This window comes from Salvelinus sp. IW2-2015, linkage group LG35 (genome assembly GCF_002910315.2).
Source record: "Salvelinus sp. IW2-2015 linkage group LG35, ASM291031v2, whole genome shotgun sequence".
Lineage (NCBI taxonomy): Eukaryota > Metazoa > Chordata > Actinopteri > Salmoniformes > Salmonidae > Salvelinus > Salvelinus sp. IW2-2015.
The window spans coordinates 13,781,095-13,925,273 of record NC_036874.1 but is presented as its reverse complement, the minus strand read 5'-3'; the positions used below and the strand labels follow the sequence as shown (position 1 = coordinate 13,925,273).

The following is a 144,179-nucleotide window of genomic DNA, read 5'->3' as shown; positions in this document are numbered from 1 at the left end:
AGATGGAAATATGCAATACAGCATCTAGTCTGCCAGATTGCCACACGAAGAAGAAAACGCTGTTTGCGAGATGCTGGCCGAAAGGCAATTTTGTCAACTTGACCATCCCGCTACTCCTCCCATGTCAAACAAAAACTGACTCTTGGAGAATAAGTGCGCAACGGGTAAATACGCGCTTCCAGATAAACTATACAGTTCATTTGGAAAGTATTCAGACCCCTTGACTTTAACCATATTTTGTTACGTTAGACTTTTTCTAAAATGGATAAAAAAAATAAAAAAAATACTTAATCAATCTACACACAATACCCCATAATGACAAAGGAAAAACAGGTTAAGACGTTTTTGCAAATGTATAATAAATAAAAAACTGGAAATACCATATTTACATAAGTATTCAGACCCTTTACTCAGTACTTTGTTGAAGCACCTTTGGCAGCGATTACAGCCTCAAGTCTTCTTGGGTATGAAGCTACTAGCTTGGCACATCTGTATTTGTGGAGTTTCTCCCATTCTTCTCTGCAGATCCTCTCAAGCTCTGTCAGGTTGGATGGGGAGCGTCGCTGCACAGCTATTTTCAGGTCTCCATAGATGTTCGATCAGGTTCAAGTCCGGGCTCTGCTGGGCCACTCAAAGACTTGTCCCGAAGCCAGTCCTGCGTTGTCTTGGCTGTGTGATTTGGGTCATTGTACTTGTGGGAAGGTGAACCTTCACCCCAGTCTGAGGTCCTGAGCGCTCTGGAGCAGATTTTCATCAAGGATCTCTCTGTACATTGCTCCGTTCATCTTTCCCTCAATCCTGACTAATCTCCCATTCCCTGCCGCTGAAAAACATCCCCACAGCATGATGCTGTCACCATGCTTCACCGTAGGAATGTGGGCCAGGTTTCCTCCGTACATGACGCTTGGCATTCAGGCCAAAGAGTTCAATCTTGGTTTCATTAGACCAGAGAATCTTGTTTCTTATGGTCTGAGAGTCTTTAGGTGCCTTTTGGCAAACTCCAAGCGGGCTGTCACGTGTCTTTTACTGAGGAGTGGCTTCCGTCTGGCCACTCTATCATAAAGGCCAGATTGGTGGAGCGCTGCAGAGATAGTTGTCTTTCTGAAAGATTCTCCCATCTCCACAAAGGTACTCTGGAACTCTGTCAAAGTGACCATCAGGTTCTTGGTCACCTCCCTGACTTTGGGGATAGTGTATAGGTGCTTTTGCTCAGTTTGGCTGGGAGGACTGCTCTAGGAAGAGTCTTGGTGGTTCCAAACTGATGGAGGCCACTGTGTTTTTGTACCCTTCCACTGTGTTTTTGTACCCTTGTACTCCTTGTATATGTTAAATATATGTTTTATATTTTCCCTTATTCATTTTTCCCCCCTAACCCTTCCCTACTTGGAGTAAACTAATGGACAACAATACTTATGCTTCCACTTCCAGTTTATACATACTACATACATTTCAGACAGTATATTTTACATTAATTATCTTTCGTTTTTTTCGTCCCAGCTTTCAGCTACCCTCTAACCCTCCCATCTATCTTTGAAGACCATCCAGTTGATTTCTAGCTGTCATATATTTTTACACTGTGCTGTGATGTTTCACAAAAGTTATGAACCATTCTCATAGTTTCTACAGATTGTACATTAAAAATGATCACCTTTGCTAAGAACATTATTATGTTATTGATCGATTGACTATGACTCATTAAATCACCCAGCAGTGCTATTTGCAGAGTTAGCTCTCAGTAAATGTTGGATTTGTGTTTTTGTATATCGTATATCGAGGTGACTGAACCTACAGCAGGTGATAATGGTTGGGTTAATTTTTGTTCGTTTTTTTTCTGTTCTCCAAATAGCCTTTTAAAGTTTTTAAATTGTATAGAAATGCAGTCAATGAGCTTCAACTTTCAAAAAGAACCTCACTAAAACTCGAACTCTAGTTACGGCCCTGCTGTGTCTATAGAAATAGGACATTCATAACCAGACAAATAGGTCACTTTTTTACGGCATTGCACCAGTGCCCCACTTTTTGCTTACATTTTGTTTTCATTTTATGAGGTTCTGAATGATCATCATTATTATTTTTTCCATCACAAATGTCTGCTTTATGAAAAGTACATTTCGGAATATGGGGGCTGGAGAAATAGGAAGTAAATTACTTTTTACAGAGACCCTTATTGACTTTAGTGACAATATTTCTAAATCTGCTTGAGGGAGATGACGGCCGAGTATATGCAATCTGCTTATTACACCACCTTAGGCTTCCTCTCTCTGTGTGGACCTGAAATATTTTTTGATTGACAGTTCACAGTAGACTACTTTTCTGTTCCTCGAAGGTACTTGGACCACTCATACATATCTTAAGTAATGCAAAGTACACAATACCTATTACTGAGTAAGGACTCATGGGTAATATCTTAGATTTACAGTATGACCACAGAGACATTTCAAAAATATGTTGAAACCTAGTGTGTCAACTGAGTTGTGACACTGCCACAAGGCAAGAAGACTTTCACAGACTGATGTTTTAAACAGTCACTTTAAAACATGCAATGAGGTACCAATTCATAAATGCTATTAAAAACAGAACACATGGGTCACAGACTGTTCTGGGTCACAGACTGAACATCAGACAGCATCATCTAACATCTATATACATGCAAAATCCTAAGGAGAGCATGCTTTGTGCTTCAGAACCTAACAATCATGCTCTCACGTTCAGCATTTTCCTCATAACAGGTTTCAAACATATTGTGCAAATAATGATTTGCTCTATGATGCTCAGAAACCACAAGGTAGTGTTTTTGCCCTGTGTGGGGTGGACTGTATCGTAGTATAAAATAATACAAGAATAAAGGCAGGTGCTTACCTTGGGTGGATGCTTTTCTGTCAGTTCTGTTGTGGTGTAGGAGGAAGACAGACCAAACTGGTGATCTCGGCTACAGCGCCACTGAGTTCCATCTAACTCCTCTCCCCAGAACCAGTCGGTGACTTGAGTGAGAGTGAGTGAGGGAGAGAGAGCGAGAGAGAGAGACTGATGTCTGACCGTTTGCAGTCCCTGAAGTACTAACATGTTCATGCCTTCTGCCTTTTGGGCTCATTGTAATGGCTGGAATGGAATCAATGGAACGGTATCAAATACATCAAACATATGGAAACCACATGTTTGACTCCGTTCTGTTTATTCCTTACCAGCCGTCCTCCTGTAGCTCCTCCCACCAGCCTCCACTGGTCCACAGAGACATTGGCGTAAATGTCAGCACAAATGTTGAAACATACTGTGCCAACTGAGTTGTGACACTGCAACAAGGCAACAAAACTTACACAGACATATACATTCTAAACAGTCACTTTAAAACATGCAACGAGGTACCAAATCCGACAGCATTATCCCTTGACTTTTTCCACATTTTGTTATGTTACAGCCTTATTCTAAAATTGATTCGTTTGTTCCCCTATCAATCTACACACAATGTTCCATAATGACAAAGCAAAAACAGGTTCTTAGACATTTTTTGCAAATGTTTTAAAAATAAAAAACATGAAATATCACATTTACAAAAGTATTCAGACACTTTACTTAGTACTTTGTTGAAGCACCTTTGGCAGCGATAAGARCCTAAAATCTTCTTGGGTATGACCCTAAAAGCTTGGCACACCTGTATTTGGGGAGTTTCTCCCATTCTTCTCTGCAGATAATCTCAAACTCATTGTGTCARGACCCGGTGAGAGAAACAGTCACTAATAGTCGGCAGAACCCAGAAGATGAGGCAGACTCAGCAGTACTAGAAATGGTGGTTTAATAAAAGGACAAGATCTTCAGGCAAAGAATATAAATCCACCACGTCCAAAAATAAAGCCAAGAGGCACAAAATGGATATCCTCCAAAATACAAAGAAACTCCACAAAGTGGTAAAAACAGCAGGGAAAAACAAACCTCAAAAGACTACTTAAAAATACACAAGCACTAAACCAGAGAACCTCTGGAAAATCCAATAAGAGAAATATGTTCACAACAAGGCTGGGGCTGGGTGCTAACATACAAACACTGAGCAAAGAACTGAGGAACACACAGGGTTTAAATACTAACAAGGGAACGACACACAGGTGCAAACAATAATTAGAGCAAGGAAAAAACAAAMGGTACAAAAAAGGTGCAATGGGGACATCTAGTGACCAAAACCTGAACAGTCCTGGCCAAAACCTGACACATTGGATTTGGAGCGTCACTGCACAGCAATTTTCAGGTCTCTCCAGAGATGTTTGATCGGGATGTTTGATCAAGTCCAGGTTCTGACTGGGTCACTCAAGGACATTCAGAGACTTGTCCCGAAGCCACTCCTGTGTTWTCTTGTCTGTGTGCTTGGAGAATGTGAATCTTCACCCCAGTCTGAGGTCCTAAGCACTCTGGAGCAGGTTTTCATCAAGGATCCCTCTGTACTTTTCTCCGTTCATCTTTTCCTCAATCCTGACTAGTCTCCCAGTCCCTGACGCTGAAAAACATTCCCACGGCATGATGCTACCACCACCATGCTTCACTGCAGGGATGGTGCCAAGTTTCCTCCAGATATGAMGCTTGGCATTCAGGCCAAATAGTTAAATCTTGGTTTCATCAGACCAGAGAATTCTGTTTCTCATGGTCTGAGAGTCTTTAGGTGCTTTTTGGCAAACTCCATGCGGGCTTTACTGAGGAGTGTCTTCTGTCTGGCCGCTCTACCATAAAGGCCTGGTTGGCAGAGTGCTGAGAGATGGTTGTCCTTCTGGAAGGTTCTCCCATCTCCACAGAGGAACTCTGGAGCTGTGTCTGAGTGACCATCGGGTTCTTAGAAACCTACCTAACCAAGGCCCTTTTCCCCCGATTGATCAGTTTGGCCGGGTGGCCAGCTCTAGGAAGAGTCTTGGTTGTTCCAAACTTTTTCCATTTAAGAATGATGGAGGCCACTGTGTTCTTGGGGACCTTCAATGCTGCAGAAATGTTTTGGTACCCTTCCCCAGATCTGTGCCTCGACACAATCCTGTCTCGGCGCTCTATGGACAATTTCTTCAACCTCATAGCTTGGTTTATGCTCTGACATGCACTGTCAACTGTTGGACCTTATACAGACAGGTGTGTGCCTTCCCAAATCATGTCCAAAYAATTACATYTATCRCAGGTGGACACCAGTCAAGTTGGAGGAAAATCTCAAGGATGATCAATGGAAACAGGTTTCACTTGAGCTTAATTTCGAGTCTCATAGCAAAGGGTCTGAATACTTGTGTAAATAAGGTATTTTTTAAAACCTGTTTTCACTTTGTCAGTGTAGGGTATTGTGTGTAGATTGAGGAAATTGTATTTTCTTTCTTCATTTTAGAATAAGACTAACGTAATAAAATGTGGAAAAAGTGAAGAGGGCTGAATATTTTCAGAGTACGGTCGCTGTCACAATCGTCTTCTTGAGAGAGATTGGACCAAGGCGCAGCGTGTGCAAAATACATATTTTATTAAAGAAGAGAGAAAAACCAAGAAACGAACAACTATACACAAACTAACAAAATAACAAACTGACGACCGTGAAGCTATACATATAAATAGTGCTGACACAAACACTACACATAGACAATTACCCACAACCAGCTAAAGCCCATGGCTGCCTTAAATATGGCTCCCAATCAGAGACAACAATAACCAGCTGTCTCTAATTGAGAACCAATTCAGGCAACCATAGACTTTCCTAGACACCTACACTGAACACTAAACCATCTACTCTACTTAACCCCCTAAACCATACAACACCCTAGACAATACAAAAACACATACTACACCATGTCACACCCTGACCTAACTAAAATAATAATGAAAACAAAGATAACTAAGGCCAGGGTGTGACAGTCGCACACCTCATTTACCCCAACTACCTCATACTCCTACGCATTGACTCGTTAGTGGTATTCCTTGTATATAGCCTCATTATGATTATTTTGTGTTAATATTTCCTTTTTTTATTTAGCAAATTTTTCATGCTTTTTAAACTCTACATGATCGGTGTCCCCCCCCCCGCGGGATGGTTGCGCTAAAGTGCCCTAATGTGATTAGCATGAGGTTGGAAGTAACAAGAACATTTCCCAGGACATGGACATATCTGATATGAGCAGAAAGCTTACATTCTTGTTAATCTAACTGCACTGTCCAATTTACAGTAGCTATTACAGTGAACAAATACCCTGCTATTGGTTGAGGAGAGTGTACAGTTATGAACTTGAAAATACATTCATAAACCAATTAGTCACATTTGGGCAGACTTGATACTTGAACATTTTGAACAGAAATGCAATGGTTCATTGGATCCGTCTAAAACTTTGCACATACACTGCTGCCATCTATAGGCCAAAACATAAATTGTGCCTAAACTGCAATAATACATTGTGGCCTTTCTCTTGCATTTCAAAGATGATGGAAAAAAATTCATGTTTTTTTCCTTTGTATTATCTTTTACCAGATCTAATGTGTTATATTCTCCTACATTAATTTCACATTTCCACAAACTTCAAAGTGTTTCCTTTCAAATGGTATCAAGAATATGTATATCCTTGCTTCAGGTCCTGAGCTACAGGCAGTTMGATTTGGGTATGTCATTTTAGGCGGAAATTTGAAAAAAAGGGTCGGTAACTCTGTATTGTTGGGAATGGACTCATCATAGTCTAAAAGAATAAAGGCAGGTGTGGATTCTTTTCTGTTAGTTCTGCTGTGGTGTAGGAGGAARATAGACCAAACTGATGACCTCAGCCAGTGAGTTCCACCTATCTCCACTCACCAGAAACAGTCAGTGAATGAGTGAGAGAGAGTGAGACACTGGTCTACGATGAGAATATACTGAAACTGCTTGGGGAAGGATGAAGTCAAAAAGAAAGGGAAGCCATACATTTATGTCACCTGAGATAGATTACACATTTAGGAGCTGAGCATTACATTTTACTATCCATGTTTACATTTACAAATTCTACAGGTTCTAAAGTCGTACAGGCCATGATTAATGGTCATAAGAGATTTATTTCAGGGCGGGCCATCGCTCTGTAATGTCTTAAATAATGTCCTCCTAACACATACAATACTCATGAATGGAGAGGTTGGCTACCCCCCCCATCTCTCCAACCTCACCTTTCCATTTCTCCAATATATTTATACATTTATTCATTTCCCCAATATGCAGTAAACGCTACCGTTTGCAGTCCCTGAAGTACTAACATGTTCATGTTTTCTGCCTTTTGTCAATCCCATTTGCGCATTAAAAGTTCAAATGGTGCCTAGGGAGGAGACAGAGCACTCACTGTGAGAGTGAGCTGTGTTTCAGGATGTGTGAAGAAACAAGGTTAAAGAACAGAAAAGACAGAGACTGTGACCTCTGGCTAGCCACAAACCAGCCAATAGTGATGCAGAAATTGCCTGTTAAGTGCTATGAAATATTGTGTTTACTCCACAGGGGTTGATAATAATAGACTTTTCACTGATTCTAAAGTACTGCAGCCTTTATTCAGTATGGTACCATTTTTTTTTTATACAACTGAGAGCTCGAAACCCCAATTGAATATGATCTGTTCTTTATGCTCATCCCTTGTGGCATGATTGTGTCAAGATTCCCTCGTTGTGCAAAAGTTGTATTTCCTGCATATTACTCAATACAGAAATAATTTTCACAGTGACACTGAGTTTTTACTGTGACAACATCATCTAAATTATGGTCATGCATGATGAGACAACCAGGATGTAATGTTTTTTTAAAGCAATAGGGGGCGACACTAACTAACAACCAGTTAGTGAAGAAAAACTATATGTAGAATGGTAAAAGTTTGTAGGGGAAGTGGCATGATTGAGGCGAGCAGAAGTTTGTTGCGTACTGTTGCCTAGAAATAATACATTTTTTAAATCCCACAGGGAAGGAAATTACAATACTTTATTAGCCTATCAAAGTTAAGAAACTGTCAATTAGGACATATTAAATTAATAACATGTTAATATATTCTATTCAGGTTCTAAGAGCTAATTTGCCCATAGGCAATCTGAAATAATTCATGTTTTACTATTTTAGCTTTACAACACACGTTATACAATACATTGAACACATTTAGACTGAAAAAGATGGTCTGGTCCGGCATTGACCCACTCACTAGAGCCGACCATGTCTGATGTAAAGGCAGTATACTATCCTCCTCTTCACTGCCCTGTCAGTGACCTGACCAATTTGGCTGGGAAGAGGGAGGAAATCTGATTACAAGCAGGCAGCTAAGCCACTCCACTTTTTCTTTTCTGGCATTGTCTCAACAGGTGCACAAGCTCAGCATTTGGCACCTACTATACCTTTTATGGTTATTAATTGAATGATTTTAAATGTTATACAATAAGCTAAATAACATTAGTCTCCGAACCCAGAACCAAATACAAAAAGTATCTTCTCCTTATACATTCAATGAGAAATAGCTTCAGGCCAGGTTTCATACTTTTATGGCCATATTGCTGAGTGATGTCTCAAGATCAAATTTCCTCCCACTCTCCCACCGCCTCTCTGAAAGAGAGAAAAAAATGCACGGATATGACCCCTGACTTAAAGTGTAGTCTGACCGTGTCCTATTCCCTCCTTTCAGATGAATGGAACAAAGTCAAAGTCATTGTGTTACAGTTGGTTATTTGCTTACAACAGATTACCTAATGTAAAACGCAATTGCAACAGCCTGTTGGTTTTCCTTTCAGCTCTTTGTATGTATCACAAAACAATATATTTGTAGTCATTATTAATTCTACACAAACACACCCAACCTCTTGCCCAAAATAGGGTGAGAGGGATTGCTTGTGTTCCCATGTCAGGAGAGTTTGACAACTTGGATTATGTGACATCCTGCGTGTACCTCCGCTATACTCCTGTGTGACCTAGATGAGCCTTCCAATGACCTAAATTCCATACTTAGCTTCTGGCCTGGGGAGGCCCAACCTTTGCAAGGACTTGTCACAGGGGTGTGTAGTACACACTGGGTACTCACTCAAGGTATACGGGTTGATAGACTGGCAAAATGTTGCAACAACACTCTTTTACAGTGAGAGACACAGATGAGTGTTAGACGTTGGTCGAGCACAGTTGGAATTCATCCCTTGTAACCATTATACAATTGTTTTATCCCGTAGACTTGGACCTGCTATAAATATTTAACACGTAAACCCAGCCTTCGAAATCTAGAACAGTATGTTCTATAATAAGTCAGACTCAGTGTATACTGTTATCACTGTACTATTACCACAGATTATAAACATGCTCTGATGTAAAACATGGAAGCTGAAATCAGACACAGGCGAGACATATTTATTGTCCTCATAAAGGTTTGTTGTTTGAGGTCTGGTCTGAGGTGCTGCTCTCGTCACTGGAAACAGAAGATATCCTCCTATAATTGTGTAAAATGAGGGCAGATCTCCTTACGTGTCCTGAAATAAACCGCCACTGTCAGGCAGCTTGGAGAGAGCTCCATGACAATGGCAAATGCAATTACCCCAAACGAACCAGACACTGTGTACAAATGGATAGTATATTATCAGAGAGGATGCAGCACATTGACACCTAGTGGTATGATGGCAGGAAACGGTTTATAAATCCGAGCTTTGTGGTTTCTAGTGTAACATGTTAGGACTTGCACTATTGTCGTTCTATGTTCCCAGCCAAGTTAACGTTAGGTAACATTTGCAATGGTAAAATTAGGTCAGGTTTAGGGGCATGTCATTTGAGTATCTTATCAAACAACAGAGACAACATGAAACACACAGATACTGAGTGAGAAAATACTGTTAATAACAGACCTACATCTTGACAGTGGCTGACTATAGAGCCCCAAAACAAAAAAAATGATATGTACATATGGGCCACCATAGTGACGCAGTTAGGGGTGGGGTTTATTGAGAGTGCAACTTTGTGTAACACAATCAAATAAAAGGTATTTCACTTTATGATCTATGGTCAATAATCCTGAACCCAAAATACAGAACAACATATAAAGGGAATAAGCTATGGGGACTTTTTTACTATCTTGAGCAAATATCTGAGAAATTACTGAGACGTGGGCCCATTGTTAGCAGGTAACTGATGACAGTCATTTGCCCAGTCTTGCAAAAGCCTGTTGCTGCTGCTCTCTTCCTTTCCCATGAATCACCACCCACCCACTACTACAGGAAATCCGGTTAAATGTTGTTTCTTTTTTTCAAATAAGAGAGAAACCATATTATATCGTAATAAAATACAAATACAAGCCACTATAAATATATTAAAGAAATGCTGTTATATTCAGGAATAGACATTGCCATGGCTGCTATTGAGTTGGATTACATAATACTGAACCATTGAGAAGCCAATCATATCATAATCTTAGAAGGAATTGATCTCTGACAGATTCTCTCACAAACTAGGTTTCCGTCCAATTGGCAACAGAATTTCATGCGAATATTCTAAAAAACCCATATAAACAATATGCGCATTTCCCCACGAGTCCTGTTTCCATCAGATTGACTTGTTGTTGATAAAAGACTGCGTGATGACGTAGTGCACACAAATTACTTTTGCTGTTCAATTCCCATGTACCGAATAAAACATATACGGGGTTTAAACGGGGTTCCATCGCATTTCCAACTCTACTGATGGTTTTGTCACAACACATTTTACATTACATAGCGAATGTGCCCACTCTGGTCGTGACACGTGCACTCTAGCCAACAGTTTAGCATAAAAAGGTTGTATGGAAACCTGGTTATTGTAGRCTACTCAAATGATTTAGTAATGTAGGTCTACATATCATGACATATTTTGTCAATTGTTCATTTGGAACCCCAGTATTAGCTTTTGCCGAAGCAGCGGCTATTGAATGTCAGGCTTGAAAGACACATACATGTCGATCTGTTTTATTTTATTTTAATCTAAATGGTGGTTTTCTTGATGCTTTACCACTTCTTCATGGAAATACCCTCAACAAAGGAAACCTAGGGTGGGAGGTTTGTCTTTTCGCGTCAACTGTCTGGCAACAGACGTGAATGCGTCTGTGAATCGCCTCTCCGATTGGTCCTTCGGTGACAGAGTTGTTGTGATTGGTCAGAGCTCAGCTTGCGCAGCTACATATACCTGCCCCAGCTTCCATTTTGTTGCAAATCAGACAGTCGAGAGGGAATAGAGATATACACAAATTTCTAGATATAGCAATTTCTACATTCAGAGCGTTCAGACGTCAATTCAACAATCTCTGACAAAGGGCTTTTACCAACTAAGCCTGAGGAAGTCGGTAAGAGCCGGTGTTAATTTAGCTAGAATTTGTGACGCCATATGACTTATGAGTGGCGTTCTTTGTTTTGTTGCCAGAGAAGTGACCTAGATAGACGGCTATTTACTTACAATGATAATAAGAACCCTGAATACATTTCACTTCAGTAATGTTAACAAGCACAAATTACGGTTAATCTAGGTGTATTTAAAAAAAATATTCAGCTAAAGTGAACATCCATCGATCGATTGAACATCAATCACTCTATTTCTACACCAAGCTAACGTAACGTTAGTTGACGACGTTCGCAGTCTTCCATGCAAGTGAAAGCATTATTCGCTGTTTACGTGGTGGCTTTACATAGATAAACATGGACGCTAGTTAGCCACCTGCTTTATTTTCCAGTAAACCAATATGCATTATGTTGCTACCAGTTTATGAATTTTACCAGACAGTTTGTGGAATGTAGTTAGCTTTGTGAAGATGCATGTTTGTTACATGAAAACTGTCACCATTCTCAATTTGTAACAACAGTTTACATACTTGGAGCAGTGTCGTTCTATTTTACCCGAAGTATTTCTAAAAAAAAATTATTGTTGTTTAGATCGGCTTCTTTGAGCATTTTCGTGCGCTGAAGTGAATTGATGTTCTACTCGGCTTCACGGGAAAACGACGCTCATTGGCACATGACAACTCCAGATCTTGCTGGACCTAAAAGTGCAGCGAGAAGTAGACCGAAGACTACTTCGAGGACCTGGAGCCCAATTGGAAAGGAAAAATTAAGAAGGAAACATCTCTGCACATTCAACTTTCTAACAACAAAGAGGTAGGCATTGGCTGCTACACTGTTTTTGCTGTCGGGTGGGGGAAGGGCTGATCTTTTGCACGTAGCCAAATTGAGCTCATTGAAGTAACTTCAGTAATGCACATTTGTTCCAGCAGTCTGTTAATTATATTTTGCCCGTCTCATTATATTTTTCCCGTCTCAAATATGAACTACACATATATATATATATATATATTATATATATTTTTTAAATCATATTGTTAAAGCAATGTTGTCAACAGGGGACAATTGTCATGTTTAATTGTTGGGCTGCAGGTAACGTTAGCTTAGCATTAAGAGCGTTGGACTGCCGCTGGTTCGAATCCCTGTGTTGAATAGGTGAAACATCTGTATGCCCTTGAGCAAGCCACTTGTAAGTTTTGGATAACTAATAACTAAATTGTAAATGTTAGAAATGAATTGCTTCAATGTTTTTGTTTTGTTTCTTAATTTAAATGTATTCCTCCTTCAGGTGACACATAGTCTGGAAAGTACAGTATGGGAGGTGGAGAGAGGTACAACATTCCAGTGTCCCACCCAGAGCGCCCATTGCCCAAGAAGAACCATCAGCTGGGCCGGGCCAAGCAGAGAGTTGTCCGYGATCAGAATGGAGTGACAACAGTAGCATCCTCGGGGGCAGCGGGAGGTCCTTACCAACATGGCCACCGCAAGGGCGCAGCCTACCCCTGGTTTCCAGAGGCGCGGCTGGCCGCGTCTGCTGAGAAGAAAAACACTTCTGTCCGTTTTGCCAACGCCTACGATCAGAATTGGGAAGGCGCTGTGTCTCACCTGAACACACTTCTGGCCACCCAGTGTGGCGGCCCGAGCTATGCAGGGGCCAAGTTCAGCGAGCCACCCTCCCCCAGCGTGCTGCCCAAGCCCCCCAGCCACTGGGTCCCCATGGGTACTCGTGACAGCAGGGAGATGATGGCCTTCCAGCTGAAGAGCCTCCTCAAGGTGCATGCCTAGAGATGGACTCCCATAACCTGACCTTTCAAAGCCAACGTGTGAACGAAGGCTCCTACCTGCCTTGAACGCCCCAGCGTTGTAATATACTTTTGGCTCTTTTAGATTGAGGTGTTCGAAGGGTGGTAGGCATGTTGTAGGGAAATCTCTGCAGATGTTTGTCACCCTTTCTTTTTCTTTCTTCTTTTTGAGAACCACAGGTATTACAGCGCTGCAGCCTTGTTGGTGGGGGAGAATGCTCTCATTGGAGTCTGTTTCTGTCACTAACGATGAACTGGATATCCTTTGTATTCGTGCTCTGTTTTTTTGTTTTGTTGTTTTTTTGTTGGCCGTTATAGCAAGTCGGTGGGCTTTTCTTCCCAAACGGTAGGGTTGGATACTGTTAGTCATAACATGTTAATGCAGTCTCATTCACAGTCCATTTCTGTGGACCGGTAATTCTTTGGCACGTTAAGTTCTGTTAATCATTAAGGATTTCACCTCTGACAACCTAGTGCTGCCTGAAGCACAATCTACAATAGTAGCATTTTTTTTTGTTTGACTTACTGTTTTCCCTCTGGGTTTGGGGGGATGTAAAATCCGCTGTTCTGCAGGGAAACCAGAGCTATCTTTCAGGAGGGAATCCGCTGTAGTAGTGAGTACAGGTCACAAGTATAACCTCAAACTGAAGTGTAGAGGCCATGGCACACAGGCCTTGGACGTTCAACTCCTGTACTTTTTTATTGCGCTGTGCGCTCTGCACTATGGCAGTTGTTCTGGTCCAAGGCCTGCAGCTCTATCATACAATTATTTTGTCTATTTGTGATGTGGTTATTAATCAATGAGTCAGTTTTGTCTTAACCAAACCAATGTCTCTTGCTGTAATTCTTTTTCACCATCTCTCCCTTGTATGTCTGACGTGGTTACCAGTGCCATATCAACCACGTTGGCTTGCGTGGCACAGAGAATTTGGTCCTCTGGGTGACTTTTTTTCCAACGCAATCAGTACTGCTATTAGCCACTTTCAAACTATCTCCTTCCCTACTGAAACCCCACACAGTAAACAATGCAGAGGAGGGCCAGATTCAACAGGAACGTGGAACTGTACGTTTCACAACCTCGATCTCCTATGCCATGGCCCTGTTTGCTGTGTGGCAGTTTCTTACGAGGAAGTGCAACGTTGAGAGAAGTGCATAACGTGGCACAGAGGACGTTAGGCGCAAGGCCAGTGTGGATCTGTTTACATTTAAAGTCTCCAGAAGCAATCTCCAGATACTCACTGCTTCCTACACCCTACTCTTCTTGCACTGCAATCAAAATAGTTTTTATAAGTTACAGGCTGAGAGGCCCTTTTATCAGTGGGTGGTTAATTGACTATCTCCCTCTAGGTTCTAATTTGAGGGGAGGCCGTCTTTTATTTTCTTTGCAGAATGGGAACTGTAATGGCCATCTTAGAGACGACAAAACGGAGCTCACGAGCTTGAAATAAGTTAAAGAAAAAGAGCCATGTAAATAATGAAATGTGTAAAAATACTTGTAGCATATGTACATTTAGCAGTGTGTTTTTAAACCTGCTTTATAAAGTATTTTTAGTAATAACACTGAATGTATAAGTCATGCTAAGGACATGTCTTGACTTCAAATACTGAATATTTTTGTAAAAAAGAATCTGCCTATAGCATTTGTCAATACCCCTTCACTGTGTAATGTCAGTAATCTTGCACATGTTTTTTATTTTGTATTGTGCACAGTGTAGGGCAAAAAAATGCGCTGTGCAAAAAAAACTTAGCTTACATTTGACCTTTTGAGGAGACTTCGATATGTGTGAATTGTTACATTTTAAGTTTCCAGGTGTGCTACAGCCTGAATACAGCCACTGGGGGCTGGTTTCCCAGACAGATTGACCCCAAACCTGGCTTAAAACCACTATTTCAATGGATAGTCTCCATTGGAATTTCTTTTTTYCCCAGGACTACTTATGATCTGTCTGGAAAACGTGCCCTGCATTGAGTTGTTCGACTTGATTGTGCCTACATTTTAACCCAACGTTGCGAAATTATGTTGTTGATCAACATTGATTTATATTTTGTGATTAGGTAATGTTATTCATTGACCAAAAATGTGTATCTTAAAACCACCTTCAATTATCTGCTGTTCTTCTGCCAGAAGATAATTGAATTTGGCCCTATGTTATTGTCAACCTGGTTTCATCTGCCTTTTGTTTTGATCTGTGTGTTTAAATGCACTGACATTTTTTTTAAAAGAACAAAGATGTGTTCTGTTGGTTTCTGTTAATGATTCATACATGTATAAGTCTCTTTGTCCTAAATTTGAAACTCAAGGGTTTCTCAACAAATTGGCTTTTAATTTATCCCATTTGTTTACTGTCACCAATGAATATGAAATTATGCCACATGTCCAGACTTGATTCAATTTGACTTAAAAAAAAAAAGGAACTAAAGCACTGCTTTAATTGGTCTAATCAAAAAGTAAACCCCAAAAAATAAAATCCCTTCCCTTTCCCCCCTACTTTGTGTCTGTCTTTTTCTGAATTTATTTCAGGATAGTTAAGGATCTCTTCACACTAGATCCACTGCAATTTGCATACCATCTGGATAAGAGGAATACCTATGTAAGAAAGACTATTTTTTCCTACAGCTCAGCCTTACAGGCCTTGGTACCCTCCAAGCTTATTACGCCCTGGGTCTGCACCCCGCCCTGTGCAACTGGGTCCTGGACTTCCTGATGGGCTGCCCCCAGGTGGTGAAGGTAGGTAATAACACCCCCACTACGCTGATCCTCAACACGGGCCCCACAGGGGTGCCTGCTCAGCCCCCTCCCGTACTTCCTGTGTGGCCATGCACGCCTCCAACTCAATCAAGTTGGCAGATGACAAGTAGTAGGCCTGATTACCAGCAATGAAACATCCAACGGGGGGTGAGGGCTTTGGCGGAGTGGTGTCAGGAAAGTAACTTCAACGTAAACAAAGGAGCTGATCATGGACAGCGGATGTAATACACTCACATCGAGGCCGCAGTGGAGAAGGGGGCAATCTTCCAAGTTCCTCAGCATACACATCACTGACAATCTGCAATGATCCACCCACACAGACAGAGGTGGAGGTGTGACAGCGTCCTGTCGGGCTGTATCACTGCCAGGTACAGCAACTGCACCATCTGCAACCGCAGGGCTAACTAGAGGGTGGTGCAGTCTGCCCAACAGCGCCCGGTGTCACAGGAAGGCCAAGAAGTTCAAGGACCTCAGCTGCCTCAGGCTGTTCACCCCGCTATCATCCAGAAGGTGAGATCAATACAGGTACATCAAAGCTGGGACCAAGAGACTGAAAAACACCTCTCTCTCAAARGCAGCCCCCACCCAGTACCCTGGCCTGAWCTCGGTCGCTGTCACAGGCCGGCTTCCACCCGGTGACTCAACCCTCCACCTTAGAGGCTGCTGCCCTATGTACATAGACACTGGTCACTTTGTTTACATAAGGTTGTACCCAATTCATGTTAACTCAGTAAAAAAAGAAACGTCCTCACTGTCAACTGCGTTTATTTTTAGCAAACTTAACGTAAATATTTGTATGAACATAAGATTCAACAACTGAGACATAAACTGAACAAGTTCCACAGACATGTGACTTACAGAAATAGAATGTGTCCCTGAACAAAGGGGGTCAAAAGTAACAGTCGGTATTTGGTGTGGCCACCAGCTGCATTAAGCCCTGCAGTGCATCTCCTCATGGACCACCAGATTTGCCAGTTCTYGCTGTGAGATGTTACCCCACTACCAACAAGGCACCTTCAAGTTCCTGGACATTTCTGGGGGGAAGGGCCCTAGCCCTCACCCTCCGATCCAACAGGTCCCAGACGGGATTGAGATCCGGGTTGGCAGAACCCTAACATTCCTTTCTTGCATCAAATCACGCACAGAACGAGCAGTATGGCTGGTGGCATTGTCATGCTGTAGGGTCATGTCAGGATGAGCCTGGAGGAAGGGTACAACATCAGGGAGGAGGATGTCTTCCCTGTAACGCACAGCATTGAGATTGCCTGCAATGACAGCAAGTTCCGGGGATGCTGTGACACGCTGCCCCAGACCATGACGGACCCTCCACCTCCAAATCGATCCCGCTCCAGAGTACAGGCATTGGTGTAATGCTCATTCCTTCGATGATAAACACGAATCCGACCATCACCACTGGTGAGACAAAACCACGACTTGTCAGTGAAGTTATTTGGACTTTTATGAATTATCTTTGAAAGACATGGTCCTGAAAAAGGGATTTTTTTTGCTGAGTTTATATACTGTATTCTAGTCAAATAAAATTTTATTAGTGACATGCTCTGAATACAATTACAGTGAAATGCTTACTTACAAGCCCTAACCAACAATAGTTTTAAAAAATATATATATATATGAATAAGAAATAAAAGTAACAAGTAATTAAAGAGCAGCAGTAAAATAACWATAGCGAGACTACACAAGGTACCGGTACAGAGTCGATGTGCGGGGGCACCGGTTAGTTGAGGTAATGTGTACATGTGGAGTTATTAAAGTGACTATGCATAGATGATAACAACAGAGTAGCAGTGTAAAAGAGGGAACGCTGAGCTGCAGTAATTGAATATCATTCTCACATAGGTGTTTATTTTGTCCAGGTGGGCAAGGGCAGTGTGGAGTACAATAAAGATTGCATCATCTGTTGGGGCGGTATGCAAATTGCAGTGGGTCTAGGGTTTCTGGGATAATGGTGTTGATGTGAGCCATGACCAGCCTTTCAAAGCCCTTCATGGCTACGGACATGAGTGCTACAGGTCGGTAGTCATTTAGGCAGGTTACCTTAGTGTTCTTGGGCACGGACTATGGTGGTCTGCTTAAAACATGTTGGTATTACAGACTTGGACAGGGAGAGGTTGAAAATGTTGACCTATTTAGAGGTTTTACATCGGCTGCGGAGAGCGTGATCACACAGTTTTCCGGAACAGCTGGTGCTCTCATGCATGTTTGTTATTTGCCTCGATGCAAGCATAAAAGTAGTTTAGCTCATCTGGTAGGCTTGTGTCACTGGGCAGCTCTCGGCTATGCTTCCCTTTTGTAGTCTGTAATGGTTTACAAGCCCTGCCACATTCATCTAACGTCAGAGCTGGTGTAGTACGATACGATCTTAGTCCTGTATTGATGCTTTGCCTGTTTGATGGTTCGGAGGGCACAGCGGGATTTCTTATAAGCTTCGGGGTTAGAGTCCCGTTCCTTGAAAGCGGCAGCTCTATCCTTTAGCTCAGTGCGGATGTTGCCTGTAATCCATGGCTTCTGGTTGGGGTATGTACGTACGGTCACTGTGAGGACAACGTAATCAATGCACTTATTGATGAAGCCAATGACTGATGTGGTGTACTCCTCAGTGCCATCGGAGGAATCCCGAAACACATTCCAGTCTGTGCTAGCAAAACAGTCCTGTAGCTTAGCATCTGCTTCGTCTGACCAATGTTTTATTGATCGAGTCACTGGTGCTTCCTGCTTTAATTTTTTGTTTGTAAGCAGGAATCAGGAGGATAGAATTATTGTCAGATTTGCCAAATGGAGGGAGAGCTTTGTATGCGTCTCTGTGTGTGGAGTAAAGGTGGTCCAGAGATTTTTTGCCTCTGGTTGCACATTTAACATGCTGATAGAAATGTAAGTTTCCCTGCATTAAATTCCCCGGCTACTAGGAGTGCCGCCTCTGGGTGAGCTGTTTGCTTATGGCGGAATACAAAAAATACAGATAACTCTAGGTAGACAGTGTGGTCTACAGCTTATCATGAGATACTCTACAACAGGCGAGCAAAACCTCGAGACTTCCTTAGATAGTGTACCAGCTGTTAATTACTAAAATACATAGTCCGCCGCCCCTTGTCTTACCAGACGCCGCTGTTCTGTCCTGCCGATACAGCGTATAACCAGCCAGCTGTATGTTGATAATGTCGTCGTTCAGCCTCGACTCCGTGAAGTATAAGATATTACAGTTTTGAATGTCCCGTTGGTAGTTTAATCTTCCGCGTAGGYAATCGATTTCATTTTCCAAAGATTGCACATTTGCTAGCAGAATGGAAGGAAGTGGGGGTTTATTCGATCGTCTATGAATTCTCAGAAGGCAGCCCGCCCTCTGGACCCTTTTTCTCTCCCTTCTCTTCACGCAAATGACGAGGATTTGGGCCTGTTCCCGGTAAAGCAGTACATCATACACGTCGGGCTTGTCGGACTCGTTAAAGAAAAAAAGGATTCTGTCAGTCCGTGGTGAGTAATCGCAGTTCTGATGCCCAGAAGTTATTTTCGGTCATAAGAGACGGTAGCAGCTACATTATGTACAAAATAGGTTTAAAAAATAATTTAAACAATGCAAATAAAATAACAAATGCACACAATTGGTTAGGAATAGGTAAAACGTCAGCCTTGTTCTCCGGCGCCGTCCTATTCAACTATTGCTGCACATAATATTCTATCCTATGTTTTCTTCAGAATTATTACATATTCTATCCACATACTGTCCATAATATGCATACAGTGCATTTGGAATGTATTCAGACCCCTTGACTTTGTCCATATTTTGTTACGTTACAACCTTATTCTAAAATATATTAAATTGTTTTTCCCTCAATCTACACACAATGCCCCATAATGACAAAACAAAAAYAGTTTTTTAGACATTTTTGCTAATTGTCAGTACTTTGTTAAAGCACCTTTGGCAGAGATTACAGCCTCGAATCTTTTTGAGTATGATGCTACAAGCTTGGCACACTTGTATTTGGGGAGTTTCTCACATTCTCTGCAGATCCTCTCAAGCTCTGTCAGGTTGGATGGGGAGCGTCGCTGCACAGCTATTTTCAGATCTCCAGAGATGTTAGATTGGGTTCAACTCYGGGCTCTGGCTGGGCCACTCAAGAACTTTCAGAGACTTGTCCCCAAGCCACTACTGCGTTGTCTTGGCTGCGTGCTTAGGGTCGTTGTCCTGTTAGGAGGTGAACCTTCGCCCCTGTCCGAGGTCTTGAGCACTCTGGAGCAGGTTTTCATCAAGGATCTCCCTGTACTTTGCTCCATTGATCTTTCCCTCGATCCTGACAAGTCTCCCAGTCCCTGCCGCTGAAAAACATCCCCACARCATGATGCTGCCACCACCATGCTTCACCGTAGGGATGGTGCCAGGTTTCCTCCAGATGTGGTGCTAAAGTCAGAGTTTCATTAAAAAAATTATGCACCGAATACAAATCTAAAGTTCAATGGGTTTCCAGCGCATTTTCAACTCGACTGATAGTTTTGTCAACTGTTTTGTTCAATAGCAAATGTGCCAACACTGGGCTTGGCACAGTTTGTGCGTCGTCTAGTCTACATAATGAGTTTATGGTTGAGAGTGAGAATATTTTTACTTGTCAAACGGCAGTCAAGTACCGATCATCTTGTCACCAGAATAAGATCCTCCATATTTATTGGAAAGCAGCATCAAGGTCATCACCGTGCACTTTCACCACCCTGTGAAGTTTGTCATTTATTTCATCTGTTGCCTAATGATATGGACCACTCATGGATCATCACGTGACTCCAAATTTACTTCGATATGAGTTATATACTCTCTTCTCTGTATACATCAATAATGTCGCTCTTGCTGCTGGTGATTCTTTGATCCACCTCTACACAGACGACACCATTCTTTATACTTCTGGCCCTTCTTTGGACACTGTTAACTAACCTCCAAATGAGCTTCAACTCTCCTTCCGTGACCTCCACCTGCTCTTAAATGCTAGTAAAAACTAAATGCATGCTCTTCAACCGATCGCTGCCCGCCCGTCCAGCATCACTACTCTGGACGGTTCTGACTTAGAATATGTGGACAACTACAAATACCTAGGTGTCTGGTTAGACTGTAAACTCTCCTTCCAGACTCACATTAAACACCTCCAATCCAAAATTACATCTAGAATCGGCTTCCTATTTCGCAACAAAGCATCCTTCAATCATGCTGCCAAACACCCTCGTAAAACTGACCATCCTACCGATCCTCGACTTTGGCGATGTCATTTACAAAATAGCCTCCAACACTCTACTCAACAAATTGGATGCAGTCTATCACAGTGCCATCCGTTTTGTCACCAAAGCCCCATAGACTACCCACCACTGCGACCTGTACGCTCTCGTTGGCTGGCCCTCGCTTCATACTCGTCGCCAAACTCACTGGCTCCAGGTCATCTACAAGTCTCTGCTAGGTAAAGCCCCGCCTTATCTCAGCTCACTGGTCACCATAGCAGCACCCACCCGTAGCACACGCTCCAGCAGGTATATCTCTCTGGTCACCCACCCCCAAAGCCAATTCTTCCTTTGGCCGCTTTTCCTTCCAGTTCTCTGCTGCCAATGACTGGAAGAACTGCAAAAATCACTAAAGCTGGAGACTCTTACCTCCCTCACTAGCGTTAAGCACCAGCTGTCAGAGCAGCTCACAGATCTCTGCACCTGTACATAGCTCATCTGTAAATTAAACCATCCAATCTACCTCATCCCCGATACTGTATTTATTTATCTTGCTCCTTTGCACCCCAGTATCTCTACTTGCACATACATCTTCTGCACATTCTACCATTCCAATGTTTAATTGCTATATTATAATAATTACTTCGCCACCATGGCCTATTTATTGCCTTACCTCTCTTATCCTACCTCATTTGCGCATGCTGTATATACATTTTTCTACTGTTTTATTGTATGTTTGTTTATTCCAWGTGTAACTCTGTGTTGTTGTATGTCGAACTGCTTTGCTTTATATTGGCCAGGTCGCAGTTGCAAATGAGAACTTGTTCTCAACTAGCCTACCTGGTTAAATAAAAAAATATTTTACACCGCTGTTTCCCGCATCATTTATTTTACCGACACAAAACGATCCCATCATGTTGAACAAACAAATGAGCTGTCGGCATTTATAAAATTACACTGAAACTTTCTGTTTCTACTTTACTTGCATAAAAGCTGGATGGAAACATAACTTTCCATCAATATACAAATAGCCTTTGCACTTGCCTGTCTGTACAGCAGTGGAAGTCAGGGCCTTAATACTGACCAGGGGCCCCACGACCCATATTATTTCCGATGGGAAAGGCCCCAAAAGCGTAAGTCAAGGCAAAATATGTAGAATAGCAGGTGATTTGCTTTAAAAATACAAAATGTGTAGAAATGCAGTATGACCACTGGTAGTCATTGCATAGGCAAAAAGTAAAAATCAGTTGTAGAAAATAGGGTATTTTATACATCACTCTCCGGGGGTGTTTCGAGGGAGTTAGGATATGCAAAAAAACGAATTTCCAATTCACACATGCGTATTAATATACACTTGTACATATGTGAAATAGGACTAATTTAAGCACCCACCCGCGCGCATTGACCAACAGTTATCCATTCTAATTTGGTGTTCGTTCTCCACGGATCAGTCTGGCCTCGACCTAAATGATCAGTAACAATTTAACAGGGATAGTGTTTTAGACGTTTCAAACGAACAATTCGTGGTTGGCCGGGACCATAATTAATCATTTGGAATGATATGTTTGATATTGATGCCAGCAAGGCTTTTTAAATCGGGTTATTCTTCCTGTTAATCTATATCGTTATGTAAAAAAAGCACACGACTGTTCCTGCAGGCACAAAACCCTCACAGACCTTCTCTTAGCTGATGGGCTATCAACTGGATGTGAGTTCCCATTTTATTCAAGCTGGTTGGGCAGGTTTATGCTAGAACATTCACACATGGCCCAAAAGGCAATCCACAAGCAGTTGTCTGGACTTCAGAGCCGTGGAAGTGAACAGAAAAGTTAACTTTCACTCAGTTGCAAATTGCAATGTATTTTATACAAACCGATAACGATATCAAATAGAAAAATGCWACTTAGATTTTCCATAATGGTGCCCATCACTAGTAACATTCTTAGTAAATACACTATATATAGAAAAGTATGTGGATAACCTTTCAAATTAGTGGATTTGTTTATTTCAGCCACACCCGTTGCTGACAGGTGTATAAAATTGAGCACACATCCATGCAATCTCCATAGACAAACACTAGCAGTAGAATATCCTTACTGCAGAGCTCTGTGACTTTCAACGTTGCACCGTCAAAGGATTCCACCTTTCCAACATGTCAGTTCATCAAATTTCTGCCCTGCTAGAGCTGACCCGGTCACCTGTAAGTGATGTTATTGTGAAGTGGAAACGTCTAGAGGTGCTGAAGCACATCTGTCCTATGTTCCAAAATCTCTGGAAGCAACGTCAGCACAACTGTTTGTTGGGAGCTTCATGAAATGGGTTTCCATGGCCGAGCAGCCACACACAAGCCTAAGATCACCATGCGCAATGCCAAGTGTCTGCTGAAATGGTGTAACGTTCTCTGGAGTGATGAATCACGTTTCACCATTTGGCAGTCCGACGGACAAATCTGGATTTGTCAGATGCCAGGAGATGCTAACTGCCAACTGTAAGGTTTGGTGGTTCTGGCTAGGGGTGGCTGACCCGGTAATAGATAAGTGTACCTAACAAACTGTCCGGTGTCTCGCCCGTACTTTCAAGGGAGCGATATCTTTGTACAAGCCAAGTGATTAAGAAAAGTTAAAACATAACATGTTTAATCCACAGAGAAAACACTGCTGCAAGATTTGAACAAACAAAATAAAAACGGATTTAAAAAAAATGCAGACTTTAGTTACATCAAATGTACAAAAATAATAGCAGTAAACTTGATGGCTAGATATCACTGCAAACTCCAGATGCATAACTTATTTTCTTATAAATGGGTTTTTGCACTCAACTTCTTCTGTAGCCAGAGGTTAATACCCGTTAGCTCAAAACAAGCAGTACCTTGACATTTCATAGTTGACCAATTCTTATGCGCTGAACTTAATTCCATTGGGTTCTCAAATAATAGAATTAAACCGATATGAAGGTAAATTAAAAACAACCAATTTTCTTCAGAGGTGAATGAAACTGAACTAACAAAAAATTACTATCCATCTGTAGGGACAACCAGCTCTGTTGACTGGTATCAGCCCAGAGATATCATGATAACTCAACTAATGAACTGAGGTGGGGTGTGTAATAACCACTCACTAGATACCATATTCAAAAACATCTTTAGCTACAGACTAACAGGGTTTGAGGGTGGTGGGGTCCTAGGATCTGGAGCGAGATCGGGACACAGATCTCGAGTAGGAGCGTCGACAGGCCTGTTTCTGGGAGCCAGAAGAGGTGTGGAAGTCCTTGACGGGGCTGGGGGATTTGGACTGGGACTTTGTGTCTTTGGGCCTGGATCTGGGATGAGAGGGGGAGCGGGAGGCGGAGCGGTTACGAGGCGGGGGTGCGTGGTGCATCCTGTGGTGTTCACGTGGAGGGCCCCTGTACCTGGTAGAAAAAAAGGAAGATGGGATATGAACAGAACAATCAGTCAACACACTATTGAATACACCGACTTGACAAATGGTGTTTTGAAAACACATAGGCCTATGCAGTATAAATGCAATCTTATTGCACTGTGCCGTGTTAGGTAAGTCCGAATAAGGAGTCGTATATATTGGTCTACCTGTCATTTTCATGGCTTCTGCTTCGCCTGTGCCTGCCATTTGATCGAGAGCTGTAMAGAGAAAAGTGAAAGTAAGAACCAGTCTGTATACAAAGGCATTTCGGACTGCAATGAAAGCCCCTTGGGAGGATTACTTGACAAGTGAAACGGTGGTTTAGTTTCAGTGTCACAGAGGAACTCACTCTCTAGGGCTCTCTGACCTCCGAGGACGGCGGTCGCAGGAAGGGCTGCGCGACCGGCGCCTTTCGTAGCTGCGACTGCGAGAGCGTCTGCGTCGGCCATCGCCGCGTTCGTAGTCGTCGTAGCGGGAGAAGGAGCTGCTGCGGGACCCTCTGCGAGGAGAGCTCTCCTTAGTCTTCATCTGGTTGGGGGCTGGAGGGACAAGTCATTCAAATTAAATACGGGGACACAAGGAGTTGAGCAAGAAGGGTTTTAAAAATAATTTTGCATGCAGGTCGGCAATGATTTCTCTAGTCTGAGAGACTCGAGTCAAGATATTACCGCTAAAAGTGATGTAGGCCTAGTTAGACTTTCCTACTTAGATTCTTGGGTAAACTGTTCCGACAGTGAAACTTAAAATCTTCAAGTTGAATTGATTGGTAGGTAGTAAATAGTGCACTCATACAGGGTACCTAAATAAAAACCCATTCTTACTTTTTCGGTCACCCTGTGCAAACTGGATCTCGATCTGTCGACCACACACCCACTTGTGGTCCAGGTTGTGGAGGGCATCCTCTGCATCTCGCACGTCCTCGAATGTGCTACAGACTGTTAAGGCTTTTTACTTTTACTTGTGGAGGGGGTGTGGGAATGGGGAGACATGTATTTTAATTAAGTAAAGAGGCTGGAAGCTTCAATTGTGTGCCAACATGGGACAATAGTAACCTAAAAKATTAAAAACATATAGCTGAAACTTCTGTTCCAATTTCAGGGAGGTAATGAGAACAAAGGCTATACAAATGAAACATTGAAATCTTATTTCCTTAAACTTCTATACAATTAAAGTTATACAGATGATATGATTTTCTTGCCCTTTTGTACAGAGAGAACACAGAGCAAAATATTTGAAGGTGAAGAGCAAGGGTTCTATTTGGTAGGATACAAAACATTAAGCTCGTTACCTTTAACATGCTTGACCTTTGAGCGTCAGCTTGACCTTAACGCTCTAACTGCTTGGCAGAAGAACTTGAGATTTCCGGCTTGTCTTCGCCCAATACATCCTTTTATTTTCCTCTCTTTGGCAGACAAATGGAAGCCTTCATGCCCTCTTTTCTCCTCCTTGTATCTTCATGCTTTAACTTTGCTCGGTGTTCTTTTCCCACTATTTCGTGTCGCCTGAAATCATTATGGTCCCTTTGGCTTGAAACTACTCTACACCAGTCTTTACATTCTTTGTTGGGGTTTCTCCAGAACTGTACGTCTTTAACATTTCTAGGGTAACAGAAGCAATTTTAGTTAGGAGAGATGTTGATTAATGTCTGTAGACATTTTACTATGTTTGAATGTTAATGTTCCCCTCCCATAAACCAGTATAGCCTTATTTTTATGACAAATATACAATAATTACTTCAAAACAGTAGGCAAACTCAAGACGTGTGACATTGTCAATATGACCCCATGTGTGAATAATAATAATGCACCGAATGAAAGACATGTTCATTAATACATTACATGAGTATAAAGGATATTGAATGTAAGCAAATCCTCTTGGTCGCCGTGTAGAGAAGTCAAGTGGAATGTAGACATCTACAATAGGCCCATAACGACCAAATTCACGGCGTAGTTCCTCTGGCCTAAAGTGTTATGAAATGACAGGACATTTAATGTAATGGCCAGTAAAGTACAACCCTTTTAGGCAAATATTAAACCAGTGTGCCAAAGTGCAAACCTGCAACTGTGGCCAATAAGAGAACCTTCAGATGCAACTCAATTGGCTTAATACTTACCATAGAAATGGGGATATAAAATGTGACATTGGACAAGAGGTATTTAATGCACTACAAGCCAGGTAGATGGTAGCCTGACTGCCAGTCTGTTTGTGCCATCATGCCAACTCCTGTCACTCATTGTCATGTTTGGCATGCAAGTTAAGCCCAGGTACTGGTTCAGCCAGTTCCATGATATGGAGTTGGCAAAAGAGCAGAAACAGACAGTACACCAGTGATGTAAAGTACTTAAGTAGTACTTTATTTTTACYTAAGTAGTTTTTTGGGGTATCTGTACTTTGATATTTCTACTTCACTACATTCTTGAAAATGTATTTTTTACTCCATACATTTTCCCTGACACCCAAAAGTACTCGTTACATTTTGAATGCTTAGCAGGACAGGAAAATGGTCTAATTCGCGGACCTAAAGAGAAAATCCCTGGTCATCCCTACTGCATCTGATCTGACAGACTCACGAAACACAAATGCTTTGTAAATTATGCCTGAGTTTGTGTGCCCCCCTATCCGTAAATTTAAAAAAAATTGATTAAATCGTGCCGTCTGGTTTTCTTAATATAAAGAATTTTAAATGATTTATACTTTTACTGCTTACTATTTATGGAATGACATTTACTTTTGATACTTAAGTATATTTAAAACCAAATATTYTTTTTACTCTTACTCAAGTAACGTTAGGATTTTACTGGGTGACTTGAGTCGTTTTCTATTAAGGTATATTTACTTTTACTATGACAACTGGGTAATTTTTCCACCACTGCTGGCAACCTGGCAGGTAGATGGATGGCCAGCTAAATTAGGTAATTCACAGTTGGTTCAAACAACTCTCCTGTTTTTGTGCAAACCACTATATTTGGTGCAAACTCATGTGCAGCCTAGCAGACATGCTAACGTTAGCTTGCTAAGCTTTGTATCAAAGCTATAAGTAGACCAGCTAACTTCTTCAGATAACGTTAGTTGGATAGCTAAACTAGTTAATGTTTCTCACCATAGACAAACTTAAAGGCAACTAGCAACTGACAACACTTAGCTACAAGTTTTCATTGTAAATGCTAGCTAGCTAAAATCAGTAAACAACAGTTTAGCCACCTAGCTAACGTAGCTGTACCTCGCACGCACGAATGATTCGATCATAGCTACCTGGATTCGTCGGAGATGTTTCTAATGAAGAGTGATGGGTTAGGGGGTCTCATGTACCTAGCCATTGTAAAATATTGTTATTACGGTTGAAATGTATAATCTAACTTAATATCAGTAAATTATAGGACTTGTTCTAGCTGTAGCAAAAAGCAGCGAGGTGGTCTCATCTATCGGCAAACGTAGGCCAGCGCGCAGGCTCAAATACCATTCTTTTAGCCCTGCCCACCAGGGGTGGCCATCTGGCATTTTGGGCAAGGAGTGTTTAGATGTTAAATGATGAGTAACCACGGCCGGCCCGCTAATTAGGCAAGATTAGGGCGAGTGGGCACTGCATCTCAGTGCAAGAGGCGTCACTGCAGTCTCTGGTTCGAATCCAGGCTGCATCACATCCCGCCGTGATGGGGAGTCCCATAGGAAAGCGACACTTGGCTCATAGCCTGGTAGCCTGGTTCCTCTCTAGGTTTCTTCCTAGGTTTTGGCCTTTCTAGGGAGTTTTTCCTAGCCACCGTGCTTCTACACCTGCATTGCTTGCTGTTTGGGGTTTTAGGCTGGGTTTCTGTACAGCACTTCGAGATATTAGCTGATGTACGAAGGGCTATATAAAATAAACTTGATTGATTGATTGGCCCAGCGTCGCCCGGGTTTGGTCGTCATTGTAAATAAGAGTTTGTTGTTAAACTGACTTGCCTAATTAAAAAGGTTCAATAAAATAAACACAAAACATCACACTGCAACACCAGTGTTTTACCAGTGTGCTTGATATATACACCCTGATGTTCGTAAATTCAACCTGGAGTGCCAGAGGTGCTCAGAGTGCGCTCTGGGCATTTGTAAATTCAGACTATTGTCAGATTCTCCGAATTTATGAATGGACAATTTCGCTAAGAGCGCACACTGGACTCTGTGGCCGAGGAGTATGGTTGATCCCAGCCGTTCTGACCACTCAACCTGTTTTTGCTTTGTCATTATGGGGTATTGTGTGTAGATTGATGAGGGAATGATTTAAATACATTTTAGAATAAGGCTGTAACGTAACAAAATGTAGAAAAAGTCAAGGGGTCTGAATACTTTCAAATACACTGTATATGAAAGTTAAGTTCCAGAGGTTTCCAAAACCGTATCAGTAGGGATAATTAGTCATGCTTATAAATGTTAAAACAGTGTCGATAGTTCACATGTATCCAGCTGTCCTCCATACCATCAACTGAGAACCCAAGACAGGCACTGGCTGTAAGTCAACTTGGGCACCCTTGGGTTCGAGAGCTAAGGTCACTGCTGAAATGATTTAGACTATCTAAAAAACATCCAGGGAAAAAATGGACAAAATTAGAGTTTTGCATGTTTGGGTTAGGCCTGGTTTGGGAGAGTTGTGTGGAAGGGTTTCGAGCACTGAGGTATATATGAACTGGAGACAGCGTCCAACGTGACCGACCGTTGTTTTCAACGTAACCTACTCACATTCGCATGCTCCGTTTCGGGGTAGCTGCAATCTGCTTTACAGAGTCAATAACACCTTAGTGCACACTGGAACAAGCGTGAGCATCAACAACGTCATCCAGAAGCATGGCAGACATTGGATGAATATTAAGTGTTCATATCTTCGGCTGTGAGTGATGGAACGAATCAGCTTTGAAGACAATTACTGGAAAAATATGGATATTTTTGGCACAAAGGTGACAGGTTTCCACTAGATAGCACAGCCCAAACAAGTTGAAATTGGCTATATCGTAAACATGTATTAAAACAAAAAGATGATTTTGAGGGTTAGGTTTAAAATCAGATTTTAAGAGAAAATGTAGAAATAGGTGGGGTGTTGTCTTTGTGCCTGTGCTAACTAGAGTTGGCCCCTGGTCTCCAGTAATCTGGAGAGGTATGCAGCAGTGGCAGACTGGGACTGGAAATCAACCTTAGAATTGTTTTCGAAGCCACCAGCCCATTTTATTTAGCCTCGTACGAACCATTCTGTTTCGTTATGCTGATATCCGTGTAGTGAAACAGAATGTAAGCTTGCAAGATTAGGATGACCCGTATGACACTACCTATTTTTAGCCAAATAATGCAATGTCGACAGGCTGAAGACCGACATTTGATAGGCAGGCCCACTGGGCTAAAAATGGACCAGCCTTTGTTATGGGTGTACAATGGCACGTTGATGCCATCTGTTGGTAAATGTTCATTACTGCAACACCAGTGTTTTACCAGTGTGCTTGATATATACACCCTGATGTATTGCAATGTGTTGAACATAACTGGTTACTCGCAGGGCCAGTCCTTGCCGTTCTGCCGCCCTAGGTGAGACCAAAAAAAATGAACTTTTTTYTTTCTTTCTCCAGGACGTTGAAAATGATTATTTTCCAAGTGTTGAAAAATAGGTACTGTATGTGGTAAGCCTACCATTTGCTAAACACGAAGGCTGTAACGTAACAAAATGGAAAAGTCAAGGGGTCTGAATAGTTCTGAATGCATTGTATGAAAAATATGTTCCAAGTGTTTCCAAAACTGTATTGCATGCGAGACATATTTGCGTTTAGACAGAGCATTTGGGAAGCGTTGGGTCATTTGCCTCACAAGGTTAAAGGGGAGGTCCAATGGCTCATTGTAATGCAATGGAATTGGAGTCATGAATAAGGGTTACAGTAGAGATATGGATATAATAAGGAGATACTTATGTCTCCTCCCTAATGATGGGATTTGTTGTCCACAGTTTCGGAAGGCGAGCAGTCGTGCCAGGACAACAACCTCTCCCTCAAYGTGATCAAGACAAATTAGATGATTGTGGACTACAGGAAGAGGAGGACCGAGCACGCACCCATTCTCATCGACGGGGCTGCAGTGGAGCAGGTTGAGAGCTTCAAGTTCCTTGGTGTCCACGTCACCAACAAACTAACATGGTTCAAGCACACCAGGACATTCGTGAAGAGGGCACGACAAAGCCTATTCCCCCTCATGAGACTGAAAAGTTTTGGCATGGGTCCTCAGATCCTCAAAAAGGTTTACAGCTGCACCATCGAGAGCATCCTGACTGGTTGCATCACTGCCTAGTATGGAAACTGCTCGGCCTCCAACCGCAAGGCACTACAGAGGGTAGTGCGTACGGCCCAGTACATCACTGGGGCCAAGCTTCCTGCCATCCAGGACCTACATTTGAAGTCGGAAGTTTACATATATATCTTAGCCAAATACATTTAAACTCAGTTTCACAATTCCTCACATTTAATCCTAGTAAAAATTCCCTGTCTTAGGTCGGTTAGGATCACCACTTTATTTTAAGAATGTGAAATGTCAGAATAATAGTAGAGAGAATGGTTTATTTCAGCTTTTATTTCTTTCATCACATTCCCAGTGGGTCAGACGTTTACATACACTCAATTAGTATTTGGTAGCATTGCCTTTAAATTATTTAACTTGGGTCAAAGGTTTTGGGTAGCCTTACACAAGCTTCCCACAATAAGTTGACAGAGCTGGTGTAACTGAGTCAGGTTTGTAGGCCTTCTTGCTCGCACACGCTTTTTCAGTTCTGCCCTCAAATTTGCTATGGGATTGAGGTCAGGACTTTGGGATGGCCACTCCAATACCTTGACTTTTTTGTCCTTAAGCCATTTTGCCACAACTTTGGAAGTATGCTTGGGGTCATTGTCCATTTGGAAGACCCATTTGCGAAGCTTTAACTTCCTGACTGATGTCTTGAGATGTTGCTTCAATATATCCACATAATTTTCCTACCTCATGATGCCATCTGTTTTGTGAAGTGCACCAGTCCCTCCTGCAGCAAAGCACCCCCACAACATGATGCTGTCACCCCTGTGCCTCACGGTTGGGATGGTGTTCTTCAGCWTGCAAGCCTCCCCCTTTTCCCTCCAAACACAATGATGGTCATTATGGCCAAACAGTTCTATTTTTGTTTCATCAGACCAGAGGACATTTCTCCAAAAAGTAAGATCTTTGTCCCCATGTGTAGTTGCAAACCGTAGTCTGGCTTTTTTATGGCGGTTTTGGAGCAGTGGCTTCTTCATTGCTGAGCGGCCTTTCAGGTTATGTCGATATAGGACTCGTTTTACTGTGGATATAGATGCTTTTGTACCCGTTTCCTCCAGCATCTTCACAAGGTCATTTGCTGTTGTTCTGAGATTGATTTGCACTTTTCGCACCAAAGTACATTCTTCTCTAGGAGACAGAATGCGTCTCCTTCCTGAGCGGTATGACGGCTGCGTGGTCCCATGGTGGTTATACTTGCGTACTATTGTTTGTACAGATGAACGTGGTACCTCCAGGCATTTGGAAATTGCTCCCAAGGATGAACCAGACTTGTGGAGGTCTACAATTTCTTTTTCTGAGGTCTTGGCTGATTTCTTTAGATTTTCACATGATGTCAAGCAAAGAGGCACTGAGTTTGAAGGTAGTGCTCAGCATATGTGGGAACTCCTTCAAGACTGTTGGAAAAGCATTTCAGGTGACTACCTCATGAAGCTGGTTGAGAGAATGCCAAGTGTGTGCAAAGCTGTCAAAGGCAAAGTGTGGCTACTTTGAAGAATCCCAAATATATTTTTGGTTACTACCCGATTCCATAAGTGTTTTTTCATAGTTTCGATGTCTTCACTATCCTTCTACAATGTAGAAAATAGTCAAAATAAAGAAAAACCCTTGAATGAGTAGGTGTCCAAACTTTTGACTGGTACATATTATTATTATAATAATTTTGATTCATCAGGGGGTGCTGCAGCACCCTCACCACAGCTATGAACACATCACTTAGGGTAGACAAATTACAGAAGGCTGATAAAGAACATTTATATACACACCTTTCAAAATAGCCGCTTTGTGCTAGTCTAATCAATTAAGAGTTAGAAACATTACTCTAGATATATATATAACACGTTTTAGCATGGACATTGCCTTTGAGGGCTTCAGGTATTTGAAAGTAGTCAACTGGGTGGGGATTCGTATGGGTTGGGAGCGATCAGCCAGTGATCAAAGCATTGTCTTCTTCAAATTGGGATGCACATGGTTAGTAAATGGCTTTAAACTATATCGTCGCCATCTATTGGCTGCAATAAATAAATCACAAGATTTGGTTCAGTTCTCCGGCATTGCAGGTGGCGGTAAACCAATATTAGGTTTACACTTTTTTTCAAAACAAAAGAAGAAGAAAATTGAAGCCTTTGAAATGGAGATAGCCTCAATGGGACTGCTCATGCTGTCACATATGCCATAATCACACAGATACAGTCCTCTGTCGAACTGTATGAACCAAATACAAAAATGATGTGAGTTGTCAATGGTCACGTTCTACTGCTCAGACGTTTCATGCGTCAACCAATGGTTGCGTACCACGTCACCGACTGTGTCATCGACTGACAGATTGCTATAACATATGTGGTTAGCTGATACTTAAAATACCTATCCAGGCGTTGTAAGATCTGGCATGTGTCTGGGCAGAGGAACACGGCCAATCAATTACAAAAACTTGACCAATATGTMGATTAAATGTTCAATTGACCAATCACGTTGTTTGATTACCATAGGTGGAGAGAGTAGAAAAASCCTTCTTTGGCAATGCATGAACGAGGCAGAGAAGTATTTGGGTATACGAGAGTTGACTTTCATTAGAGTTACAGGGTGTGTTGAGTGGTGGTGTCCTGTCCTCCCAGGCTGTTGGCATGGTGCAGGCATAGATAGGGTCAAAGTAGTGGAATGGGGTAGTTTTTAAAAAATGAGTGTAGGGTTAGTTGGAAGGGTGATTAGTTTGTATAATAGCTAAAAAAAATGATATATGTTAATATTATAGTCCAGTTGGGGGTGGTAATGCAACATATTGAATACCAACCACCCTTATACTCAAATAATAATAATAATAATAAGAACACATGAACTGGTTGTTTATTAGGCTTCCAATCTGACTCCATCTTTGCACATGGTTGTTGCCCGAATATGCACCTTTTTAGAATGAACCTGTATGCCAGGGGTCTCAAACTCATCACATGGAGGGTCTGATCGTTTTTGGTTCCCTTTCAATTAAGACCTACACAACCAGGAGAGGGGAGTTTGTTAATAATTAGTGACCTTAATTCATCGTTCAAGTACAAGGGAGGAGCGAAAACCTGAGGACACTCGCCGCCCCCCCCGGGGAATGACTTTGACATGTGCTGTAGGCCTATCGTGATTTTGATGGTGAAGAAGAAAGAACATTTGGGCATTTTGATTGACAGTCTGCTGGGTGAATACCTGTCTTAATCACTTTGTTTCTCCCACCTGGGTGAGCTGTCAAGCGTGCCAAGAGGGTGCAAAGCTATCGTCAAGGCAAAGGGTGGCTACTTTGAAGAATCTCAAATATATTTTGATTTGTTTAACACCTTTTTTGGTTACTACATGACTCCATATGTGTTATTTCATATTTTGATGTCTTCACTATTATTTTACAAAGTAGAAAATAGTAAAAATAAAGAAAAACCCTTGAATGAGTAGGTGTGTTCAACCTTTTGACTGGTACTGTATGTGTAGGGTTGGTTGGTGGTGCATTTCTGTTCAATATGCATTTTTCGTATCAATCTGTAACATGATCCACTACCGCACGGTAGGTGGCGGCATGCACAAACAAATGTGTGAATGGCATGATACTGAAGAAGTGTTTTGTGTATGCCTAGCGAGCCTATGTGTGCTGGGCCAGTGCATGTGAGGTATTGATGTGTGTGTCAAACTATCCCATTAAAACTGTCTGATGGGTTTTGAAAATGTGTTAGATATTTCACTCCCTTGTTGGTTGTTAGTGAAAGTTGGACTTTAGGAGCCTCATCTAAGTAGTCATTTCAGATGTGTAAGCATTGTCTGTCATCTTGACTTGAATTAGTGCACACATTCATTTGAATCAGAATACAGCTTTTCTTTTAGTTATGTACATGTTCTGTCAAGTATTTAATTGTGGATACTCCATCCCCTTTTTTGCAAAGTTTTTATTGTTATGATACTGTTAGTGGGTGTGCACCCTWAATGTTTGTACATTTATTTTAAACATTCTTTAGCAGGTCTGTTTTACTGGAATAACTTGTAAAAAGTGCATGGTTTCTAAAGTGGGGAACAAAATAATACTTTTCATGCATTTGTGATTTTGGGTAGGAAAAAAAAAAAACTCTGCTCATTCCATAATATACTGTATAATATGGGATTTTGCATAAGATGAAAATCATGTCTGTTCCAGCACGGTTGAACTAGTTGCCCTTCATGGTTTCAGTGTTGTGCAAATGGATTATTCCTGAATGGTTACACTTTTTATTCTACATATAATTTATCAGTCCAAAACCCGGCTGAGAATGTTTAGCTAATAACTCAGTTTACTTGCATTACTTACCGGCCTCTTGCATTCTCCTCTTAGTGGTTGTTGTCCTTCAGCACACCTTAAGCTACATTTAGACAGGCAGCCCAATTCTGATCTTTCTTTTCTTTCACTAATTGGTCTCTTGACCAATCAGATCAGCTTTGAAAAAGATCTGATGTGATTGGTCAAAAGACCAATTAGTGCACGTCACTCATTCCACGGAGGGCCTTTTCGCTCCCCCTGTACCTGATTGATGAATTAAGGTAAGTTATTAGTAAGGAACTCCCTCACCTGGTTATCTAGGCCTTAATTGAAAGGGGGGGAAACCAGCAGACACTAGGCCTTCCATGGAATGAGTTGGACACCCCTGAATTAGTGGGAAAAATGTCAGCATTGGGCTGCCTGTCTAAACACAGCCTTAGTGGGGGGAAGCTCGGTTGTTCAAGCAGTGGTTCCCTAGCAGTCTCTCTACCTTGGCTTGTGCCCATTCATTCTCCTTCACAATCACATACAGTAAATGATAAGCCGTTGTAGATTAGTCAAACTAATGTGCAAAAGGGGGAAGATTGGAAGCACAAAATGGAAGACGTCAAACGTCATTGACAGCTGGGGTTTATTCCTTACGTTGATTCTGTTGCAAATAATTTTGCTGTTGCAAAACTGTTTACTCCAAACGGAAGACGTTTTGCAACGAAAACAAGAGTTTGTATTGGACAAATTCAGGGAGGTCCATCCCAATTTTGTTCTGTTTGCTCTGTTTGCATCCTTTTGGTTCTTAAAACGGTAACCGGTTTCCATTGAAAGASGTAATGAATACACCCCATTATTAATTATTTCAATCACCAACTCTATTTTGCAGTCATTTTATAAAATTGGTCAATGGCCACGTGTAATTATGCCTGATACTAGGTACAGTGCATTCATGAAGTATTCAGACCCCTTCAACATTGTTTCCACATCGTTTCAATGAAATGACGTTGAACCGATGTGGAATAGACGTTGAATTGACATCTGTGCCCAGTGGGGCCATCCGGCGTACTTCCCTGAGCAAGCCCACTGGAGCAGCTCAATGGAAAGATCAGCTTGTCCTGAAGTCATACTCAGTTGAGAATCCCCTGCTTTGATTTTATTGGCCAATATTGCCCATCAGTCTGAACACCTGTGGCCACCTGTGTATTTAGTAATGACCATGTACGCTGAGGAAGGTTTCAGCAACAAACAAAAAAATCCGTATAGTGGACAAAAATATAAATGCAACATGTAAATTGTTGGTCCCATGTTTCATGAGCTGAAATAAAAGATCCCAGAAATGTTCCATACACACAAAAAGCTTATTTCTCTCAGGTTTTGAAGGAGCGTGAAATTGGTGGCATTGAGGTTATGGTATTGGCAGGCATAAGTTACAGACAACGAACACAATGGAATTTTATTGATGACAATTTGAATGCACAGAGATACCGTGACAAGATCCTGAGGCCCATTGTCGTGCCATTCATCCGCTGCCATCACCTCATGTTTCAGCATGATAATCCACGGCCTCATGTCGCAAGGATCTGTACACAATTCCTGGAAGCTGAGCATGCCCTGCATACTCACCAGACATGTCACCTTTTGAGCATTTTCTGGATTGACATGTATTACAGTGTGTTCCAGTTTCCGGCAATATCCACCAACTTCGCACAGCCATTGAAAAGGAGTGTGACAACATTTATGGAAAATGGTGGTCACACCAGATACTGACTAGTTTTCTGATCCATGCCCCTACCTTTTTTTTAAAGGTCTGTGACCAACAGATGCATATTAGTATTCCCAGTAATGTGAAATCCGTAGTTTAGCGCCTGTACATACATTCATTTGAATCAGGATACAGGTTTTTGTACATCTTCAATGTAAATTATGTATTAGCGATTTAGTGGTTTGTTTCACAATGTGAAATKAGTTTATGTACCCGACTTGAAAGGGCACTGTGAAATTATAGACTGTGTATTTTGAATCATATGTGAAATCTACACTACCGGTCAAAAGTTTTAGAACAACTACTCATTCAAGGCTTTTTCTTTATTTTTACTATTTTCTACATTGTAGAATATTAGTGAAGACATGAAAACTATGAAAAAACACCTTTGGAATCTTGTAGTAACCAAAAAAGTGTTAATCAAATCAAAATATATTTGATATTCTTCAAATAGCCACCGTTTGCCTTGATGACAGCTTTGCACACTCTTGGCATTCTCTCAACCAGCTTCATGAGGTCGTCACCTGGAATGCATATCTATTAACAGGTGTGCCTTCTTAAAAGTTAATTTGTGGAATTTTTTTCCTTAAAGCGTTTGAGCCAATCATTTGTGTTGTGACAAGGTAGGGGGGTATACAGAAGATAGCCCTAATTTGGTAAAAGACCAAATCCATATTATGGCAAGAACAGCTCAAATAAGCAAAGAGAAACGACAGTCCATCATTACTTTAAGACATGAAGGTCAGTTAATACGGAAAATTTTCTTGAAGTTTCTTTAAGTGCAGTATCAAAATCCATCAAGTGCGATGATGAAACTTGCTCTCATGTGGACCGCCACAGGAACGGAAGACCCAGAGTTACCTCTGCTGCAGAGGATAAGTTCATTAGAGTTATCAGCCTCAGAAATTGCAGCCCAAATAAATTCTTCACAGAGTTCAAGTAACAGACACATCTCAACATCAACTGTTCAGAGGAGACTGCGTGAACCAGGCCTTCATGGTCGAATTGCTGCAAAGAAACCACTACTAAAGGACACCAATAAGAAGAAGAGACTTGCTTGGGCCAAGAAACACCAGCAATGGACATTAGACCGCTCGAAATGTGTCCTTTGGTCTGGAGTCCAAATTAGAGATTTTTGGTTCCAACCAGTGTGTCTTTGTGGGATGCGGTGTGGGTGTACGGATGATCTCAGCATGGGTATTTCCCACCGGAAAGCATGGAGGAAGAGGTGTTATGGTTTGGGGGTGTTTGCTAGTGACACTGTCTGGGATTTATTTACAATTCAAAGGCACACTAAACCAGCATGGCTACCACAGCATTCTGCAGCRATAAACCATCCCATCTGGTTTGTGCTTAGTGGAACAATCATTTGGTTTTCAACAGGACAATGTTGAAAACTGTGTACGGGCTATTTTACCAAGAAAGAGAGAGATGAAGTGCTGAATCAGATGACCTGGCCTSCACAATCCCCAGACCTCAACCAAATGGGGATGATTTGGGATGAGTTGGACTGCAGAGTGAAGGAAAAGCAGCCAACAAGTGCTCAGCATATGCRGGAACTCCTTCAAGACTGTTGGAAAAGCAATCCAGTTGAAGCTGGTTGAGAGAATGCCAAGAGTGTGCAAAGCTGTCATCAAGGCAAATAAAATAAAATACAATTTTATTGGTCACATACACATGGTTAGCAGATGTTAATGCGAATGTAGCGAAATGCTTGTGCTTCTAGTTCCAACCGTGCAGTAATATCGCAAAGGGTGGCTATTTAAAGAATCTCAAAATAAAATATATTTGTATTTGTTTAACACTTTTTTGGTTACTACATGATTCTATATGTGTTATTTCATAGTTTTGATGTCTTCACTATTATTCTACAATGTAGAAAATAGTGAAAATAAAGAAAAACCCTTGAATGTGAGTAGGTGTTCTAAGACTTTTGACCGGTAGTTTCTATTATTCAATCAGTGTTCACTGTTTATTAGATGATTCACAGCACACGTAATAAACCACACGTTTTAYGTCAAGCAAGTTTATTTAAATAGCCAAGGACTGCCCCCTGCCTGCTACCATTCCAGGTTCACAACTTTTTGCTCCTCCTGATGAGTGACGTAGAGCCCACTGTCAGCGTCTGAAATGTGGGAGGTAGTGAATGTGGGAAGTGTTTAGTTACTGTGGTCAGGTCACTATTATACAAATAAAACCACACAAGGTAGAAATAGCCAGCTTGTTTGACCTGTGCCCCATATGTCACAACTGTATATGCTTATATTTGACACACTGTACTGACAGATGTGTAGTGTGTTATTTTTCAGTGTTACCAACATTAGGTCAAATTACCTCAACCATCTCTCCTCCTTTGAGCTCCTGGATGTGTGTGAATTTCTCTGTGTTGCACATCAGCTTCCCTCCCTCCAGTCTGACAATGCACTGTAGGGGCCAGAGAAGAGAGAGGTGATCAGTMATGTGTAGCAATAACGAGTGAGGACAGATGAGCTAAGAAACTTGGAAGACTGAACAAGACGTACACCAACTGCAGATACAAGACGATCGTCTTGACCCCCCTCCCTCATAAGACAGAACATCCATAAGACAGAACTTTAAACTACCAAGCATTACTGGACTTCAATTCAAAGATGAAACCTGTCGATTTAACAATATGTCAGTGAATCAATCAATGCTTTCATATGTATAGATTCACCACAGTCAGGTAAATTGGGATTGCTTACCTTGAGCTTCTTGCCATCCATGGTGGTGATGTCGGCCTCTTTGCCGATGGTGAAGGAGTTGGTGATGGACTTGCCAGGAGTTTTGGAGGTGATGACGAAGTCATTKCCGTTCTGCTGGATCTCAGTCACRGGCTTGATGTCTTTGGCCAGCTTGATAACATCTTCTGGGAGTGCTGATGGATGGACAGGAGGATGACTCATTAGCTTGGACCCATGGAGGYAAACCCTACCTTTTCATTTTGGGTCATAGTTGGGAATCTATAGTTGAATCTCTTGTATTTCCTTSATTCMTTACATCCTCTCTCCTTTTCAAAACTCATTAGATGAGAAGGTCAGAGGGGAGGTACCATTAATCTTCTAGCCTCCAATGAGTTTTGAGAAAGAGGACACGAGGAATCAAGCAAATACATTTCAGATTCATCCCTAAACAACCCTATACGTGCAATGTAATGAATCTTTAGGAAACTCACAGATGGCCCTGAGGAACTCCTCGTAGTTCTCCTGAGCATACACCTGCCACGTTCCACTGAAGGCCATGTCGTCTGTGTCTGTACCGGTCCGGTTTCTCCTCCTTCACCAAAATGGGCAATAAGAGCCTGAGACAGCTGTGCGAAGCTCAACACAAATGTAGAGACGGCACTGTGTCCCCCACAGCTACTTATATCAGCAGGTAGAAGGGGCTCCGCTCTGTGCCTCTGTGTCTAATCAGTAACACAGCCTCTGAAGTAATGTCCYMCATTGTTTGAACAACCCAGAGTTCACTTACATCTCTGTCTGGCATGACCCCAACTTCCAGTTGTCTTGGGATGGRGAAGAGTATGTTACGTCTGAGCKKTGCTATCGTATAGCCATAAAATATAGCCATWAAATGACATATGCATGGGTTTTACTCATCCCAATAGATTTTGCAACTTCTGACACGCAGATCTCAAGTTTGTTTCGGGGGATCACTTCTTGCAATACTGTCCTAAATGCCGACCTGGGTTAAATTGCTATATGAAATCATTTTGAATACTTTAGCTGGGCTTTATCGAGCGTGCAATGGAATACAATGCAATACAATGGAACCGCTAAAATCGTTGCAAAAGTGCAAACCAGACCATATGGCTCTCCGGGCAGGCTAAAGCAAACTCTGAAACTGTTTGAATAGTATTCGAACCCAGGTCTGATGTCCTGTGGAATCTTCCTAAAAACAACCTAGTCGACTGTTTAACCAGGCGATGGGTGAATGACACCTTGGACAAAAGCTCTTCTATCAGTTCAGAAGACATGTTGTAGCTACTCTTTGCATGCTTAATGGTTTCCCACACTTTCATGAGATGTCTCTAATAATCGTTGAATGACGAATCCTTCTGGCAGACATCTCAAACAGTGCAAACAATAACAACATCAGAAGCATGTTGAGGTGAATGAAACCGTGTCAAGCCACCAAGATCAAATGACTTTATTAGCAGCACACAAGCGATTGCAGAGACACATGATATGACAAATACTGTATGTGGAGAGCTAACAGGCTAATAGACCTACTTAAGCTGCAGGTGCAGACTCTGAATGAGTGAGATTACTGCCTCATTACACGGAGGTCAAAGCATAAATTAGGTTGACATAGAAAAATGCGCTTGACGTGTCGTGCACCTATGTAATCTGCTCCATGTGCATGACTAACATGACATATCTAGTGAAGTACAACAGGGGAGATAATTGGAATTCGGATCAAGTCTGCTGCTGTCAGGACATGAAATGAACATTTAACGTGCTCGCCTTGGCCAATGAATCCTACTTCAGAGCTTTCTAGTCTCTGCTCACAGGTCCTAAATTAAATTGCTCCAGAAAGAAAGGGGTGACATCATAAAATTGTTGCTGACACTCTTGGGATATTTATTGGTAGTATAATGACACAAGAATACAGGTTGTTGCAGTTTGCCTGGACCTCAAATTGACTGCATTCTCTCTTGCACATGTAACTTCTTAGTCATTGCTACATCCAAATGCCACAATACTGCTTCTTGTATTTCACTCCTCATTAACTCTAATTTAACCCCATGAAAACTAACTGGCTCAACCACCATACAAACACAACCCACTGGGCACACACTGGTCGAATCAACGTTGTTTCCATACCATGTGGAACCAGCGTGGAAAAGACATTGAATTGACGTCTGAGCCCAATTGGAATCCTCTCTTAGTGCAACAAAACCAACACTCCTTCCTTCCTTCCTTACATCTCCACTGCATCGGGCGGGGGCTTCTCGCCGTGCTTGTACACGCTCACGGTCACGTTGACCGTCTGAGTGCCGTACTGGTTGCGCACAAAGATGCTGTAGTTGCCCGTGTCCTCGCTAGTCACGTTGTTTACAGTCAGAGTGCTGCACTTATTCTCGTTGGCGATGTTGAACTGGCCCCCCGAGACGATGCCTTTGTCGTTCCTCAGCCAGAACATCTCTGGGGCAGGGTCACCATCAGTGAAGCAGGTCAGACATAGAGACTGAGGAGGAGAGGGAAATAAAGATGACATGATTCACAACAGTCAATGTAAATATGAACAATGACCAAATATCACTTATCACGGTTGACTTGGGCCGGTAAGGTTATTTAAAAAAAAAAAACGTATTGGAGAAGATGCTGATCTAAGATCAGTCCCCCCTGTCCATTTAATTGTATTCATTATGATCTAAAAGGCTAAACTGATCCTAGATCAGCTACTCGTTGGTCTAACAGTACAATCACAAAAAATGATAATGGGAGGAACACCACAACATTCTAGAAGACGACTGCTGAAAACTTTTCCTAGAGGAGCAGAAACCTGCACAGTGGTTAACGTTGAACTTGGCTAGTGAACTAGTGAACATGGTAACCACGTAATAGAACAGTATTATTTAGTAGTTAGCCTACTTTATTCTCCATGATAGCCACCACATCTGGTAGGCCCTTGGTCACCCTGGCCCGATCTAAAGCAACGAGAAGGACATGTACTCCCTTGTAATCATCCATAGGAAGCTCATTCAATCATTCCAGTGTACAGAAAATAAAATGATTAAGAAACAATGAAAGAGTAGGCTACTCACTTTTCTCAGCAACCGCCACTTGCCTTTGTAGCAAAGAGCAAGGGTAAAACTGGTAAATACATTTGCAAATGGTTTCATATCCATTACCATACTATATGTCAACTCATCAATATTGAATGTAGAACAGTTTTCTGTCTGTCCAATGTGAGAATAGTGATAGAAAATAGTACCTGCAATTGTTTGTGTTAGTGTTTACCACTGCAAGCCATGCTGGGCGCGCACCATCAAATATGGTACTGCACTTACTTCAACCTCTGGTGTTCCAACAGAGCATCAGCAAAGGCTTTTAAAGAGAGAAAGAGAGAGATAATTAAATATAGATCACTGAAATGTATGTAGGAAGAATGTAATATTCATTAACTGCCTGTCTTGGAAGATATAAATGTAGATCAAGATTGCAGACACATTTAATTATAATTGAGTAACAATAGTCAAATTCTGAAGTTTACATTCTAACTGTGAAGACATTGACATGAATCTGAAWCAGTAAAATCCCTGTATGAAACCTATTTATCTTAACTGCTTTGAGACAATACTGCTTTTTGAGTGAAGCAGACTGGTCAGACTAACCTTGTCCAGATAGGTCCAGTGAGCGTGTGTGCTTTTCTTGACCGTCAAACATCTCCAGAGTGTACTTCCCCTTATCGTTCTCCGTGGGCGCAAAGACCTCGACCCACAGCTTCTGCATACTGCTGCCAGGCTTACACCTCTCCAACTGGTCAATCCTACTCTCCCTGATACACAATGAAATAGAATATGATAATACAATTTAATAGAATAGAATATTGTTTTTCTAAAATCCCACAAAAGATACTTCCACACATGGCCATGACTATTTATGTCTGAGGGCTTTACTTGTTCAGTTCTAAGTTTGTTCGTAAAAGCCTTTACGTTTGGTCTTTTTCAAACTGGTGAGATGAGATGGATTTGGGATTAAAGGCTCAGACTGTCACACTAAGGAAGCTGTGGGGCGATGTGAAGAAAAACACAAATGCTAAAGCAACTCTTGAGTTTAAATCAGACAACAAACCATGTTGCTACAGCAGTGCCCAGTGAAAAATCAGTGAAAAATCACGATTTCGCATGTGTAGTTTCGTGTTATCACATGTTGAGTTACATGTTGTCACATGTTGTCACATTAACTTCACATAAGATCACATGTGATGACATGAAAACGTGTTTTTGGAACACTCCACCTGCGTTCACATGTGAAATTCATGTGTTTTTTTCCATGTTGGGTTGTCACCAGCTCTCGTAATGGAGAGGTACAGGATGTGCAGGCTCTTGCTCCAGACAGGCTCCAACACAGCTGATTCAACTAATCAGAAGTCTTAATGATTAGTCTATTAATTGAATCAGGTGTGTTAATGCTGGATTAGAACAAAAGCCTGCCTGCTCCGTAACTCTGTAGAACCAGGGTTAGTGGTTGGTGCGAACCATAAAAGCTGCCAGCAGGTGGCGCTAAAAGTCCAGTCCCTGTTCCCTGTAATATGCTCTGGTGTGATGTTTCCCTTAGATACAGATTTAGGATCAACTTCCCCTCCCCCAATCCCAACCTTAACAATTAGTGGGGAAAATGCTAAACTGACCCAAGCTCAGCGCCTAGGGGCAGCTTCACCCTACTCTGTATAGCATAGGCTGACTGTATAATGTAGACAAAGTGGAAACAGTAGGCCTGGAGCACAGCCCGTGTGGCAGGATAGAGTACAGAGGCCAGGCCAGGCAAGGGAACTCACTTGAAGTGCCAGCTGGTCTTCATGTAGCTGATATAGTACTTGAGAGAGCAGTAGAGCTTGAAGCCCATAGCAGTGCATTGAATCCTCACTGGGCCTGCAGACAGCGCTGTGTCACAGAGAGAGGAAAAAGTCAAACTCAGAGAGATGATACTCTGTGACAGAATGTCATTGTTGGGATATTGACAGTTGACAGGGCAGGCTGTCTAAACTGTAGTCTAGGTCCAATACATTTTGTATTTTGATTCTAACCTGTAGTCAGGATGTGGGTTTTGTCGTTGTTACTTAAGAAGTTAAAAAACGTCTTCAAGATTGGTGGGTCCCCTGCGGGACGGTTGAGCTAACGTAGGCTAATGCGATTAACATGAGGTTGTAAGTGACAAGAACGTTTCCCAGGACATAGACATATCTGATATTGTCAGAAAGCTTAAATTCTTGTTAATCTAACTGCACTGTCCAATTTATAGTAGCTATTACAGTGAAAGAATACCATGCTATTGTTTGAGGAGAGTGCACAGTTTTGAACATGAAAAGTTATTAATAAATAAATTAACAAATTAGGCACATTTGGGCAGTCTTGACACAAAATTCTGAACAGAAATGCAATGGTTCATTGGATCAGGCTAAAACTTTGCACATACACTGCTGCCATCTAGTGGCCAATATCTAAATTGCACCTGGGGTGGAATAATACATTATGGCCTTTCTCTTGCATTTCAAAGATGATGGTACAAAAAAATACAAAATAACGGTTGTTTTTTTTCTTTGTATTATCTTTTACCAGATCTAATGTGTTATATTCTCCTACATTCCTTTCACATTTACACAAACTTTAAAGTGTTTCCTTTCAAATGGTACCAAGAAAATGCATATCGTTGCTTCAGGTCCTGAGCTACAGGCAGTTAGATTTGGGTATGTCATTTTAGGCGAAAATTGAGAAAAAGGGGTCTGATCCTTCATCATTTAATGACTTTGTTGTTCTCATCCAAAAATTGTTCATAGAATGCTTGAGAAGTCACTCCTGCTTTGGTACTGAAATGTTGGCGTAATAGTATTAGGAAATCCATGCTGAACTTACCACACTGTTTGCTCAGGAGTTGGAGGAGCTTGTCATACTCTGTAAATAAAGACAGAATAATTATGTCTCCAGACATTGGGCTCTATTTATGTTATAAGGTCTGTGGAGGTGTGGTACATGGCAAATATACCACAGCTAAGGGTTGTTCTTATGCATGATACAACGCGTGAGTGTTCCCCTATTGGCCTCTGGTTCACCTCTGACCTCTGGGCTGGGTCCCTAAGCGCTGTGATTGGTCTACAGTGTTCCAGCCGGGGCCAACAAGAGTCAACAAAAGTGTCTCCCATCTGGCTGACCAAAGTCCATATAGTACATTCTATGAACGCCTGGATACAGCCATTAGCAGTGGTATCTTGGCCACAATCACCCGAGGTGCCTTATTGCTATTATAAACTGGTTACCAACGTAATTAGAACAGTAAGAAGTAGTTTGTCATACCCGTGATAAATGGTCTGATATTCTACGGCTTTCAGCCAATCAGCATTCAGGGCTCAAACCACCTAGTTTATAATGTTCATTAACCTCTATGCATAATACATGGAGGATAATATTACGTTATGTGCAGTCTCAGTTTCTGCATTTTCAGAATAATCACAATAATGCACTTTGAAATTGCCTCATAACAATGTAACTTGAGAGACAACCTACTAAAACATTTCACTGATATTTCGGCTAGACCGGGGCCCGTATTCACAAAGCTTCTCAGAGTACGAGTGCTGATCTAGGATCAGGTCCCCCTCAGTCCAAGTCATCATATTCGTTAGGATCTACGAAGCAAAACTGATTGCTTTACAAATATGGGCCCATGTCTATGGTTGTCCATGACAGTGCCATGATGTCTCACCTTCATCTAGTAACTCCAGTGTGGTGACATCCTGTCCTCTACCATCAGACGCCACGGCTTTGTAGTGTCCTGCCTCCTTCTTAGTCACCTGAGATTCACCAGAGAGAAAACAGTCAATCACTATGACACACACGCAGGCACGTCCGCACACACACAGGGTTTGAGAATACCCAAGACACGTTTGACTTTCTGTACACAGACAATCCTACCCACTGGGCACAGACGTCAATTCAACGTCCATTCCACATTGGTTCAACGTAATTTCATTGTAATGACGTGGAAACAACGTCGATTCAACCAGTGTGTGCCCGGTGGGTAATCATGCAATGATCTATAAACACTCATACTGTAGAGACACTCTGACACATTCTGTGTGTGTGTGATGATCACTGATCAAATCAAATGTTATTAGTCACATGCGCCGAATACAACAGCTGTAGACAAGAGTCAATGTGTGGGGGAACCAGTTAGTCGAGGTAATTGAGGTAATGTAGGTAGAGTTACTAAAGTGACTATGCATAGATAATAACAGAGAGCAGCAGCTGCGTAAAAGGAGGGACGGGGACGCAAATAGTCTGGCCATTTGATTAGATGTTCCGGAGTCTTATGGCTTGGGGGTAGAAGCTGTTTAGAAGCCTTTTGGACCTAGACTTGGCGCTCCGGTACCCCTTGCTGTGCGGTAGCTGAGAGAACAGTCTATGACTAGGCTGGCTGGAGTCTTTGACAATTTTTAGGGCCTTCCTCTGATACCGCCTCGTATAGAGGTCCTGGATGGCAGGAAGCGTGGCCCCAGTGATGTACTGGGCCGTTCACACTACCCTCTAGTGCCTTGCGGTCAGAGGCCGAGCAGTTGCCACACCAGGCAGTGATGCAACCTGTCAGGATGCTCTCGATGGTGCAGCTGTAGAACCTTTTGAGGATCGGAGGACCCATGCCAAATCTTTTCAGTCTCTTGAGGGGGAATAGGTTTTGTCGTGCCCGCTTCACGGTGTGCTTGGACCATGTTAGTTTGTTGGTGATGTGGACACCAAGGAACGTGAAGCTCTCAACCTGCTCCACTACAGCCCCGTCGATGAGAATGGGGGTGTGCTCGGTCCTCCTTTTCCTGTAGTCCACAATCATCTCCTTTGTCTTGATCACGTTGAGAGAGGGGTTGTTGTCCTGGCACCACACAGCCAGATCTCTAACCTCCTCCCAATAGGCTGTCTCGTCGTTGTCTGTGATCAGGCCTACCACTGTTGTGTCATCGGCAAACTTAATGATAGTGTTGGAGTCATGCCTAGCTGTGAAGTCATGAGTGAACAGGGAGTACAGGAGGGGACTGAGCATTAAATAATTCCTGCAAAACACTTTCAACATCAACAGAGCGGCAGCGTAGCCTAGTGGTTAAAGCGTTGGACTAGTAACCAAAAGGTTGCAAGGCTGTCATTGAAAATAAGAATTTGTTCTTAACTGACTTGCCTAGTTAAATAAAGGTAAAACAGTGAAGAGCTGACTCTGGGATACTGGCCTTCTAGGCAGAGTTGCAAAGAAAAAGCCATATCTCAGACTGGCCAATAAAAATAAAAGATTAAGATGGGTAAAAGAACACAGACACTGGACAGAGGAACTCTGCTTAGACAGCCAGCATCCCGGAGTTGCCTGTTGATGTTGAGACTGGTGTTTGCGGGTACTATTTAATGAAGCTGCCAGTTGAGGATTTGTGAGGTGTCTGTGTCTCAAACGAGACACTCTAATGTAATTGCTCAGTTGTGCATTGGGACTTTCTACTCTGGCTAGAGACAGTTTGTGCTGTTCTGTGAAGGGAGTAGTCAAATCAAAGTTTATTTGTCACGTGCGCCGAATACAACAGGTGTAGGTAGACCTCACAGTGAAATGCTTAATTACAGGCTCTAACCAACAGTGCAAAAAAGGTATTAGGTGAACAATAGGTAAGTAAAGAAATAAAAACAACAGTAAAAAGAGGCTATAACAGTAGCGAGGCTACATACAGGCACCGGTTAGTCGGGCTGATTGAGGTAGATCTCATACAGCGTTGTATGAGATCTTCAGTTTCTTGTCAATTTCTCACACGGAATAGCCTTCATTTCTCAGAACAAGAATAGACTGACGAGTTTCAGAAGAAGTTCTTTGTTTCTGGCCATTTTGAGCCTCTAATCGAACCCACAAATGCTGATGCTCCAGATACTCAACTAGTCTAAAGATGGCCAGTTTTATTGCTTCTTTAATCAATCAACAGTTTTCAGCTGTGCTAACATAATTACAAAAGGGTTTTCTAATGATCAATTAGCCTTTTAAAAGGATAAACTTGGACTAGCTAACACAACGTGCCATTGGAACACAGGGGGGATGGTTGCTGATAAAGGGTCTCTGTACACCTATGTAAACATTCCATTAAATATCAGCCGTTTACAGCTACAATAGTCATTTACAACATTAACAATGTCTACACTGTATTTCTGATCAATTTGATGTTATTTTAATAGAGAATTTTTTTGCTTTTTGTTCAAAAACAAGGACATTTCTAAGTGACCCCAAACTTTTGAATGGTAGTGTACATTACTATACTGCAAATATGAGGTGGTTGGTAGCTTAATAGTTAGAGAAGAGGATCTGTAGCCGGAAGGTCACCAGGTCAAATATCCAGTTGTGCGCTAAATAGTGGGGTTATGGGCCAGTTCCCTGGAACCAGATTCAGCCTAGTCCTGGATCCATTCACAATAGAGAATCTCCATTGAAAGTGTGTTTTAGTCCAGGATTAATTTTAATCTGGGTTCAGGAAACCAGCCCTATGAGGACTGGATCTGGTGTGTGTACCTGTTGCACAGTCATGGTGCTGACTCCAGTCTGCTGGTCATACACAGCTGGAGTCTCCACGCCGTCCTTGAACCACTTCAGAGTCGTATCCTTGCTTACGTTGGTCACCTGGACCCAGAATGACAGAGGATTGGAATGATACAGTAACACTGTGCACTGAATACATTCATAACAACACACATGCATATCAGAATACAGAATCCATGTGATTATTTCATAACAAACATAACATATTGGATATATATAAATTACCTTGCATTTGATTATAAACTCACAGTCCTCTGTCACGGTCCATGACAAAAACTCCAGAAAATGGGGTCCTTGAAAAACAGAGCGAATGATTAACTGCGCACACTGGACCAGAGATACAGCGGCTGTCTTTGCTGGCAATCAATCAATGAAACTCGCTATATTCTGGTGTGTCAGCATTATATATTATGTTCTAAAGTTATAGCTGCCTGTTTGACAGGAGTATTTTTCACAGAAATTAGATCTTTATCTACTGTTGGCAGTAATGGACTTTGGTCAGCCGGATGGGAGAAACTCTCTGAGAAGATCCGGCACCTCTCAGATTTGACTTTGTTGGTTCCTGGCACCTATTTTCCCGGATCCGGTACCTCTCGCGGCATTATTTATTAATTGTTCCACTGTTCGCACTGTAGACATTCTAATAAAAGCGATCAGCGTTAAATCAAGTTGCCTTCTCGTTATTTCTCCCGCCCTCCAAAAACACCATCATGTAAAAGCATGGTGATCCTTCTGTGTAATCATCCTATCCTGCCACACTGATTCCAGACCTGCTCTCTTATTTGTACATAGAGGTTATGGGGAGTGCCGGTGGGGTAAGTAACTGATCTTGACACAGGTCTTGGTAGTGGTGGTCAGCTGGTGAAGAGGTCCCTATGTAATCAAGTTACATAGCCTAGGCTGGTCGTCCCCCTACTGAATTTGAATCGTGCAAAGCCAAATAAAAAATGGAAAAGAAAAGGCAATCGAGTTTGACGACATTTTTTAAAGTCCAAAAATCCAGAAATATATGATGAATCGAACCCAGAACGAGCCAGAGAACAGTCGGTGCTGGAGGAGAGGAGTGAGGGGCAAACTGTTCCTGATGGCAATGCCTTAGCTAGCAGCGCTGCTAATCCCTCCAGTTCAGCATCACCACCGGCACCTCCACTTGCGGGAGGCCTACTAGCGAGTCAGACTCAGCGGGAGAGGGAGACGGGGAGCTGGGGGGAGGGGGGCAGTGCATCCACCAACGAAGTGCTCAGAGCAGGTGCAATTTGCAGTTCAAGAACAATCAAACATATAACCCCTGGCTTGTCATTTAGAATTAAAAGTTGGGCTGTACAACATGCAAAAAGGTAGGGCGCTTGGGTCTAGAAATCACTGGGAGGGATGAAAYTAGCAAAAGAGTGGGTGGGATGCCCTCAGAAAAAAAAGGTTTTGAACATGCCAAGGCACATTTGGCACATTTGGTGGCAGCAAGCCTTATAGACAATAGACAAGGCTAAAGAGGATACCCAGGTAATAGTTTTTAGGGCTCCCGAGTGGCGCAGCGGTCTAAGTCACTCCATCTCAGTGCTAGAGGCGTCACTACAGACCCTGGTCCACAACCGGCCGTGATTGGGAGTCCATAGGGCGATGCACAATTCGCCCAGCTTCGTGCGGGTTAGGCCGTCATTGTAAATAAGAATTTGTTCTTAACTGACTTGCCTAGTTAAATAAAAAATATAAATACTTAACACTCAAAATGAAGTAATAGACACTACAGCCAGAGTCTTCAGAAAATCCTTAAGAGGAAGCTAATTGTCCCAGCCACAGGCCCGCTCATGGCCTTGAGCAAGAAATTGACTCTTAGGGGTTCAATGGACTTGACATGGGGAGAGTCATTGTGGGAGGTTTTGAAAACTAAGGTAGGACATTTTTTTCCCTTTACACACTTGTTCGGTACTGTGAAGGTAATCTGAATATGTGCTTCATATTATCACACAGGAAGGCCTATATATTGTCATGTGTGTGTTCTGCTGTGGCGTACACTGATCTATCTTATTTGAAGTTATATTCCAATAGTGTGATATTTGTTCTACTGCTACATTTGATGTCTTGAAAATGACATGAAATGCTGGTCGTGTCAGCCCCACAGCTGAGTATGTGTGCACAATGCATAATGTGTTCTGCAGTGTCGTCTAAAAATGTTGCTCTACATTGACGTCTGGAAAATGAGGCTATACGAAATTCAGACTTGTGTAAGCCTCGCAGCTGTACTCAAGCATATGGGCATACTGCAGGGACGTCTAAAAGGCTTTGGAGAGTGCTGTCCTTTCCACCACCATAGACAGTAGGCTACTTGGCTGTTTACTCCGTCTGCTGCGCTGCCACTTTGTGTTTGACACTTTGACTCAATGTGTACCTCAGAGCCCCCCGGATACCCCCCCCCCCTGCACTCACTATGTGTTCCAGGACCTCCTGATTTACAAAATGAAGCACTGGATCCAGCCCAGAGGTCAGGGGTAAACTAGGGGCCAATAGGGGAACACTCACCTGACTTTCTCTTGTAGTCCATTCTGTTGGCTATGGACTGAGCCAGTGTCTGACAGAACTCTGCCAAAGACACAACCACAGGGTTACATCCCTACTAGCACACTGAGGATATGTAGTAACTACCAATAATAAGACAGTAACATTGGCTGCAATAACCACATCGATTGGAACAAATCTATATATCAAGCCGTGCCAAACATTTACTGCTCTTTAGAGTTCACAGCAATAGTAAGCTGCCCTTTTCACACTATTGTGCCGATCTGAAGCAAACTCAGCTCAGCACTTCCAGCAACTATGGTGGATGCGAAAACAGGCCAGCTCATCACAGCTTGGTTTAGCTCAGCTCGKTTCGGTAGTATGGACATCCCGGTAATGAGTTTGGGTGACCAGATGGACTCACTCTCGTCCACGAGCACCAGGGTGAACTGATTCTTGGCTCGGCCATCGCAGAGCTGAGCTGTGTAGGAGCCCTCGTCCTCCTTAGACAGCTGGTCAAACAGAATCTCTATCAGCCCACTGGCCTTGTCAAAGTTAATCTTATGGGCCTAGGGAGAGAGAAGAGAGAGGACACACACAAGCACATGAATGCACGTGTATGTACATACATGTGCACACACACGCAGGCACGCACGCCTCACAGAACCCACGTTTTTACAATAACTTCTACAAGTGTGACTTGCATGTTGATTTCAGCTAATCAAGGCAAGGGGCTAAAATGGGGGAAATGGTGTTTGGTTTATTCACAAAATCCTCATCTGTAGTCATTTAGTAATAAACCCTTAGCAGTGTTGACGTTCACGTGAACACACGTGCATGGATGCAATCATGCTGTTCCTTACCAAGTAACCACATGCAAGACACTGAGTCCAAAACATGCAAGTTGTGTAATATTAGTTTATTAATCCCATGGAAAATCCACATCTGTTGCAACAACGTCTGCCGACAGTAGTCTTTCAACCTGTGGTTATTGTTTTAGGTTGATTTGATAACAAATCAACATTGCTATCATATCGCTACGTACATTCTGGTGAAAATCTTTATGAAGGTGATTTGTGTTTAAATGAAATTGCAAGAATGATGGTGAGGGTAAAACAATTTTTATTGGGATTGTTTTGTGATTACTTTCTCTTTCTATACAGTCTATTGACCTCTTACTAATGCAAACTTGAACGGGAAAATATAAAACATTTTGCTATTTTGTGGCCCATCTACATTTCGTTGATTTATGGAGATTTTCACTGGAAATGAAATTGCATCCGGGAACAGATAACCATCTGCATATATTCAGAAATAAATGTGTGTATGCAAAATGCAGTCATCTGCATATACTTGCCCGGACCAGTCTATTTCTGTTTCAGCCAACCTGTCATCGTCTTCCTATTCATACATTACTGCACCATCGATTAAAGCAGGAACATTCTGACACCCAAGCTAGTTTTAGTATTCATTTGGGACACACACACTCTCCTGACAACTAGTAGGCACACGATTTAGTTCTGGGTTCTGAGATTAGAACATATAGCCTGCGTTTTGAAGTGTTCCTTACTGCAGTACTGGAGATCTCTCTGTCGTTGAGAATGAGGTGGAGCTCTGCAGCGTTGCTCAGGCTCTCAGTCTGCATCCAGAGACGCACGTTCCCTTTCTCTGACACCTCCACCTGCCACTTGGAGCGCAGGGCTATCACTGTAGGGGGAGAGAACAATGAATAGGGAATAAGTTATGGATTCAAGTTGGCCTCCAAGCTTCAGCAAACAAAATAATCTAGGAAGGGTGCTCAACAACAATGACAGGAATTGAAAAATAGGGCTTACCCAAGAAAACATCTGAGGGAATAGGTTGTTGAAATTGGGATGTTGAACAATATATTATAATGCCTGTTTCTATTTGAAAAGGAATACTATCAATTGTTTTAGCTCGATAGAGACTTGTATTATTACAGTAACTAAGTCTTACATGGGTGGCAGATGTGCCAGCCGAGCTCAGTCAGTCTGTCCAGATCTATGGGAAAAGAAAGAGAGGGAGAATTACAGGGAGCAGCAATCTTTTGCGCAGGTCTTCTTTAGCTTGGAGTATAAAGTACCTTCCGCAGTAAAGGTGAAACTGGAAGAGATGTTTGGGTTGTCACTCATCTCTGCTGTGTACAGGCCCAGGTCCTCTTTAGTGGCGTTTGTGAAGGTTAGGATGGACCTGGGGATGGACAGAAGGAAGGACAGTTAGCTAGAAGGACAGTGGGTTTAAAGGACAGACCAGGGGACTAAGTAGGCCTGAATGGGACCATAGTGCTCAGTGAAAAGGGAGTACATTTTGCATCGTAGTGTGAGGTGAGGAAGAATCTCCACTGAGTCTGACCCTTTGCTGACCTCTTAACATTAAACAAGTCTTTCATGGGTTACATGCCCTCTCTCAACTCTACAGGTCAATTTTTTCTTTCTCTGTAAAGACACACACACACACACATACAACATTGCAGTACCTATTGTTCTCCCACAGTACCCTGGCTCTCCCAGCTTCAATAGCCTCTTTGTAGTTCTTGCTCCAGACAAACGTGCTCTTCTCCGTAATTTCAGTGGCCTCAAAGGCCAGGAAGATGAAGCCATCATTGTCCACACCAATCTCTATGTCTCTGGTGCCTGATGGAGAAAGAACATGAATCAAAAATAATTCTGGTGATTTTGTTAATCAGGGACTTGTATTGCTAAAATCAAGCCTGGTCCCAGACATGTTTGTGCTCTTTTGCCAACTCCTATGGTCATTGTTACGCCAAACACAAACAGACCTTGAACCAGGCTAACTAAAACCCTAAAATGACTCACCTGGTTGGGTCTGGGCTCTGATAAGCTCAGAGGGCAGAGAAGGGATGCCCATTCCAGCCTTGTTGAAAGCACACACTCTGAAACGATAGGTCCGACCTGCCTGGAGGCCTGACACCTGGGAACACAATCACACCAAAATGAAATATTTGATCCATTTTATCAAAAACAAGAACATATTAACTCTATTTCAATGTATCTATATCCTTATTACATAAGCCAAGTGTATCAATCAATTCAATCAATTTTATTTTATATAGCCCTTCGTACATCAGCTAATATCTCGAAGTGCTGTACAGACACCCAGCCTAAAAACCCCCAAACAGCTAGTAATGCAGGTGTAGAAGCACGGTGGCTAGGAAAAACCCCTAGAAAGGCCAAAACCTAGGAAGAAACCTAGGAGGAACCAGGCTATGAGGGGTGGCCAGTCCTCTTCTGGCTGGGCCGGGTGGAGATTATAACAAACTATGCCAAGATGTTCAAAAATGTTCATAAGTGACAAGCATGGTCAAATAATAATCATGAATAAAAAAATTTTCAGTTGGCTTTTCATAGCCGATCATCAAGAGTTGAAAAACAACAGGTCTGGGACAGGTGGCGGTTCCATAACCGCAGGCAGAACAGCTGAAACTGGAATAGCAGCAAGGCCAGGCGGACTGGGGACAGCAAGGAGTCACCACGGGCGGCAGTCCCGACGCATGGTCCTAGGGCCCAGGTCYTCCGAGACCTGGGCCCTAGGATCTCACCAACCTCTAGGATCTCACCAACCTTCAAAAAGGTATCTGCAATTGGCTCTTCATTCACAGCAGTCCAGCTCTGTGATTGGTCGCCCTCGCTCAGCTCCACCAGGTACCCTGTGATTGGTCCTTGCTGTCCTTCGTAGAGAGGCAGTGCCCACAGGAGGACCAGAGAGTTATGCCTCACCTCCCTGCATTCCAGGTCATAAGGGCAGCCTGGGGGATGAGTGGGGTTAGAATAACACAAAGAGAGAAATATGGGAAAAAACACATTTGTTTATCTGTATCAAGCCATAGTCTTTCATTCTATACAGTACATGGATTGATAAGTGTCTACTGTGTTAGAAATATACCAACCAGACCTGGGTTCAAGTACTATTTGAAATCAGTGTTTGGTTCATCCTGATTGGAGTGCTAGGTGTGCACGGTCCGCACTTTTTGGGGATTTTCTATTGGTTACATTGCAACATGCATGCTGATTCAAGCACAGATAAAGTATTTGAAATGATTTAAAATCTAAAACAGGGAAAATATTGATATTTATCCGTGTTCTATAATCACCCATAAACAGCCAAGTTGTCCATGACAGAACAGGCCATCATAAAGAAACAAACAAATAACAATAATAACATTTAAAAAACAAGTAAAGTGATTTTGCTTAATCTACCCCTTCGTTCTAAGTGCCAGTGCACGGTAGTTAATTTGCTTAACGATTTTCAGTCGCATTTAAATTATTTACGACACGGGGAGAGCCGGCTGGATTCAGCTGGATTAATGGGCTGTGTGGGATAAATGGTGTGTGGCTCTCTCCATTTCCAATATGAATATCACAACAGGCAGCATTATATGAGAAAGACCATGGGGCCAACACAGCTGGCCACGGCTGTGTACTGAACTGCTCCATTACCGAATGGCAGAGTGAGTAGAGAGAGAGAGAAAGAGAGAGAGTGTGTGTGTTTTAGAGAGCAAACGTGTGAATGTGTGTGTGTTTTAGAGAGTAAACGTGTGTGTGTGTGTGCGTACTCTTTGCGTCCGTGTATGCGTAAGTGAGTGTGTGTATTTTCATGATGATTGCATCATCCTCACCTGGCTCAGGCATGGTCCACTCCTCACACAGGAAAGCCTCACTGGGCTCAGAGGGTTTACCAACACCAACCACGTTGGCAGCAAAAACACGGAACTGATAGTAATGTCCCCCATCCAGATTACAGACCTGTAAATAAGACAACACAAAATGAACACAGTTACTGTACAAATTACAACCAGGGTTGTGTTCATTAGGACACACCTTAGAAAAACATTTAAAAAACATTTTGCAACAGAAATGAACATTTCTTATTGGTCAAGTTTTCTGTTTGGTGCCTACTGAACAATACCCTGGTCATTGAGAAATCAAGGGTCAGCTAGCTTTGAGTTTCAGCACATCAGTTCCTGCATGGACAAACAGTTGACAAATCAAAAAAGGTACCTTTTAAAGATAATGCAACACAGTATCTGGATAACCTCGGGCATATTCGCAGAGATTCATCTTAAATCTGAGGTTGTGCTCTCTCATCCTAATTTAGCTTGCTTTCTCAACTCCACACATATGGACATGTCGGTGGAGTTGGGTTGCGACGACTGTGGAAGGAGTGTACCTCCAACTACATCGAGACGCTGTCAGTCGAGACGAGGAAACAGTCAGTGGTTGCATTTGATTAACGTTTTATTTAAAAATGATGGATTTCAGCAAATAAAGAATGGCACGGAGCTACAGAGGACAAACACAGGTACACTGTAAGGGTTTCCGTATTTACATTTTTAGAACTATCGATTGACAGCGACTCGATGTAGTCAGAGATACAGTCCGCACACTCTCGTCTCTACTCATCTCCATTGATGTGATGTACACTACTGGTCAAAGTTTTAGAACACCTACTCATTCAAGGGTTTTTATTTTATTTGTACTATTTTCTACATTGTAGAATAATAGTGAATATATCAAAACTATGAAATTACACATATGGAATCATGTAGTAACCAAAAAAGTATTAAACAAAGTAGCCACCCTTTGCCCTGATGATAGCTTTGCACACTCTTGGCATTCTCTCAACCAGCTTCAACTGGAATGCTTTTCCAATAGTCTTAAAGGAGTTCCCACATATGTTGAGCACTTGTTGGCTGCTTTTCCTTCATTCTGCAGTCCGACTCATCCCAAACCATCTCAATTTGGTTGAGGTCGGGGGATTGTGGAGGCCAGGTCATCTGATGCAGCACTCCATCACTCTCCTTCTTGGTAAATTAGCCCTTACACAACCTGGAGGTGTGTTAGGTCATTGTCCTGTTGAAAAACAAATGATAGTCCCACTAAGCACAAACCAGATGGGATGGCGTATCGCTACAGAATGCTGTGGTAGCCATGCTGGTTTAGTGTGCCTTTGAATTGTAAATAAATCACAGACAAGGTCACCAGCAAAGTCCCCCCCCCCCCCCCCACACTATAACACCTCCTCCTCCATGCTTTACGGTGGGAAATACACATGCGGAGATCATCCTTCACCCGCGTCTCACAAAGACACAGCGGTTGGAATAAAAAATCTCTAATTTAGACTCCAGACCAAAGGACAAATTTCCAGCGGTCTAATGTCCATTGCTCGTGTTTCTTTGCCCAAGCAAGTCCCTTCTTCTTATCGGTGTCCATTAGTAGTGGTTTCTTTGCAGCAATTCGACCATGAAGGCCTGGTTCACACGGTCTCCTCTGAACAGTTGATGTTGAGATGTGTCTGTTACTTGAACTCTGTGAAGCATTTATTTAGGCTGCAATTTCTGAGGCTGGTAACTCTAATTAACTTATCTTCTGCAGCAGAGGTAACTCTGGGTCTTCATTTCCTGTGACAGTCCTCATGAGAGACAGTTTCATCATAGCGCTGGATGGTTTTTGCGACTGCACTTGAAGAAACATTCAAAGTTCTTGACATTTTCCGTATTGACTGACCATCATGTCTTAAAGTAATGATGGACTGTCGTTTCTCTTTGCTTATTTGAGCTGTTCTTGCCATATTATGGATTTGGTCAAATTAGGGCTATCTTCTGTATACCCCCTTACCTTGTCACAACATAACTGATTGGCTCAAACGCATTAAGAAGGAAAGAAATTCCACAAATTAACTTTTAACAAGGCACACCTGTTAATTGAAATACATTCCAGGTGACTACCTGATGAAGCTGGTTGAGAGAATGCCAATATTGTGCAAAGCTGTCATCAAGGCAATGGGTGGCTATTTGAAGAATCTCAAATATAACATTTATTTTGATTTGTTTAACACTGTTTTGGTTACTACATGATTCCATATGTGTGAAAACAAAGAAAAACCCTTGAATGAGTAGGTGATCTAAAACTTTTGAGCGGTAGTGTACATTCTACAGTTGAGAACAACTCGGCTAATCCTAACTGAGCCACATACTGTAAAGCAAAGTATAAATTCTGCCAGTGTAGTTTGGCTGGCTTTAGGAAGGGGATTCAGATCATCGATCCCAACCACTTTATTCACAGCCACTTAGCCTTTAAAGTCCTTATCGCCTATGAAGTTATTCTGCTTTAGGGGGACTGAGCCATGGGACAATGGCTATCAATAGACAAACCTGAGGGGCTTATTTGAGTGTGATAGGAATCACACCATCGAAAGACTATGCCTCCTATATTTATAGATTGGTCACTAGGCTAGCCCTACTTAGGTACAACAAAAGCCTCTTCATCAAATCAATACCTAGACAGTGCTGCTTGGAGCTCTGCAGTGAAGTATAAATGGGATAAGGGGATAAGGGGCATTCGTCCCAAAGTGTCTGTCAATTCAACTTATCGCCACCAGATGGCATCAGTTCACCTGATTCTGAATCAGTGGAAGTAAAGGCACTACAGTCGAAATGGTGGTGGAATTCCAAACTAAGAGAGATAACTAAAAATCCTAAGGGTTCACATCTCAGACATTCTTCTAATGAGGCTGGATAGGTGACATGCCTGCCTGCCTGACTGCTAAACCAGTGGTGGTGGAAGGAAAGGATTCAGGGGGTAAAATAATTTACATTGGTTTACACAAGCAGGAAGACCAGAGTGCCCCGAGAATGACACCTCCGCTGGATCAATATTCTAATTAATCTCATTTACACGGAGGCAGCAAGTGAGCAGCTTGTAAAAATAAGAGCAAAAAGCGAACTCAGAGATGGGAGGAACTATTATTGGAAGAGACTGGGCAGTTTTAGGGGCTGGATTCGCCCAACAGAGGGCACTGCATGTGACCACTGTGTTTTCATTAATGCCTGCAAGCAGATCAATGGCTTTATATGTTAAATACCTTGGACATTAGGGCACACCGTAGCARTATGTTTTGCAATAGAAAACGAAAACAAGCRTTTCTTATTGGACATTACATCCCTGCCTCCTGAACAAGACCCTGGTTAGTGAAAAAGCACAGTTTGCTCCAAACTTCTAAACTTTTTTTCAGTATGGCAGACTTTGAATTGCTTTGTTCTGTTGACTCTAAAAACAACATTATAAACTGGGTGGTTTGAACCCTGAATATTGATTGGCTGACAGCCRTGGAATATCAGACCGTATACCACGGGTATGACAAAACATTTGTTTTTCCTGCTCTAATTACGTTGGTAACCAGTTTATATTAGCAATAAGGCACCTCGGGGGTTTGTGGTATATTGACCACACCCCCCCGGCCCTTATTGCTTAAATATAACTCTTTTACACGCCATAAAGTTACAGGACACCTGTCATTTCCGTTGCAAAAAGAGACAGGTAACAATTTCCATTAGTCTCCATTGGCACCACCACTCGTTGCCTAGTAACACAGCTAAGGTAATAGAGGGAATGTGTTTTTTTCCTCCAGTATACCTCCACCGGAGCCTTATGTTCAGCTCTCTGACCACCACTAATTCTGTTTTCTACRTAGATACAAAGACGTTAGTTCTAATGGGGTGTATTCCAGAGGGGACAAAAATGCAATTTCAGAATGTGAAAGTTGTGCCCCTGTTGGTTATTACATTTTAGTTATACCAYGGCATTGTTGAATAATTAGCTAGGAAGGCATTCTAGAGTGGGCATTACATGTAGATATACGGGACAGTTGGAAAAGATATAGGACACYTCTGAAATAGTTCCAACAATAGGSGCCTTTTCCCCCATTCTAAACCCCTGCACCACGCAGACCATACTTGCTACAAAGTTACAGAAGGCCAAAACAACAACCACGCAAACCGAAAYAGGATACTTTGTAAACGCAGGTCCAGCGAGGGAAAGCTAGCTAGATAGCATTCATTTTCTTTTGCATATAATTTCTTTGCAGCATCTGATGACCTAAYGTGGTGAGTGATGAACATGAATTTCTCCGGTTCTTCATGACGCAGTTGAAGCTATGATGTCAAATCCTCCCACGTGTTTGTAGTGTGACCAGCTGTTTTCAGCAACTGGTATTGTTGAATTTGTTCGTCATATTGGCAGATTTGCTAGCAACAAACTATTTCGCCACAGTAGCTTCTAGCCTAGTGTTTGATATGCAATGCGATCTCCTCTACTGTAATGAACAGTGTCTCTTTAAGGACAAAGCTACTCTTCAATGCCAGGCAAAATCGCGAAGAATGGACAACTGGGTCATGTCTTTGGCAACCGAGCCTTAGTGGAGTTGCCAACAACCAGATGTTCTGAAAACCGGATGTGGGAACTCCGCTCAGAMGTTTATGTTCCGCCTGCTATGTTGGCTAGCTAACCGATAGAACTAATGACCAGGTTTGGTGGGAGGATGAAAAAKAATKAAYTTACTTATCAAAAWGTAAATATCAATTAAAACACGTAATTTCTACCGGTAAATATGTGCTTCAGTATTGTTTTCTCTGGCAACTGTAGTATAAGCGGGATAAAAGTYGTCAGTTATTTACAAGATAATATACAGAGCATCAGCGTTTATCCTTAACATTACTCTGGTAGAGGGCCTTTGTCATGTCAAATGTGACCCAACATTCTAACGGCAGTGACACCTGGGTACTGGCACCAGATCCTTCCTCACCTTGTGCTGCCTCTCCTTGGCAGGCTTGGTGTTGACCTTTCTCCAGGCGTCCAGCTCTTTGTCCTTCTGGTCTAGGTAGTAGCCTCGTACAGGGTCTCCTCCATTGTTAGCAGGGGCTCTCCAGGTGAGAATCATCTCAGAGCCAGTGCAGAGCAGCAGGGCGATGGCAGAGGAAGGGGATGGGGCAACTGGGAAGGGGAGATGTATTTGAAAAGAAAGTTTGGGCATGCTATACGTTTCCTCAGCCTGCCCAGAGACAAACAAAAAAAGTATTACATTTAGATAGATAGYTTAGATGGATAGTGTTTTTAATAAATAGCTAATCAGCTTCTATTCTTCTGTATTCCATTCTATTCTATTCTGTCCACTTCCATGTATCAGGTCAGTTAATTTAAGGCCACACAGGGTTCCAGACACAAAGTATTGGATTTCAGCCATATCATCAACTGATCCGAGTCCAGATTCGGAATCTGGCATCACTGTGAGTGGCAGCTAAAATGAGCGGTCATTACAATGTAGCAGCCTGCAGAGTGCATGTTATTATTATTATCAGACATGCTATTATAGGGTGAGACAGCAGTGAGAGGGGTCAGCAGTTATTGATCAGGTTCCTGCCTCATCACAAGTCTAYGTATTTCACTGTGTTTGTGGACAAACCAAAATAATTCAGGAGCCTACCCATTAGATCTAATACCTGTCATCATGTAATGGGTTCATGAGGCTGTTATGAACTAATGGTGAATTGAGATCAGGAATAGATTGATGAAGAGAAAGGAGAATACAGAGAAACAAGCCTTGGCTACTAACAAAGACTGACTGAAAAAGAAAATGGACTCCAACTAATTTACATGATCACTTAATATTTCACATTTACACCTCCTTATCCCGTCAAATTAGCCAGTGAAAGTGTAAATAAGAGATCACTATGAAAACATTCACAAGTATAAACACATTTCCCTGTGTCACGACGTGGCCCTTTTGGGTGTATATCGTGACCCCTCCCCCTCTCACTTTCTCTCCCACCACAGGTTTTTCAACGGTCATAAATTCCTGGGAGAAACTCTCTTCGCTGCCATGGAGTATTGAGGGAGAACAAAGACATTATTCTTGCCAAAACTCCTAATCCCCAAAATTTGACAATTAAACAATATTTCTATGCTTGAGAATGTGGGAATGGTCCGTGGACACTTAAGGGACAGTAATGTCGAGTTTGTTTCATTTGGTGATCTCATGAAGGACAGGAAACACACATTACTGTGTCTTTGTTTGTGTACACTTCTCAATTATGGGGTTTGCATCTGATGGTTGTATAAACTATATGATTGAATATGAAACTATTTGTGAGAAGATGTAATGTGATGTTGGCCTTCTAAACGAGATACTTGTTTAGAACGCCCCTGTGAGCCCAGACATTACATCAGGCGTCATGGAACCACCCTCCAAGGCGAGTGCTTATAAAGGACTTCGGACTAAATGTACATTAGTCAAAAACGCAGGGACAGGAGTTTCCACGTTGAAATGGCTGGAACTCTGAAACTTTCAACAGAGAAGAAGTACTACTCGATGCCAAAGAGACCCACGGCAAGCCGGACGTCTTGAATGGTTAAGAAATCTACAAACTAGAGTCAAGATAACGCCAGACGAGGTCCCCACGTTGGAATGGCTATCACTCTAGAGACCAAAACATGCCGKKTGACGCTGGTGTGTGAAGTGGTTTAAACTACAACTCTAGGACAAGACCAGAAAACATGGTAGCTGTCGCTACATGTTGAAATGGTTGGCAACTCTACCAAAGGAAAAGACCAGAGAACGTGGAGATCATTCCCACGTTGAATTGGCTAAGAAATCTACAAACTAAAGAACAATTATTCAAGCTGCAGCTGTTTAAATAMTTTAGTCTGGTACACGCATCCGATCTGAGAACATTTCCTAATTGTACTCTGAAGTATCCATTATAACAACCTACAACAGACATTGATCTCTGGAGGACAAACCAGAGGCGTTCTGTCAACTGACTATCCAGCAGACGGACCAGCGATCGCAGAGAGGGACAGCAAAGGCATACACTTGTAAATATGAAATTTGCAATTTCATTTCGAATGAGTGTTTGTTCATGTTCAAAGTATTAGCAATTTCTATGAGTGTAGTTATCAACCTTATTACAGTGAATCTGTCACGCCCTGGCCTTAGTATTCTTTGTTTTCTTTATTATTTTAGTTAGGTCAGGGTGTGACATGGGGAATGTTTGTGTTTTGTCGGTTTTGGGTGATTATATGGTAAAGGGGGTGTTGGGTGTAGTGTATGGGTTTGTGTTGAGTGCATGTGTCTAGCGTTGTCTATGTTGGTTTAGTTGTCTAGGAGAGTCTATGGTTGCCTGAATGAGTTCCCAATTAGAGACAGCTGATTTCTGTTGTCTCTGATTGGGAGCCATATTTAGGGTAGCCATAGGCTTTCATGTGATGTGGGTAATTGTCTATGTAGAACGTTTGTAGCCTGTGTATGTGCACTTCGTTTATTTAGCTTCACGATCGTTTATTGTTTTGATTAGTTCGTAAGTGTTTTGTTTCGTTTTGCCTTCTTCATAAATAAAAGGAGATGGCTTATTTTCCTACTGCTGCGTTTTGGTCCGTCAATCCTCCACACGATCGTGACAGAATCCTCTCAGAGCTTCCCACTCTTGAACTGTTCCCACCCCTTTCCTTTGTCTACCAAGCTGTCATATCGGCTTAGCCCACTAGGGACTTTTCAATCATGTCAGTATGACCTATTGTCTGTGTGTGTTTATGTAATTCTGTGATTGATTAAGTTAGTCAGTAAATAAATAATTAAGCCAATTTGTATATCGCTGATTCATGATCTATGCTAGAGTTCGTGCAGATATCCAAGGGTTTGCGACATTCAGAATATGACTGATGAGGTAATAATACATTAAYAGAAGACTGTAATCGATAAGATATGATATATTCGCGAAATTGACACTCTAAAAACAAAATTTGTCCGTGGTGCCCCGACTTCCTAGTTAATTACTATTCCGTGATTCGTTGAAAACAGACGGGGGAAAAAGGGAGAGACTATCTGAACTAGTTCTATTTGTTTCATTATTTCAGTTTGCCCTAATGAATATGTCCCAGGAGCATGTCCAACATTGTGGGTCAGTCAGCTGTTTTTGTCTGGTACTCACTGAGAGCTGCTTTCACCAGGATAGGGGGAGACTCGTTGGAGTAGATACTGTTCCCAGCTCGACCCACAGACTTCACTCTGAACACATACTCCTTCTTCGACTTCAGACCATTGACTGTAAACCTGAGAGGAAAAAACACCTCGTTTAGGCCTAGGTGTTGCAATGTCAAATTTGACTATTCATATAGCCCTAATGCCTAAACAATTCTTTCTACATTGGGATGGTTCTATGGACTAAAAAGCAATTTAACTGGAAATGTCAATGGAGCAGGACTAGGCTTAATCTKTGTCCTGGAAACAGTCCCATCATGTTCTGTTGTAGAATTAGTGGCAAGAGAGTAAAYTACAACATTTCTCCAATGCACAATATAAACAGCTTTCAAAATAGAGGAGCTCAGTTAATTTAAATGGCACAGTGAGTTCAGTACTGTACTTGGTGTTGGTGGTTGGTTTGTTGTTGACCGTCCTCCACTCTTGCTTCCCAGCCTCGCTGTAGTACAGGTAGTATCCCAGAATGCCTTCTTTCTCCTTGGGCTCCTGCCACTGAAGCAGGACAGCAGAATCTGTGTCTCGGATGGCCAAGACGGAGGTGGCTGGAGCAGGAGCAGCTAACAGGATAACACAGTGAGCTCAGCTGATTGGCACACTCTTAGGAAAATAAWAACAGTCTATCTAAAGCCATCCCTGTAGGAGAACCCTTTATGGTTCAAGGTAGAACTGTTTAAAAAAAACTTTCTTCCATAGAGAAGGTACTGAAGGAAGGATGAAAATGGTTAACTGATGAACCACTGTCCCTGTAGAATAACCATAGAACTGTTTTTTATTTATAACAGCATACACAAATCCATATCAATGGAACTAGTATAACATTAAAGAAAGAATACGTTTGTCCTCTCCCTCACCTTGGGGTTGTACCAGTGAGATTGGCGGGCTCGGCTCTGAGGGTTCGCTCACGCCAAACTTGTTGACGGAGCGCACCCGGAAGCAGTAGGACTTCCCCTTCTGTAGGTTAAACATGGGGAACCTGGGAGAGCCCACCGTGATGTCCATGCTGGCCAGCTGCCAGCTGTTTTTACCTGCAATGGACTGATGGACAGAAGGAAGTACGAACAGAGAGAGAGACAGGCAGGCAGAAAGAGACACGGAGGTAGATGGAAAGAGAAGTAGGCAGAAAGACAGACAGACATACATACACACAGTGATTAATCCAAGTGTTTCTCACTATTATTTCTCTTTTCTGCTCCATTAACTTCATTCCCATATCTTTAAGTCCTTTTTAAAATGTACATTTGAATAAAACCCAGTGTTTAAAAGGAGATCAGCGATTATAAAGCGCAAGCCCAAGGGCGAGCCGAGGATATTTKAATATTCCTGGGCAGAACAGAAGCGGGAGATCTTGGTAATTTCAGATGCTTTTGATGGATTGGACAGTTTTATTACAGAGTTACTTATAAAAGTCCAATAAAAAGCTATTTCCTGTGGCAGTTTGCCGCTTTTCTTCTCATTATTGTAATTGCAAGCTGTTGGGCATCTAGCATGCAGAGTCCTGGTTGATATTGAAGAACTGGGGCACTTTGGGGGAGATGTAAAATGAATGATCCCCCCCCCCCCCAACCAGAACTTTGACAAACTTTAGTCATTGTAAGACATTCATCAAAATAGGAACACTTTTGTCCTTTATAGTTTGGTGGCCATGTACGAACACACCCACAACATGTACTATAAAACCTCCTTGACGTTAAAACTAAACCAGAACAAAACTGTGGCTAATTCACAACCGTGAACCTAGAAAACCAAGAGTTATACTTTTAATCACCCCCAAAGCCTAGAGAGAGAGCTTTGACCCAGCTAACAATTATGGGGAGAGAGAACGTTTTTGTAATGTTACMGGTAATGTCCAGTTGTCCAGTTTTCCRTTAGTTGGGGGAACATTCTATGTTAGCTAAAACCTTGTGAGAAACCTTTATACATGTTTTGGTGTTAAGGTTAGGAGAACATTCCCTTAATGTCAAACAGAATTTATCAGAYTATAYAACATTAATGTTCTAGACGTRTTTTATGGGACGTTGCAAGAACATTAATGCGTCCAGTTTTCGAGGGTTAGGAGAATATTCCATCAACGTTTCGATATCTTTAGGGCATGTGMTTATTGGGCCAGAGGCCCTGTCCAGAAGAAACCCTAACCCCCCTCCCTAGGCACTTGTGTAGATCTGAAACAACCGGTTTGGTGAATACACTTTGAAGTAAATCTCGGCTCTGTTAAAAGTACACTCAAGAAAACATTTTATTGATCATAGTGATTCAGGGATATCATTAAAACAGGCCATTAATATGTTAATAGGTTAATATGCCCCACCAATATTAGGCAACTATACAGAAAACCTTTAAAATTGCTGAAATAAGTCAATAAATTCAAGGATGAGAGAATAATCAGATTAACTGACACCTGACACGGGCATGGTGGCGCATCGGGAAGATAGAAGTACGTTGAACTAAGGTTGTGAGTTCAAATCCCAGGCTAGGACATGTTGAATAATAATGACTGTATAAATGAACATGCACAATATAACCATGTGTGTTAAATATGTACGTTGAAAACACTATGTTAAAAGCACCGGTGTGAGTGAGTATCCCTAACATTGCCAGACAAAGAGCKATGAATGGGTCAGTGGTTCACCAATCAGGGACTTGATTGGCTCGGCATCAATAAGTGATGTGTAATAAAAAAATTTGGAGGGCACATGAATGTTCTTGCAACGTTCTCATTTAACTTGTCTAGAACATCTTATGTTCTGAGAACATGGTAACCATGTTCTGTGTATGCTTGGTGGGACTTTGATGGAATATTCTCTTCACTCACAGAACTGGATACCTAAATATCTTGCACCGTTCCAATGAAATGTGCCTAGAACATACGCAAAACATTAGGAACACCTTCCTAATATTTGAGTTCCACCCCATTGTGTCCTCAGAACAGACTCAATTTGTCAGGGCATGGACTGTACAAGGTGTCGAAAGCGGTCCACAGGGATGCTGGCCCATGTTGACTCCAATGCTTCCCACAGTTGTGTCAAGTTGGCTGGGTGTCCTTTGGGTGGTGGACCATTCTTGATACACACAGGAAATTGTTGAGCGTGAAAAACCCAGCAGCGCTGCAGTTCTTGAAATACTCAAACCAGTGCGCCTGGCACCTACTACCATACCTTGTTCAAAGGCACAAAAATATTTTGTCTTGCCCATTCACCCTCTGAATGTCACACATACACAATCGTTGTCTCAAGGCTTAAAAATCCTTCTTTAACCTGTCTCCTCCCCTTCATCTACACTGATTGAAGTGGATTTAACAGGTGACATCAATAAGGGATCATAGCTTTCTCGTGGATTCACCTGGTCAGTCTAAGTCATGGAAAGAGCAGGTGTTCCTAATGTTTTGTACACATAATATCTTAAGTTCTGAGAACATGGTAACCACGTTCCGGGTAAGTTCTATTTGACATTAAGGGAATGGTCTCTTGGAATCATTCCTTGCACATCACAGGAACGTTTGTTGTTAGTTCATGAGAAAGCAAATTAACTAGCGACAAGAGAGCAACTTCAAGGTCTCTCAGTTTTTAACGAKTGCACCGATGCCCACCTAAACTGACACCGCCAGTGTTTTTCCCCCTCCCCTTTAATCTTTATATAATGGTCAGAGCTCTTCATTAATTTGGCTCCGAGTCTACAACAGTAAAACAGATCAATGGGCAGCTGCGGGCTGACACTACACGCACTAAGATGGCCGGGTTGAGGGTTAATTGGACCTGCGTTTTAATGAATGTTTAGCTGGTCTGTGTGTGTGTGTGTGTGTTTCTCTGTATTGTGTGTAGGAGTAGGAGCACAGSCCTTAACTCACCCGCTCCACATAGAAGGTAAGTTGCTCCTTGCCTCTGGGCTCCGGCTCAGTCCAGCTWAGCACGGCGTAGTTGTCACTCACCTCACAGGCATGGACACCAGTGGGAGGGAATGGGACTTTCATCTGACCTGAGGTCAGAGGGAAGGAGGGAGGATGGGTGTAGAAGATAGTAAAGACAACAGGGGCATGGTCAGAAGGAGAAAACATTTAGAGACGGGGAGGATTACTATCTGAACTTGTCCAATAGGAACACATATTTTCATTTTCCATTGCAAATAGCTTTGCTACGGTGTACCCTGCTAAACAAGACCCAGAGCATTGGATCACATGACCAAGCAAGGGTCAGATATTAAAATGTGTTTTTTTTCTGAGAAACACACAGACTGTGTCATACACACACACACACACACACACACACACACACACACACACACACACACACACACACACACACACACACACACACACACACACACAAAAGGTTATTGATGAATTGAAACCTAAAGTTGTACCAGGGTGCCTCGAAAAAGAGAGTATGGCAGTCTATGAGGTTGAGATAGTTCTTTATTTCTCATCATAGTAGTACACCATTCCCTGGTGTTTCCATGGTGTTTGCCTCCTCCTCCCTCTTTGAGCTACATCAGGGTCATGTTATGATCCCTGTTCAGAGAGAAGCACGCTGACTACCCTGGGCTATAATGTGCATTTACTAGGACACCATAGGGAATAGTCCACCTAATGGAACAAAGTACATTGCTTTCACAAAGCATGATGGAAGATATGAAGAAACATGACGTTGTTATATTAAATATCATAGGCAAAATTGCCACGGGTGTCTTGTAGTAAAAAAAGATAGTGAAAGATAAGTGTTTCCAATGACAACGGTGTGCACTGTGTGATTTTGACCAATTGTTAGTAGGCATTGCCTGTCTGCTAATTGGTTGATGATGTCATTGGAAACTGTTAGGAATTTTATGAATAATGACTAAACAATGTTTACATTTAGATAAAACTATAACTAATTGAACTCTACACTGTATTATTATTATATCTGATTAATAATGTTAATTCATAAGGAAGGGATTATGTAGCATGAACAAGGAGTAATTAAAACATAATAAACACCATTCCAACTTAGTTGGAGAGGTGTGTGGTGAGGGTTATAAAGTAAGCAAAAAGGATCGTTAAACTATGGTTGAACCGACCCAACACTAGCCCTGAGATGTTTAGATAAGGCACTGAGTAACTTCTTAGGTCTTCCATTATCTTGAGTTGTCTGCTAAAGTGGTAATAAATTATAGTGAGCCTTCAGGAGAATAAATGATATTGTGTGTCATGTGTGTGCGCTGGTGAGTTGGAATTAACTTTTGAACCTGTTTTATCTTGGTCAAGAGGAGGAGCTTTATTCTGTAACCAATGACGTCATATTTTGTATATAAACTGTTGTTTGTGGTTAAATGGGAGCGCGCTCACGAGAATAAACACTATTATCTAATTCTAATAAGACTGGACCCTGTCTATTTTATGTTAATAAGTATCTTACAAATTCTTAGAAATAGACAGATTGATTTTAATTAATGAGTACATAAAGGAATTATAAAATTCCCCTAACAGAAACGCGTATCTTTTTTTACTACAAAACATAGAAACACGCCATTTTCACACATGCTGATGTTGGGGTGGTGCTGGAGATGAATATGAAGTTGAAAAATGTTACAATTTTAAACTGCAACATTTTCTTTCTGCCCCATGGCTAAAGTGTTGAAGTTAACTGTTTCCACCCCCCCCCCCAAAACAAATCACTTTCCACTTCCACTTATACTGTGTTTTCAAAATACCCCTCCATAAAAAAATTAAAATACCCCCCCAAAAAATGTAATGTTAAACTGTATAGAATTGCAGAACATGTGTTTTCAAATGTCAAAAGAATACCAAGGGGAAAGCAGAAATATGCAGTGATACTGTATCGTAACTATTCGGTCTAGGGTAAGCCGCTGGGGGATATACAATTGAAAATGCTGTAGTACCATAGCTACGAACACAGTCAGTAATAGTACTACAATGATGATGTATGTGGTTTCTCACTTTCCAGCTGGTCTTTGGTGATGGTGATCTCTCTACCTCTGTCCACCTTGATAACTGATTGAGAAGAAAAAGAGAGAAAAATAAAGAAATGAAATGTATGATAGCACAATGAGTAGATAACATGGAAGAAACCGTCCATACGATGCCAGCATGCCAGGGCTCAGCAGAGAGAGAGCTAGAGAGAGAGAGCTGGGGGAAACAGTCAGAGGCAAGCCAACCTTCTGGCCGTACTTCATCTGTGCCTAATGATCCACAGCATCTGACCAGCGCACCCATCTGTCCTCTCCGCTCCTCTCTCTCTCTCTCGCTCTCATAGCCCCCACCACACACACACAATGTATTCTATTTAGCCTATGTTATGTCTCTCTCTATGTAGTGACCTCTACCCAGAGTGTGTTCGGTGTGTGTAAATCTGAGTGTGCAGATTACCCATAGTTCTGGTGTGTTCTAAAGGGTAGGTGGTGATGACAGGCTTGGTGGCCTATGAGGGGCGTCCCACACCTGCCTGGTTGACGGCACACACCCTGAACTGGTAGATGGTGCTGTCACTCAGACCCCTCACAGGGTAGTGACATGCCTTCTGAATGGTGTCACTACAACTCACCCACTGCCCACTACCAATGTCACACCTGGGAATAGGGAGAGAGAGTGGAAGAGAGCGAGGGAGAGTGAGAGCGAGAGAGAAAGAGACAATGTGAGAAGGGAAAGGAGAAGATCAGAGACTTCAAATAGATTTATTTCACAACTTTATGACTTAGAAAATTGTTTTTAGCGCAACATTCCCCAATGTTGTTATTGCTCCATGAAATATAATTTTGTCATTATAAAATACATTTGTAAACATTTTTGATTGCATTAAAGAAAAACACATTTCAGCCAACAAAGGACAATCATTTTTCAAGCCAAATATATAATCTCAAAATAACAAGTCTCACAACTCATTTAGAAGAAAATGTGAAGAAGAAAAGCAGCCGTCAAATGCTGATAAATCAATACTGAACATGAAGCAATGCCACCTGGGAAAGCAAACAAAGTAAGGAAATAGCATGGGAGAACATTAAGCTGTGTATGTGTTGCTAGGCAACTGGAAGGTTAGGGCTCTGATGTTAGGTCTTTCTCTGATGCATATAATATATATATATATATATTCATATATTGTATAAGACATCAGAGAGACCTAACATTAGTTTTTAATGTGCCCTCTGCATGCATGATAGAGAAGATGTGTAAGTACGATGAAAGTATGCATACACACACACACATGCACATGCACACACACACACACACACACACACACACACGCACATCGATCAGCTTCAGTGATTAGTGAGCACCTGTTACCTATGGGAGGGCTTTGATGCTGTTAACGCTGTGTTCCATGTTGAATTATTATCACGCATATCATCCATCTTCTTTGGGCTTTGCCAAATGGATATTACATCAAAGTTGGCTGGGGTTTTATCTCCCCGATCCAATTTCCTCACACACATCCGAGTAAGTTGTGGCCCAACAGTTTAGTCTTGTTTGCTGTGTGTTGTTGATTTGGAGTAAACAAAGATAGCTTATGTCTAAGATAACTCTTATCAATTAGACTGAACGTACAGGTAAGCAGGCCAGTTTCAAATTAAATCAAATGTTATTAGTCACATGCGCCGAATACAACAGGTGTAGTAGAGTGAAATGAACCTTACAGTGAAATGCTTACTTACGAGCCACCAAACAACAATGCAGTTTAAAAAAATACGGACAAGAATAAGATATAAAAGTAACAAGTAATTAAAGAGCAGCAGTAAAACAACAATAGCCAGACTATATACAGGGGGGTACAGAGTCAGGGGGGTACAGGGGGGTACAGAGTCAATGTGTGGGGGCACCGGTTAGTTGAGGTATTATGTACACATAGGTAGAGTTATTGAAGTGACTATGCATAGATGACAACAACAGAGTGTAGCAGCGGTGTAAAGAGGGGGAGGTGAGGGTGCAATGCAAATAGTCTGGGTAGCCATTTGATTAGATGTTCAGGAGTCTTATGGCTTGTGGGTAGAAGCTGTTTAGAAGCCTTTGATGGCACTATGGTGTTGAATGCTGAGCTGTAGTCAATTAATAACATTCTCACATAGGTGTTCCTTTTGTCCAGGTGGGAAAGGGCAGTGTGGAGTGCAATAGATTGCATCAACTGTGGATCTGTTGGGGCGGTATGCAAATTGCAGTGGGTCTAGGGTTTCTGGGATAATGGTGTTGATGTGAGCTATGACCAGCCTTTCAAAGCACTTCATGGCTACAGATGTGAGTGCTTCGGGTCGGTAGTCATTTAGGCAAGTTACCTTAGTGTTCTTGGGCACAGGCACTATGGCGGTCTGCTTGAAACATGTTGGTATTACAGACTCAGACAGGGAGAGGTTGAAAATGTCAGTGAAGACACTTGCCAGTTGGTCAGCGCATGCTCGCTGTACACGTCCTGGTAATCCRTCTGGCCCTGCGGCCTTGTGAATGTTGACCTGTTTAAAGGTTTTACTCACATCGGCTGTGGAGAGAGTGATCACAGTCTTCCGGAACAGCTRSTGCCTCTAAGCGAGCATAGAAGAAGTTTAGCTCGTCTGGTAGGCTCATGTCACTGGGCAGCTYTCAGGCTGTGCTTCCCTTTGTAGTCTGTAATGGTTTGCAAGCGCTGCCACATCCAGCGCTGCCACATCCAACGAGCGTCAGAGCCGGTGCAGTATGATTCGATCATAGTCCTATATTGACGCTTTGCCTGTTTGATGGTTCGTCAGAGGGCATATCAGGATTTCTTATAAGCTTCTAGGTTAGAGTCCCRCTCCTTGAAAGCGGCAGCTCTACCCTTTAGCTCAGTGCGGATGCTGCCTGTAATCCATGGCTTCTGATTGGGGTATGTACATACGTTGAGGGAGAGCTTTGTATGCGTCTTTGTGTGTGGAGTATACGTGGTCCAGAGTTATTTTTTCCTCTGGTTGCACATGTAACATGCTGATAGAAATTTGGTAAAACGGATTTAAGTTTCCCKGCATTAAAGTCGCCGGCTAGTAGGAGCACCGCCTCTGGGTGAGTGTTTTGTTGTTTGCTTATGGCGGAATACAGCTCATTCAATGCTGTCTTAGTGCCAGCCTCTGACTGTGGTGGTATGTAAACAGCTACGAAAAATACAGATGAAAACTCTCTAGGTAGATAGTGTGCTTATCATGAGACACTCTACCTCAGCCGAGCAATAGCTCAAGACTTCCTTAGATATCGTGCACCAGCTGTTATTTACAAAAATACATAGCCCGCCGCGCTTTGCCTTACCAGACGCCGCTGTTCTATCCTGTCAGTATAGCGTGTAACTAGCCAGCTGTATGTTGATATTGTCGTCGTTCAGCCACGACTCCATGAWGCATAAAATGTTACAGTTTTTAATGTCCTGTTGGTAGTTTAATCTTCTGCGTAGCTCGTCAATTTTATTCTCCAAAGATTGCACGTTTGCTAGCAGAATGGAAGGAAGTGGGGGTTTATTCGATCGCCTACGAATTCTCAGAAGGCAGCCCGCACTTTGGCCCCTTTTTTTCTGCCTCCTCATCACGCAAATCGCGGGGATCTGGGCCTGTTCCCGAGGAAGCAGTATATCCTTTGCATCGGGCTCGTCAGAGTCGTGAAAGGAAAAAAGGATTCTGCTAGTCCTTGGTGAGTAATCGCAGTCCTGACGTCTAGAAGTTATTTTCGGTCATAAGAGACGGCAACATTATGTACAAAATAAGGAAAACAATAAGTTACAAACAACGCAAATAAACAAACAAAAAAGCGTCGGAGACGCATTAAACGTCTGCCTTCCTCTCCGATGCCATCAAGATGGCGCTGACAGAGATGGTCGCCTCGCTTCGCGTTCTTCTATGCAGTATTTTGTTGTTTTATGTATTATTTCTTACATTGTTACCCCAGGAAATCTTAAGTATTATTACATACAGCCGGGAATAACTATTGGATATAAGAGCAACGTCAACTTACCAACATTACGACCAGGAATAMAACTTTCCCGAAGCGGATCCTCTGTTCGGACCACCACCCAGGACAATGGTCTGATCCCAGTAGGCGACCCAAAACAACGGCGCCACAGAAGGGGCAGATGGAGCGGTCTTCTGGTCAGGCTCCGTAGACGGGCACATTGCTCACTGCTCCTGAGTATACTACTCGCCAATGTCCAGTCTCTTGACAACAAGGTAGATGAAATTCGAGCAAGGGTTGCCTTCCAGAGAGACAGAGATTGTAACATTCTCTGTTTCATGGAAACATGGCTCACTTGGGATATGTTATCAGAGTCGGTACAGCCACTCGGTTTCTTCACGCATCGCGCCGACAGAAACAAACATCTCAACATTGACGTATATGCTGACTCGGTGAGCGAGTTAATTAGCAAGTGCATCGGTGATGTTGTACCCACAGTGACTAGTAAAACCGTCCTTTACCAGAAACCGTGGCTTGATGGCAGCATTCGCACAAAACTGAAAGTGCGAACCACTGCATTTAATCGTGGCAAGGCAACCGGAAACATGACCGAATACAAACAGTGTAGCTATTCCCTCCGCAAGGCAATCAAACAAGCTAAGCGTCAGAATAGAGACAAAGTAGAGTCGCAATTCAACGGCTCAAACACGAGACGTATGTGGCAGGGTCTAAAGTCAATCACGGATTACAAAAAGAAAACCAGCACAGTCGCTGACACCAACATCTTGCTCCCAGACAAATTAAACAACTTCTTTGCTCGCTTTGAGGACAATTCACTGCCACTGACACGGCCCGCTACCAAAACCTGTGGGCTCTCCTTCACCGTGGCCAATGTGAGTAAAACATTTAAATGTGTTAACCCTCGCAAGGCTGCAGGCCCAGACGGCATCCCTAGCCGTGTCCCCAGAGCATGCGTAGACCAGCTGGCTGGTGTGTTCAGACATATTCAATCAATCCCTATCCCAGTCTGCTGGGCCCACATGCTTCAAGAGGGCCACCATTGTTCCTGTCCCAAAGAAAGCTAAGGTAACTGAGCTAAATGACTATCACCCCGTAGCACTCACTTCTGTCATCATGAAGTGCTTTGAGAGGTTAGTCAAGGATCATATCACCACCACCCTACCTGATACCCGAGACCCACTCCAATTTGCCTACCGCCCTAATAGGTCCACAGACGACGCAATCGCAATCACACTGACCTAATCCATCTGGACAAGAGGAATTCCGATGTAAGAATGCTGTTCATTGACTACAGCTCAGCATTTAACACCATAGTACCCTCCAAACTCGTCATTAAGCTTGAGACCCTGGGTCTCGACCCCGCCCTGTGCAACTGGGTCCTGGACTTTCTGACGGGCAGCCCCCAGATGGTGAGGGTAGGAAGCAACATCTCCACCCCGCTGATCCTCAACACTTGGGCCCCACAAGGGTGCGTTCTCAGCCCTCTCCTGTACTCCCTGTTCACCCATGACTGTGTGGCCATGCACGCCTCCAACTCAATCATCAAGTTTGCAGACGACACTACAGTAATAGGCTTGATTAGCAACAACGACAAGACGGTTTACAGGGAGGAGGTGAGGGCTCTCAGAGTGTGGTGTCAGGAAAATAACATCAAACTCAACGTCTACAAAACAAAGGAGATGATCGTGGACTTCAGGAAACAGCAGAGGGAGCACCCCCTTATCCACATCGACGGGACAGTAGTGGAGAAGGTGGAAAGTTTTAAGTACCTCGGCGTACACATCACGGACAATCTGAAATGGTCCACCCAAAAAGACAGCATGGTGAAGAAGGCGCAACAGCGCCTCTTCAACCTCAGGAGACTGAAGAAATTTGGCTTGTCACCGAAAACACGCAAACTTTTACAGATGCACAATTGAGAACATCCTGTCGGGCTGTATCACCGCCTGGTACGGCAACTGCTCCGCCCATAACCGTAAGGCTCTCCAGAGGGAGGTGCGGTCTGCACAACGCATCATTGGGGGCAAACTACCTGCCCTCCAGGACACCTACATCAGCCGATGTCACAGGAAGGCCAAAAAGATCATCAAGTACAACAACCACCCGAGCCACTGCCTATTCACCCCTCTATCATCCAGAAGGCGAGGTCAGTACAGGTGCATCAAAGCTGGGACCGAGAGACTGAAAACAGCTTCTATCTCAAGGCCATCAGACTGTTAAACAGCCATCACTAACATTGAGTGGCTGCTGCCAACATACTCACTCAAATCTCTAGCCACTTTAATAATGAATAATTGGATGTAATAATTGTATCACGAGTCACTTTAAACAATGCCACTTTATATAATGATTACATACCCTACATTACTCATCTCATGTCACGTTCTGACCTTAGTTCTTTTGTTATGTCTTTATTTTAGTTTGGTCCGGGCGTGAGTTGGGGTGGGCATTCTATGTTGTTTTTCTTTGTTTTGTTCTGTTGTTAGATTTCTATGTGTTGGGCTTAGTATGGTTCTCAATCAGAGGCAGGTGTCAGTCGTTGTCTCTGATTGGGAGCCATATTTAGGTAGCCTGTTTTTCATTGTGTGTTGTGGGTGATTATTTTCTGTTCTGTGTTTTGTTTCACCGTACAGGAGTGTTCGTTTGTCGTTTTATTGTTTTTGTTCAGTGTTCAGTGTTCATTATTCGTATTAAAACAATATGGACACTTACCACGCTGCGCATTGGTCCTCCTCTTCTTCCAACCACGACAAGCGTTACATCTCATATGTATATACTGTGCTCTATACCATCTACTGCATCTTGCCTATGCCGCACAGCCATCACTCATCCATTTGATTATTTGAACTTACAGCTTGGCTCGGTAGTGTGAAAAGGTTATACGAGTCCTCAACCTATGTCCTTGGTACGGTATTCATACAAAGCCCTAAAGGCCTCTTCACATTTAAATAACAATGGCTAACTGAACTTTAACACCTCACAGAGCAATTGTTTTGATTATGCAGTGGTGGTGATTCTGCTCTTCACAAGTCCTCACTGTCAGCCCTAGCTATGTAAACACAATGCCCCTAGTATAACATAACGGTGCATACACTAGTGAAACACCGGTGTTACAGTCGAAAAGTACCTCTCCACAAAGTAACCCTCCACTTGGTAGGCTCCATCAGCACTGGGAGGCTCCCAGGTGAGGAAGACATAGTCCTTTTGTACATCAGAAACCTTCAGGTCCAGAGGAGAGCCTGGACCACCGGACACTACTGCAGACGCATCTGAGTAGGGGAGGGAATGGGGAAGGCGTAAGAAGAGGGGAGGGGGAGAGAGACATCAACACAGTTAGACCAAAACAAATCATGAGAAAACAAAAAGATAATTACTTGACACATTGGAAAGAATTTACAAAAAAACAGAGCAAACTAGAATGCTATCTGGCCCTAAACAGAATACCTGACTACTGTGACTGACACAAAATTAAGGAAATCTTTGACTATGTACAGACTCAGTGAGCATAGCCTTGCTGTTGAGAAAGGCCGCCAAAGGCAGACCTGGCTCTCAAGAGAAGACATTCTATGTGCATACTACCCACAAAATGAGGTGGAAACTGAGCTGCCAAATGTATGACCATATTAGAGACACATTTCCCTCAGATTACACAGACCCACAAAGAATTYGCAAAAAACGAATCCAATTTTGATAAATTCCCATATCTTTTGGGTGAAATACCACAGTGTACAATCACAGCAGCAATATTTGTGACCTGTTGCCACAAGAAAAGGGCAACCAGTGGAGAACAAACACCATTCTACATACAACCTATATTTATGATGATTTATTTTCTCTTTTGTACTTTAACAATTTGCACATCATTACAAAACTGCATATATACATAATATGACATTTGAAATGTCTTTATTATTTTGGAACTTGTGTGTAATGTTTACTGTTTTGTTTATTTCACTTTAGTTTGTTATCTATTTCACTTGGTTTGGCAATGTAAGCATATGTTTCCCATGCCAATAAAGCCCCTTAAATTGAAATTGAATTAAAAGGCTGGAGAGGGAGAGGACACGGAGAGAAGGAGAGAGAGACAGGGACACGGAGAGAAACACAGAGGGAAATAGAGATGGGGAAAAAAGGAGAAAGAGAGAGACAGAGAAAGTGTAAAGAGTAAAAATTAGAGTGGGCGAGAGGGGGAGAGGGAGGGAGGGAGGATTAAAAGCCAGCAAGGTAATGTAATCCACAGCAGTTCAATTAAACACTCCCACGATGTCTGTCTGGAGCGGCCATGTGAAAGCAAGGTGCGTTGTCTGGAGGTAAGATTAACAGGTCATCAAATCTGCATTAGTTATAAAGACAGCGCAAACGAGAGCACTAAACAGAGACTGAGAAAAATAGAGTGAGAGATAGAGACAGAGAGATAGGAGTGAGAGATAGGAGAGAGAGAAGGAACGAGGGAATTATGTTAAGAGGATTAAAGAGATAAGATGTGACATGTATTAGACCCGTTTTCTATTCTCTGAGGCTTGAGAGACTGTTGCTTTGGCACCAACAAAAGAGAAGAGAAATGTCAGGCAAAATGTCTTTCCAACTTTCCTACAGTTTATGCTGCAAGTGTGAGACATTGAAGTTGGAATCCGTTGCGGTGAAACTGCCACGTCCGTTTGCGATATTACAACAACAAAAGACGTAACTTTTGCACGTAACTTTTGCCATAGCGGAGTAGGTACTGTGATTTTCTTTAACACGCCGCTGGATACGCATCTCTTCTGTTTGTTAAACAAAACAACAACAAATGTACCTTGGGCGACTCAGCTTTAAGGCCGATGAGTCGTGACCAATTGCCTAGGTATCAGTATGACTGTTCACAAATGTCCTTGCGGTCAAATGTCAGACATCTCACTATTTTGACGTATTCTATTGAGACCATGTTGAACTAGTAGACACCCTCAGTCTGTAATTTTACTTTGCTGTACTCGGTGGTGAAGAGGTCCCTATGTGTGTCTCTCTCTCCCTCTGCCCTCCCTCCCTCCATCTCTCCCTCTGATAAGCTAAAAGACTAAACCAAACACGGCCCTGGTCTCTTCTCTCTTACCACCCATTTGTAATGCAAATTCAGAAAAAATCCACTTCCACTCCCKAATGACTCTAACTCCAGCAGGAGTTAAGGACCAAGATTTTTTTAATAAGACAGAAAATACAATGCAGTGCAATGGTTGTTAGTGATATTGAGGTCTTACTCTGGCTGGGAGTTTGCAGAGTTGGGTATGAGGGAGAGAGGAGGGACAAGGGGGTGGGGAGGTGTGGGCGACTGGAGTCATTAAATATTCAGTGGACGTGACTGTGAATGTGGTGGGTTTCAATTAAGTGTGGAAGTGTTAGGTTTGTTTCGAAACGCACTACTGCTAAACCCCACCACAGACACCTGTGGGACCCAGACTTATTTTAAGGTCTCCAGGCAACTTTGGGAAGAAGCTACTTTTATTGTAGTGTTGGCTAGTTGCTTGAAGATCATAACAGGTCAGCTGGCAGCTGCCTTGCTCTTGGCATTGTGGTTTCTTATTATTGCCTTAATGTTGGTATAGTGCCTCTACTGGCACCGAAATCTCACCACTGACACCAAAGGTATGGTGGCCACATTTTCACCAGAAAAACTATGAACACTCCAAACTCAGAGTTGCTATTGTGAATGTTAYAGGGAACATGCAACCTCACACCAGACCCACAGATACACACAAAACATCACAGAACCTACCTTTGACAAAAATGTAGGCTTTATGCTCTTTGACCCCCTCCCAGGTACGCAGACGCACCATGTACATGCCCTCCTGCTCCTTGTGCACGCCCTTCAGGGTGAGGGAGGCGGAGCGAAGGGCGGTCTGAAGCTCCACCCTGCTGGACTGGCACAGTTGGACTCCTGTGGAAGGGAGGTGGCATTCCTGTGGGCGGGTCCTACTTCATTTATACCAGGTTTCTTGGGCCCAGCACCCTCTAGCAAGTGATGTGCATCAGAATAATACAAAGAAGCCGAGGCTATAAAAACAGCCCACTGGGCACACATTGGTTCAATCAATGTCGTTTCCACGTCATTTCTGTTGAACGAATGTGGAATAGATGTTGAATTGACGTCATGTGGCCAGTGGGAAGGCTTTTGGAGATTCACCTGAAATAACACTGAGTGTACGAAACATTAGAAACACCAGCTCTTTCCATGACTTAGACTGAGGTAAATCCAGGTGAAAGCTATGATCCCTAATTGATGTCACTTGTTAATCCACTTCAATCAGTGTAGATGAAGGGCAGGAGACAGGTTAAAGAAAAATGTTAAAGCCTTGAGACAATTTAAACATGGATTGTGTTTGCCATTCAGATAGTCAATGGGCAAGACAAAACATTTAAGTGCCTTTGAACGGGGTATGGTTGAAGTTGCCAGGCACACCGATTTGAGTGTGTCAAGAACTGCAACGCTGCTGGGGTTTTCACACTCACTCAACATTTTCCCATGTGTAGCAAGAATGGTCCACCACCCAAAGGACATCCAGCCAACTTGACACAAATGTGGGAAGCATTGGAGTCAACATGGACCAGCGTCCCTGTGGAACGCTTCGACACCTTGTAGAGTACATGTCACGACGAATTGAGGCTGTTCTGAGGGTGAAAGGGTGTACAACTAAATTTAAGGAAGGTGTCCCTAATGTTTTGTACATTCTGTGTATAAAGTATGGCTTGTATACAGTTTAGATGATACAGCCAACAATGCCAATACTAGTTGATATTGGGGAAGAATTCATACTAGCCTGGTCCCAGATCTGTTTGTACTGTCTTGCCAACTATAGTCGCTGTCGATAGGAGTTGACAAGACCGCACAAACATAACAGACCAAGCTAATACCCACTTCCACTCACCATCTCTGAACCAGGCCACGTCCTGTTGGAAGGGCAGCAGGGCCGAGGAGAAGGCACACTGCAGGGTCAGATTCTCCCCCTCTTTCACCCAGGTCGGAGGGAAGCTGAACTCAAACAGAGCCTCCCGCTCCAGCATTGCAACTACAGAGGAAGGAGGAGGAGGATGGGTGGGGGGAGGAGGAAGAGTAAGACGAAAAGAAAGCGGGAAAGGCAGGTGGAGGTGGGAAAGTTGGGGTGAAGAAGAGGAGGAGAAGGCAAAATAAGAGAAATGAGCAAGAACAAACATATAGATGGGAAATAATCCACCGAGATGAGAACTCATTTCCCCAACATCTCAACCCTCATGATGACGTTATGTCAGATGAAGTTGAGGTTTGCCATCTGCGTACTATGGAAGACACTAGAGAATAATGGGATAACACATCCCATTATTCTCAGCAAGCAATGAGTAACAAGCTTTGCTCTCCCTCAGATTCTCTCACTTGTGGCAGCCGAGTAAAAATGCACAAAGCAAAGAGGAACCTTAATTAACTGGACGAAGGCCCAGATACGCCAACTGGCATGTATTAGTAATTGAAGGGGGGATATTTTTCATCTTCAGGAATGCATGCACGCACGCACACAAGCACGAAGGACACACACACACACACACTTACTCCCTCTCTCACACACATGCACCCTTGTTCCTGAAAAGGCCTCCCTCACAAGGGGGTGAACATTAGGATTAATGAGAGACATGCGATTGAGAGAAACATTTTACCATTTCTGAAAAGGTCCATTATTCCTGAGACATTATACAGTGCCTTGGGAAAGTATTTAGACCCCTTGACTTTTTCCACATTTTGTGATGTTACAGCCTTATTGTAAAATAGATTAAATTCATTGTTTTCCTCATCAATCTACACACAATACCCCATAATGAAAACAGGTTTAAAAATAAATAAATCCGTATTTACACAAGTATTCAGACCATTTGCTATTAGACACAGGTGCATCCTGTTTCCATTGATCATCCTTGAAATGTTTCTACAACTTGACTGGAATCGACCTGTGGCAAATTCAATTGATTAGACATGATTTGGAAAGGCACACACCTGTTCATAAAAGGTCCAACAGTTGGCAGTGCATGTCAGAGCAAAAACCAAGCCACAAGGTCGAAAGAATTGTCCGTAGAGCTCCATGACAGAATTGTGTTTGTGTCAAAGGCAAAGATCTGGGGAAGGCTACCAAAAAATATCTGCAGCATTGAAGGTCCCCAAGAACAAAGTGGCCTCCATCATTCTTAAATGGAAGAAGTTTGGAAACACCAAGACCCTTCCTAGAGCTGGCCGCCCAGCCAAACTGAGCAATCGGGGGAGAAGGGCCTTGGTCAGGGAGGTGACCAAGAATGCGATGGTCACTCTGACAGAGCTCTGGAGTTCCTCTGTGGAAATGGGAGAACCTTCCAGAAGGATAACCATCTCTGCAGCACTCCACTAATCAGGCCTTTATGGTAGAGTGGCCAGACAGAAGCCACTCTTCAGTAAAAGACACATGACAGCCCGCTTGGAGTTTGCCAAAAGGCACCTAAAGACTCTCAGACCATGAGAAACAAGATTCTCTGGTCTGATGAAACCAAGATTGAACTCTTTGGCCTGAATGCCAAGCTTCATATCTGGAAGAAACCTGGCACCATCCCTACGGTGAAGCATGGTGGTGGCAGCATTATGCTGTGGGCATGTTTTTCAGTGGCAGGGACTGGGAAACTAGTCAGGATCGAGACGAAGATGAACGGAACAAAGTACAGAGATCCTTGATGAAAACCTGCTCCAGACCGCTCAGGACCTCAGACTGGGGTGAAGGTTCACCTTCCAACAGGTCAACGACCCTAAGCACACAGCCAAGACAACGCAGGAGTGGCTTCGGGACAAGTCTCTGAATGTCCTTGAGTGGCCCAGCCAGAGCCCGGACTTGAACCCGATCGAACATCTCTGAAGAGACCTGAAAGTAGCTGTGGAGCGACGCTCCCCATCCAACCTGACAGAGGTTCAGAGGATCTGAAGAGAAGAATGTGTGCCAAGCTTGTACCGTCATGCCCAAGAAGACTCAAGGCTGTAATCGCTGCCAAAGGTGCTTCAGCAAAGTACTGATTTAAAGGTCTGAATACTTATGTAAATGTATTATTTCCATTTTTTATGTTTTTGCTTTGATATTATGGGGTATTGTGTGTAGATTTATGAGAATATTTGTTTATATATTTTTTAAATCAATTTTAGAATAAGGCTGTAACAAATCAAAATGTGGAAAAAGTCGAGGGGTCTGAATACTTTCCGAATGCACTAAATAAAAAGTTGATTTTCAAAACGCTATATCCACAATTGTTTCACAGTTGTGTTTTTTCGTCCTAAATGATTGCTTATGGGTACCTTCATATGTGTGTAAAATATTACTGTTCTCAGATTTTAGATGAGTATGAATGTTTAAATTTTTTTGCAAAATGCTATATATCCAGTATGTAGCTCGAATGGAATGTTTGTATCCTGTATAGTTTACTGTGATATGTGGTTGTCTCACCTAGCTATCTTAAGATGAATGCACTTACTCTAAGTCACTCTGGATAAGAGCGTCTGCTAAATGACTCAAATGTCAAATGTAAATGTCTTATATACAGATCTCATATAACTGTATTGATTCATGTTTTTAAAAACACGTTTTGAATATTGTATGTGTCGTATGTACAGTCATTTATAAACAATTTAGTTATTTGTTACATTTGACTGTGTAAAACCTATCAGTACTAATTATTTCTCTGAGAGTGAGACGGATGTATAGCACTTAGCAAAAAAACATGATTATTTGTCTCTTTGAAACAAAACAATCAAGTGATAGATGTAAAACAAATACACTGAACAACCCCATTCCACGATTAAATAGTGAAAAACACACCCATCTCTTTCACAATGTATTTAAACAATAAAAGCTCATTTACGAACATAAAACTCCTTTTCGGAGCTCCCCTTTTCCGTCGACAAACAGGGTCTAGCCTAATTGTGAGATAAAAGTGAAAACTACCAGGCCTTGTCCGATCCCATTCCCACCAACAGATCTGAAAGGTCGCCGACATGTTTCCATAATGATCTCTGTCTAAATAACAGACCAGGGCAATCATTCGGATGCACATCAATTGAATAACTCCCCATCTCTCCCAAACTTTCTCTCTGTTTCAGTCATTCCCTGCATGTCCCCGTCATAATTATGATAAATGTGCTGGGGTTGCTCTTTGTTTTAGGGAGTAATGCACATCGGAGAATAGTATCCGTCTCCCTGCTCCGCATGACAAACTGAAGTCTCAGCACCACACTAATGTCATTCTGCAATTCAAATCCCATTTTCTCCTCAGCCAGTGTGTATGGATGGCATTACATGCTGATAAAGCTTCATTCGGAATGATTGCTATTTCGTTTCAAACATGCAGAGGACACCACTGTCTGAGTCCATTGATTGTGACTTGCACACCACTTTAAACAGTGTGTGATACAGTGAGTTTGTTGTTGTCAATAACAGTTTGATCCAGTCGTGTGTGATGCTGACACAACCTAGGAAGAGCAAGTCATTTACTAAGGCAACAGAGCAGTGCTAAACAATCTATATAAATAAGCTTTTGGTTATTAGTCAGTGTCTAATCACTACTCTGCATGGTCTCCCTGTGGGTGCAACCAGCCTCTCTACTTGCTCAATATCTGGAGAATGGCTTAGGAGCATTATACATATAGGCTAAGCTGCCAGCAAAAGTGAACAAATCGCACACTCTCTCTCTGTGCTGAAATATACATGACTCTGACTGGCGCTGAAATGGCAGCGATTTGTTCACCTACCCCTCCCAATCAACCTCTTTATATACAGGCGCACACATGTGCACACTCATGTGCACACACACACACCCCCTCAACGCGCACTCCAATGAACCATAAGCACCCCTTTGCCATCCAATCCATCCTTGCATCCAGTCAGCCAAACCATGTCAGAGCACATGCAGCAGAGCCTCAGAGTTGTCAGTGTCTTCAAAGGCTCAGTCTTAGCGGAGGAGAAGAGAGTGAACTTCAAAAGGCGGCAGAGAAATTAAAAAGGAAATTTTTCATTAGACGCTGCATGAAACTTACTTGGGGTCAAGGATTGCTTGATTGCGGCCTCAGCTCCTTGATATGCTGAATCGTGGAGTGGGGGGACAAGGAGGAGAGAGAGCGGGGTGGGGAGAGTGCAGAGAGTTAGAGGGAAAGGAGAGAGAAAGAGAGACAAATCAATCCTGGCAAAGCCACTTTCATACACGTCACAACTAATATTCCCTTTAACCTATTTTAAACAATCGAAGGAGAATGTGAGCATGTGAAATATGGATGATAGGTGAATAGGAGAGCTTGGCCCCCCCTTCACCATTTAATTGATCTAGGAGAAGGAGTGTCCCGGTATTGTCAGGGCACCCTCACACTGTTTCTAGGCCATTAAGAAGCTTGGGGGAAATATTCATAGTTGAATTAATGAATTACTCTTGTAATATTATTAACATCTCTTCTGTCAACAGAGTTGTTGTGGTGGTGTAGCGAATGGTCCAAAGTTCTGTTAATGTGGGCGGTAGACTGCAGACACCGTAGGTTTTTGGTTATGTTAATACGCGGACTAAACCCATTAATAAAAATATTATTTATAGGGGCAGTGAAGTGTGTTGTTTTTACAGTGTGAGCCATAACAGTACAGCGACCCTGGTTGCAAATTAGGGTTAAATGCCTTGCTCAAGGGCACATCGGCAGATTTTCTGACCTGCTCTGGTAGGGTATTCAAACGAGCGACTTCCAGTTACTGGCCCAATGCTCTAAGCGCTAGCTACACGTGTTTTTTCACTCGTAATGGCATGTAATGTATTGCACTAATCAGTTTAGATTGAAGGTGTAGGCTATTGATATGGAATAGAACGCCAGTCATCTAGGTGCAAACATCACTGCAGATGGAAACTGGATCAAGATGAATGATTGGAATTAACTTGGTACGGATGAATGGTGATTTATATACCATAGAAGGTATGAATGAGCATCCCTTAGGTGTCTCACTTGAGTTAAAACAAGTATGGACTAGTATGGAGCAGGAAGGGGGAAATTTGACATGGTTACCAATTTAACATGATCTATCTGAATTTGAGCAGCAGGAGCAAATCTGCATGTACGGTGTCCATATTAGGAACACCATGTCCATGACAGTTGTCAGAAATCAGCAGCTACTTACAGATTGACCACCAGAGTTGGCAATGGTTAGTAGCTTCACCCAGAGAACTCTTGGCAACCACCGTTGTAACTCCCCAGCATCCTCAACAGAGCATCTGGGGATGGGGAAGGTAATGACTCATGTGTTTGTTGCCACCATCTTGGCCCAGGCTGAAGCCAAAGCTAAATATCACAAGACATGTCAACACTTCTCATGTACAACTGCCTTTCCGATGAACACATATTGTTCACCAATCCTGAATTTTAAAAAATGGATTATATGTAGATGTGTTCACTGGACCTACACACACTCATCTCCATGAATGTTCAAAGTGGAATGCATGTTTTAGAAAATTAGTACAAATTCGATTAAAATTGAAAAGCTGCAAACACGTCTTGCAGTCAACTATAGTATTCAAACCCCCTTTGGTGTTATGGTTCAAACTAAAATAGGTTCAAGGAGTAAAAAGTGTTGCTTAACAAGTGCACATAATAAGTTGCATGGATTTGCATTGTCGCCAATAATAGGTGTTTAACATTAATTTTGAATGAGCCCGGTCTCATTTGGGTACCCCACCATACAATTAGTTATAATGGTACCTCACTTGGAAGCAGTGAATTGTTCCAAACACTGCTCTTTACGGATTCACCATTCTTAAGAGACCAGGGGAGGTTTTCCAAATGCCTTTGGGTAAGAAGGGCACTTTTTTGAATGGCAGGTAAAAAAAAAAACAGAGAATCAACAATTGAATAACCCTGATTTTTAAGAGCATGCGTGAAGTTTGTCTTTGAATCTAGAGCATGTTGCCGATGGTCCTCGTTAGTTTCGTAATACACGCTATGAGTCACTTCCCAACCTAGATAACAGGGTGGTCCTTCCAAAACTACGAGTATTTCTGGAGAGAGAAGGAAAGCACACTCGGGGAATTTCACCATGAGGCCAATAGGTGATCTTTAAAGCAGTTACAGAGTTTAATGGCTGTGATAGGAGAAAACTGAGGATGGATCAACAACATTGTAGTTACTCCACAATACTAACCTAATTTACAGAATGAAAATAAGGAAGCCTGTACATAATAAAAAATATTCCAAAACATGTATCATGTTTGCAACAAGGCACTAAAATACAAGGTATTGTGTGTAGATGGGTGAGGGGAAAAAACGATTTAATCCATGTTGAATTCAGGCTGTAACACAACAAAATGTGGAATAAGTCAAGGGGTGTGAATACGTTCTGAAGACACTGTAGCTCACTCTCATATTCACTCAGAAGGAAGGAGGAGGAAATGGAAGAGGAGGTAACTACAACGTCTTGAACAGCAGCGTGCTAAAGGCACACGTTTGAAAATCCTTTCGGTTACCTTCTGATTTCCAGCGTGTTGAGGCCAAACGTCTGCTTCAGACTGTAGTTCCAAGCCTGGCCATAGGCACTCAGGGGTACTCCGTCCTTATACCTGGGAAGGAGAGAGTTAATAACAGCTCAAATGTCTAGGTATAAACTGACAAAAATCCCAATTAAATGTAAACATGACCACTGTTATGCCTTTCAATGTTCACGCCCGTTGCTAATTATGCTAATCTATGCTACGCAACAGTTAACATGACTCCTTTAGCATATAGATGGCTTTTGATCTCCCATTTCTTCTTGAGCTCTGTCTCAGTCGAGTCAAGACTCTCGGAGCTCATTGGGATGCATGCGTCCCATCTGGGATTGTTCAACTCATAAGCCGCAGGTCATCTGGTCCACAGCTCTGACTATGCGCAGGCATGAATACTGAACACGTATTCTTTTCATCAGCTAGTCTTTTAGTGCAAGGCTGACGGTTACACACACTGCCAAGGCTAATACCGAAGCAAATGAGGTCATTTCACCCACAAATATCAGAGCAATATTACAATTCAGGAATCAAAGGTTGACATGGCAAAACCTGTGTAGCATACTGTAACCTATCCGTCTTCAGAGATTTTCAATGGAGGTCATTATCCTTAAGTGTGAGTGCTTACCAGGTGGCCCTAGGGGGTGGGCATCCCTGGATGGTGCAGGAGAGTTTGACCCCCATGCCCTCCCACACCATGTGGGCTCTCAGTGGGATAGGGAAGTCTGGGGCCTTTTGACTCAGGTCCTCCAGATACTTCAAATGGATGGAAGCCTTCTGCTCAGCCTGGAACACGGATAGACACAGCTGGTATTCAAATACACTTACAGCTGGTATTCAAATGCACTTACAGCTGATATTCAAATGCACCCCCCTCCATTTGTTTTGTACACTGCTGCTACTCGCTGTTTATTATCTATGCATAGTCACTTCACCCCTAATTACCTCAACTAACCTGTACCCCCGCACACTGACTCGGAACCGGTACCCCCTGTAATACAGCCTGGTTATTGTTATGAATTCCACTGTTGGTTAAGGGCTTGTAAGTAAGCATTTCACGGTAAGGTCTACACTTGTTGTATTCGGTGCATGTGACAAATAAAGTTTGATTTGATTTGATTACTGGTCAACTGACGTAAGGCAAAGAAACGTAATTCTCAGTAAGCCATGAGGAAATGTAGGGATGTCAGTGTTGGCGACATAAAACTACAATAGTTAAATGAGACCATGTTGATTCTCAACTTGGCAACTGTTTTTATACATTTGGCCGTACTGAATTCACAATACCGTAGGCCTATAATTCAGTGTCCGGAGTGCCCGTGTATATCTGTATGGGATGAGATCAGAGCACACTCTTACCTGCCTACGCAAGGCCATGCGGTCACAGCGTTGGCGGACATAACGCTGTTCCCTGAGCACCTCCACCTCCACTTTCTCAGCCTCATTTCCAAACAGGGTCCACTTCTCTCCAGTTCTCAGACCCTGTTCATCTGCTGCCATGGTCTCCTTCAGGACATCCCTATTGGACCGGAGAACCAAGAGATTCCCTGTTAGAAAGCCACTGAGAAAAGGCCTATTGGCAAACGTGCATACAGTACATACACCAACTCCTTGTGACACTGAGGCTGTCCTAATCATAGAAATAGAATTAAGCAATAAGGCCAATAAGGGGGGTGTGGTATATGGCCAATATACCACTGCAAAGGGCTCTTCTTAAGCACGACGCAACGTGGAGTGCCTGGATACAGCCCTTAGCTGTGGTATTTTGGCCATATACCACAACCCCCTGAGGTGCCTTATTGCTATTTTAAACTGGTTACCAACGTAATTACAACAGTACAAATATATATACCATTGTCATACCAATGGTATATGGTCTGATATAGCACGACTTTCAGCCAATCAGCAGTCAGTGCTCGAACCACCCAGTTTATAATGATATTTTTATTGTCCTAATATGGACACCTTACAAATACATAATCTTATAATATAGTGACTTGCGAAAGTATTCACCCCCTTGGCATTTTTCCAATTTTGTTGACTTACAACCTGGAATAAAAAATAGATTTGGGGGGGGGTTGTATCATTTGATTTACACAACATGCCTACCACTTTGTAGATGCAAAATATTTCTTATTGTGAAACAAACAAGAAATAAGATGAAAAAATTGACACCGCCCCCCCCCCCCCAAAGTCAATAACTTTGTACGAGCCACCCTTCGCGAGGGCAATTACATCTACAAGTCTCTTGGGGTATGTCTCTATAAGCTTGGCACATCTAGCCACTGGGACTGTTGCCCATTCTTCAAGGCAAAACTGCTCCAGCTCCTTCAAGTTGGATGGGTTTCGCTGGTGTACAGCAATCTTTAAGTCATACCACAGATTCTCAAGTGGATTGAGGTCTGGGCTTTGACTAGGCCATTCCAAGACATTTAAATGTCTCCCCTTAAACTACTCAAGTGTTGCTTTAGCAGTATGCTTAGGGTCATTGTCCTGCTGGAAGGTGAACCTCCGTCCCAGTCTCAAATCTCTGGAAGATTGAAACAGGTTTCCCTCAAGAATTTCCCTGTATTTAGCACCATCCACCATTCCTTCAATTCTGACCCGTTTCCCAGTCCCTGCCGATTAAAAACATCCCCACTGCATGATGCTGCCACCACCATGCTTCACTGTGGAGATGGTGTTCTCTCTGATTAATGTCCTTGCCTGGTTCGTGAGTTTTGGTGGGCGGCCCTCTCTTGGCAGGTTTGTTGTGGTACCATATTCTTTCCATTTTTTATAATAGATTTAGTGATGCTCTTTGGGATGTTCAAAGTTTTGGATATTTTTTTATAACCCAACCCTGATCTGTACTTCTCCACAACTTTGTCCCTGACCTGTTTGGAGAGCTCCTTGGTCTTCATGGTGTCGCTTGCTTGGTGGTGCCCCTTGCTAAGTGGTGTTGCAGACTATGGGGCCTTTCGGCTACAGGTGTATATATACTGACATCATGTGACACTTAGATTGCACACAGGTGGACTTAATCTAACTAATTATGTGACTTCCGAAGGTAATTGGTTGCATCAGATCTTATTTAGGGGCTTCATAGCAAAGGGGGTGAATACATATGCACGCACCACTTTCCATTAATTATTTTTTCGAATTTTTTGAAATAAGTTATTTTTTTCATTTCACTTCACCAGTTTGGACTATTTTGTGTATGTCCATAACATACAAATAAAAATCAATTTAAATTACAGATTGTAATGCAACAAAACAGGAAAAACGCAGAGGGGGATGAATACTTTTGCAAGGCACTGTAGATCACTGATATTGTAGAATTTGTGCATGTCCTGTAGGTTTGCCAATACTGTAGTTCTACTGTGTTGCACTCATATAGACTCAATAAAAAAAAAATATTGTTGTCTGCTGACACACACACTGATCATGCCCACCCCAAAAATACAATATATCACCTCCAAGTAGGTTTTGGCTTTGCTAAGGCTTTGTGGATGGGGATGGTTGATATGCTTATGCATCTGCCTCTGTTGCCAATGGTTGTCTTTTTGAATCCAGTGATAAAAAAATATATTTTTTAAATGTTGTTTTAAGCTGCTACCTCCGGTGCCAAAAGGTTGCATGTTCGAATCCAGAGATACAAAGTTGTTTTTGAGATTTTAGTTTTAACCTATCCTAAACCTTGACCCTTACCTTAACCATTCTGAGTTAATGCCTAACCTTAAGATCTGCCTATCCTAAACCGTAACAGAGTTAATGCCTAACCTTAAGATTTCAAGTTAATGCCTAAACTTAACACTAACCCTAAAAATTAGGAGTTCATTCCTAAACTGAACCTTAAACACTTTGAAATGTAACTTTCAGAACAACTTCGAAATTTGACGTTCGAGAAACACGGATGAACATCTAAATCGGATTTGAGAATTATTAGCCTTGTAGGCTTAATTTACAGGTCTCTATGTCAATTTGTATTTGTATTTATTATGGATCCCCATTAGTTGCTGCCAAGGCAGGAGCTACTCTTCTTGGGGTCCAACAAAATTAAGGCAGTTATACAATTTTTAAAACATTATAATACATTCACAGGTTTCACAATACAATGTGTGCCCTCAGGCCCCTACTCCACTACTACCACATATCTACAATACAAAACCATGTGTACATGTGTCTGTGCCTATGTTTGTGTTGCTTCACAGTCTCCGCTGTTCCATAAGGTCTATTTTTAACAGTTTTTTTTATCTAATTGTTCTTCTTGCATGAGTTACTTGATGTAGAATAGAGTTTCATGTAGTCATGGCTCTATGTAGTACTGTGCGCATCCCATAGTCTGTTCTGGACTTGGGGACTGTGAAGAGACCTCTTGTCCGAGCTGTGTGTCAGTAGTTCAAACAGACAGCTCGGTGCATTCAACATGTCAATACCTATCATAAATACAAGTAGTGATGAAGTCAATCGTTCCTCTACTTTGAGCCAGGAGAGATTGACATGCATATTAATAATGTTAGCTCTCTGTGTACATCCAAGGGCCAGCTGTGCTGCCCTCTTCTGAGCCAATTGCAATTTTCCTAAGTCCCTTTTTGTGGCTGAACAACTGAAAAGTAGTCCAGGTGCGACAAAACTAGGGCCTGGAGGACCTGCCTTGTTGATAGTGCTGTTAAGAAGGCAGAAAAGCGCTTTATTATGGACAGACGTCTAACCATCTTAACTACTGTTGTATCAATATGTTTTTACCATCACAGTTTACAATTCAGGGTTACTCCAAGCAGTTTAGTCACCTCAACTTGCTCAATTTCCACATAATTTATTACAAGATTTAGTTGAGGTTAAGGGTTTAGTGAATGATTTGTCACAAATACAATGATTTTAGTTTTAGAAATACTTAGGACTAACTTATTCCTTGCCACCCACTCTGAAACTTACTGCAGATCTTTGTTAAGGGTTGCAGTCATTTCAGTTGCTGTAGTAGCTGACGTGTATAGTGTTGAGTCATCCGCATACATAGACACACTGGCTTTACTGAAAGCGGCATGTCGTTAGTAAAGATTGAAAAAAGTAAGGGGCCTAGACAGCTGCCCTGGGGAATTCCTGATTCTACCTGGATTATGTTGGAGAGGCTTCCATTAAAGAACACACTGTGTGTTCTGTTAGACAAGTAACTATTTATCCACAATATAGCAGGGGGTGTAAAGCCATAGCCATAGTTTTTCCAGCAGCAGACTATGATCGATAATGTCAAAAGCCGCACTGAAGTCTAACAAAACAGCCCCCACAATTGTACTAGGCAAGTCAGTTAACCCTTTCACACGTACCATCACACGGGTGTGATCTTTCTACAGTGGTCCCTGAAGCGTACGATCACACCCGTGTGATTAGAACACTCATTTAGAACGCTCGTTTAGAACGGCCAGTTTCGAATGACSCAACAATCAGCGTTTGAGCTGGCCACACTTTTTTCAGAAACTATTTACACAAAYACAGTCCTTACAAAGTTATGTCCAGAATGTGAGCAGTTTATTTTTGGATTCAATGTTCAGATATTCACAGAAKAATATATAGCATAACACAATCATCCTAACCGGAAAAATGTAGGCTACATTTGTCCTAGCGCTGAGGAAAGATTGACCCAACACAAGCAGTCATATTTTCTAACTCTCGGCTGACATAAACTACAATATGAATTAGCTAATAGCAATTACTATGTATAATTAATCACATCACGGGTGAGCACACCATTGATCGAAATAATTAGGTAAAGCACTTTTTAGAAATCGAAAGTAATCCGACGATTAGTTTCAGCGCGCAGCCATGCATTTTTTTTCCTCACAGAAACCGAAGATTATAAGAGAAGACGAGATGAGTTTGGTCTGTTTATAGTATGCATGTTGAAGGGGTGTGTCGTCTACCGTCGTTCACATCCCACCATTCATTTCCGGAAGTCCTCAAAAAACGAGTGAACTCTTACTCACCTCATTTTGTTATAACATCTTTGGTCAAAGAGACGATTACGTGAACCCAGAATGCATTGAACGTCAACAAACATGACTACACAGCTGGAATTAGCTTAGCTCATCATAATCAGTACAACCTTCAAAAAAGTATTTTACACACATAATATGTGCCCATTACAATCTGTGCAAGAATCGGAATGCATGATTTGTCACCTAGATTTGAAAACATGTGAATAAAACCGTAAATACACAAATAATTGCCACACAAAACATTTTCTGATAGTGATTTATTGATACAAGTGGCGCGTGCCGGCAGTCAAACACGTACCCTCTCACTCTAAACCATTCAGTGTTGTTGTTTATGTATGTAGCTAGTGAGATGAGCTGAAGCATTAGCAATGACTTTCAAAAGGAGACAACAAACAAATGTGGAAATTCTGGAGATTTTTAAAAATTCTGACAATGAGTCTGAAAGTCAGGAATCAGATTCTGACAGTGACAGTGAGGAGCTGCCCCCCAACCTTGTAGCCATTGAGAACCCTGAATCTGAATTTCCCTTGTCCACTGACAAAGTCCCAGTTCCCTTTGAAGATGCTGGTGGTGATGGAGGCATACCAACAGTGGATGAAGTACAGGAGTTCTGTGGTAGCTGGAAGGCCACCAGTCATTTCACCCCTCCTGGCCCTGCTGTTTCACCCCTCCTGGCCCTGCTGTTTCACCCCTCCTGGCCCTGGTGTTTGCTTTGATGAGTCCCAGTCTGGAGTGCAACGCCCCTTGCCATTTCCAACTGAGGCAGAGTGCTTCAAGTTGTTTCTGACAGAGGAGCTGGTGGGAGACATAGTAGAGACCAATCACTATGCCTTGGAGCTACAGGATAAGAGAGAGCCAGGAGTGGGGGACAACCACAATTAGTGAAATGTATACATTCCTGGTGACAGTAAAGACTGCTTTCTAGTYCTGCTGCTATGACTGCATTTCATCAACGCTACTACCATCCTAAATGACCCGTTATACAAAATAAGAAATGTTAACAGCTGGCAGTAAAGTGGCATGACAAACGAGACGTCCATGTCCTCTCCACTGTCCATACAGCAACCATGTCGGCCACAGGGAAGGTGGACCACCTGACGGGAGAGAGAAACAAACCAGACAGAGAAACATGAAACCAGACTGCGTGCTTGACTATTACTTCAAAATTGGGGCAGTGGATGATAAACAGCTTTGTGGAATGCACTCAGAAAACGACCAAGTGGTATAAGATATTTTYCAATTTTTCCAGGGTAGCGTCAAAATACAACATGCCAATACTTCTGACGCATTTAGCATTGTTTTACAGAACTAATAGAATAATGTAACTAGCTACATAAGCACGATTGAATATAACACCATAAAAGGTGAGTAACGTTACCTCGCGTGTCCGCGGTTATAAGGAATATATACAAATATATTATGCTCCATTCACACAGTGAGCTATAGTAGAAACGGTATAACACGACACAATAACGTAATTAGGCACTTACTTTGATAGAAACGCAGTCTTGATTTGAAGATGGGTGTCTGGAGTGACGCCTCTAGCACTGAGACGCTGTGCCACTTGGGAGTCATAAGGCCAGGGTAGCTTCAAAATACAACACATGCTAATACTTCCCTGACGCAATTAGCATTGTTTTCCAGAGCTAATAGGAGAATGTAGCTAGCTACCTAAGCATTGAGTATAACACCATAAATGTTATGAAATGAGTAACGTTACATCGCGTGTCCGCGGTTATAAGGAATATACACAAAAACATGATGCTACAGTAGAAACGACATAACACGACATGCAGAAACTATTATAACGTAATAAGGCACTTTGATAGAAACGCACACATTTCCAAAGGTATTATTGGTAACGAAAACAACTTTGATTTCGATGCAGGCGACAGGTGGAATAATATGAACACGTGTATGCAGGACGGCAGATGAGTAAATGTCCTGCACAAACAATTGAGAAGTGTTTGGGGAATTTTGTCCGGGTCAGAAATGTCAAAAAAATTAATTGGTCCGCAAAAGTAAAAATGACTACTTTTATGTGAATGAATGAGGCGGAACACACCTCATTTCAAACTGTTATTAGAAAATAAAAAACTTGTTAGAAATAATTTAAAATTGACAAATAAAAACAGGCTGCGTGCTTTTGTTTGAGGGCAGCGCGGATGAAATGTACTGTTACATAACAATCACATTCTGGAATGGAGAGAACGTTCTAATATCACGTGCATAAAAAAACTCACGCTGGGGCGACCGTTAGAGATATTTGGAACTCACGCATGAAAGGGTTAAGAATCAATTCTTATTTTCAATGATGGCCTAGGAACAGTGGGTTAACTGCCTTGTTCAGGGGCAGAAAAACCTATTTTTACCTTGTCAGCTCGGGGATTCGATCTTGCAACCTTTCAGTTACTAGGCCAACGCTCTAACCACTAGGCTTTACTATTCTTAAGTAGCGGAATGACTCTTGCTTTCCTCCTGGCCTGAGGGCACACACTTTCTAGTAGGATTAAATGGAAAATATGGCAAATAGGAGTGGCAATATCGTCCACTATTATCCTCAGTAATTTTCCATCCAAGTTCTCAGACCCCGGTGGCTTGTCATTGTTGATAGACAACAATATATTTTTTTACCTCTTCCACACTCATTTTATGGAATTCAAAATTGCAATGCTTGTCTTTCATAATTTGGTCAGTGTCACGCCCTGACCATAGTTTGCTTTGTATGTTTCTATGTTTTGTTTGGTCAGGGTGTGATCTGAGTGGGCATTCTATGTTGTATGTCTAGTTTGTCTGTTTCTGTGTTTGGCCTGATATGGTTCTCAATCAGAGGCAGGTGTTAGTCGTTGTCTCTGATTGGGAACCATATTTACGTAGCCTGTTGTCATTTGTGGGTTGTGGGTGATAGTCTATGTTATGTTGCATGTTAGCACAGTGTTTATGTAGCGGTCACGTTTGTCTTATTCGTTTTGTTGTTTTTGTTTAAGTGTTCTTCATTAAATATAGAAGAATGTATTCAAACCACGCTGTGCTTTGGTCTGCTTCTTACGACGATCGTGACAGTCAGACATACTTGGATGTGTAGTGTCAGCATTTGTTGCTGACATGTCATGCCTAAGTTTGCTAATCTTGCCAATGCTAATCTTGGCAATATCAGTCGGGTTTGTGATGAATGAGCCATCTGATTCAATGAATGATGGAGCTGAGTTTGCCTTTTTTTCCCAAAATGTCATTTAAGATGCTCCAAAGCTTTTACAATCATTCTTCATGTATTTTATCTTTGTTTCATAGTGCAGTTTCTTCTTCTTTTTATTCAGTTTAGTCACATGATTTCTTAATTTGCAATACGTTTGCCAATCGGTTGTTTACCCAGACTTATTTGCCATTCCTTTTGCCTCATCCCTCTCAACCATACAAGTTTACATTTCTCATCAATCCACACATAATTTAATCGTTTTTACAGTCATTTTCTTAATGGGTGCATGCTTATTAGTAACTGGAATAAGCAATTTCATGAATATGTCAAGTGCAGCGTCTGTTTGCTCMTCGTTACACACCACGGACCAACAACGAAAACCACAACTCACATGAAACAAAAACAATAGCAGCAATGCAATATTGATAAATGCGACATTGCAGAAGTATTACAAAAGCATGTTTCGACTCAACATTAGCTAACAGTAGCCTGGGAAAATCTCCTGGGGTAGAATAAAATAATCTGACAAACTGTATTTCTGCTTATGATCAGGTTTTATAGATAGTATATGTCAGATCCTGGTGATTCGGTGAGAGATTGGCCTCTAATAATCAAGATCAATAAGAAAATGATGCTCAGTATGCTGGATGTACACTGAGTGTACAAAACATTATGAACAGCTGCTCTTTCCATGACATAGACTGACCAGGTGAATCCAGGTGAAAGCTATGATCCCTTATTGATGTCAATTGTTAAATCCACTTCAGTCATTGTAGATGAAGGGGTGGATACAGGTTAAAGAAGGATTTTAACCCTAGAGACAATTGACACATGGATTATATATGTGGGCCATTCAGAGGGTGAATGGGCAAGACAAAATATTTAAGTGCCTTTGAACGGGGTATGGCAGTAGGTGCCAGGCGCACCGGTTAGTGTCAAGAACTGCAACGGTGCCGTGTTTTTCATGCTCAACAGTTTCCCGTGTGCATCAAGAACGGTCCACCACCCAAAGGACATCTAGCCAACTTGACACAACCGTGGGAAGTATTCGAGTCAACATTTTTCCAGAATCCCAGTGGAACGCTTTCGACACCTTGTAGAGTCCATGCCCCGACGGATTGAGGCTGTTCTTAGGGCAAAAGGGGGTGCAACTCAGTATTAGGAATGTGTTCTTAATGTTTTGTACACTCAGTGTATAGCCTTTTGGTCTATAGCTTTAGTTCAAGAAAATCACTACTGAGCTGTGCTGCAGTACAGTCAAGACGGCAGGTAACATATAAAAGCCCCCAATATCTAACAGATACCGTACACTTACACAGTATAGTGGTTAGAGCTTTGGGTTCAAATCACTGAGCTGGCAAGGTAAAAATCTGTCGTTCTGGCTCTGAGCAAGGCAGTTAACACACTATTCCCCAGGCACCGAAGACGTGGATGTCGATTATGGCAGCCCCCCACCCCTGCACCTCCCTGGTTCAGAGGGGTTGGGTTAAATGTGGAAGACACATTTCAGATGAAGGCATTCAGTTGTACAACTGCTGTGTCATTGCCCTGGTTCTTATGCAATGTTGATATTCAGTTATTCACTTTGATTGGTGGCCCATCCCGCCCCACACATGCCCCGATCAAGGTCTCCATCTGCCTTTTATTACACACACACTCCTAGGCTCTCTCTGATCTAGAGAGGTTTCCATCCTGGTGTCCCATTGCCTGACTGACTGACTGACTGACTGACTGACTGACTGACTGACTGTGATAGTCCTCTGAAATTGGTAGTGTGAACACACACACATCAGTTACACTTTACTTATTCTCACATGCATGATTGTAGAAGTGGTCATTTATGCATGCATAAATATACACTGAGTGTACAAAACATTAAGGACACCTTCCTAATATTGAGTTGCACCCCCCCCCCCCCCYCCCCATTTTGCCCTCAGAACAGCCTCAATTTGTTGGGGCATGGACTCTACAAGGTGTTGAAAGCATTCCACAGGGACGCTGGCCCATGTTGACACCAATACTTCCCACAGTTGGGTGGATGTCCTTTGGGTGGTGGACTATTCTTGATACACACGGGAAACTGTTGAGCGCATAAAACCCAGCAGCGTTCTTGACACAAACCGGTGTGCAGACACGTGCCACACACCCACGTGGCACACACACACTCAGTGCTGCAGGGATGATTTTGTGTGGCTGTCAGTCAGGGCTGGGCAATAAATATGTCCATCTAAAACTGCAGTGTTATGGCTTACTCTGCTCCAAGTGGACATTTCAAGATCATTTCACGCTGTTGGAAGTGTATAGAGCTCCCCACAAAAGAGCTAAGTCATGAGTCATCCGGCGAATTTACATACTGTCCTGAATTTACACTATCCTCCCAGATAGGAGGGTGGGATTTGCAGGAAAGAGCGAGGGAGAGAGGGAAATAGAGAGAGGTGAAACAAGAATAAACAAGAATCTCACACCACTAATTGGGGGTTAGAGACAGAGAGATAGAGAGAGAGTGCATCGTGTTCACATTGTTATCGAATCAAAACAAAATGTCATGCCAATCTCATATCCCAGAGGTGTTCGTTCAGGTGTCCCAGAAATAGACTCAACGAATCCATGAAGGGGTTTAGAATCCATCCCACATATCCTTCCAAATTCACTCAAGGAGGATTTCATCAGTCTCTACTCTCTCCTCCCAAAAATATCCCCTTTCTATCCGGCTCCTCTCCTGGGTGGAACGGCTTTAGGTTTCCATGCAGCAAATATACTTCGGAAGGGAGAAAGACCTTGTTAATGTCTGAGCGAAAGGGATTACTAGGCAGAGAAATAAAAAGGTGAGCCCGGGCCTTGGAATTAGAGCTAAGCACGTTAGCAGGCTGAGGTCTGGTTGGCACTCCACTTGATGGGAGGACGAGAGAGCATAAAAGAGCATGCCACTCAGATGACACGTCTGCACAGCTGAGGTTTATTACTGCTGTCAGATGCATGGGCTTTCTCTCAAGTGATCCACAACTTTCCTTTCTTTTTTACTCTTCCTCTCAGTCGGCATCTCTATCTTCCTGCTGTCAAACACTTGTCCTCTTTTCTGAAGGACAAAAGGTCCTCTTCACTCGATCTCTCTATTCATCACTGCCAGTGACCGCCAGATTGCTTCTTACACTTTCTTGGCTTTCCTGTTAGAGAGGAACCAGAGTTCATAGCACTGTGTAAGAGTTCATTTCAGTGCGTTTACTTTTCGTGGTTCGTACTGCGTTGACATGCTTTGAATAGATCAAACAAGCATGTTTTTGTTTGTCACAGAACAGTTATTTCATACTTTAAACTTTGTACTGTGATGGCATGACCTGATCGGTTTTTAGAGTTGAGGTCCTCAAGGACCTGAAAGGTCTTGATGTTTTGTTTCAACCATTTTTTCCAGTTACATTATACTTGGAGATGCCAAATCTAACTCCTTTTAGATTGGCTTAGCAAAACTCCAGCTTCAAGCTGAAGTAAAAGAGTTAAGAGCAAATTCTATTTACAATGACGGCCTACATTGAATCACATTGAATCACATTATCAGCCACATGAACAATAGGGACAGGGCAAGGTGCCCCTGGATTGCTAACTTAGAGGCCTATGGTATGTATCATACAGATAGTTGTCCACAGAGAGTCAGAGACTGTGCTGACTGCAGAGTCATGTTCTGAGTCTATTCTCTATTTGATTGGATATATATTTTTATTTAACCTTTATTTAACTAGGCAAGTCTGTTAAGAACAAATTCTTATTTACAATGATGGCCTACCAAAAGGCAAAAAGCCTCCTGCGGGGACGGGGGCTGGGATAAAAAATATAGAAGTGATTGCAACAGGAAAAGTAGAATGAAAGAGTGTGCAGTGGGTCAGATTCACACCCATGTGAGCAACGGTACATGTATTCTGAAGGCAGCGACCTAGACTGCTGGACTACTCCCACGCCTCACTCTGGATGTGCTCTACACAGGAGAGATAAGCCTGGAAACACTACCAGGCAGGGATGAATTAGTCAGGAGAAGATGCCGCAGAGATGTCTTTGCTTTGTGCTCGCTGAGGTGTCGCAGATTGAGACGGTTCAGTTTGAACATTGACTCTGACTTWGCCATCAATTTGACACATTGTTTCATAATAACATTCATTGATCTTACCTCAGGGTGCTCTTGTTACAACGGGCCGTTGCTGGTGCGTAAATGCATTTTAGAAGCATAATTTAGCATAATAGTTACGAATTGTACCAATTGTATTGTATTGACTAGCGTCCCATGCAGGGGGGTGTGCTTGTACATGAAGCTACCTCACGCTACAGAAATAGGACATAGGATCATGCCACCCTATCAGACACCCTAACACCTGCGTAACTCTTCTCAACATACCATGTCCTGTGCCGTGGGAATTTGCCGATGTTCAGGATCTCCTTGACCGACATCACATCACCGGGAATGATGGGATAGAACTCAGAGTAGGAAGCCTCCTCATCACTGGTGCATCACAGGGACATAGAACAAACAACAACATATTAGATTCATTGGGTATTTTAATCAAAGTAGAAATCAGATAATTCAATAAATGATCAATTAATCATGAGGAGGTTGTTTTGTCCGACAAGAGTTGTGGGACAGGGTTCATGTATCTGAAGCACGATGGTGTCATTTCTACGAGGGTGTCAGACATCTACAGGAAATCTTAGCCCCAAGTCAAGTGTAGTTACAACTGTCCTGCTATTCTGAATCTGACCACCAGGGGAGGCCACACAACCAGAGGGAGTTCCGCTCATAGGTGACCTTTAAAGAACAAAACTACATTACAAGCACATTGCTTTATTCAACAATTGTTTTTGAAACTGGGGACATGGCTTTGGCTTTTAAAATTAAAATGTCAAATGAAATGCGGAAACATTGCTTACATTTGCTTTTATTATTTCCGATTCCTGTGACACTCAGCAATTGTCAAAGTACTCTGGAGTCTGATTACTCGCCAACAGAACAAGCCGTTGAGAATAACAGCTGAATAGAAACAAGGGCAATATTAACAGCTGAGATAGAGCTGAAGTTGAGCATGATAATAGAGACTGATAACCTCTGTGAATAACGATGTCAGTGTCGCTGGCCAAACTAAGACCACCTGACTAGCTCTACAGCTTAGAGTGGACTACAGGCCTTTATTTGGATCAGCGACTAGATACAGGATAAAGGTAGAGAGGGAATTAAGAGGCAGCATTTTATTCACCAGTCAGTAGTCGCTATTGAATGGTTTGTAAAAGAATTTGTGATATCACCTCCGGATGCATTGTGTAAGTCTGTTCAATGTAAGATTTGAAGTTGTTATCTCTTGCTTTTAAGTAACACATACAAGGCCTTTCGTCAAATCAAGTTTAAGGGAACACAGCAGTGCTAAACCAATGTAAGACGAGGGTAAGATAAGAACAATAAATCAGTTGTGTGATGACTTATTACCATGGTAACATTCTAACGAGATTATACAATATTCATTTTTTGTAATTACCCCCCATTTTCTTTACACTGCTGCTACTCACTGTTTATTATCTATGCATAGTCACTTCACCCCTACCTACAGTACATTACATAATACCTCAATTACTTCGATTAACCGGTACCCCCTGTATATAGCCTCGTTATTGTTATTTTATTGTGTTACTTTCTTTTTACTTTAGTTAATTTAGTAAATATTTTCTTAACTCTTATTTTTCTTAAAACTGCATTGTTGGTTAAGGGCTTGTAAGTAAGCATTTCACGGTAAGGTTTACACCTGTTGTCCCACGAAACACCCACCCAGCCAGTAACTGCAGCTGACGTGATATCTGGTTGAGATAGGTGCTCCCATGTGGGGTCCTAACCGAGCTGAAATCTAGTCAGGCAATGCTGTGGCTGACCTGTTTTCTCTCAACTGAGAGTAATGTTATAATCTCCTGCTGCCTTCTGTTCTGCTAGTTCTAGTCGGCTTTGTTCCTCTTTTTCAGTGGTGCATAAAGCCATGTTGTTTTGTCGTGGCGTGGTTGTAGAGACAGGAGGAACGAACAGCCAATGTTTTATGTCATATTCATTTGGCAATTAACAAAATAAAACAAAATGAAACAGGAAGGGACAACCAGAACTTGCCCAATAGGAAACGCTTMTTTTTTTAGTTTTCTGTTTCAAAAGACTTTGATACGGTGTGGACTAATGAATACAACCCAGCTCTTAACAATTGCAACAGGGTCACGAATCATAAGGATTGTCTGTGGACCTCTGGCTTTGAACCCAGCGCATGTTGTGTAGACGTGCTTAAATAAGACGCAGCAGCATTGTATTCAATTGCTGTTGCATGATCACATGCCATCATTTCCAATGTAACAATTTTTTCTTTATAAAACAAATGGTGTCAGGGGATGCACCAGTAGCCATGGCTCGGTGCCTGTTTGTGACAGAAACACGCAGTAGTGGTTCTAATTCAAAAGTGTTGTTTGCGTCTCTTGTGCCTCTCAGCTATCTAGAGCTAGGCCAGTGTCATTCTCAAACACACACACACACACACACACACACACACACACACACACACACACACACACACACACACACACACACACACACACACACACACACACACACACACACACACACACACACACACACACACAACACACACCACACGCACGCACACACACACACACACACACACACACACACACACACACACACACACACACACACACACACACACACACAAAAGGACCCATAAGTAAGCGTTTCACTGATTCACTGATAAGTAAGTCTACACCTGTTGTCTACGAAGCATGTGACAAATACATTTTTGATTTGATTTGACACTGCAGTGGCACAACAGTGGGCAGAGGAGTAGCAGTTCCACATGAGCACACAAAGGCCCTTAATACCCAGCAGATACCAATGAGGGTTTAGTAGGGATCACAGCCAGCCACCCTTATTGTCTCGATTCAGATCTGCCTTCATATTTAGCAGGGCCCGATTTCTACTGTTCCTGTTTCATCTGGAGTTATTAAATTAGACTAACCTGCAGGTCTGCAATYTGGATGGACGAACAAAAGGAATGAGATCAAATTTGTCCTTGGGGTACTAGTGTAAACAAGCTATTATTCCATAGACTTGCCTTAGGGTGGTTGGATAGCTCATTTTTACCCTGTTACAGGGAGGTGTGAAACCAGGTGCAGAGGGTGTATTTGTCTCGGTACAGCCAACAAGACGTTGTTAAATGTCTCCGAGGCGTGAAGAGAAAAACAGTGAAAGCCATTGGGTAGATCTCTAAGACAGGACTGCTAATGAATCCATACAGTAGGATCGTCATTCGATCACTCTTTTGTTGCTGAGAATTTTCCTGCACAGCAGGAAATGTAAACATGTAGTGTACTTGAGGTTTAAAAAGGCTTCTAAAGTTAATAATGTCGACCCAAAAAAATCGGACTTAATTTGACCAAACAAAAAATGTATCAACCCCTACAAAAAATGTCTATTAATAATTATAATCCACAAAATAATTCACATTTCCTGTTGCTGCAGGATTGTTTTCCTTCTGTAGCAAACTGGCTCAAATTAAGATCCTACATCTTTTTACTGGTATATTTTACATAATTGTGGCTTGTTCTATGTTGGAAAGACTTACTTGAATACAGCTTTTTACTTGTATTTTTTACATACACGATTATGTATATAGAAAAGTATGTGGACACCGCTTCAAATTAGTGGATTCGGCTATTTCAGCCACACCCGTTTGCTGACAGGGGAATAAAATCGAGCACACAGCCATGCAATCTCCATAGACAAACATTGGCAGTAGAATGGCCTTACTGAAGAGCTCAGTATCTTTCAACATGGCAAAACAAATCAGTTCGTCAACCTTTTCTGCCCTGCTAGAGCTGCCACGGTCAACTGTAAGTGCTGTTATTGTGAAGTGGAAACGTCTAGGAGCAACAACGTCTCAGCTGAAGTGCTGAAGCGTGTAGCGCGTACAAATCATCTATCCACGGTTGCAACACTCACTACTGAGTTTCAAACTTTTCTGGAAGCAACGTCAGCACAAGAACTGTTCTTCGGGAGCTTCATGAATTGGGTTTCCATGGCCGAGCAGGTGCACACAAGCCTAAGAACACTATGCACAATGCCAAGCCTCGGCTGGAGTGGTGTAAAGCTCGCCGTCAGTTGGACTCTGGCAGTCTGACGGACGAATCTGGGTTTGGCGGATTCCAGGAAAACGCTACCATAGTGCCAACTGTAAAGTTTGGTGGAGGAGGAATAATGGTCTGGGGCTGTTTTTCATGGTTCGGGCTAGACCCCTTAGTTCCAGTGAAGGGAAATCTTAACACTAAAGCATACAATGACATTCTAGATGATTCTGTACTTCCAACTTTATGGCAACAGTTTGGAGAATGCCCTTTCCTGTTTCAGCATGACAATTCCCCCGTTTACAAAGCGTGGTCCATACAGAAATTGTTTGTCGAGATCGATGTGGAAGAATTTGACTGGCCTGCACAGAGCCCTGACTTTGGGATGATTTGGAAGACCGACTGCGAGCCAGGCCTAATCGCCCAACATCAGTGCCCGTCCTCACTAATGTTCTTGTGGCTGAATGGAAGCAAGTCCGCCCAGCAATGTTCCAACATCTAGTGGAAAGCCTTCCCAGAAAAGAGTGGAGGCTGTTATAGCAGCAAAGGGGGACCAACTCCATATTAATCACATGATTTTGGAATGAGATGTTGGACGAGTAGGTGTCCACATACTTTTGGTCATGTAGTGTATCTCATAGGATGCCCATGTATCCTGTTCTATATTGGAAAGAGATGCATTAATATTGATCCCGTTGAAAGCTTATCATCTATGAATTTACACTATAACTCTGTAARGTTTTGCTAGTGTGTTTTCTCCCCCATAGTGTTGTTTTTCAGCAACATTTTGGGGAGTAATGATATCAATATCGAAACCACACACTTTTCTGAAGGAGCAGGCCTCTATTTACTGTGTGTGCTTAGTGGACCAGAGCCAGAGTGATATTGTCCAGCCTTAGGCTCCATGCTACATTATTCAACAACACCCTATCACTCTCTCTCTGCACGCTGCGGAACAGTCCAGGAACCAAACAAAAGAAAAAGCAGAAGTTGCTCTCTCTGAGTTCTGTGAAATGGGGAACTGTCCAAGCAAATAAACAAAATAAAATGGGAAGTCACAACAATTTGCATTGTCATCACAAGTAGGCTTTCTTTCTGAAAGGAGTGCCTGAAGCAATATGGCTAAATATATTAGCTGGCTGTATTCACTTTGTGGGGGAAATAAACTCTGACTTTCAGAAATGTTTTGTAGTGTGGGGCAATTCAAAACCCCAAATATAGGCCAAGCAGCCCACATAAGACCTGATACAAGCATTATCTCTCAAAGCATCTCCTGAATGCAGCTGTAGTTGCTCTTGTTAAAGTGTAATGGACCCTTGTGGATAAAAGTTGAGAACCACATAGTTGAGAACCACATCCTCCATAAGAAACCTATTGAAATCATAGAAATATAGATAATAGAACAGAAATTGACATTTAATGGTGGGTGGACCGGATGCCATATTTGTGGTAGCAATTAGAAGTGAAATGTTCAATTCAATTTACATTTCAATGGTGTACCAGCTAAACTACAGTGGTCTGAAGGGACAGGATATATTAATTATATTTCTACGATTGAAATTACCCACCCTATATTCAAAAGCATGTGATGTCTGTTGTTGGTCTTACAGTATATGTTAGCTTAGAGTTCTGTTGTTTTGTCCTTGTCGATTCCTTCATTATTCTCTGTATCTTGTATAGTACTAAACCACTAGCTATCTTTGAAAGTTTATAGCCCTTTTATTAAAGCTTTTTTCWATTTTAATGGTTGCTCTCAATGCGAAGAGCTTTGTGATTTACATCTGTTAATGAAAAGCATTCTACAATTGTAATTTATTATTATTATTGTTATGTTGGGTCTCAACTGCAAAAATATTGTATTTTACACTGTTTGAAGCTGGTGTAAAAAAACAAAAATAAAAGAATAAAAAACTAAACTTCATAACGGGAAGCATAGAAATAGCACACATAGAACAGATCTACTGCTTCTTAGACTTGCTTTCAATGAGAATAACAGATCGGATTGGGTCGCCCTAAATGTACATATTGCAGCTTTAAGCACCAGTCTCAACGTCAACAGTGAAGAGGCGACTCCGGGATGCTGGCCTTCTAGGCAGAGTTGCAAAGAAAAAGCCATATCTCAGACTGGCCAATAAAAAGAAAAGATGGGCAAAAGAACAGACACTGGACAGAGGAACTCTGCCTAGAAGGCCAGCATCCCGGAGTCACCTCTTCACTGTTGAAGTTGAGACTAGTGTTTTGCAGGTACTATTTAGTGAAGCTGCCAGTTGAGGACTTGTGAGGTGTCTGTTTCTCAAACGAGACGCTCTAATGTACTTGTCCTCTTGCTCAATTGTGCACCGGGGCCTGCCACTCCTCTTTCTATTCTGGTTAGGGCCAGTTTGCGCTGTTCTGTGAAGGGAGTACACAGCGTTGTATGAGGTCTTCAGTTTCTTGGCAATTTCTTGCATGGAATAGCCTTAATTTCTCAGAACAAGAATAGACTGATGAGTTTCAGAAGAAAGTTATTTGTTTCTGGCCATTTTGAGCCTGTAATTGAACCCATATATGCTGATGCTCCAGATACTCAACTAGTCTAAAGAAGGCCAGTTTTATTGCTTCTTTAATCAGAACAACAGATTTCAGCTGTGCTAACATAATTGCAAAAGGGTTTTCTAATGATCAATTAGCCTTAATGATAAACTTAGATTAGCTAACACAACGTGACAGTAGAACACAGGAGGGATGGTTGCTGATAATGGGCCTCTGTACGCCTATGTAGATATTCCATTAAAAATCAGCCGTTTCCAGCTACAATAGTCATTTACAACATTAACAATGTCTACACTGTATTTCTGATCAATTTAATGTTATTTAATGGACAAAAAAATGTGCTTTTCTTTCAAAAACAAGGACATTTCTAAGTGACCCCAAACTTTTGAACGGTAGTGTATATCTCCAGATGTGTATATAGGGAAAGGGGGATACCTAGTCAGTTGTACAACTGAATGCCTTCAACTGAAATGTGTCTTCCGCATTTAACCCAACCCGTCTGAATCAGAGAGGTGCGGGGGACTGCCATAATCAACATCCACAGCGCCTCGGGAACTGTGGGTTAACTTCCTTGCTCAGGGGTAGAACGACARATTTTTACCTTGTCAGCTCGGGGATTTGACCCCCAAAGCTCTAACCACTATACTGTGTATGTATACAGTATCTGTTAGACTTTTATATATTATTGCAATAAGAACGAGTTAGCTAGCATGCTCTAATTGTAATGGTCACATTAGCTCCCTGCTAATTCAGTTATTTCCATGCTAACAGACAAATCACAAATCTACAGCCTGCAAATCTAATGTGCTTCCTTGTGTTTATCGTCAGGTACTTCCCTTTATTGTATTTTGTAACATTTTTGTCATTGTTATGATGTTTGAATACAAAATACCCAGTCTGATATTGACATGCATGCTTTGAATCACAAATCTACAGCCATCAACATTTTTTTTTTTTTTAAACCTTTATTTAACTAGGCAAGTACAAATTCTTATTTACAATGACAGCCTAAAAACAGTGGGTTAACTGCCTTGTTCAGGGACAGAACAACAGAGTTTTACCTTGTCAGCTCATCTAGCAAGCTGATCTAGCAAGCTATACGGTTACTAGCCCAACACTCTAACCACTAGGCTACCTGCCACCCCAACATACTGTTGTCCTGCATATCTAATGTGCTTTCTTGTGTCTATCATCAGAATAAACACCAGTCAACTTGGACCACAGGCTGGTTATTCCTTTCTTTAAAAACACAGTACAATAGTTACGAAGTATGATCACATATACAACAGGGAAATCCTTACTTTCAGGGAAATCCTTACTTTCAAGCCCTTAACTAACAATGCAGTTTTAAGAAAAGCAACTGTTAAGAAAGTATTTAAAAAATAATAATAAAATWAAATWAAAAATAACAAAATAGAAAAATAACAAATAATTAAAGAGCAACAATAAAATAACAATAGCGGGGCTATATGCAGGGGGTTCCGGTACAGAGTCAATGTGCGGGGACACAGGTTAGTCGAGGTAATTGAGGTAATATGTACATGTAGGTAGAGGTAAAGTGACAATGCATGGATAATAAACAGAGAGTAGCAGCAGTGTAAAAATGGGGGTGGGGTGGGAGGGGKGCAATGCACATAGTCCGGGTAGCCATTTTATTAGCTGTTCAGGAGTCTTATGGCTTTGGGGTAGAAGCTGTTAAGAAGCCTTTTGGACCAAGACTTGGCGCTCCGGTACCACTTGCMGTGCGGTAGCAGMGAGAACCRTCTATGACTAGGGTGGCTGGAGTCTTCGGCAATTTTTAGGGCCTTCCTCTGACACAGGCTGGTATAGAGGTCCTGGATGGCAGGAAGCTTGGCCCCAGTGATGTACTGGGCCTTACGCATTACCCTCTGTAGTGCCTTGCAGTCGGAGGCCGAGCACTCTAACCCGAGCGTCCGGGTTAGAGTGCACCACTCCAGCCAACGCTTGGCATTGTGCATGGCAATTTTAGGCAATTTTTGGCCATGGAAACTTATTTCATGAAGCTCTCGCCAAACAGCTCTTGTGTTGACATTTCTTCCAGAGGCAGTTTGGAACTYGGTAGTGAGTGTTGCAACCGAGGACAGATGATTTTTACACACTACGCGCTTCAGCACTCAGCGGTCCCGTTCTGTGAGCTTGTGTGGTCTACCACATCGCGACTGAGCCRCTGTTGCTCCTAGACGTTTCCACTTCACAATAACAGCACGTACAGTTGACCTGACTYGTTGGAAAGGTGGCATCCTGTGACGGTACAACGTTGAAGGTYACTGAGCTCTTCAGTAAGGCCATTCTACTGCCATTGTTTGTCTAATTTTATACACCTGTCAGCAACGGGTGTGACTGAAATAGTCGAATCCACTAATGTGAAGGGGTGTCCACATATTTTGTATATAGTGTATATACAGAACACCATATTCAACTAGATATCTTCTGGAAATTCTTTATTCTATCTAATTCTTTATAAAAAGCATTGGATGAACATGATCTATGGTATGATGACGAAGCAGGGTGTGTGTGCCAGGGTGCCTTTACCTGGAGGTGAAGGYTTTCTTCTTGATCTGCGAGGCCAGTGCCATGCTGTGGGACATCTGGTGGGACTGCTCTTCCTGGACCCGTGTCATCAGCGTCTTGGTTGCCATGGTGAACCCCTGACCAACACCTGTGGAGGTAGGAGAGATGAGGGAGGGATGAAGGGAGGAGGATGTATCATCTAACATTGCACAGTAGGACCACTCTGTGGGTTGACATGATGGAGACTCGCAAAGGAATGCTACAGAGATCTCTTTTCACTTTCATTGTGAGGAATATGTACATTTATGACCATAGTAATTATGCTCATGGTGGATCTCAAATAGCCAGGTGTCAATGGAAATGCATCCAAAACATGTAATATCATATTAGCACAAAAACAACACAATCCAATGTGTTGTTTGTGTTTGAAGTAAAGACAGGTGCAGCTGGCATGGAGAAAGGTGTGCTTCAGGCCTCTGTTAAATGAACTGGCCCTTTGTGGGCCATTGAGCGAGTTATAATTCATTAGTTCAGGTCTGCCACCATGCCGCTGCCTGCCACCCAAGCAGTCATTAATCACTCTCTGCTCTGGGGGAGGCCGACACTGCAGCTCGCCCAACCAACAGAACCAGGCCAGAGCCTGAGTGATAACTTCCTTCACCCACTCTCACAAGCAACTGTCACCAGTGTTAGCGCGTTAGCATTATAAACACCCTCATTTGTTTTTCCTTCTGGTCTGTTCGAWTTACATTGGACGACCTGGGCTAACGTTAGCGAGTGGCTAGTGTCTAATGCTTTAATGCTTTGAATTACATTGCAGTGAGCCTGCTGGTCTGATGTTAGCAAGCGGCTAATGGCAAAAGCTTCAACAGGATAGCATCCCCACTGGTTTCCCTTCACAGCTCATTGTTGTGAGAAACTTAAGGGTTGTTTGTACAGAGGTGGTTAACAGGTCAACCTCCAGCGTATTAAAATGCATCTGTCTTAGCTGGTGCGTGTCTGGATACCCGGACCCCTGTGGAGAAAGTGGAGAGTAATGTTCTTTCTGCTCACAGTGCAATTTCCCCTACGTCTTGAGTAGACTGCACAGTCCAACTCTCTGATGACAAAAGACAAAGTAACACGGGGATGAATTATTTGTTATTTGGTAGATCATGGATTGTCTGAACAACACATGTGAGCTTTACCTAATCGTCCTGAGAGAGTAATTTCAACTCATATCCATGAAGGCTGCCAAAAGTAGAGACTCTTTTGACACTCAACCAGCTTGAGATATGATTGGAGTATCTGTCCATAGGACCACTTTAAGCCGTACATTCCACAGAGCTGGGCTTTACAGAAGAGTGGCCAGAAAAAAAGCCATTGCTTAAAGAAAAAAATAAGCAAACACGTTTGGTGTTCGCCAAAAGTAATGTGGGAGACTCTCCAAACATATGGAAGAAGGTAGTCTGGTCAGAGAAGACTCAAATTGGGTGAATAGTTATGCACGGACAAGTTCTGTTTTTTTGTTGTCTTACTTCTTGTTTGTTTCACAAGAAAAAATATGTTGCATCTTCAAAGTGGTAGGCATGTTGTGTAAATCAAATGATACAAACCCAACCAAAAATCTATTTTAATTCCAGGTTGTAAGTCAACAAAGTAGGAAAAATGCCAAGGGGGGTGAATACAAGCCACTGTAACTATTCCCCAGTAGGCTGTCATTGTTAATAAGAATTTATTTTGAACTGACTTGCCTAGTTAAATAAAGGTTCAATTTAAAAAAATACTTATCTCATGGAGACAAAGGGAAATGTCCTAGACCATGCAAAGCTCAGCAGTATAGTAACATGAATTATTTGCATATGGAGGCCGATGAGGCTACTCCGTGGAGGAAGAGGATGACGTTCTACCACATGAATTTGAGGAAAAATGAAGAAATAATACAAACACTGAAACATAGTCAAACATTTTTGTAAACACATATGCCATCCCATTGGCCAGTGATGGAAAAAGTACACGTGAGTAAAACTAAAGATACCTTAATAGAAAAATATACCTGAATAGAAAATGACTCAAGTAAAAGTGAGTCACCCAGTTAAATAATACTTGAGTAAAAGTCTAAAAGTATTTGGATTTAAATATACTTAAATATCAGAAGTAAATRTAATTGCTAAAATATACTTAAGCATGAAAAGCAAAAGTATAAATAAATTCAAATTCCTTATAAAAAACAAACCAGATGGCACCATTTTCTTGTTTTGTTTAAAATGTATGGATAGCCAGGGGCAGACTCCAACACTCAGACATAATTTACAAACGAAGCATTTGTGTTTAGTGAGTCCGCCAGATCAGAGACAGAGGGATGACCAGGGATGTTCTCTCGATAAGTACGTGAATTGAACCATTTTCCTGTCCTGCCAAGCATTGAAAATGTAATGAGTACTTTTGGGTGTCAGGGAAATTGTATGGAGTAAAACGTACATTCTTTTCTTTAGGAATGTAGTGAAGTAAATGTAAAAGTAATAGTAAAGTAAAGTACAGATACCCCAAAAAACGACTTAAGTAGTTCTCTAAAGTATTTTTACTAAAGTACTTTGCACCACTGCCATTGGCTTAATTAAAAGTCCATCATTCTCCCTTACTTATTACGTCTCCAGACGTAAATTGTCATTGTGTTACTTTCCCAGCACTGGTTTTCACCATATATTCATGTGACGTTTATGACCCTTGTAATGTATCCTTAACACGTCCTTGTGGATGAGACTCCGTTGGAAAGAAAATAGGAAGTGATTACATCATGACATCACGGTGTACCTTAAGGGTGAATTAAAAAGCCACTTACGTTTGTCTTTGAAGAAAGGGTTATACTCCACAGGCCCTCAAGATGAGCATGAAGGACACACGTCTCTCTCTCTCTCTGTCCCCTGTCACCTTTCACTGTCTGTCTCTCTCAATTACTTTTCTCACGCTCTCTTAATCTCCCTGTCTCACCTCTCTTTACAGTACCTCTTTTCTTTCTCTCCCGTGCTCCTCGCTCTGCCTCTCCCTGTATGAGCAGTGAAGGTGAACCTGGCCCTGGACACAAAGTGTCCTTCACAAAGAGAATATGGCCAAACACAATGCACTCAAGGTGGTAAATATAGACTACTGACACGTCCCCTCCAGTGCCCCCACCACCAACCCCCAAACCCCCACCCACACCGGTCAATGCCATCCAGCCAGATAGACTTACAGTCAGCACTGCAGACCTGCGGCCAAGGATGCCACAGTAGCAACAATAGAACAACACAATAGGATTGAGGTTTGAGTGGACTGTATGATCTAGGCAGCTGAAAGCAACAGCTGGAATGGCCACAGGGGAAACGATGCCAAAGGTATTCCACCAACTGTCTGATCAGTAACTGTCAGGTTGGGATGAGTGTGAATATATGGTTGATTTTTTATAGTGAATGTGTCTATAAAACAAGATAATCTTAAACCTATTGGTAGTTGAACATTCACAGAAAACGGGGGTGGGGGCTAGTTCATTCTCTGTGTTCCTTTTCATCTGGCCCCATAATGGCCTTGTCTCATAATTGAGACCAAGGGCGAAATGGGTAAAGCCTCTTCTATTGAAAGACTGGCCTTGAACACCCTCTCAAAGAACAAGGGTTATAGGGTTATTAGTGATTGTGTTTGCACCTGAGATCCAGTCACGCCATCCCTCCTTTCAAACCTCTCCCTTTATCTGTCAGACTACTTTTCCATCCTTGATTTCTTTCTCTATCAACCCCCCTCTCCTGCCTGTATCTCCCTCCCCTCTCCACTCACCGTCTCTCACTTTTGTCTCTCCCCTGATCCAAGTTCCTCTCTTTCTTCCSCTCCTCCCTCACCCCCCCCTTTCTCTGTCTCCTTTTATCCTTTTACAGTGATCTCTGATTAGTCCTTGAAGCTTGCACACTGTTCTACACTATTAAACATGGAGCTCAGACTGGCTGAGACAGAGACACAGAGACACAGAGACACAGAGACACAGAGACACAGAGAGACACAGAGAGAAAGAGAGAGAGAGGAGGGGAAAAGAGAGAGAGAGAGAGAGAGAGAAGAAGAGAGAGAGAGAGAGAGAGAGAGAGAGAGAGGAGAAGAGAGAGAGAGAGAGAGGAGAGAGAAGACGAGAGAGAGAGAGAGAGAGAGAGAGAGAGAGAGAGCACTATAACATTTGACTGCTGAACGATATCAGCAAAATGCCTGTGATCGCTATGGTCGGTGTCGATCATTTTTGGTTTATCGGCCCAGCTCTAGTGTGTGTGCATGCATGTGTTTTAGTGTATGCGCCTGTGTGTGTGCATTTGTGCGCGTACAAGCATGTATGCGTGTGTGTGTTAAGATAGTTCAATGCCGTGTGATAGGGTTTAAAAAGACACTAACAGGCTTCATCCAAGGCCATCTCTTTGTGTGCTGGGTTGGGGGGTTATTTAAAGCATTTACTGTCCACACCTGCCTCTGGTATATCAGTAAACAACGCAAGCTGGACTTGCCAGCCCCCTCTTCTCATCATATACCACCAGTGACATTCTGACTAAGAATAACTGGACAGCCACTGCCAGAACAAAGCAGCTGAAGAGACCAGCTTTATTAGTTACTGTTGTAATGGAGAATCTAGCTCCCCTTACCGTACAAATCAGTGATCAGTCGGTCAGTAATGTTATAAAGACACCATTATAGTGACATACAAGTGATACGTCAATTTAGGTGACACTTAACTAATATGTCAGCTTAAAGTGGCACACTGTATAGCTACAATGGTTAAATGCCACTATTTGGACATTCTAATGAGACCATGTTGAGAAAGGAGCTAGCGGTTCTACATCTCCCCTCTCCTTTACAACTCTCTCCAATATGGCACCCATCCGCTGTCGAGATGGCACTCAACATCCTCCTCTTCCTCAAGCCCGCTGGTGTAACTGCTTACTGACTGTACACTGTAACGTCACTGCATGATTGTAGTGGGTTTACGAACACATTAGTTCTATTAGCTATGTTGACTAGGACGTTACTTTAGCTCATATGGGGACAACGATGTAGGCTGCGTGTAGCGGTTATGATATGGTTTGGTTTGGAAAGGTTTTTTCGCCTGGTCACATACAGCTGATGTGTTGTTCACTGAAGTCCACAAACGAAGGGAAAAGGTGAGAGGAGGAGAGTGCATAGAGGTGAGAAGGAATACAATGTGGCTGTTTTGATCAGGGGTGTATTCATTCCGCTGATTCTGTTGAAAACGTTTCTTAAACGGAAGCAAACGAAACAGCGATAAAAATACCTGAATTTGTCCAATAGAAACTATTGTTGATAAGCTAGATGCAGGTAAGAGTGTGAAAGACGGTATTGAATGTGTCACTATCTGTCCATGTGTCACTGTCTGTCATCTCAAATGTTTCTCTCGACCTGTGTGAACCTACGTTGTAAACTTTCATTCATAGGCTAGCTTGTAGTGACCTCATGATGGGTATAGGGAAAATTTGAGCATCATGTAGTACCCTAAACCTATCGATGTTACATTGAGCTGGGTGAATGGAATATTAATGACAGTTATCCAACATGCTGTAATAGAAATAAGGCCATGCACATGAGAAAAAGGATTGTCTTCCCTCATCGTAAACGGCACTGACTGCCAGTGCAAAGACCCATTTCCCGGCTACGTCATGAAAAGTTGCAAGCACAGTTCCAAATCAGAAAGCGGTTTGTTTGCATGTAAGTAAATATGATCAAATTCAGATGCAGTTCACGGAAGTCAGAAAACAGGTAATCAGATGGTTATTGTCGACATTACAACATCGCAGATGTCTTTTGAGGATTGACTACCTTGCAAGCTAACAAGCCAACGAGGCAAGGTAAAGTATCACAAATAGAGCTACATAAAACCAGAAGAATAATATACTTGTTGAGCATAGCGATAGCCATCAGTCTTGTGTGTTTTCATGGTCATGACTCACTCACTGCTAAGTTTGTCAAGATCCCCACATCCGTATACAGCTATCTGCTACGGGGCTTTTTGTTGAGAGGATGCACGAACATTACTCGAACATGTCTTTTTCGCTTGTAAACCAAAAATTGCTCTATATCTTCAACCTAATAAACTTAACTTATTTTTTAAACTTATTTTGAACATAATGTTGCCGCTACCGGCAAAATTGAACAGCGGCATCTGGTAAGACAAGGGGAAGCAGACTATGTATTTTTGTAAATAACAGCTGGTGCACGATATCTAAGGAAGTCTCGAGCTATTGCTCGCCAGAGGTAGAGTATCTCATGATAAGCTTTAGACCACACACCTACCGAGAGAGTTTTCATTTGTATTCTTCATAGCTGTTTACATACCACCACAGTCAGAGGCTGGCGCTAACACCGCATTGAATGAGCGGGACTCTAACCCGGAAGCTTATAAGAAATCCCACTATGCCCTCCGACGAACCATCAAAACGACAAAGCGTCAATACAGGACTAAGATCGAATCGTACACCGGCTCTGATGCTCGTCGGATGTGGCAGGGCTTTCAAACCATTACAGACTACAAAGGGAAGCACAGCAGAGAGCTGCCCAGTGACACGAGCCTACCAAACGAGCTAAACTACTTCTATGCTCGCCTCGAGGCAAATAACACTGAGACATGCATGAGAGCACCAGCTGTTCCGGAAGACTGTGTGATCACGCACTCCACAGCCGATGTGAGTAACCTTTAAACAGGTCAGACCTTTAAACAGGTCAACATTCACAAGACCGCAGGGCCAGATGGATTACAAGGTCGTGTACTGCGAGCATGCGCTGACCAACTGGCAAGTGTTTTCACTGACATTTTCAACCTCTCCCTGTCTGAGTCTGTAATACCAACATGTTTCAAGCAGACCACCATACTGCCTGTGCCCAAGAACACTAAGGTAACCTGCCTAAATGACTACGAACCCGTAGCACTCACATCTATAACCATGAAGTGCTTTGAAAGGCTGGTCATGGCTCACATCAACACCATCATCCCAGAAACCCTAGACCCACTCGAATTTGCATACCGCCCCAACAGATCCACAGATGATGCACACTCCACACTGCCCTTTCCCACCTGAACAAAAGGAACACCTATGTGAGAATACTATTCATTGACTACAGCTCAGCGTTCAACACCATAGGGCCCTCAAAGCTCATCAATAAGCTAAGGACCCTGGGTCTAAACACCTCCCTCTGCAACTAGATCCTGGACTTCCTGACGGGCCTCCCCCAGGTGGTAAGGGTAGGTAACAACACATCTGCCACGCTGATCCTCAACACATGGGCCCCTCAGGGGTGCGTGCTCAGTCCCCTCCTGTACTCCCTGTTCACTCATGATAGCACGGCCAGGCACGACTCCATCACCATCATTAAGTTTGCCGATGACACAACAGTGATAGGCCTGATCACCACCCGCGATGAGACAGCCAATAGGGAGGAGGTCAGATGATTGTGGACTACAGGAAAAAGAGGACTGAGCATGCCCCCATTCTCATCGACGGGGCTGCTGTGGAGCATGTTGAGAGCTTCAAGTTCCTTGGTGTCCACATCACCATCAAACTAACATGGTCCAAGCACACCAAGACAGTTGTGAAGAGGGCACAACAAAACCTATTCCCCCTCAGGAGACTGAGAAGATTTGGCATGGGTCCTCAGATCCTCAAAATGTTCTACAGCTGCACCATCGAGAGCATCCTGACTGGTTGCATCACTGCCTGGAATGGCAACTGCTCTGCCTTAGACACTTAGGTAATGGTAATGCTAACGGCCCAGTACATCACTGGGGCCAAGCTTCCTGCCATCCAGGACCTCTATACCAGGCGGTGTCAGAGGAAGGCCCTAAAATTTGTCAAAGACTAAAGCCACCCTTGTCATAGACTGTTCATAGTCATAGTCTAGGTCCAAGAGGCTTCTAAACAGCTTCTACCCCCAAGCCATAAGAACATCTAGTCAAAGAAAATATGAACATCTAGCCACCTCCCCCTCTTTACACCACTGCTACTCTCTTGAAATAACTCTACCTACATGTACATACTACCTCAATTAACCGGTGTCCCTGCACATTGACTCTGTATCGGTACCCCTCTGCTGCTTTAATTACTTGTTACTTTTATCTCTTATTCCTATCCATATTTTGGGGGGAATCTGCTTTGTTGGTTAGGGGCTCGTAAGTAAGCATTTCACTGTAAAGTCTACACCTGTTGTATTCGGCGCATGTGACTAATACAATTTGAGTTGATTTGTTTTGAATTGGTCCACTTTATCTGAGCGGAACCTATTGTGCGGAAGTAGAAAAAAAGATAGCCACTGCCAAGAGAGACTATTGGGGTGATAGTGTGTTGTAAAAGATACCAAAATGTACCCGTTCCCCTTGTTTAGGCCCATCAAAGTCTTCAAACGCTAGCTGATAAGATTTTCATTACTTCAAAGAAAATTGAGTTTGCCCCCCCCCGTCAWGCTGTATCTTTTTGAGAGGCTGCCTTTTGCTTCAGATCAGAGAATATGCTAAGTGAGCCCATCAAAATGYCCACTCTCAAAAAAGAAATTTGGAACAAAAGGTTTGAGTTCAACTCCCAAAGGAACTATTAAGTCATCTTTATATAATATGTAAGATGATCAGTTATGAAACCCCAAAGAGCAAAAAAGTATTAGGAACTGTACTTCTCTTAGATAACGTCTTTATTTTCCATCCGTCTCCTGGATGCACTTTTTGAAAAATACAATGCTGGCTTTTCCACCTGGCTGTTTTGTTTGTGAGGAGAAGTTGATGTAAACATTCTCCTTTGATAGGGTCAGTACGAGCTAACATCAGGTTATTAATACCTGAAAATTCTTTCTAAGTGATAAAACTCTCACTGCATCAATTGATCGAGAACAGGCGGTGACACTTTTTGCACAATTTGCACTTAATTCAAAAAACWATTTTGGAATCCGCTGAGAAAGTTCATGGAGATTTGGGAACTACTGTATGTTAGAAGAGACCAGAGGGTCATCACTGCAATTCTCTCTCTTTTCTTCTTGGGTATGGAGAGCAGGAGGCAGGAGAGGATGTGTAGAGGGAATGTCTGACAGATAGGGTGGAGTTTCTGTCAGTGTTGTTGCAAGTGAACACAGTCTCAATGGTCTTGACATCTGTTCAAAGGGAAACAGTCAAAGTAAGAATAAAAGTCTGCAATACCCGCCAAGGGGCTGGACAGTTTCCCACATCCTTACTCCACCTCTCACATTGTCAGGATGGTTACAGTCTCTTTCACTACATTTTCACTACATTTTAATTTGTATACAGGCTATTGTTAAAAAAGAGGATAGTCTAAGTTTGGAACCGCGCTAAAGGTCTCTAACAACTGTAAAAATCTCAAAGCTCAACAGAACCAGTTACTACTGAAGTATCTGATCATCAACGAATTTAAGAAAAAGCCATTTGTTTTTTAACACAGCAGCCGCATATCATCAGGTAGGCCTACATGCACKTGTATGCACACCGCATGATCCTCAAACCAGATACTGGCCAAACTCGTGTTTCTAAAAGTTCATTCAAAGGCAATGTATAAGGCATTTTTCGTTTAATTGTTATTTAACTCTAAGTATTTTTCACTTTTTCCCCTTCATTTTATAGAGCCTAAATGCTACATTTATAGGCATGTTGTTGAAGTGCTGTTGTTGATGTGTTGTTGAAATGCTGAACACTCCTGCCAGCGTCTAGCGTGTCACAAATGTTTCACAATATATATTTTAAATGGCAGGCTATAGCCTTGAAATAATAATAATAATAATATAGCCTAAATAACACATGTTCGTTCCTTCTTAGGCTACCTGGCTTGCTCCTGACTGATTTAGAGTTAATATGTTGTTTAATAGCCTGTTGAAATGTTGAACATCAATTGATAGTGACAGAATCACACATTACTTCCCAAGCAAAGTACATTTTTTTTGTGTAGTCGGCAATAGAAGGTTGTAGCGCAGCCTTGGAATGTCATAGAGCTAAATCAAAGATATCCCATATGCATCGGAGTCACGTCTTTCCCTGCATTTTACACGTTGTTTCTAGCATAAAGCATTGCGGATTAAAGCGTCGTTATAGATCGCTCTATATAATCAGGTCCATCATTTATTTTTCATCTTAAAGTAACAAGCGGTAGGCCTATGCTTTCAGCCATTTTCTTTAACATAAGGGGGGGGGGGGTTCTACTAAGATATCATATGGAATTGTTTTAGGATGGTCATACCATGGATCATTTAGAAATTTGATTTGGAATTGTAGGACCCCTGTAGACGTAAAACTATACATACATTGAATTTGGCATTTACTACTAAAGCCCATAGAAACACATCGAATAATACATTCATCAATGGCAAAACAGTCAGTCACAAAATGTATCATAATGAATAAGGTGTCCTATATCAGGAGATATAAGAAAGCTCTGGAAATATTTTTGTGTTTTGACACATTTTTAAACCCTTTTTTTTGTTGGCACAAATCTACTTCGATACTTCAATAACATTTTTCAACCGGTACCGGGTTACCACCCCTTGACACTTGGGGGGGTCRTAGAGCAAAACGGGGAACACCATCATGCTCCTGAGTCTTATATTTCCATAGAGTGGTCATATTAGTTAGTAGGCCAAACCGTTCGGACGCTACAGACGTTTTTGTGAGAATTTTTCGGGAAGTCTCCTGGTCTGTAGCTCTGCCACTTTCCACCACAGATGCGGAAGGCCGTCATAGGCGGATGTGGTGGATTGAGATGCAGCCCATGCAAAAAAACTGATATCTCTAGCTTAAACTGACAGATTTTGATTGGGATTTTTTTATTTGTTAATTAGACTCTTATTTAACACACCAAGCCTTTCACTGACACCGATGGGTTTGGCTGACAAAATCTATGGATAGTAGACTATAATTTTGTCTGTCAAACAGGTAGGGCTACCTCTTGTGTTTTGAATAGGAAGAAATAGTCTCCAACACAAAGCCCTATCGTTGTTAGTTGCCTAAATTATAATTATAATGAAGACTATTAATCTTAAGGATCGCCTAAAATGACACACCCAAATCTAACTGCCTGTAGCTCAGGCCCTGAAACAAGGATATGAATATTCTTGGTACAATTTGAAAGGAAACACTTTGAAGTTTGTAGAAATGTGAAAGGAATGTAGGATAATATAACACAATAGATAATACAAAGAAAAAAACAACCGTTCTTTTGTATTTTTTTGTAACATCATCTTTGAAATGCAAGAGAAAGGCCAAAATGTATTATTCCAGCCCAGGTGCAATTTAGATTTTGGCCACTAGATGGCAGCAGTGTAAGTGCAAAGTTTTATTCTGATCCAATGAACCATTGTATTTCTGTCAAAATCTTTGTACCAAGACTGCCCAAACATGCCTAATTTGTTTACTAAATTAATTAGACCTTCTCGAATTAACCTACTTTCAGCACCTATGTGCTTTCCATCTCCGTGGTTACCACTTCATGGTAATGTAAGTTGTAAATTCATTGAAAATGTAAATTACTTGAATATGGCTTATTGTGAGGTCTATAACTCTGATAAATAGCTTCATTATGGGCAATGAACCATATTGTTTTTATTCAAATCAATTATAGCAGTAGCAAGCTTACCTCCTGTCCTCCTTCTCATCTTCATGCTCTCCCTATCAAACTGACCTGGACATCGACAGGCCTAGTCTGCGCACAAAGATTTTTTATATTTTGGAAAATAAAGCATTATTTTTRGAAGAAGCCTTTGACTTCCTGAAGTGTCACCATACACAGCACAGCCATTCGTTAGGCAGCACAAAACGGTTTTACATCAGCAAGAGCAGGGCAGGCCAGGGCTCATGATTGTGATAGCCTATCCATTGCAGTGTGTAATGCTACCTGATCTCACAGTCTCACGTCAGAATTAGACATTAATCCATGTTTCTCAAACATCAAATTTAGAATTTTGAATTTTTTAGATTATGGTTCAGGCATTACCTCCAAATTCTTAAGGTTAGGCATTAACCCCCGAATGGTTAAGGTAAGGGTTAAGGTTTGGGATAGGCTTAAAACAAAAATATCGAAAACAACTTCCTATCCAAAGGATTCAAACATGCAACCTTTGGAATCAGAGGCAGATGCTTATGCCTACTTGAAGGTAAGAGCACTCACTGTTGCCCCTAGTGGCCGGTTTCCACATCATCTCCCGACATCCTCAGACATGGATGGACGTCGAATACTGACTTGTATCACGGGTGACCAGGCTGGTAATGCAGTGAAGCCTAGTTTTATATACACCATCCCAGCAACGCAAAACCTCAGGAAGAAAGTACATTTTCTCCGAAATATAACTTTGCCCTGTGCTTCTCCGAGCATGCTCTTCGTATAGCCTAAGCCTATAGCCTATAGTATGTGTGTGTGTGTGTTTATGTGTGCGTGTGCATGTGCGTGTGTGTGTGTGTGTGTGTGTGTATGTGTGTGTGTGTGTACACGTTTTACAATACTTGTGAGTACCAGAAGTCCTCACAAGATTAGTAAACCAACTAAAATTCAAAGAAGTGACAACATTTTGCCAGTCTATTTTAGGCTAGGGGGTTAGGGTTGGAATTATGGTTAAGGATAGGGGGTTAGGGTTAGCGTAAGGTTTAGGGTTAGGATTAGGGGTTAGGAAAACATTTGATTTCGAATGGGAATCAATTGTTGGTCCCCCAAAAGTCCTCACAAGTATAGTAAGACATTGTGTGTGTGTGTGTGTGCGTGTGCGTGTGTGTGTGTGCGCTTGCACACTGTGGCCATAAAATGTCCAAATGAGGTCTGGAGACAAGACCCCCTTCTGGACAGCAGAACCACGAATACAGTTCCCCTTCACCAACTTTATGCTTATGAGCAATTAAATCCATTCAATTATTATTAAAATTAACCTCTCCAGTTTCTCACTGCAGAAAAGCTGGTGTCAAATTAGATTTCCGACTCCAGGGCCGAAGTAGATTTGAGGGAATTATGTCAGGGCCCAGGAGATTTACGTTAGCACGCATTTTAAAAAAAGGATCAGAATGAACGTGGCTTAGTTATGAAATTCCTGGAAAAATGTTCCCCAAGAGCAGCCAGCGAATTCATCTATTAGCAGTATGACACGTTTGAATGGAACGTGCTGCACAGCTACTGTATGATATCATACAAGTGCAGGGCCCATATTCATAATGCATCTCAGAGTAAGAGTGCTGATCTAGGATCAGCCTTTTAGATCAAAATGAACACACTATTATSGACAGAGGGACCTGATCCTAGATCAGTGCTACTACTCCGAGATGCTTTATGAAAATGGGCCCTGAACTTCTCCCAATCTTACCTTTTCCCTAGTTCGACAGTTGGTTGTACAGAAACCGTAACCTGGCAACTGGCAGCCACACTGTACCTTGGTACCTTTGTTCAATATCCCACCAGCCGACACTTTATTGTTTGAGTCATCTAATATATATGGATGGAGGAGGACACACTGTATTTCTTTCTGAGACCTTTGTCTTGTTTGCATAAACCACCTCATGGGTTGACATGGCAGTGAGGGAGGTTGTTCTGATGTGTTTGGCTAAGACCTCATGACAAGGAATGACACTGCTGGAGCCTTTCAATGAGACAGCAGTGAAACTTCTTGTTATTCACGCTGGCACTCATCTAGAGTAATCGATAATATTTGTAAAAGTAAAGAATATTCATAGAAAAAGCACTTGATATGCAAGCCCATCAAGACTTCCCCTCAACTTGCCCTGCGTACTAATGTTACTGAAGCTCATGTTTGCTGAAGTACTTTTTGACAGCAATGACGGATCAACCAATTCAGTACCACAGTAGTTACCTTTTAATGAAAACATCAAATTCACAGTCATATTAGTTATAAAAGTGACCCATATAAAAACAAATCAGTATTATACTGTACATATACGTTGAATATGTGATACACATCACACCTGACAGTTTTAACAGTTTATTAGCCTATTATTATATCAAAGTGTAGTAAACGCATAGGTATTTTCACTTAGATACTAAGTGCCCTGTTTGGTGTTAGTAGCTCACCAAAGTGCCATGACCACCACACCCTCGTAGAGAATTACCCAACCCTTTTGTCTCCTGTATCGTAATTTAATCACCTCAAAAGAGCAGCAAATAATGAAAGGATGTTATTGAGGTCACATACTTTGAAGACAAAACACACAGCAAAGTTATTTGACACGTTTCTCAGGTAACTCATGCTGCCATTTTTGTATTTCTGACAATAATATTTTAGAAATGTATACATCACCTTCAACACTAATATGAATTTCAATTGTTGCTCTACATTTTCTCCAGCATCGTGATGCATATAATGTGGAACACAATAACACAGATAATATGACAAACAAGAAACAATCAATTAAAGAGACAACAGTACAGATATGCTGAAATTAAAGCTTTGTGCCTATGACGTTATGACATAAGAGGACTGGCTGCTTACTACCTTATGCCACCCAGCTTGAATCCTGGATGTAAATAGAATTTCTTCAAATGAAACAGAAACTTCACAGTCATGGTTTAAATTAAYATGTTAGTGTACATTAAGATGTGTGTATGTATGCACACGCATATTGGTAGAACTAGCCTATTGCTGGAAATGTTTAAAAATATGCAAATGAAAGAATCGCCGTCACAATCAAATGTACAGAATCTATTTTACAGCATTTTATCCTACATCCTACATTTGTCATAATGTAAAAAAGGGCCAAAATTATAGCATAAACTCAGTAKGATTCCATTGAGGGGGGCATGTGGCTGGATACTGAAGTAGAATCCTGCTCTTGTTTCTGAATCATAAGCTCCATAGCAGGCAGGAGAGGGACCGTGAAAGCCACACTCTGCACCGCCACCAAAACCCTCTCTCTGCTCCTTCCATCTTCTCCCTGCACTTTGTGAAGGCTCGCTGAGACGGAACTTGTCTCTGACGTACATTGGGAACCCAAACAGAGCGAAGAACAGGCCCTAAAGATTATTTTAGGGAACTAAAAAACGAAAACCAATCATCCTAGAATTTGTACCACCCAACCTCCCAGAAAGAATTCACTGCCTCTTTCATCTCCTCCTTCCTCTCCTTCTTCCTCTTCCTCCTGATCAATCCAAGCCTGTTGCGGAGCATATGAGGAAATCACAAAGTTATCCTCTGCTGTTAGCCCTTGAGGGGCAAGGGGTACCCAGTGTTGTTTGTAACCAGACAAGAACGTCATTGATGAGGTCTCACAGTCTGCAAGGTTGATGGGAGGTATGGAGTGAGATGGTGAGTCATTGGAGTTATTGAAACACATTGGAGAGATTGGGGTGTATATTGTTCTCTCCTCCTCTCTCCCTGTACCAGGGTCCAACCACTCTGTGTCGCCCGTGGTGACCAGATCAGACAATAGTGATGCCYCTTGCCCAGTGTTGTCTAGGTCCCACAAAAGGGACTGCCCCTCAGCGTCTGTAGGCAGTGCCATACTGGCCATGGCACTCTGTGTCTCTGGCTGGAGCAGCAGAGTGGACAACTGCAGTTGGCCATCAATACGCCGCAATGTGGGCAGTACCAGGGGGTGCCCTGTTGAGTCCCTGTCTCCAACACACCGGTTCGGCTCAGGTGGTGCTCCACGCGAAAACAAAACTGGACCACCTTGAACCCAACTGGGTTTGTGGTCACTGGATTCAGATGACCGTGGAGAGTTGATGTTGTCTTCGCTGTCTGGATGGCGATGGCATTCTTCCTTCACACCTTCATTGGCCACCTGCACTACGACCATGCTATAGTTGGTGGAGGACTGGGTGCTGTTGTTGGAGTGCTCTGGGGGTGGACCCTGCTGGCCCATGTAGGTGTCACAGTGCCTGGGCTGGGCAATGGAGGAGGGTCCGTCCTGGGGGGAATAGGGCCCAGACCCACTGCTGGTGAACTTTGACCCCTTCTGGAGTTTATCAGTCTTCAGGTCGCCGTAGGAGAACCCCACAGGGTAATGATACGGCTTGGCAGTGGAGATAGTGATGGCTTCTGGAAGGTACCACGATGGAGGTGGGATGTTGCTTGTTGTCAGTTTCTGTGTGGAAGAGAAAGAGGATTTAGTTTATGTAACTTACTAAAGCTCCTCTATGACCCCCTCTCCATCCCACCAAACCCTTGGAATCATTGAGTGGTTACAATATATGTCAAACCAAAATGAACTTGTTCAATTATAATTCTGAACAACTTTCATGGCAAGAATGAAATGAGCTCAACTGAAACAACACTGCTGTAATCTTTTGTAATTGCTTTCAGTTCTTGGCATGAAATGCAAATTACAGTGATACAACTGATTAAACAGGTATGATTTCTCAGCATATGAGAGGAAATGGAATAAAACAGATACAACTTTGGGAAGATTGGTAAATGCAGCCATTTAAAGAGAAAATGAATGACGATAAAGTTAAATCATTTCCTCATAAATCAGTGCATGTGTAAATTGCAAAGAGATACAATTGTATTGTAACTACTGTTACACATTGTGCCCTGTTCTAAATTAGGTGTTGCTGTAGAAAACAGCTGAATGTACTGTGTGTTTGTGGCTGAGATTAAACTCCGGTTCGGTTTCACCCTATTGAACCCTCTCATACACGTGTTACTGTAAGTTTTGCCTGGAGGCCTGTATTTCCAGTAACAGGAACTGGCACTCCTTCATGTATGGGGAAATCTCCAATCAACATTTCTTACCAAGGCGTCTGGCATGTTACTCTTCTTTCTCACATAGTGACGACACGCCACCACCGGTAGCAGGAGGGAACCAAGTAACAGACACACTAAGAGGAGGAACCATGGGAACAGCAGCCAGGGGTCACCTAGATGGGGGAAGATTGTTTCTATTACACCTCAGTAGTGGCAATACAGCTGCCTCACTCTCAGAGCCTATTGGAAACAGGCCAATAGGATGTAAATTGCCAGCGCTATAGAGCAAGCGTGGGCGTGTCCGTGACGTCAGTCAGTACAGTAGTTTCAAGGATGCATAAATAAGAGGCTCCATTCAGTCTTGTCACCAGGAAGTGAGCCTTTATATAATCTTTGAAAAAGCAGCAGGAATACCCTTAACATTGTGAAACTACAGTCAATGCATTTACAGTATGCCTTTCAGTTCTTTATGGTAACAGTATGATTACTCAAATCATTCACAGATGATTCATTCAACAAAACTAGCAAAGGCAAAAAGGAAAGGCATTACCAGCCTGGTCTCATAGACTAGACGTAACATAGTACATGTAAATCCGGTACACTCAAATGGGTATGATATGTTACGTTTGGTATGGTTACAAAAGACAGATAGTTACTTAAAGCAAAAACAAAAGTTGGGTGGTTGGTCGGGGTGGATGGGTGGATGTATAACCAAAGGATGTGAGTTCAAATCTCATCACGAAAAACTTGAGAATTTTAACAAATTAGCAACTTTTCAACTATTTACTACTTTTTAGCTACTTTGCAACTACTTAGCATATAAGCTAACCCTTCCCCTTCCCTTAACCCTAACCTTAACCCTTTTAGCTAAACCTTCCCCTAACCTTAACCCTAACCTTAACCCTTTTAGCTAAACCTTCCCCTAACCTTAACCCTTTAACCTAACTCCTAAATTTAACCTTAACCCTAACCCCTAACCCTAACCCCTAACCCCTAGCCTAGCTAACGGTAGCCAGCTAGCTAAAATTAGCCACCTAGCTAGTTCAAAACATATTGTATGTTTTTCTAATTCAGAACATATAATACAAATTCCAATTCGTAACATATCATACGACATGGGTGACGGACAACCACAAATGAATACATACAATACGAAACGTAACATATCATACTAAATGGAGCATCTCATATTTACATACAAAATAATACGAAATGCTCTGAGACCAGCTTATGCATACATTCAGAGCCTTGAATGACACCAGATGACCTCACCTGGTAATGCCACACAGAATGTATGGCTCTCACTGGCATTTCGGTGTATTTCTCTAGTCGGGATGTACACCACATAGCCACAGTACTCTACGTTGCTGTTCTTTAGATTGTCAAGGACAAACTCTCCAGTTGTGTTTTTGTGGACCTGTGGAAAAAAGAGTCAGCAGTTAGACCATGTTTTGTATATCTAATATGTGTGTGTGTGTGTGGGTGGGTGGGTGTGCATGTGTCTGCATGCATATTGTGTGAGCAGTACTTGTGGGGGGGTATCACCTGTGCTGCCCAGCTAGGACGAGTGATGTTGAGGATATAGATGGTTGGAGGGTTACGGTAGGAAAAGTTGGTACTGTTGAAAATCTCCTCGATGGAAGTCTTATTATCCGGTCCCAACGGTAGGGTGACAGTCACTTTTAAAGATGATGTTGTGAGGTTCACAGACACATTGGGTGGGCCAAGGACAGCTGACGTGTAAAAGACAAATAAAGGGTGAGAATAAGACTAAGGAAAATAGCGAATTAGTGACAATCTGAAGAAAACAGGATAAACCCGTTGAGTATGGGCCAAATGCTAACTGGACGAATTGGTGAATAACATAAGGTTTCATGGAAACATACTATGATGTCATTAGAGAACATGAACAGATAATTGGAGCGATGTATATGTATCACAACTAAGGATTCTGCTCTCTGAGCCAACACATACCCCAAAAACATCCCAAGCAAGAAAAAGTAGGATAAAGAGAGGAAATTGCTTACTGTCTCTCAGAGGTTTAAACAGTGCTGTATGGCCTAGCGAGTGACTGTTGGCGAAAACCTCAGCGTAGTAGGAATTTGAATAGATGTATGGTGTCTCTGCAGTGAGGTCACAAGAAAGAGTGGTGATGTTCTGGCACACCATCTTCGGCTTGTTTGGCTCTCCGTATCTATAATGAACACAACGACATGATCAAACATAAAACACACTATGTAAGGAACCCTTAGCCAAAATTGAATGTTGCAATTTGTAAAAATATTGAGTCACACTTTACTTGATGCCTGCAGGTACAATGCTTTTTATATTGTTATAAGCATGTATGAGCCTTTATCATGACATATCACGTTGTAAATGTATTGCCTTTCAGGGAGTGCTTGCGGCAGCCTAGCTGCTAGAACATAACAAATAGCACAACAGAGTTCTGAAATAGGTGTGTTATTTAACCCCTTACTTCCTCATATAAAAATAACTAAAGGATAGTGTGTCAAACAGGGAACCGATATTCAGCAGGGATGATCAGGGCCAATCTTTTTCTGAACTTATTTGATGGTGGCACTATGAGGCAATGCATAAGGACATGCAAGCCATTCCAGGCGACAGTCTCGGAGAAACAAATCAATGCAATTGGTGTGGCACTTGGCATTTGCCCGTCAGACCGTGTCATGATGAGCTGACGTTTCCACTTTGTAACAAGATCTCAAAGAGGCAGTAAGACAAAGTGATTGAGACGAAAACATTGGCCTCACATAGCCACAGGTGAACTGAGTGCCGTTTGTAAAATTAAATGGTACATTTTTACAGGCAATTAAAAAAAAAACAGATTTATCTCTGTGGTGTGCAGAGAAACAGAGTGAGGCCTGTGGTAATGCACAGACCACAGCCTGTCTGCTAAGGCTTGCCCCAGCCAGTGGAGCTCAACCTGCAGCATGGAGAAGTACAGTAGCACCACGGTTTCAAGGCTGATGGCAGTAGGTGGAGCAGCAAATTGAAAGAGCAACACACCATATCCAAAACAATGGGGACAACAATGGGGATAACGATGGRGACAACAATGGGGACAACGATGGGGACAACAATGGGGACAACGCTGCTGAAAAGGAGCATGGTTACGTCTTTCAGCACACAGCTTTAAAATGTGGTTGACATAAGTCACATATCGCCCCAGGTCACCCTAGCCTAGGCACATAAATAAAGGTTGAAAGGTGAAAAGGTGACCACTGTATTCCTGTCTCACACCTTTTGTAATGGACACTGTAAAGGACCCCTTCATCTGGGCTGTCGAACTTGTTCCAGTGGAGCACAGTGATGAAATTCCTCGAGATGAAGTATGGCTTCCCTTCACCAATGGCKGAACAACCTATAGATAAAGAGAAAGACGGTGGGGAAGGTTAACTTGAGACTGTCCATTCGCAAATAGCATTCGTAGCATAACGTCTCGCTAGTCAGCACACAAAAAGCATTGCTCTATTATTCAACATTGTCACGACCTTTGTGACATGCGCACAACAACAGCCTCTGTCAAAGGATCTGCCTCCCTCGGGATACACTTGCTCCATTTTCACTCACAGCAGCTGCGGGCCAAACTCAAACAGGGCTTACGTGAGCTGGGCTTTGTTTCATTGGCAGCAGGAACTAAAGTGTGTAATTGTTCCAGGGCTACAGAGGAGGGAATATAAGCAACTGAACATGTGGAAGCAAGCCAATTGTTTGATTTGAGTGAGAATAGGATGAAACAAAAGCCACAGTTTGGGTCTGGAGGGCCCATCCACAAAGGGATGTTTCGTAATAAAATACCGTGCCCATTATAGGACAGCCTTAATTCCTCAAGAGGTTTGTGCCAGTCTTATCAGGACTGTATAATAAGATATAAACTGTAGTGGAAGAATAATAGAAGGTGATAATCGCGACTAGCGACTTGCAGGCGCTGAGGCCCAGCGTGATGACATGGATCATGATTTATGACATTGTTTGGATGGCTGATCATCTGTTGGGCTATCACAGGGTTTAAACACAGCTTATATGTGGACTTCTCTGGGGAGGGACGTTCCCACAGAACCCTGCGAGTACGGAGACCATTGGAGGTGTGACGACAGATGAAAACGTGAAATCAACTAAATGAATGTTGTTGGCAGTTAAATTGTCATGTTTGTGAGTTAAATTGTCAATGTTTGAATTGTTTCAAGAGTTCATATTGAGCAATGGATTTTGATATGTTTTATTGTGCTGTAAGTGCTATGGATTTATTGTTACAGGGAAAATGCGTCATTCTGTTAATCGAGTTGATTAGATTAGAATCTGGGTGTGTTTTCCTATCTTTAGTTTTTACTGGCCAAGTGCAAAGAAATGTTCATTCAGGTCGAGTGTGTTTGAATTTGGTTAAAGGACAGTAAATGTGTTCATATTTTGAGAACTTAGAGATCATTCTGAATTGAAGTGTAACCACGTTAAGTCTTAGCCTATTGGTGATAGTAATTTACGCTGAATAGTCTGAAATGTATGTATGTCACGTACACTGCAATTGTTTGAGTGTTAATTATTTCACGACTAGGACATTCTACTAGTTGAATTGAGTAAATGCGTTCCTCTCTCTACAGAGTCATTCTTTGATTGATTATAAGTCCCATACTCTTATAATTTAGGAGGTCTATTGTCAGTTGTTATATACAAAATACCCATAGCATATGCCTGGGTACCACCTTGACGTCCCTGATCTGCTTGCTTCAGTAAATKAATGCTAGACGTTGGACGCCAGGATGAGCTATTCGTATCTAGTCTCTTAATAGTTGAATAACGGTGCAAATTAGACATGTTCATTATAGTCATTCTGAGAGGTGATGCAAGGCTCGCTACCTTGACTAGATCCTCTAGAGACGTACAGGGCCTGTCGCATTTATTTACATAATGTTGCAGTCAGATTGATAAAGGTAGTTTATTATTATGCTCAACATCATTTCTACATGACGGTTGGATAATTTCCATCCAACTACATAACGGGTGGGATTTTCACTACACAACAATATAGATACACTAGGAAGAATTTATACTTAATTAACCTTTCCTTTTTTTTTTTGTGTCAGTTACGTATGTAGAACCACTTACGTCACAGTGCATCTGGTCATGTCTCGTGCAGATTACAGGTTACGCAATTCACCAGAAAAGGATACACAGTCTCGACTCCCTTCAACATCAGCGTTTTGATATGCTCTGTAATAATGTAGTCGATATAATAGGCCACTCAAATGAACTTGCCCTGGGGATCCATTTTCCATTGATCGCTATAATTTAGTCCACATGGGGTTCACTACTCTTTGTCTACTAGGACCTTGATTGGAACTGTGGGGAAATCTCAAGAGACTCACGTCATCTAATTCATTACGACTACATATTAAAACAAAGACTATCGTCATGCGTCCCAAATGGGCCCCCTACTCCCTATATTGCGCAGTGCTTTTGTCCAGAGCACCAGTGCACTATTTAAGAAATAGGGTGGCATTTGGGACGCACCCTAGGTTTATACCTACATAGAGTGCGCTCATCCAAGTCAAACAGGAGATCAGTAGCGCTCCGTTAAACTCACCATAGCAGTACAGGAGAAGAACCACGACCTTCCTAGGCCACAGATCCATTGGGCTTGAGGAGTCAGAAGAGTGAGATTAAAATCGCGTTCTCACGGTCTGTACTCCTTTGTCCTGATTTCCTCAAGGAGCACCCACCATGTGATGTGTAGTAAATACGACTCCAGTCAACAACAACAAAACAGGAATGGCCCAGGTCCAAAATCAATGAAGACACAAGGAGAGACCACGTCCCAATCCTCCGGATATCGGAGAGCAGATCTGGGATTCATAGGATATCCTATCCACGACCTGAACCATCTCTGACCAGCTTAGGGAGAGGAGCACCCATCCCCAGGTGTGCTGCAGGTGAACTTTGGAACCGTCTTGTCAACTTTGTTCCTGTTTTTTTCTCCCTATGCTCAACCTCCCTCCCACAAAGTCTCTAMTACTGTGTTGGCTKTCCTCTCTCTCTCCCTCTTTCTCTCTCTCTCTTTCTATTTTTCTTTCTCTTTCTCTTTCTCTCTCTCTCCTGTTCTTGTCTTTCAGGTTTTATCTGAAAATGTATCCTAAATATTTACAAAGGCGATAGAACGCGCAATCTGGCAACACACCTCACCGCCACATGAGAATAAACTGTTTAACCTGTTTTCAGTTTCACCAGTATTCTATTGCTGTGTTTAACGGTTTTCAAACAATGGTATGTTACATAGCTAGTTATTCAATGGCACACCTTTCTGTGCACAACCAAGGTGTGTACAGAACGTGAATTACTGTATCGGAATGAATGGAGGAGACKCCAAGAAATATTGCTTCAATGGATCTTTGTATGATAATTATGGAAATCTGATTTTATAATGGAACCCATTTTGTTTTCCACAGGAGTCTATGCATTGTCCCTGCTATCCACCACCATATCACATAGACTTTGTTTTAATATGGTAAAAACATGGACCATCAAGTTATTTGATTCTCAATCCAGAGGGTATAATACACACTGAATTATGTGTCTATTATCTATTGTATACACTGGTGTGAAGAGTTGGTCATCAGTTTACAATAGGAGGAAGTGTCACGCCCTGATCTGTTTCACCTGTCTTTGTGATTGTCTCCTCCCACCTCCAGGTGTCACCCGTTTTCCCCATAAGTCCCTGGGTTTGTCTTGTCAAGTCAAGTCAACCAGAGTGGTTTTCCGTGTTCCTGCGTTTTCTTATCTCTCTTTTGCTAGTCCTCCYGGTTTTGACCCTTGCCTGCCTTGACTCTGAACCCTCCTGCATGACCATACTGCCTGCCCTGACCTCGAACCTGCCTGCCAGGTTCGCCTGGTTCCTCTCTAGGTTTCTTCCTAGGTTTTGGCCTTTCTAGGGAGTTTTTCCTAGCCACCGTGCTTCTACACCTGCATTGCTTGCTGTTTGGGGTTTTAGGCTGGGTGTCTGTACAGCACTTCGAGATATTAGCTGATGTACGAAGGGCTATATAAAATAAAAATAAAATAAATAAACTTGATTTTGATTTGATTTGCCACTCTGTACCTCCTGGACTCTGACCTTGTTATGATCTTTTGCCTGTCCATGACCATTCTCTTGCCTGCCCCTTGGATTATAAAACATATCAGAGTCTCGAACCATCGGCCTTCCGTATCTGCATCTGGGTCTCGCCCTGTGCCCTTATAGGAAGTAAGAAATAGGAAGAAAAACCCGCTACAGAGGTCAAGGTGTGCAAAACATACATTATCTAATGCTGCGATTATGCCATATAATTATTAGTCTAAGATGGGAACACTAAAACGTTGTTGATTAAGTCATATATGAGGGACCTTCTATCTCCATCAACAGTAACAGAGATGACTGTATAACACTGCACTCAATAACTGGATAGTTGTACAGAAGTATTCATCCTCAGCGCAAATAAGCTGCTGTGTTTACGTTTATGTCTGTCTGAGTGTCGAAGAATCCTATTGGCCATAAATACTTAAGGCTGCGTGCATAACTCTACGACAAAGAGCAAATCAACATTCAAATTCAGTGACTCAGATATAATTGGACTGGATAAAAACAGAGTGTGGACCATGGTCACTGAATTGTGATTCCAGTGGGTGTCTGCAAGACTAGAACACGACTCTAACCCCCTCGTTTCCATGAGATATTCAACGGTTATTTTGCATCAAAACAAACAATCTATTTGTGTAACTTAACCCCACAACTCTCTGCGTATTTATGTATTTATGCCTGGGAGTGTAGCACAATTAGATAAGACATTTTGCTAAGTGGAAAAATCWAATCAAATGTTATTGGTCACATACACATGGTTAGCAGATGTTATTGCAAGTGTAGCGAATTGCTTGTGCTTCGAGTTCCAACAGTGCAGCAATATCTTACAAGTAGTATCTAACATTCCACAACAAATACCTAATGCACACAAATCTAAGTAAAGGAATGGAATAAGAATATATAAATATATGGATTACAGTATATACGTATGAGATGAGTAATGCAAGCTATGTAAACATTATTAAAGTGGCATTATTAAAGTGACTAGTTGTCACGCCCTGACTTTAGTTATTTGTTTTCTTTATTTTTTGGTTAGGTCAGGGTGTGACAAGGGTGGTTTGTTTAGTTTTTGTATTGTCTAGGGTTTTTGTTTATCTATGGGGATTTGTATGGTCTAGSGGTATGTAGGTTTATGGTGGCCTGAATTGGTTCCCAATCAGAGACAGCTGTTTCTYGTTGTCTCTGATTGGGGAGCCTATTTAGGTTGCCATTTCCCATGTTGGTTTTGTGGGTAGTTGTTTTCTGTTTTGTGTTGCTGTACCTTACAGGACTGTTTCGTTTGCGGTCCTTCTCTTTGTTATTTTGTTTAGTGTTCTGTTTTAATAAATATAACATGAACACTTACCACGCTGCGCATTGGTCCGACTACTCTTCATCCGAAGACGAATATCGTTACACTAGTGTTCCATTTATTAAAGTGGCCAATGATTTGAAGTCTGTATGTAGGCAGCAAGCTCTCTGTGTTAGTGATGGCTGTTTAACAGTCTGATGGCCTTGAGATAGAAGCTGTTTTTCAGTCTCTCGGTCCCAGCTTTGATGCACCTGTACTGACCTCGCCTTCTGGATGGCAGCGGGGTGAACAGGCAGTGGCTCGTGTGGTTGTTGTCCTTTTTTTGTCCTTCCTGTGACATCGGGTGCTGTTGGTGTCCTGGAGGGCAGGTAGTTGGTGATGCGTTGTGCAGACCTTCACCACCCTCTGGAGAGTCCTACGGTTGTGGGTGGTGCAGTTGCCATACCAGGCGGTGATACAGCCCGGCAGGATGCTCTCAATTGTGCATCTGTAAAAGTTTGTGAGGGTCTTAGGCCAAATGTCTTCAGCTTCCTGAGGTTGAARAGGTCTGTGTGGGTGGATAATTTCAGTTTGTCAGTGATATGTACGCCGAGGAACTTAAAACTTTCCACCTTCTCCACTGCTGTTCCGTCGATGTGGATAGGGGTGTGCTCCCCACCAACCTCTTCTTTGTTTTGTTGACGTTGAGTGAGAGGTTATTTTCCTGACACCACACTCCAAGAGCCCTCACCTCCTCCCTGTAGACTCTCTCGTCATTGTTGGTAATCAAGCCTACTACTGTTGTGTTGTCTGCAAACTTGATGATTGAGTTGGAGGCGTGCATGGCCACGCAGTCATGGGTGAACAGGGAGTACATGAGGGGGCTGAGCACGCACCCTTGTGGAGCCCCAGTGTTGAGGATCAGCGAAGTGGAGATGTTGTTTCCTACCTTTACCAGCTGGGGGCGGCCCGTCAGGAAGTTCAGGACCCAATTGCAAAGGGCGGGGTTGAGACCCAGGGCCTCAAGCTTAATGATGAGCTTAGAGGGTACTATGGTGTTGAATGCTGGAAGGCAGTGTATTCATTAATTTTTAAAAGCCTTGGTATCTCTAACGTATAAAGCTGGACTGCAWCACAGAGCATGAAACTAATGTAATTGTGGGTTTCTTCTGCGGTCCCGCTCACCTCTCTCATCAGGAACAGATTTGACACATGCAGGAGATAGCAAAATCCAGCACTGTAAATTATATTCCTACAGTCAATACTTCATGACAGATACAGGCAGAGACCTGCATAGCATTCACATACGTCCCTCTTACCTCTCTAACCAGGAAAATAGATGGATGTACACAACAGGAGACAGAAAGTCTTGGCCTAAATATTATATTCCTTCAGTCAATACTTCATGACTGATAAATATAGACAGAGACCTGCATAAAATGTTCTGTCCTTTCACAGGAGTTTAAGGGACAATATACACTCTTTGAAAAACGGATCCAAAAGGGTTATTCAGCTGTCGCCATAGGAGATCTCTTTCTGGATCCAGGTAGAACCCTTTTTGGTTTCAGAGAGAAATATTTTGGGTTCCATTTAGAACCCTCTGTGGAAAGGGTTCTTCATGGAACCCAACAGGGTTCTAACTGGAACCAAAAAGGGATCTTCAAAGGGTTCTCTTACAGGGACAGCCAAATAACCATTAGGTTCTAGATAATATCCTTTTTCTCTAAGAGTGTACAGTGTGCACCCAATAAATTGTTCTATCAAAAAGTTATTGAGGTTTATTGTATTTATAAATCCGACCAGTTTCTTATTTAGAACTTTTGATCCAAGGCTGTTTGCCGAGAACTTTGATATGAGATGAAGTTTATCTTCGAGAAGTGTCTCAGAGTTGTCACCATATTCTCAGGAGAGAAGTGCACACATAGATACAATAAAATACAAGGTTTTATATTTCATTATGTGAGTCCACGCACCTCTTCCTCCATTCTCTTCAAAAGCAAATGATTAAAAAGTAAACAAGGAAGGCCTTTAGAGATTAGAAACCATGGCCTTATCCGCTCCCTAGCCGACGCTTTTCATACACTGCTGGCAGTCCTCTCATCATTACATGACAAATTCATTAGTCTCTCCACAATTAACTAGTTTTACCTCCCACTGCTCACACTCGCTTCTCACCCTTGTTCAAATGCAAATGAGAAAAGCCAAAGGTAGACAAAGAGGATCAGGGAAAATTACACCGTACGAAATGGATGAGAGGTCCCATGGTGCAACAGTGCTTTTCCTGCCTTTATTTGGCGTTCAGAAAATGAGTGTGAAAAAGAAAACTGTTTGGCGTCAAATGAATTGCTATAATGACTCATAATCATAGCCATACTGCTGCCAGTCCAGCCATGCAGTCCCACAGTACAGTGTGTGCATCTTAGTAAAAAAAAAACACAATTAAACAAAAACTATTATGGCCACAAATGTACTGATCAATCATAGCAAAACAGATGGTCTTAAAGCAAACAGAGGGATTTAAACTTTCTGAAGAGTGTCCTTGCTTCAGCTGCAGAGTTAACTGTGCAAAAATGCAATAATTGCTTTTGTGAAAGAACAGATTCAGCTCAGCAAAGGAATCATCGATGGGCTCCAAGCACAAATCACTTGYCGCACGTAATTGCAATAGGCATCATGATGTTCTCTTTCAAATTGGCTCCACTTTATGATTCTTTGCTATCCTCACTGGTCAGACATATGGAAGTTAATAAAAATATTCTACATGAGCTACATTTTCAATGGTTTACTTTTTTTTGTTTGGTCTATAAACTTGTAAAATATACACAAACATGCTGATAGCGCTTCGATCCAATTACCAAGTTTAATTAACTGCTGTTTGACTACTGTGGCAGAGCCACTGCCACCTGAATATGACAGCTGGCCACAGGCTGATAGAGGAGTTGGCCCATTTACAAGACGCTGTGTTCTAACAGAAAGATAACGGAACAGCCACCTCAACCTGGCAACAAAATGATCTGGCAACCCAGCAACATCAAGCTCAAAATCCACAGCATCCTAAGGTACTGCAGTATGGGCTACTCGATTTAACAACGCAGAGAGGCCCTATTGTTCTTTCCAGTATTCCTTTTCCTCAGGACTTGTGAAAATGTGATCATTTTTGGGGAACAAATCTGAGCTTTGATTGTCCGTCTGTTCGTTCTGAACTTTTCATGAGGCATGAGATGAGACATCTGCCCATTTTACTGACTCCATTTATTGGGCCTAGTAACAAAGAAATCAATCACAAGATGAGACTATTAATTAAAAAGAGAACAAATGAACTGTCTGGGTAATAGACATCTGTGAACTTCCCACCCATGGAGACCCAGAGAAGTAAAGAAAGGGGGATGTTCTGTGTAACTACAGTATATTGGACAGTGTGTTACTATGCTGACCTCAACTTCTACTCAAAGTCGTCGGACTCCCTTTGAAGCCCAAAGTTCATCCTGTCGACAAGTTTTTTTATCAGCATGTCACCCGAGAAATCCATACGCTCCTGTGATCCCTGGCTGTTTCCAATTCCTACTCTGCTGTAACAATGTGCTCGAGTGGATTCTATACGAGAATCTATCTCCTTTCTCCTTGTCACCAAATCAATTCACAGCCAAGGCACCCTTGAGAGAAAACAGCTTTGAAGTTGGACACAGACTGAGTGAAGAGAGAGAGAGTGAGAGCAGACCTAGCCTTGTGCTTCAGGAGCATCATCACTGATTCTTCCTGCCTGTTTGCCGTCACAGCCAGTCAAACATGACTCACACCTTTCACCTATAGCTAGCTGGTCTACAGAAGTAGTGGAATGAGTCAGTACCTTTGATCTGGCCTTGGAAACACATGTGTGTCTGAGATAACACTGTCCCCTTTAGGACCAATCACCCAGGGGTCTCAGTGCAAGAAGGAACAGAGGGAGCCAGTACTGCGGCCATATTAGATMTTTTTCTGTCAACTGAGGGACTTTCTAATATGGATTCTGTGAGACAAGGGGGTCTTCAAGCATACATCACCTTACATTGCTGCATCTCGTCACGCTAGAAGATGTCTCGCCTACATCAACTGACATACATAGCCAAGGATTGTCTGTACGTCTCTGACTTTGTGTGTAACTATCCCACATCTCTTTCTGGGCATAAAGCAGAGATTACTGAATGCTGATCGCAGCCGTCCTTCACATATAGAGTAATACATCACGAGCAGACCACAAATGGATTCAGAAGGGAGAAATAGAAACACAAAATAGAATGCGGCCCCATTGAAATGATACGTCTTAGAATGTGTGGAGAGCATGGAACCAAGGTCTTCTCTGTCTCTGCGGGAGAAAAGCAGCTAATTACTGGCTGCTGACTGCAGGCGGTCGATAGGCCCTAGTTCCCTGCAGGGCCGTATCCATTGGAAACGGGTCTGAGATCGAGCTCGCTGCGGGAATGGGAGAAGTGATCACCCACCGCCTCCCTGGAAAAGGTCTCGGTTGTATTTTGAGGCTCAGGAGGGGGGTCATGACAATCTAATGAAAGCTCACAGGTACCCTGARCAACTCTGACAGATCCCTCTCAGACARAGAGAGACAGAGAGAAGGKCAGAAGGCAGCTCCACAGAGACTGGTGGACTGAGAGAGTGTACACACTCTCTGTCTGGCACAGCCAGAAGAGGACTGGCCACCCCTCATAGCCTGGTTCCTCTCTAGGTTTCTTCCTRGGTTTTGGCCTTTCTAGGGAGTTTTTCCTAGCCACCGTGCTTCTACACCTACATTGCTTGCTGTTTGGGGTTTTAGGCTGGGTTTCTGTACAGCACTTTGAGATATCAGCTGATGTAAGAAGGGCTATATAAATACATTTGATTTGATTTGATTGACAGTCAGACAGACACATGAACATGAGGGCGGGCAGGCAGGCAGACAGACAGACATGCAGACAAACAAGCAGACATGCAAGAGGCAGAGAGGTCAACATGCACAACAGGGGCCACATTTCAACCTGAATTCACAGGAATCTAATTTACAATCTATTACAAACCGTATTACTGCCTCTATAATTTTCTCGAAGAATTTGACCTCGACACAGTCATAAACTGTCATGTGTGTGGCACAATGGGCAAACGTGAAAAACTATTATTTGATTAGGGCAAGGGACGAGAAGAAAAGTTGAGCCATGTCTYATGTCACAGTAGCACAAGTATGGAATGAGTCAGATTGTTCATCAGTATCAATTTATTCACTAATGGCCTCAAAATAACCCTCTCAAAAGAGGTGCCTTTTTCCGACATTAATGAGAAATTATTATAACGAGACAATAATGTACTATTTGTCTYCAGGCAAAGACATTTGATTATATCATTAAAGTATGCGGCACGTAGCTGGGCTAATGGTGTGGCATTATCAAAACCAATCMATTTTKCCTCCATCATTTTMATTTGTGGACGACCAAGATGTGTAACTTCGCAAACAACAGGAAACTGTTCGTTACACCAACAGTCTTGCTTTGTTGTCGGGTAGGCGGAAAAATACTGTAGTATGACTAATGTGAGTTAAGCAACCAGAATTTCTTACGCTCAAATCCTTGATGGCGCTTTTGCTGTTGTAGCTTAATCCAAGTAYTTAACCTGCATTATTCCGGGAAATGAATAATTCAATAGAACCACKCTCTTATCCCTGATCCCCACGTCAATATGAATAGGGCCAGGCAGACTAGCTTTACAATCAATATTTCATTCTGCCAGGAGCAGTAGCATACCCAGCCAGGCACCAGAGCCCACAGACAGCAGCCATTATACAGTGCTGAGATGCTCCTCTAGACATCTCCTCAAAGGTCGGCCAAATTAGAGCAAGTTGGAAGCAAGTGTATCTACAGAATGAGGAAGTGATTCACATGGAGAATCATCACATCATCCGAGAAGTGCAAATCGACACAAAAATGGCGACTTTTGAAGCTACAAAGCCAAGGTCGGTGTTACTAAAGGGAGGGATAGTGGACTGTAGTCGACACCAATGGATGATACAGAGTCCGGTGACGATTTTTACCGCCAGCTCAAWGCGTCCTCCTGGATTGACCACCACAATACATCACCTCAGATCTTCCCATTCCTAGTGTGGCAGCCATGTTGGACTTTTCATGCACGGATAAAAGACAGGCCGCTTCATTTGTAAAAGAGTGAAAGAGACCCTTTGGGCATGAAACATTAACAATCAAAACACATATATTGGATACTAAAGATCTGGCCTCGGGCCATGTGAGTACACACACACTTTCTACACATCCAAGCACCACCTTGGGGAATAAGAAGAGTGAGAGAAAAAAACACTGAATGACTGTGTCCTTCAAACCTAGAGTCCGTTTGTTCTGATTATTGGATTCTCTGAGATGACTCTGAATTCACAATGTTGACATTTTTGTGCTCTTCTCACAAGTCAGCAGCAGCGTACGGGACCATACTGTCAGCGTCAGTCAGTGTGCAGTGCCGCTCTCCTACAACGGGGCCATTCCTCAAAGCGTCAGACAAGGCCTGTACCAGAGGACATTACACTTTTTTTGCTGTGGGATCTTTTAATTAGGGGCAGTTCACCATTTTTGCTGGTCATTTAAAGAAATGCACCTGACCCTCCCTTTGTACTGTAAAATAAATTGCACCCCCCCCCCCCCCCTCATAGAATAAACTCAAAATAATGTTTACGACCACAAATAACAACAACTGTAACGACCCTGTGTTTATAAAACGACTTCAACATGCTTTTGTGGTACAGTCGATGCCACGCAGGGCTACGGGCCAGAATGTTGAGGGTTCGACCCCCTATATGGACGAGCTCACTCTCCCTGCCTGACTCATTACACTACGATCAGAGCCGGCTGTAGACAATGATCAGCTAGGTTTGATGCAATATTTATAATTATATAAAATATATGCAACACATTTTTCACCAACAGCTTTCTGTGCCAATGCACCACACAACCAATAAATAAAGCATACCGACTTCGGGCACCTCTATGTCATGGTTTGCATTCTGCCACCTCTGGCCCTCTCACCATCTGAAACCTTACCTCTTCAAAGAGTATCTTAAATAATCCCACAGCACCCGCCCTTGTATCACATCCTCACACCGACCCCCCCCCCCCCCCMCAASTAAAAATAATTATAAATAAATGCATTTCATGAACTAACAATTGCACTTGAATTGTCCTTACTGGCACTGACTTTGCTGATGGCTACTTTATTGAGAAAAAAGTACATACTTATTAAGATGAACGCACGAACAGTAAATTGCTCTGGATAAGAGCGTTTGCTAAATGACTAAAATGTTGTTGTTTTTTWAATTGTAGGCTGCTGGTACCGAATGCTTGGCTTGACAGTCTCCAAAAGCCTTAAAACCTTTCTGTAACAGATATCTCTTTACATTCATCAATGGAAAGAGACACAGTTTGTATTGATTTATTGGCTGATTGTATTTGTCAGTAAAAAATAAGACATATATACAWCAGTGGCGACCTGTCATTCAGGGCAGGTGGTGTCTTTTTTGTTTTCTTGAGTAAGGCAGCTCCAAAATGCAGGTGTTTCAGCCTAGCTTAGTGCTTTCTGTGGTGTTGGGGCAAGCCAGCAGAAAATACGGAGTGTTGCGCCGTGATTGGCTCAGTGTTCTGTCACTCATGGGGACACTACGTCACCACCGAGTCTAAGGGTAGAGCTCTAAAATTCTAGGCCCTTGGGTGCTGCCATAGAGTTACATTAGAAGTGCCCATCCAGGCTCGACCTTGAAGGCTCAAGGTCATTGGCCACAGATAAAATTACGTCAAATCACGTTATATCTACAGTAACTTTGATTGGACTGATCATGTCAACATCATACTTGAAAAGTCTTAGACATCTTGGACATAAAGATTACACAACAAGTTGGAAATCGCAAATTCAACAATGAGTGGTTTGGAAGGAATCGGTGGCTAACTGCAAGCATTGCAAAGTAATCATTCACCTGCTATTCGGTGGAGTGGCTGTGTGGTCCCAAGTTTAAGATTAAGGGTCTCTTTTCCTAGTTAAAAATTATAAACATTCAAAATTGGCCATGGTGTCAATGAAGCATGATTTGTGCCGCATTCAAACGAATTGTTAACTCGGATCTGCAAAATCTGTTCAACTGGGAATTCGTGAAAAACGAGCCACGACTGGGAAAATAATTGTTGAACTTTCATCCAACTCGGATTCTCAGGCCTCTTTCTAGTGCTACAACCTGAAGATCACTGACGTCATCATGATTCAACCTTTTTTTCTCTCTTCGAGTTCCCAGTTGTCTTGAAAGCACCATAAATCCAGAGAATGGCAGACTTCATGACAACATTTGCCCACGAAGGACCGCCACACCACCTTCCTGTTCAAGTGAGCGCAACACAACAAGGTGAGTCCAGAAACGTCTTGCATGCTGCTGCATAAATTATGTAATATGCCAGGGAGATATATATATAGTAGCTAATAAAGTAATACTAAGTGCATGTTGTGTAGTAAGCTGTTAGTAGCCTGTGTGCATCACCCTAATAATTTGGTCTATTTTCACCTCTTAATTTCACCTACTGTTCTGACTTGGAGGTGCACATGTAGCCTATAACCTGTTTTTGAGAAAGGTAATCATTAAATATTGTAAGAGCTTTCATTGTCTGCTTGTATGCCCCCTTTATTTATCCTACAGCTCTGACTTGGTGTACAGGGAGAACACTGTAAGAACGGCCCATGTTCTGAATTCTGTAGCTGTACATTTCAAAGCACTGAACAAATAGTTATATTGACTACGTCCGTCCTAGCTCGCTTATTAATGTCAATCGAAATTACGGATTGCCTCTTATCGTCYCCTTTATGACATAGTTTGTACATCTCAATTGTCAGTAGAAACCACATTTGTTTAAGCAAGTCAGCCATATCAGCTATGTTTTTTTTAAAGTCAGTAAATGGGGCTGAATGAACTGTTTCGCTGCCAGACAARGCTC

General features: G+C 42.3%; 6 protein-coding genes across 9 annotated transcripts in view; 1 reads left to right on the top strand and 5 right to left on the bottom strand.

Moving 5' to 3' along the window:
* Window positions 1–3,030, bottom strand: part of LOC111958729 (cannabinoid receptor 2-like) — a 13,532-nt gene extending 10,502 nt beyond the window's left edge. For all 4 annotated transcript variants that reach the window (XM_070437386.1, XM_023979974.2, XM_070437387.1 and 1 more), the window contains exon 1: window positions 2,860–3,030. The gene's annotated coding sequence lies outside the window, so the exon portion shown is untranslated. The remainder of the gene's footprint in view (window positions 1–2,859) is intronic.
* Window positions 3,031–11,135: 8,105 nt separating this feature from the next.
* LOC111959161 (proline-rich nuclear receptor coactivator 2) lies at window positions 11,136–13,540 on the top strand. The gene is made up of 3 exons (XM_023980634.2): window positions 11,136–11,270; window positions 11,854–12,075; window positions 12,548–13,540. The coding sequence occupies exon 3, from the start codon at window positions 12,574–12,576 to the stop codon at window positions 13,042–13,044; it is 471 nt and encodes a 156-aa protein (XP_023836402.1). The 5' UTR covers window positions 11,136–11,270; window positions 11,854–12,075; window positions 12,548–12,573; the 3' UTR covers window positions 13,045–13,540.
* Window positions 13,541–23,792: 10,252 nt separating this feature from the next.
* On the bottom strand, window positions 23,793–27,898 carry LOC111959160 (serine/arginine-rich splicing factor 10). The gene is made up of 6 exons (XM_023980633.2): window positions 27,693–27,898; window positions 26,296–26,400; window positions 25,262–25,365; window positions 24,790–24,979; window positions 24,608–24,658; window positions 23,793–24,429 (listed from the first exon to the last, which is right to left on the bottom strand). The coding sequence occupies exons 1-6, from the start codon at window positions 27,755–27,757 to the stop codon at window positions 24,201–24,203; spliced, it is 744 nt and encodes a 247-aa protein (XP_023836401.1). The 5' UTR covers window positions 27,758–27,898; the 3' UTR covers window positions 23,793–24,200.
* Window positions 27,899–38,746: 10,848 nt separating this feature from the next.
* Window positions 38,747–40,645, bottom strand: LOC111959159 (fatty acid-binding protein, liver). Its single transcript, XM_023980632.2, has 4 exons — window positions 39,930–40,645; window positions 39,460–39,632; window positions 39,071–39,160; window positions 38,747–38,861 (listed from the first exon to the last, which is right to left on the bottom strand). Exons 1-4 carry the CDS (start codon window positions 39,994–39,996, stop codon window positions 38,811–38,813), a joined length of 381 nt encoding a protein of 126 aa, XP_023836400.1. The 5' UTR covers window positions 39,997–40,645; the 3' UTR covers window positions 38,747–38,810.
* A 243-nt stretch (window positions 40,646–40,888) lies between these two features.
* On the bottom strand, window positions 40,889–113,222 carry myom3 (myomesin 3). The gene is given in 38 exon segments (XM_070437437.1): window positions 40,889–41,944; window positions 42,352–42,407; window positions 42,525–42,547; window positions 42,771–42,807; window positions 43,095–43,258; window positions 44,261–44,366; window positions 45,336–45,374; window positions 46,180–46,267; window positions 48,997–49,104; window positions 49,249–49,316; window positions 51,541–51,600; window positions 51,941–52,085; window positions 53,087–53,223; window positions 53,494–53,538; window positions 53,621–53,727; window positions 54,014–54,170; window positions 54,354–54,468; window positions 55,119–55,303; window positions 56,174–56,300; window positions 61,138–61,325; window positions 64,319–64,440; window positions 64,751–64,925; window positions 65,220–65,403; window positions 68,210–68,337; window positions 70,295–70,348; window positions 70,724–70,923; window positions 77,376–77,517; window positions 79,998–80,159; window positions 81,148–81,288; window positions 85,287–85,331; window positions 86,401–86,473; window positions 86,476–86,494; window positions 87,740–87,832; window positions 88,383–88,540; window positions 89,114–89,273; window positions 101,307–101,411; window positions 110,150–110,276; window positions 112,950–113,222. Coding segments are annotated over 37 exon segments (4,290 nt in total). The 5' UTR covers window positions 110,257–110,276; window positions 112,950–113,222; the 3' UTR covers window positions 40,889–41,677.
* A 10,721-nt stretch (window positions 113,223–123,943) lies between these two features.
* LOC111959158 (interleukin-10 receptor subunit beta) lies at window positions 123,944–132,802 on the bottom strand. Its single transcript, XM_023980631.2, has 7 exons — window positions 132,390–132,802; window positions 130,049–130,169; window positions 128,815–128,981; window positions 128,333–128,520; window positions 128,060–128,204; window positions 126,836–126,960; window positions 123,944–126,185 (listed from the first exon to the last, which is right to left on the bottom strand). Exons 1-7 carry the CDS (start codon window positions 132,436–132,438, stop codon window positions 125,151–125,153), a joined length of 1,830 nt encoding a protein of 609 aa, XP_023836399.1. The 5' UTR covers window positions 132,439–132,802; the 3' UTR covers window positions 123,944–125,150.
* Window positions 132,803–144,179: the final 11,377 nt, after the last annotated feature.

Excerpts from the sequence above, each read along its gene's own strand:
- LOC111959160 (XM_023980633.2), bottom strand. The coding sequence starts at position 27,757 with ATGGCTAGGTACATGAGACCCCCTAACCCATCACTCTTCATTAGAAAC. Across the intron at positions 24,980-25,261 it reads TGCACAGGGTGACCGAAAAA|CCCCCAACCAGATGAAGACT; the intron begins GTAAGAATGGGT and ends TTGTCCCTCCAG. Across the intron at positions 24,430-24,607 it reads AGAAGCCATGAAAATGACAG|GTACAGGGGCCCTCCACGTG; the intron begins GTAGACCAATAT and ends TTTTTCTACCAG.